The following is a 144,179-nucleotide window of genomic DNA, read 5'->3' as shown; positions in this document are numbered from 1 at the left end:
TTCCAAACACTCAAGAATGCCAAACACACCAACAATCCTATGAGGTTGCAACTAGGATGTACAAGGATCAACTAAAGGGCGTCCTTGATATACGCAAGGTATGCAAGTCCCAAATTTGTGGATGAAAGAAAATAATGCCACATAGCTGGGGGAGACAGTAACTCAAATCTTCTTCTTCACTTCCCAAAGGTATAAAGTTCTTTGGGGCTTAGCCAAAAGTGACAAGATTTTACTTCCAAGAGAGGTGTCTTTCGATTCACCTCCCGATATTTATACTTCACTGGAACACTGGAGTTAAGGTCGTCCCAAGGGGTGATGAAATTCCCAAGCAGGCCTCCTAAAAAAGAAAAAACAAGACCACTTATTTCTTGTGCACCCAAGATCACCCGAAGGCACGAGGGGAGAGAATACGTAAGTGGCCTCAAGGTTTAAAAGACACACATTCTTTTCCAATGAAGCTTTAGGTTTTGTAATCTATTTTGCAGACACACGTGATTATAGCATAGAATATTCTTTCCAACTTGAAATTTTCGTCAACATAAATGAAAAGTGCAGATTCCTCAACAAGAAGTAAATCGCTCGTGAACATAAGAAAATTTGATAAGCAAAGAATCAATTTTGTTATGCATTCAAGATTGAGTGATTGTTCATTTTAAGCACCAAATTGAAATGTGTATTGCAATGTTCATTGATCCTTAGACATTCAAGATTGTGTTCTCATTCATTCCAAAGCAAAAGTGTTCAATTAATTGTGCATTCAAGATTGAGTGTGAGTGTTTGAGTGTTTAACAATGCATTCAAAGATGAGTGTTTAATCATACAAGTTCATTCCCAAAACAAACTTAAAGCAAAACTTACAATAAAATGGTTAGTGAGAAAATATCCCTGCAAAAACACAAGTTAGGGCAACAAAAATGTAGGACAAACGTGAAACAACCTTGCAATGAAAAGGTTAGCACAAAGTTTGGTCTTTGACAGAGAAAATAGATATCTAAATAGCAACAAAATCTCATGAAACTAGCACCATGATGACGGGCTCAGAATCAGCTTTTCGGTGATATTTCATTTTTTAAAAACGGAGTCTGTATGCTCAAGTTATGATTAAAAAACCAAACGCTGCTCCTTATGGCTTGGAAGGGCATGTGGACTGCTGATGTAGTGATGATGTCAATGACCTACAAGGTTAAATTTGATGGTTAGAGGCACGTCAAGAATTCTTTTTTTTGTTTTTTTGATGTTTTTGAAAAAAATAAAAATTAAAAAAATCTTAGATTGGTTAGTAAAAAGATTTAAAAAAAAATTTGAAAATAAAGTTTTTAAAAAAATAAAAAAATTATAATTATAATTTAACCTAAGTATAAAAAAAAAAAAAAAAATTTGTAAGAGGGCCGAAGGGTTTTTTGAGACCGGGCGAAAGATGATTGGGAGGGAGGTGGTGCGAGGGTTTCGAGGGTGGCGAAGGGACATCAGTGTGTTTGAGCAGGGTAGAGAATGCAGGGTTTGTAGAGTTTGCGGGCAACAGGTGGAGCGAGGAGCGGTGGACGAAGGCTGCGGCGGGGGTTTGTTTTTGCAGGCGGCGAGTAGATGGATGCAGTGAAGTGGAGGGGTAAGAAGTGGTGGCCGCAAAGGGAGATGGAGTTGCAGGAGGTTGGTTGCAGAGTGAAGTAGAGGAATGGTGGCATGTGGTTGTGGGAGGTGGGACGTAGGGTTATGTGCGGCCATGCGGTGACGAGTTAGGGCTGCAAGTGGAGGCAGTGGAGCAAGGGATCGGTCGCGAATGAGGAGCAACGTTCGTAGGGAGGAGCGTCGATGGGCAGCTAGCGGAGGAGTTGGAAATGCAGGGAGCGGGGAGCATGACGAAAGTTGCAAGGGGGAGCCGCGGCGGTAGTTGCAAAAAAGGGTTTTGGGCACCGTGGGCGGAGGATGAGGTTGTGCGGCGGAAGATGATATTGTGCAAGGAGGTTGTGGTTTTGAGTGGCGGCAAAGGGGTTGTAGGAAGGGGGAGCCACCGGGAGGAATTGCTAGGAGAAGAGAAGGGAAGCAGGTGTTACAGTGGGTCGCAGCAGCGGAGGTTATAGTAGGTAGTGAGGGTTATAGCAGGTCGGAGCCACAGGGGGGAGAGAGGGAAGTTGTAGAGGCAGCACTCGCGACTGCCACCGATGGTGGCACCGCGGGTGCCTAGCCTACAAAAAAAATAGTTTTTTTAATGGCTTTTTGAATTTTTTTTTTTAAATTTAAAATTTTAATTTTTAATTTTCTCTACTTAGACTAACACTTTTTTCTTTTAAAATTTTTTTTTCCTCCCTATTAATATGTAAATGCAAATGATTTTTTTTAAAATTTTAAAATGTATAAGCAAAATGGAATGAAATGAAACAAAACCCCAACTTTTTTTTAAAACAATTTATATATCAACAAAGAGGGAGTATTTTTTTTAAGCTTTTCCTAGTAATGAAGAGTATATTCAATGTATATGTACTTCTACAACTTGAAAATAAAGCGATAAGAAAATATAGAGTGTTTTATGTCAGAAAACTTCCCTTATGTGCTCCAAACGCGATGATGGGCTTTATGGCTCGATTAGAGGCTCTTCGTAAGATTTGATCTCCAAGTGCTTTTTCAACCTACAAGCTCACAAAATACTCAAAAACACTTTAGGTAGTTAGTTTGAACCGGTGAAGTGGGTCCCACCGGGTGTGCCAAAATGTATTGCATAAAAATGCAATAAACAGAATAAACACTAAGCAACTAATATCTATTCCTACATGATCATGCAAACCTCAAAATATGGAAGTAAACATGCAAATAAGGATGACATGAAATAAAAAGAGCTTAATCTACTCAAAATAACACTAATGAAAACCTCACAAAATCATCAAGTGTAGATGATTTCCTTGCTCATGAGATGTGGTTGCTCACAAATCTTGTAGCATAACAATGGGCTAGATAGTGCTTGTGAAAATGAGGAGAGGGCTCTCCATTTATAGGAAATGAGATGCAATGGATGGTTGAGATTGAATGCAAGATGAAAGGCTAGGATCTCTTGGGATCAATGAGGTGACCATGAGGTGGATGCCAAATAGACTTCATGTGGATTAGGGTTTTGACCATTCAAAGGGGAAAATATGCTCACACATGTGTGAGCAACCTTTGATGGTGACACGATCAATGACAAGTGCAAGAGGTGTGAGAAGCATGGTCTCTCACAAATGTGTGAGACACCTTGACTCTCATGCAAGAGGACAAGTGTGCAAGAGGTGTGGAAGGCATGAGGGGTGTAGGAAGTGTGAACATCCCTCACACATGTGTAAGGATTCCTCACACATTTGTGAGCACACACTTAGGATTAAAAGAGAATTAGCAAGATGATTTAGGAAAAGTAAGCGGGATTAAGGAAGTGGATAGGTTTAGGAGGATGAGTTAGGTTAGGAAAGTGAGGTTAGGTGAGGGTCAAAGTTAGGAGCCTTGTGCTCAAATAGGATTAAATTTAATATTTAATTTCAAGTGGGCTAAAAAGGGGATTAATTAAGTAAATGAAGTACTTAATTAAAGTGAATGGGGTTAAGACGCAAGTGGAAAGGCTGGGATTTAAAGAAACCTTAGTTTATTTAAATTAAGGAAAGGCAAATATAATTAAATAAATGTAAATTTATTTAATTAAAGGTAAGGTAATTAAATAAATAATAAATAATTATTTAATTGGTCATGAAAAGGGGATTTGGACAATTTTAAGTGTCTACACTAATATTACCTTTACTCAACAACTATTATCACTCGGCTCCAACTGGCTTTTGTTGACAACTTGGCACATACTAGCATTCACTCGGCATTTGAAGAGGACTTGTCACACTCGGCACTAATGTGAAAACTTAAAGATTTAACATTGAATTTTCCTTGTTTCCTTGCATCTCGGGTTATGCTAATTTATCCATTTTAGCATTAACTTATCTAGGAACTGATGTATGATAAAACATTTAGATATCACTCCCACATACCTTTCTTTTTGCTTAGTTTGATGAGGTGTGACCACTTGACCTATTAGGTGAAGTGGTCCCTCTATTTGATGTGTTGCTTCCATCTCTCTTCTTCCATGTTTTGTTCATCTCTCCTCTGATGTCTTCAACATCCACTTTTCCTTTTCCTTTGTTGAACTCAAAATTGGGTGCCTTTAACCTTGTTGGACAATACTTGCTGATATGACTAGTCTTCAAACAACTAAAACATGTGGTTTGACTCAACCATCCATTGTAGTTACCATTGAAGTGTGTTCTTACGTAGTTCTAAGGGATGTGTCCATACTCTTGACAATAGTGACAACTTTGCCTAGTATTACAGTCCCAATTGTAGAAGTGTCCATGACTTTTTTATTTTGCTAACTTGTTTGGTGACCACATGGGCTTAGATCTACACTCAAAAGCTCTATGTACATACTTCTGACAGTTGTAGCAGTAACCTTCAAATCTTGGTGTTCTGATAGTTTTAGTCCTATATTCATGTGCTTGATGACCTTGTTTATTGCACTTATGACAGTGACCCATTTTTTTAGGTTTGTGATTTGTGTTCTTGCTCTTGCACACATTAGTAGTATGTACTTTCTTACCACAAAAATGACAAGTGGGTTTAGAGTTCTTACCTTTATCATTCTTTTCTTTAGAAGTCTTGGATGATTCTCTTTCTTTAGTGCTAGTATAGGCTAGTCCTATTGTGTCATTGCTAGATCTAGGGGATTTCAGTAATTGCTCAAAGTACTTGATGGCTTCATTTGGCTTGTTGAAGCTTTCAGGCTATCTCTCTCTCTCTCTCTTCTTAGATCATTTTACAGTTGTTCATTCTGCAACTGTAGTGTGGTGATCTCAATGTCTTTAACATTCAATTCATGATGAGCATTCATCATCTGACTTAGGATATCCAATTGCATGCTAGAAATTTTGGCAAGCTTACTTGACTTCTCTTCTAGTCTATTGGCTAGATTTATCTTGTCATCTTCTATCATGACCTTGTCTTAAATGACTCTCTTTTTTTGTTTGGTCAATTCACATAGCATTATGGCTTGTGATTCTTGCTCAATTTTGAGATTTCTAATCTCTTTTTCTTGAGCTCTGTTCTTCTCCATTAGATCTGCTATTGCTCCATCAAACTCATTTGAGTCTCCATTAGCAAAGAACTTGGTGGTGTCAATCTCTTTGTATTGTGTGTCATTTTCTACAATGGCAATGCCTTTCCTTCACTTTAAGGATTTTCTCAATTCTTCTCTAGCTTTTTCCAGTGAATGCAGAATGAGCTGGATCTCAATTCCTTAGATCTCTATAATCTTTCCCAGTTTGTAGACCTAGATCTTAAGATCTTTTCTCTAAGTTGTAAGGCTTCTCCTGATGAGAACTTATCTTTGATACCAATTGTAGGAATTACAAATTGGGAAATATACTTTTGAGAGGGGGGGTGAATCAAAAGTACTAAACTTTAACCAATAAAACTTTTAACTTGAAATAATATATGCATGAAACATATTGAAATAACATGTAAAGTAAATGCATCCATATAAACACTTGACACCAGATATGATCATCCAAAAACCCTCCAAAATGAGAAGGTAAAACTGGGGTGGGGATGACACCCACAACTTTTACTATTGCAACAATAATATAACTAGTTAAAGTTACAATGTTTGACCATGAACCATGGTCTACCCTATGAAAGGCTTGCCCTATTAAAGGCTTACAAAGGACTATTAGATCCTAACCTATTAAAGGATTTTAACCCTTACAAAGGACTATTAGATCTTAACCTATTAAAGGATTTTAACACCCTACTAGAAGTGTGCCTGGTTAAAGGACTTACACAATGTTCAGTTGGAATGTCACCCTATTAAAGGATTTTGTTATGACTGTTAAGTCAACCTTAGTCCAAAGGATTTCATTCTGCTGATACAATTGTTAGAAAGTATAGTAGCATGTTTGATCTGACAACTTATAATCTCGTATTGCTGAATTTAGATCTCTATTCTGTCCAATCTGATCTGATATGAAAATGATGTAACGTTGATCCTCTGTTTTGCTAACTAATTCTACAATTCATCCTTCCTCTAAGTCACCTTGAGTACCTTCAATTCAATTCACCCCTTTTGCTTCCTTACTCTCTTTCTATCTCTTTATCACACTAAATTATTGGGCTTTGATCTCCTTATAAAGATTTTGTGACTTAGGGTTAGGAATGAATCTACGGCTAAGATTCATCCTTTTTTCCTTTTAACCTTTCCACTTTTCTGATTGGTTGCATATTGATTACATAGGAAATCAAATAGATTCGATCTTATCTTCTAAGCTTTGAAATCTATCCATGAGTTGACATACAAATGGTTTACATAGTTGTTTGTGCCATCACAAACAACTAGGTCCATTATGTGTTACTCAACACTTGATAATATTGATGCTCGACACTTACTATATTTCTGATTGACTTGGCACTTGATCTTGCTTGGCATCTATTGTTCACTTGGCACTTAAATTTGCTCGGCACTGTCTATTTTCTCAACACTTGAGTGACTTGACACTTACTATATTTTTGTCTGGCTCGACACTTATTATAACTCAGCATCTATACATATATACTCGGCATATACTACTAGCTTAGCATAAGCTTAGTAAATAACTTAAGTGTGTTGACACTCAATTATCAAAACCAATTTGAGATCAACAATGAGAATAATTTAAATAAACTTTATTATAATTAAAACACAAAAAGTATGCACATGGAATTAAGAAATTAACAAAATAAAAATAAAATATTTTTTTCATGTTGTCAAACTAAAACCCTAGAGGAGAAATTTCTTTATTAGGAAATTAGAGCTCATTTCTCAATACATAGGTTTGGAGGAGCAAAATTTGGAAAGGGTTTCAAGAGACAGGGACTCTTGCAATCTCCAAGCATTTGTCTGGTTTAACATTAGCTCAAGGTAGGAAATTTGTTGAGATTTCCATAGCAGTCCCCTTCAAATTACCTTTTTCTCCTTCATGTTTGTTTATGGATCTTGTTTCAGAAATTATACTTGGATTGAAATGCTTGTTTGAGAAAATTATTGTTCTTTGTTATTGAACGTCTATGAAAGAAAAAAAAATTAAAACCCTCATTATTAAGATTTGAATTGATGAAAATTAGTTTATGCGTAGGGTTTGGAAATCGAGAAAAGTTTGTTGTTTTATGATTTGGACTAGTTGCAAATAATTTTCCTATCAGATATATACTAGAAAAGTATTTAAACTAGCACTTGCACCCGAAGAAGCAAGGGGTACGCTGATAGTGCGAAAACGTGGTAATATCAAGATCAAGAGGATAAAAATTTTCTCTCTTATTTTACCATAGACAATCTTGTGTGAAATTCGAGAGAATAACACATCTTAAAAGAAATAAAAATGTGTTCTTAAACATGACCGCACACAAATCTATTATAATTTGTATTAAATATGTTTAGTTGCCTTAAAGTTTGGAACTTTGAAATGTGATCTCCTTTTTGAACCGAGGAGCTTATTCAATTAAAATACTTTGATGTGATCAATTCCAAAAGGGAAATCTCATCCCTCCCCTTGAAATAAATCAACGTGAATATAGAGGGTCTCTCCATGCACACCAGCCAAATAAGAGAACATTCGAATGCGAGGAGCGAAAAAACCACACGAGGTATCTTTTCACCATGCCTATATCACAACAACTTTAAACATTAGGGAAAGATGATATTGAAATGAATAAATGCAACCACTTATAAAATTGATGAAGTTAACACAAACAAAGTTCTATAAATTAAGGGAAAGGATGTTATTTAATACCTAACCACTCTAGAGGGAGAGTTTCAACATGTAGTTGTGATTCTTCTTATTTTTTGATAATGGTATATGGAATATCTTTCATTCTTGAATATCACTCAAATGAGAATGGTGGCTCTATACGAAGGTTGTCCAATGATTTAACTCTTGATATAGTCATAAAAGTCAAACCTTGAAAGGATTGAAATTATGCAACCCATCAATTATCTCACTCAGAAATAATGTTACAAATGGATATAACTGAAGGATGATTGTTGATTACTTAAATCATTCAAATGAAAGTGGGAAACAAGATTTTTTTATATTACATGTTACAACTTGTTGCCTTCTTTTAGGTTTCCAATAATTTGGTGTTTGGATCCTCAACGATTCTCAACCCATGTAAGATAAAAGCCATCCATTTGAGGTGAGATTCATTTCGCAACTATGAATTCAAATGGAGTTTCAAGAATATTATTGAAAGATGTATTCTAGGAGGATTTATTCAACATTCTACTCACAAATCCCTACTTTGAGAGTTTGTGATTGAATGTCCAAATAAAACATAATTTAAATCCTTAAAACATAAAAATTGTTCTTTTGTTGTTACCATGATTTTTTTGATCAAGCCAAATTATATTTATTGTGTTCTTGTATCTACAAACATGGCAAGGTTGGTTTTATGAACTATTTTTCTACCTAAATAATAATTATTGGTATCGTGTGATATTTTAAATATAATTTAAATATAACTTGTTTCCATTCTTAGATATATGGAATGTAGACCAAATAAAAAAGTTAAGTGATTATTCCAATCAATATATGTTTCAACAAAAAAGTCCCCATAAGAAATCAAGAATGATCATGTTGCACTTAAATAAGTCTACTTTACATGGACTCTAAATGAACTACTTGTTTAATTTTTCTTGCATGGTTCCTTTAGCAATGTGGAAGCTTGTGTTGACCCAATTAATACATAGTTAGGTTTGGGGCACTTATGAAACTCAGAGTCTGATCCTTACCTTTCTCTTATTTCTTTTAATAATATTAAATTAAATTATCACATAAATGATAATATTATTAGAATATAAAATTTCTTGATATTTACTTTGATACATTTATGGTAGTTTAGCTTTTGTTAGCTATATATATCTACTAGCAATCACACCTTGGTGTACAATAGGTATGTAGAGTATATGTTGAAGATCAATTATTAAAAAAATATCAAGAAGAAATGGGCAAATATATCTATATTTCTCTCTCTATCTCCCCCTCCTCTCTATTTCCTTCTATCCATATCTATGTCTACAACTATCTTTCTATATTTATATATATGTTTGTATATATTTCTTATCATTTATCTCAAAGATATTGATATGATCTAATGGAAACACTAATATTGGATATTTGGTGAGAAAGGAGAAGTTTTTTTGAATTGACATTTTTTTTCCTTAAAGGTTGGTCTTGATCATTGTTCTTCTATTTTTGAGCAATTAGTGTTATGATTTTGATCTATTGTTGTTCTCTTGTTTGTTGTTTTCATGTGTGTTTTGGTGAGGATTCTAAGCGATTTGAGGTATAAAGGAGGATAAATTATCTTGCAAGCTAAAAATGTTTAGGGTTTTGTCATTCGGTCATATGTATTTGCATCTTTCTTCAATGACAACGTCAATTGTTATCTTTTGAATGTGTTCAAACACCTAGTTGGGTTTGAAGTATTTGGTACGAAGTTCCTGTCACAAGAAGTAACTTTCATCAACGAGTTAATTTTTGGCAAATATCTTATTTTTTAGCTATGATATGTTATCCAAAAATAGTGATTTGATGAAAGTATTGTATAATATTTTTTTGATGACTAAATACACTCAATTATGAGGTAGGTTTCTGTCAGTTGTAATGCAGATTTTAAGCTCAGGTATGAGTTGAATTGTCAAGTGCCCAATCATCTTGCACACTCCTACCATGCTTTAACACACTCTTACAAGTAACTGAAGATATGTGGAAACATATATAAATTTTGAAATGGATTGAAAGATGGTGCAATCCTATTAATGAAAAATAGAAGTATTTAGTTTTTTTGTAAGAAGTAATAATTAGAAAATGAATATGATAGAGATATATAATAAGATACAGAGAGAGAGAGAGAGAGAGAGAGAGAGAGAGAGAGAGAGAGAGAGAGAGAGAGAGAGAGAGAGAGAGAGAGAGAGAGAGAATGGTAATGTATGTTGAGAGAGGTATATTTCATATGTATATCCCTCCCTCCCATATTATTTTTTGTCTCCCTCCTTGCACCCCACCCTACTCTCTCCATCTCTACCACTCAAGCCCTTTCTCTTCCAAAATCTCCCTCTCTCTCTCTACTTTTTTTTTCCATTTATTTCTCTATCTCTATATCTGTATTTCCCCTTATCTCTATCTCTATCTCTCTCTTTTGTTTATTTCTCTATCTCTACATCTGTATTCCCCCTTATCTTTATCTCTATCTCTCTTTTACTCTCTATTGGATAACAATTTTATCAGCAAAATGTCGTCACAAATGCTCAGATTGAACATGTTGAGGGTACTTAGACTGGGTGGTAATAAGCTAGGAGAGATCATCCCCCATTCACCACAATAATGAGCAATCTGGCTATGATGGACACATTGTATAAATGAAGAAAGGTATAATTATGTATTTAATTATTAAAAATATAGATTAAAAGTCAAAAAATTATTATAGTACTAATAATATTAATATTGACTATAGGAAAAACTATTATTTAACTATTTATTAATTTAATAACAAGTGTATTATTTATTATTCATTATTTCAATAGATATTTGAATTTCATGTATTTTGAAATATTTAACTATTTATTAATTTAATAACAAGTTCATTATTTATTATTCATTATTTCAATTGATATTGGATTTCATGTATTCTGAAATACTTTATAGTTTACTCCATTCTAATGAAAAATAAAAAATTTTGTTCCTAATAATTATTTGTTTAAGAAATTGTAAATAATTAAATCATTTCATGTTATAATTATTTTACACATGATTTTACAATCAATTAAGATTTTTTTCTTAATTTTTTCACTTTTTTTTTAATAACTTTATATTATTATCTTTTAACTTTTCTCTGGTTGAGTTCGTTGGTTCCATCATTGATGAATTGAAGATGGGTACTTCTAACCCACTCGGATCACTAATTCGAGTTCCTCAACAAGATCAGCTTGGCTAGGTGTGGGATTGACATGAGGCTAGAGGAGTGGAAATATTGGTGGTAGTACTTTCGATTTTTTTCAGGCGATGATGCTCGTTCGCCACACCAATTTGTCAAACAATCACCTAAGTTATAACTTCTCAATGGTAGTACTCAACTTTTCATGTTGGTTGCAGAAAATTGATCTCCATTCCAATTAGATCTATGGAGATATTTTTGCTTCTATTGGCAACTTGACTATTTTGATCACTTTGCCTCTATCAAAGAATGGATTCACTAGAAAAAATTCCCATAGAGATGTCAAATCTAAGCAATCTGACTGAGCTGAATGTTAGCTATAATGAGTTGTGTGGAGAGATTCTTCAAGGGAAGTCGCTCAATAAGTTTCATGTGTCTTTGTGAATTGCCTAGCATGTAATCTGTGTAGGCACTCTCTTAGAAAAGGCACTCTATGCAAGGAGGTTTCTAATCTACTTCCTAGTGCATAATATAAGAAAGCGTACTTGGCCACATGGGAGTATATACAATAAATACAACATAACATTTGGAAAATATTTTGTACACATCGGTATAAGATATGTGGTAGCTTGTCATTCATGAAGAATGACAAAAATGTGTAAATCAATCTACGCTCAGAATCGATTCAACAGTAGTCGATCAAGACATTGGACAATTAGTTGATCATCAAAAGAAGCTTCCTATCATTCATTCTACAGATATCAATGCCTAACTATAAATGATTTGAATACAACCCTTTCACTCAAAATCTCCGATGTAAGAAATCGGTAAAATTTGTTTATAAAATTGCTCAAGATAGAGAGTATATTATACAAGATTGTCAACACAAATGTCTCATGCCTTTCCATGTGAGTGCTAGGATTAAAATTAAACCAAAAACATGTTAAAACTCTAAAGATCAAAACCATTCATAATGGTGTGGACGTGATGGAAGGTAGAGTTGTGTATGATCCTCCATTCATAGAAGCTCAAAATAACATCCTATCTATTTCTATCTCAATCTGTTTTACTACAGTAAGAAGAACTATAGGTAGTGATGAAATTGCAAGTAGAGTTTTGCCTAAATCTCGTGCTTTTGGGGACTTTCAACTAGATTGTCTCACTTTCTCTGAGAAGAAAGAGTTTCGAAACACCATACCTTATTCTTGTTCCCCATTCATAGAGAGATAAGGCATTGGGTTTCCACTTTCCTGCACTCCATCATAAATGGAAAATTTGAGTATTTCTACACTATTGCAAGTGTCGCATTCGCCTTCTCATAAGCATTATCTCCATCAAATAAGGCGAGCAGCCTAGCCTCCTCAGATGCAGATGAGCTTCCCTTCATCATTTTAGGCAACACTTCAGCCCTAAATATTTTACTGGCATTAATCCCAACATTAGACATTGCTCTTTCTAACTGTAGCTTTATTCATTGTAAGTTCAGTACCACTTCCACCCATGGACCAAAGAGTTTCCTCAATAAAATGGCCTATCTTAATATATTGAAACCAACAATTCTATATATAATGAAAAATTAGGGCAGTGTGAGTGAAAGAGAAAATGCCCAAAAATCTAATCAATGTTAAAGACATTTTATATGAAGTTGTTCAACATAAAAGATAAACAACTCCATGGAGACATTATTTAGATTTACAACCTAATGTAAATATAGAAATCTAAACCACATACATTAGGAATGGTGGAATACTAGGTCTAGGGGGCGCGGACAGTGTGACTTTGTGAACAGATACAGATATGCACCTGAGACACAAGAAGGTTGAGTTCCTAAATTTACAAAGGCATTTTTTATTTTCACTGACTACAAGTTAGATATCGATGTCTAGTAGGGTATATAATTCATTCATCCATTATTGTACTTCAACATATTCTCAAACCAAATGCATAAATGAAAAACAATCCTCATCATAGACGATAGATGTGTTGAAAACTTAGGATAATGATGGACGCATGACATGAATAATGAGTGTAAGTGAAAGAATCTATTTAGAAATGGACAAAAATCATTAACCAAGACAAGGATTCATAAAAAGTCCTTACCTCCCATCTGACGATAGCCACGTTTAATGGAGTCCCCTACTTTTTGTAGCCTCATAGCCATGTTTAATGGAGTCTCTGCTTTTTGTAGCCACATTAGGGCCCTTAAAAGAAAGAAAAAATGTTGCAATTGTCGCCCTCCCTATTTGGGTTTCCATGAAAACAAACACGAATTCAGAATAAAACTTTTAAATAAATTTGGTGTTTACTTTTATTAGAATAATGGTGAGTCAATCCAGATGTAAAGGTGACATCTCTGCAACATGTGTTAGAGATTTCGGCAATCGTGCAGAGATTTGGGACAATCCATCTGAAGATTTCTGCAATTGTAAGAGATTGGTTTCCAACTTTAATGCAGTTGATTTTATATGAGATTGTATCGAAAACAATCAGTGGTATCTAGTTTCAATGGAATGAATATATATATATATATATATATATATATATATATATATATATATATATATGTATGTATGTATGTATATATATGTATGTATGTATATATGTATGTATGTATATATATATGTATGTATATATATATGTATATATATATGTATGTATATATATATGTATATATATATATGTATGTATATATATATGTATGTATATATATGTATATATATATATGTATGTATATATATATGTATATATGTGTATATATGTGTATATATATGTATATATGTGTATATATATGTATATATGTGTGTGTATATATATTATATACACACACACATATATACATATATATACACACACACATATATATATATACATATATATATATATATGCCCACCTATAATAGCCTATCGACTATGTGTGTGTGTGTGTGTGTGTGTGTGTGTGTGTGTGTGTGTGTGTGTGTATACATATATATACACACACACACACATATATATATATATATACCTCAAAAATATTACTGTGGTAATAACACTATTCTAGGTTGGGAATCAATTTGAGAAAAAATGAGACTTTTATATTAAAAAAATTAATTGGGTGGACGGGGCCACCACTCCCTCTCCACCCCCCCCCCGAAGCCACCCCCACCCCCCTTTCCTTCCCTTTTCATCATATTTGGTTGCAATGACAGCCGAGGTTGCCAAGATAGCTAAGTCACACAATGGCCACCCCTTAATTAGGGGATTTATTAATATTATTCTTATATATATATATATATATATATATATATATATATATATATATATATATATATAATATGAATAAATAATAATAAATGTATATTAATATATTAAATATATTTGTGTATATAGATTTAATTAATGTTTTTGTTAATATTTTAATTGTTACCTTAATTAATGTTAGTTCAAAAAATAAAAAGAATTATTATATTATTTTTATTTTGGTGGTATTATGATTAGATTTTAATTAGTATTTAATTTTTGGTTAATTAAATATAGTTAACTTTTAATACAATTAAACTTGAAAAAATATCTTTTATAAGTATTTTTGTTGTTTTGTTTAATTTTTTTTCGTTTAAGGAATGTTTTTTTTAAATGGAAATTTGGAATCCTCATTCAATAGGGATACCTTCAAAAATGAAAACTTGAAAATCGCATCATGAAACAAATTTTTATGTTATGATATTGGAAAACCTTATTAACTATATAACTACACTTGTTTAAATACTTGATGAGATGTATAATTTATTTCGTGCTGGGGTTTTGGTTAAATCTAGTACTTTGACTAGTTAGGATGTTTACTAGAGGCTTGGGAGATCTTGTTTTATGCTGTTGTGTGTGTGTCGTGATTATTGTGATTTGACCCTTGAGGTATTGATCAATATTTATTGTGATTTCCAATTACTTGTATAGGACTGATGTAGTCATTATGACCTTATGAGATTTTATGTTATGAGCTTAGGGTAGGTTATCTTTATGTATGATGGGAAGTGGCTCACAATGGAGGTCAGAGCCCTAAAGAGGTTGCCTGGGTAACCCATTAAAAATTATATTAATAAGTTATAACCTTTCATTAAATGGGTTAAAATGAATTAACAAGAGTTAATATATTGCATTGTCCATGCCTTGAGCACTAGTATGGGCTAGGAGGGGAGTAGAGAGGATGCTTGGTTGTGACCTTGCCTTGTTAGTATGCCTTGTTTGTAAGAAAGGATATCGATGCCACATAGAGACATTAGGGGGTTGAAGACTACAAAGACTGCTAGGATAACCTTCAAGTTGGCCCATGCGTTGATACTTTCCCATTGACATAGTAGGTTTCCTACATGTCTTTGTTGCCTTTGGGATTAGATGTTATTTGTGTGTAGTCCTATGAAATCTAGTATGCTAAGAACATTAAATCTAATCTAACATTCACAACTAAATGATAAGAAAAATGTACAATAAGGCAAAATGAGACACTACGAAAGGAAAGCAGACCAAAAATGGTAAGCTCCTCAAGTGTAACCTGTGATGACATTGATGTGTCTAAGTATGGATGGATGTGTGTTAAAGTGTGCTTTAAGCCTTTAATGAGTAAGAGTCTCCAAATGGATGAAATGTGGTGTATGGGGTGGGTGAGGATTCCTAAATGGAAATGGTGTGATTTAGTGATTTTCTCTCTAAAAGGACATTATAATTTTGCATGGAAGTTGAATGAATAGTGAGAGGGGAAGGGTCCAATTTATAGGCTAAGGGGTGGTGAGATGGAGGGTCAAGATGTAAGGATGTGGAAAGGGTAAGGAAGGGCTAGGATGCAAGGAAGGGGGAGCACATGAATTGTGCTTATTCAAAGCTCTAGCCTTGTGACAAGTGTCACAAGGGGATTGGGTGGTTAAAGTGGGTGTCAAAGGGAATTATGAGGGAGGAGTGTAGAAGAGGAATGTAAGAGGGAGGGGAAGACATCTGACTTTGGTTTGGGTTATAAAGTCTTAACCCATGTTTAGAGTTATGCACATGTTTAGGAGGTGGATTAGGCTTGGCTTACGAGGGGATTATGAGGCAAGTGGTTTGGGGCTTAACGAGGTAGGTTAATCAACTGGTTAAGCGGGGTTTGTATGGGTGAATGGGTTGGATTTAGCTAATGATAGGGTTTAGAGATGGTTAGGGATTTGGAATGATTTATTAATAAATGGGTATGTGGGATTAAATTAAATAGATTTTTGTATTTATTTAATTTAATAGAGGAATGGCGATTTAATTGATAAATTGGTTTTGGGTTATTTCTTGATTTTATCAATTGGACTTTAGTTAATTAAATTTATTAATTAACTAGGGGATGATAATTAATTAATTAATTAAATAAAAAATATTTAATCAATAATGTCCTATAAGATGACTAAATAACATTGTCTAGTGGTGTAATCAGATTTAGGTGTCTACATTTTGCCCCTCTTTGATATAATGTTAAGACAACACTATTTCAAAGAAGTTCGAATATAAATGACACAAAGAATATTTTTACGACAATAGGTTTGCCTAAGTCTTGAGTAGAAGTGGACAGTATGGATTGCATGATGCCCCCTCAAGAAAGCGGTGAGGAGAGAAGGGGATGCTCAACAACTTTTTCAAAAAGGTACAACAAGTCGAGGTACATAGGAAGATGTGGAAAAACTAAGAAAGGATTTAACCAGGACTCATATTCTCACTATGAGAGAATGAGAACAAGGAGAACCATGTACACAAGAATAACCATGGGTTAAGAATTTGGGTTGGAGATGGGTTTTTGATTGGTTGTGGATACTATGGGAGTAATGGATAGAATTGTTTGATCATGATTGTAGGACTAATTGGATGGGATGCTTGGATATGATATGAAAAAAGGCTTGTGTTTCCATGGAATGGAGGAGTGAAGGAATACATTGAAGCTTGAGCATGGGGGTGTTATGAAGAGTAGCACCACCATGTAGTTGAGCACTTATTTTGATATAGGAATATTGGGTATATGTCAAGGTTACTAAGAAAATTAAGGCATGTTCACCAATATGACATAGGACTAACTCAAAACAAACACACAAGGATTACCCTAGCATCACACATGAATCCCAGAGGAATTAGAGTGGAAATGATACTACATAACCCACAAGCAAATGAGATTTCCTAAGTGCATCATGCAACCACAAGTGATCACATGTTTGGAACATGCATGGGTCATATCGAACTGACTCACAAGCATAAACAAAGATGAAAAATACTGGATCAAAACCTTACTCTTGAATTTCCCCATTCACAACACACCATGATATAAATGATCATGGCGAACTTGAGGAGGGAACAACCAAATTTCTTGGAAAAGATAATCAAGAACCAAAAGTGAAATCCACTATCGAAAGAAAGAGTAAATCCATAGAAAATAACCTTTTGCCAAAGAGATCAGTAGGATGGGAGACACACATTCCAAGATTAGTTGAGATTAAAGTTGTATCCTACAAGGGTCTATCAACGGTGTCCAAAGTGGTGATGGGATGTAGGAAAACTAAAACTTTTAGGACAATGTTTGGATGACAAAGGATCTCAGATGAGGACTTTCTGAAATGCATAGCTAGGAGAACGATAGATTCTAATTAGACATGAACTAGCACACAAGGATAGGATATATATAATGGGACTAAGATAAGGAATGACACTGAAGGAATATACAACTGACTAACTTAGGTATTTATAAGGGATAATCGTACAATTATCATCATGAAAATAGGATAACATAATGGATATGAAAAGATCAAGATAAGACAATAGTGAAAAAGTTCAGGATGAGTAGATAGAGGGGATGAAAAGATTAGGATGAGGAGATAATAGATGACAAGCTTAGGATGAGGAGATAGTAGAGATGAGAATCTCAAGATGAGGAGATAGCAGATGAAAATCTTAGGATGAGGAGATAGCGTGAAAAAAATAGGATGAGGAGATAGCGGGAGAAAAGGTCAAGATAAGAAGATAGTGGAGGAAAAGATAAAGATGAGGAGATAGTAGATGAATATTTCAAGATGAGGAGGTAGTGGATGAAAAGCTTAGGAAAATGAGATAGATAAGGAGATAGGTAATTGAGGGTGGATAGGGTGGTGTGGGGAAGGAAAAGATATACTATAAGACAAGGAGTAAGAAGGATGTATTCCAATGATGATGATTGGATTGTGACCAAGGCTTGTAACAAGGTGGGCAGAAGATTTAAGAATGTGATTACATGAGTTGAAAGATGTGTAATAGGATGGTATAGTTGATGGTAGATTTCTAAGAGCATTAGGATATGAATGGATGACATTGGAGTATATGGGGATGGCCTAGAGCTAGATACCAATGACAAGGGATGTACCAAGCGATGGAAAGATGGAGAGATGGTGGGAAGTGCAAGGATAGAAGAAAATGGTATGACTGGTAGAAGGTTTGGGTAGGGGAATGTGAAAAAGTGAGGGAGTGGGAGATGAATGAATTCAGGTATGACTAGGTGAAAATAGGACTAGAACGGGGGGACAGAAAGATGGACACAATATGATCTCCAAGGAATATAGTGCTCCTAGTTATCATGTGTTATCCAAGAGGAGGTTGTATAAGGGGTGTGGTAGGATAGAAGATTGCTCAACAAGAAGATGAGGGAGATACATGGAAGCTAAGAGGAGGTTTTATGAGGGGTGTGATAGGATGGAAGGTTGGACGATAAGAGGATAATGAGGTAGATGGAAGCTAGGATAGGAAAGGTGAATGAGCAGGGAAGATAGGGGATACTTATGGTTGGTGGATGAGGTTTGAAAAAGAGGAGGTGGATGGATTATATGGAAGAAAGAGTGGGTGGATAAAGGATAGGTGGATACAAAAATTGATGGGAAATGAATATCAAAAGGATGACCAAAAGCATGTATCTGGTGGTGGACTTTATTTTTATCAAGATCCAAAGGAGGATGGCGAGTGAAATGGATAAGATGTGGTTGGTATGGTGGGATGAGATGGATATGGTGATTGTTGGAATGTACCCACAAGTGAGTAGAGAATTTGGATAGAGGAAATACACATGATGCTTGTTTTCCAAGTTTTCATCACGATACTTGTCCAAGGTACTTGAATTGCCAAGTTTTCACAAGTGGACATTTATTTTTCTTTACTTGTTTTTTTGACTTTTTCGATTGATTTTTACTTATAGATGTCAGTAGGATGGGTGAAGCATGAAAAATATTGGATTGTATTATTGGAATGATGGGTGGGATTTGGTAGGTAACGGATGAGAAGATACTTGTGGACAAATGGATAATGAATTTGGAAAGATCACCATTGGCACACCCTGAAAGGTGATGAAGTAGCAGGAAAGATGATGTTGAATGAGGTTAAGGAGAAAATGGAGGAAGATAAATATAAGGACTAAAAGTAAAGTTGGAAGATGGAGGATTTTAAATCTAGGATAAGAATCTTATAGACTAAGAGTGGATTGGAGAGATGAAGGATATATATATATATATATATGGAGATTTGGATAAAGTATGAACAGATGAGGCTTTTTGAGTAGCAGGAATGGATGCCGATTGAGATTTTTCTTTGAGATGCATTTTTTTTATGAGCATCCTTGGTATCCACATGATTTTTGACATTTTCAGCATGGGTCTTTGTGGCCTCTTGACTTTTTCTTTTGTTTGGATCAAATTTTTCTCTTCTAGAACATGTATTTTAGAAGGGGTATGCCGATACTTAGATTTTTGTGGATTTTTGGATTTATGCTTTTTGATTTTGGCATCCAATTTGCTTCTCTTAGTCATGGTATGGGAACAAGAGCATGGGGGATATGGAGGGATTATGGATGGAATACTAGAGTTTGAAGGTTGGAAGGGATTCAAGGATGAGTTTCTTTGATGATCTAGCTTGTGGATTTAAGGGGATGGAGTGATGGATTGGAAAACAGGATATGGATGCATATAATTGCCCAAAATGGATGGAGGGAATGAAAAATAAGGGCCTAAAATAGATGGAAGCAAGGAAGGAGTAGGTCCCAAAATAGATGGAGGAGATAAAGGATTCAGATTAGGTATATAAGGATCTAAAATGGATGGAAAGTGTGGGTGATTTAGATAAGGGATATAGAGACCCAAAATAGAGGGTTGGAAAAAAGTAGTAGGATAAGTGTCCAAAATAGATGTGGAACAAGATGGATGGAAAATTTGGGGTGGAGATGGAAGGACTTGGGATCATAAAGAGATAGAAGGGATACCAACATCTAGAGATGCACTTTTGTTTATTTCTTCAATATGATGTTCATTATTTGGAACACAAGATATAAGTCCATTACTAGGTGAAGGAGTTGAAGCTTCATATGTGATAGCTAGATTTTCTTCTATGGATCTATCATCATGGATTATAGGTATGTATGATCATGAAGTAGAGGGGATGGAAGGATAGGATCTTGATTTGGATGGGTTGATGGAAATGGGTCTTGATACAGAGTAGGTATAATGGCAGGATTCAGATATGGAGGGGATGGTGATTGCTCTTTGGATGGAGTGAATGGTAAAAGTGGATCATGTAGGGGAATAAGTGAGATGGTGGGATATTATTTTGTACCATGGGATATTTCAACATGCTTTTGGACAAGATCTTGATAGGATTGGATTAGAGTGGATGGTGCGATAGGAGATGTATGGATTGTTTCTTTAAATGAGGTGGATGGATGGGTGGGAGGTTCTTCGAAGGGGATGAATTGATGGGGGATGGACTCATTAGATTCATTATATGAGATTTGGGTAGTGCTAGGAGGAGGACATGTGGATGGGATTTGGAGGGATTCAATGGATGGGATAAAAGGGGATTGATAAGTGGGGTGGACAAAATAGGCATGGTAGTGATGGGATGATGGAAGAGGAATGATAGGCATGGGAGACAGGTTTTATTTTAGTATCCTTGTATAATTCCTTGGAGATGCACGTGTGGGATTGGGAAGAGTGAGAGGTTTAGGGTGATGCATTGTATAAATAGGATTGGTAAGAGGAGTTGGAAAGGGGTTTGGAGGATATTGAGATGGTGGGTTTGGACTAGGGATGTAGCTACTAGCATTGTTTTGGAATGGTGGAGATTGGGATATGAATGTGGAGGAAGATGGAGACATGGCTGACGTATGAGGGGAATATGTGGGCATGATATAGGAAGGAGGTGTGGATGAGGACAATAATGGATTTCTCTTGTCAAAGGTATGATAAGGAGTAGATGGAGGCATGATGAAGTAGTTTGGAGGAATGTATGGATTTTGGAGGATGTTTGGATTTTGGAGAATGTTTGGAGGAATGTTTAGATTTTGAAGGATATTTAGAGTAAGATCTCTAAGGATTTCAATAAACCCATCATATTCAAGAAGGCTTTCATCATTATTGGAATAGGATAGAATGGGAAAATGGGTGGGATAACCAAACTTATCATAATAGGATTGTGACATCATGTGTTGATGATGATTTGGATAGGGATGAAGGATGAATATGGATGAACACTAAAGCTTAGAGTAGGATAATAAATAAGCCTAGAATGGGATTTAGATTAAGCTCATATTAGGAGGAAGTACTGACTCCAAGGAAGATGGAAATGTGGTGGGAAATGATGAAGAAAACTCAGCTAGTTAAGATATGGAGAGAAAATGAGGAGTTTATGGAAGACTTTAGAAATGATGATACTAGACGAAAATAGCATAGGATAATAGAATGTATATGATTTAGGATGACAAATTTTTTGGAAGCTTGAACGAATCTCTTATGAGGTAATGACTACGCTAAGTATGCCCTAGTTTGACATTGAGACAATGTTTTTGGATGAAGTGAACAAGAAATCCCTAAAAGGACAAAGCAACTTTGAGGGAGATAAATAATGGATCTCTTTTTGGCAAAAAGAAAATTTGATAACCAACTATGGCAGATGTGTATGTTCAACAATTATTTTCCATGAGGTCATTTCACAAATAAGGAAATTCAAGCACACTTTATCCCTATGGTCAATTTTGGATTTGATGTAAGGCTAAAAGGGTAGCTACTAGATTGGTTCATAATTAGATATCTGGAATTATCCACTTGATTGTTACATATGTGATCCACTTAAGAATCTATTCTAGACATGCTGAAATCATAGGAAAGTTTTCCTACCTTAGGCTACCCCAGAAACACACAGCCCGAACTTGTCTGATGGAGCAAGAAGGTTTACCCTTCCACTTATTTATATACCGGTTAGATTATTTACCATTTTGAGCTTCTATCCAAAGGGGATGCACTTCCCACATGATGATGAACTCACTAGAAGTACTCCTAGGTTATTGTGGATGATCTTGCTAACAACTTTCGGTACATGTGTAAGGTATTTTAAATGGTCCTAGTTTGCAAGAAATAGAGAATTCAAAGATGTGCTAAAGGGCACAATCTTAATACACATAAGGCACTTGATTCATTCTATTTTTGAATCTTTTAATATGTTAGTCCTAGTGACTACTTTGAAAACACGTGTGATTTAACATACAAGGTTCATTTCCAACTTACAATGATGGTCAACATAATAAATTGTGTCAACAAAGGAATTAAGCAAGTGAAAACTTTGAAAGAGATGGGAATAAGGATGCTTTTTCTTTAAGGCATTTGAGATTGTGTGGTGTTCATTTTAAGACCAAAATTTGAAGTGTTTGCCCACAATTTTCATTAACACTTAAAACTGAAAATTTATCACATTCATTCTTTTTTAGTACTCAGCATTTAAGATTTTGTTTCCTAATTACTTAATCATTCATTCCAACAATAAGCATGCTTAATTATTCAACCATTCATTCCATTAAACACATGTAAATTTTGTGCTTAAGCATTCGATATTAAGTTTTTGGCAACTAAAACTACGTAAGCCTGCAAAACCAAACCATTAGAATTCTAGCAAGGTACCTGTGAGATACCCTTGTAAAAAAAAATCAAAAAACTAACTGGTTAATAAAACTAGTAAACCCACAGCAGTCAACTTGTGATCCTGTAGTGTGGGAATGCAACCAAACAGAGTGGAATAGTGGTGTAGAAATAGAAACTAGTGAAAAATAAAGAAAAAGTGGGCCATGGGAAAAATACTCATAGTGTGATCTCGCGACAGAGCGATCCTGCAGGTTTTGGAAGATGTTCCCACTGACAAGTGTATCTGTGGGTTTGAGGGTGAAATTTATAAAGTAGATTTATGGGGTTGGCTATTTTGGCTAAGTGTTCTCGTAGGTTTTTCCAGCGAACTTGCTAGCAAAAGAACATGTTCCCATAGGAAGATTGAAAAACGAGAATGATGGGGAAAGTTTTAACTGCCACAAAGTAGTTAGGAATCATGATGAAGTGTTCTTGCATTCACAGGTTTGCAATCCTACGGGTTTGTTTCCCATGAACTCACAGCCACGGGTTTGCAAAAACTATGATGGGGAAAGTTTTAACTGTCACAAAGCAATTAGGAATCATGATGAAGTGTTCCTACATTCACGGGTTTGCACTCCTACGGGTTTGTTTCCCACGAACTCACAGCCACGAGTTCACAAAAACTAAGTGTATAGGTAGAAAATTGATGATATGGTTGGTAGCACATTTCCTAGACTGAGGTTTATCCACCTGCAAAAAATGTTAAAAAACCTAACACATACAAGACAAAGCACAATATGTTAGTTTGGTTGGTTAGCAAAATAGGTGCAAATATGATCAAAAGTGACCCAAATGTAGGGTCCCGCTGACCATTCCAAAATGTAGTACTATGAAATCTAGTATGCTAAGAACTTTAAATCTAATCTAACATTCACAAGTAAATGACAGGTAAAATGTATGATAAGACAAAAGGAGACGCTATGAAGAAAAGCAAACCAAAAATGGTAAGCTCCTCAAGTGTAACCTGTGATGATGTTAATGTGTCTGAGTATGGATGGATGTGTGCTCATGTGTGCTTCAAGCCTTCAATGGGTAAGAGTCTCTGAATGGATGAAATGTGATGTAATGGGGTGAGTGAGGATTCTTGAATGGCAATGGTGTGATTTAGTGATTTTCTCTCTAAAAGGACATTGTAAGTTTGCATGGAAGTTGAATTAATTGTGAGAGGGAAAGTGTCCAATTTATACGCTAAGGGGTGGTGAGATGAAGGGTCAGGATACAAGGATGAGGAAAGGGTGAGGAAGGGCTAGGATGCAAAGAAGGGGGAGCACATGGATTGGTTTCTTCAAAGCTCTAACATTGTGACAAGTGTTACAAGGGATTGGGTGGTCAAAGTGGGGGGTCAAAGGGAATTATGAGGGAGGAGGAGTGTTGAAGAGGAATGTAAGAGGCATTTAAGGGCATTTAAGGCATGTAAGAGCCATAAATGCTCTTGGATAGGAATGTAAGAGGGAGGGAAAGACTTTTGACTTTGGTTTGGGTTAGAAAGTCTTAACCCGTGTTTAGAGTTGTGCACATGTTTAGGAGGGGGATTAGTATGGGTGAATGAGTTGGATTTAGCTAATGATAGGGTTTAGGGATGGTTAGGGATTAGAAATGACTTATTAAATTATTTATTAATAAATGGGGACGTGGATTAAATTAAATAGATTTTTGCATTTATTTAATTTAACAGAGGAATGGGGATTTAATTGATAAATTTATTTTGTATTATCGTTCGATTTTATCAATTGGACTATAGTTAATTAAATAAATTAATTAACTAGGGGATGATCTAAATATAAAATATTTAATTAATTAATGTCTTAGAAGATGACTAAATAAGATTACCTAGTGGTGTAATTAGATTTAGGTGTCTACATGTTGTACTAGGTATTTTTGAGGTAGATTTCTATCAGGATTCCTTGACCTAGATTCTTGTTATGACTTTTGGATTGATTATCTATTTGGGTTGTGTCTACATGGTGTACTAGGCACTTTTGAGATAGATTTCTATCAGGATTCCTTGACCTAGATTCTTGTTATGACTTTTGGATTGATTATCTCCTCAGCATGGTGGGAGTGAGCCATTTAGGTTCTACGAAGTTGGGTGGTAGTGTTTCTTATAGCATTGAGATCTAACAGATGGAAGTCATTGTTGGATGTACTTGTGCAGTTATTCTATTCTTTTTTTCTTGTGGTTATGTTCTATGGTTATTGTACTTTAATTATTTGAGATTCCCTGAGACATTGTATTTTATCATGATGTATTTTCTTTTAGCATTTCATACCCTATGACTTGTACAATGGATGATTATGCATTTTGGTTATGTCCTATGACCATCTTATGTACTTGTATATTAATTCATTTGATTTCATACTTCAAGTTATTCTATGATGTGGACTTTGTTATGTATCAAATTTAATTTTAATAAAACTTACATATGTGATTCAATGTCATGGAATCCTTGAGATATGTAGTTGTTATTGTATTTCTTATCTATGCATGTGAGTTATTACTTCCGCTGTGTTATCTCTTGTCATTTTAATCTTTCAAAATAAAATTGTATAGCAAACTTAGTGACATAATTAGGTTAATTTCTTTTGGTTTCCCTAGCAAGGCATTATTTCTGGTATCAGAGCCTGAGTTTCTACATTGGGAGCTATGGGTATATTGGAACACCACTAGATGACAACTAATTAATTAGAAATAGAAAAATTAGAGTAAATCTTGATTTGATTTTTCAAACATGTTTCTTATGATTATGCTTTATAGTAGTATGCCCTTGTTGATTTTGTTTGTATTTTGTTGTTCTTTCCTAGATGTTGTAGGAGGATGGTATTCGAGACTAGATCTATTGTGACAGGTCGTAGCTCAAACCAAGGCAGAGGCTATGGCGAGGTGGAGGTATCAGCTTGCATGGGAGTGATCATAAGAGTCATGTTAAGGAAGAGAATAGGGAGGAGAACAACGGAGAACGTCAGGCTAATTTAGAAGAGGTATTTTGAAGTAGATGATGAGGATTTTCCTAGTGCACCTACCCCCTCCAAAGGGTATTGATCAAGGGGAATCACATCATGCTAGGAATGAGGAGAGATGAAGATCTAAGAGTCCTCGAGGAGATGCCTACAATGATAGACATAGGTCAACCAAGGCCACACAGATGAGGGACCTATAGCGGTCCAAGATCAAACCTTTCACTAGAGTAGGTATTCGATATGTTGTAGAGTAGTGGTTGATTGCCTTGGATAGATGTTTCATGATGCAAGACTTTGACTCTAATCTCAAAGCAAGGTATGCCATCACACATTTGGGAGTCATTGCGGCTACATGGTGGAATATGGAGGAAAAGAAGCTAGGTGTGGACATGAATACTATTACTTGGGAGTTATTTCTTGAAAACTTCCATGATCACTACTTACAAAAATAATGGAAGTAGAAGAGGGCTGATGAGTTTCATAATCAGAGGTATCATACCATGATCGTGGTGGAGTATGAGAAAAAATTCTATGAGCTCATGCCTTATGTAGGAATTAGTGATAGTTAACCAATGATGGTACCATTTAATTTGAGGTCTGAATAATTATTTCATTGGGGGTATAAAGGTATTCTAGCCTAAGACTTGGTGCAGGAGCACCTAGGAAATATGCCAAGTTTCCTAAATAGTTTTTGGCTTGTAGTGGTCTTGGCTAGACCACATGAATAAGGGCTATGGGATAAAGCCCCAAGTGTGTGAGTTGTGTTTGTAAATAGGTTTTTGTTGTGTTTGAGTTTCCAAGTTGCTTCTATGTTGGCAAAATTGCTTAAATTGCTTGTTAGAGCCTAGAATGGTCAAACACTGACCAAGACCCCAGGAGGATGGGAAACATGGAAAATATGTTAAAAGTTGTAATTACATGGAAATAGGTTCATTTAACCATGTTTGAGGTCATGGAGCCATTAAATGCACAATAGTGCAAAAGTTGCACTTGGCAACTTTGCAACTTTGCAAAGTTGCTTGACAACATTGACAAAAAGTGCTAAAACTTTATAAGGGCTTCAAGAATCAGTTGGAAACCTATGGGATCTGTTGATTCACGTGGGTAAGAGGTATTTAAGACCAATCCAAGTTAGTTTGAGGGTTGGCATATGCTTTTGTACGAATTTTGGCATTGGAATGAAGAGCAAACTGAGCATTTTGATGACAGTTTTCTGATTTCACCCTTCATCCACACCTTTAATGGATTGATAGGGTTGTTTTTTTCATGTGATTTTATAGTGTATGGAATGTAGATGCTTTGGTAAAGATTAGGAGTTTTTTTGATCAGTTTCATTACTAGTTTGAAAAATCTTTTTAAAGTTGCCAGTTCGCTGGTCTGTACACAGCAATCAGCAAAGAAATCTCTATAATTTGAATTCCAATGGTGGAACCATGATGGCCTTTTGGAATCAATTAATAGACTGTATAAACAATGTAAATATGTATTTTTGTCTTGTTTTGCAGAGGTTTGTTGTTTTTTCCAAGAGGCCCTAGGCGAGTTTGCATACCTGGCTAGGCAATGAAATCAACAAATAAGTGTTTGAAAGGGGCATAGAATGGGGTGTTGGGTGCAATACAAATTCATGGAAGGAAAGAGTGGTGAGTGAAGGAAGTTAATTCCAGGAGTTCAGTCATTTAGAGTCCATTTTAGTGGTGGAAGGAAGAACTCTCTATATTCCTGTTCATACAAACAAGAAACCCTTGTAAATAGACATATTTTTGGAAATCCCTTGTACGGATGACCTGGGTGTTGCAGACCTGAAAAATCTTCAAGGGGAGCCAAAAGGGTATCCAAATCATAAATTTTTTTTAGTACTTATTAAGGGTTTGAGGAGATATAAGCCAAAAATCAGTTTTGGAGGCCTAATTTTGTTATTAGTCTTGGTAGCCCTCTTAACTATGCAATCTTCAAATCGATTGGAAACCCAATACTCCAATTCACTTAGTGATCCTAAAAACTATTGAATGAGACCTAATACAAGCCTTGGAATTCAATATAGCCAAGAATGCACTCCTGGAAGCCAGTTGTCAAGAACGGTGCAATGAGAGCACTAGGGAGACCCCATGGTGAAATAGAGTTTTGAGTTGATTGGTGAGGATTAGTGTAATAAGGGAATAGAGAGAAGATTCCCTTGGAGTAGGGTATAGGATAAATACCCTAAGAGGCTAGGAGAAAGCCTAAAGTGAGTTCTAGTAGTTGAGGCTAGAACCTTGTTCAAGATCCTCCCCATCAAGACTCTTTAGGATGTGGTACATCAAGCTATTCTTGTGGAGCAAAACATCACTTTGGGACATGGTGGTTTTGTGGGGGCACCTGCAGCATCAGGGTCCAAGGGTACACAAAACTAGGGCACAAGCAATAATAGGAAGCCTCCTTACTCCAAAGGCAACCATGGTAATGGGAAAATCAAAATAATCAACTTGAGCAGAGTAACCACTTTTTTGCTCATAGAGATAGTCATTAGTAGCGTAGTGCACCTCCAGCAGGGAGAGGTTTTGATAGAGGTACAATGCAATTCTCTTGTGGACAAATTGGGCATATTACATCCAACTTCCTGCAATGTACATCTCAGTATTCAAGATTGAGGCCAACAACATCTAAGCCTACAATTTGTGACACTAGGAGATCACATAGAGTTTTTGTTGCAGTAGATCACTAAGGTACCATAATTGAGACTACAAAATCCATCAAAGGTACACTCGTTTCCATCTTATTTGACTCGGGTGGTACAAATTCCTTCATATCACCTTCTATAGTTGTAAAGTGTAAGCTTGAGGTAGTTAAGAAAAGCATAGGTTGTTGGGTGGAACTAGCTTCAGGAGCTAAGATACCTACAAAATCTCTAGTGCAATAGTGTGAATTGAACCTAGGAGGATTCATCAATTTAGTAGACATTCAAGTTATTCCCCTTGGTTTGTATGACATTGTGTTGGGCATGGATTGTCTTGGCTCACATAGAGCTAGCATTGATTATAGGAGAAAGACTATTTAGTGTCAGGATGACTAGGGTAGGGACTCCAAGATTACAGGAATCCAGAGACCCATATCCCTTTGGATGATCTCTACTATGTAACTTGAGCATAGCATATGTAAGTGTTGTTAGGTGTTCTCCATTAGTGTGAGTGTACTTGAGGAGGAAGACTCTAGATCACACTATCCTAGAAGAGTATGTTGATTTTTTTCCCTGGGAGATTCTAGGTATGCCACCTAAGAGGGACATTATTTTTGCATCGACCTCATCCTAGGAGCAAAGCCCATATCTAGAGCTCCTTATCGAATGACCACTCAAGAGTTGAGTGAGTTGTGCTTACAACTAGTGATGCAGGAGCATCTTGCATGAGAAAATTATTGAGGAAAAAAAAAATTCTAGAGGAGAGAGAAAGTGACAAAAATTAGAGGAGAAATAAAAATAAATAAAAAGGGTGAAAAAAGGAGAAAAGAAAGGAAAAGGGGATTTCTATTTTCGAGGTGCATAGGTGGCATAATAGAAAAAAATAAAAAATAAATGGTTGTCATTCCATTTATCGAGGTGTGTGGGAAGAATTCTAGAAAGTTATGAATATTGTAGAAAGTTGTGGATATTGTAGAAGGTTATGGAAGTTGTAGAAGGTTGTTAATATTCTAGAAGGTTGTGGATAAGTCATGCATTGAGTGGTAAGTGCCTATTTAAGCAAGGCATATCAGCATTTCTAATCAAGCTTGAGAAGTGGAAGCTCGAGAAGGAGAAGTTCAGGAAGTAGAAGCTTTGGAAGGAAAGCTTGGAAAGGTGAAAGTTGTGGAAGGTGAAGCTTGGAAAGCTTGGAAGGCTTCAAGGTGTGAAAGAGAAGGAGGAAGTGAAAGAGTGAGTTTTCCTGAGTCTGTGGACAGAGCACCGAATGTGAGGCAGTTTACAACAAGATTATGGTGGAGTTGTGAGTGTAGACAGAGCACCGAATGTGAGGTAGTTTACGCTTGGATCTTGGGTAAAGTTGGAGAAGAGCTAGTGGCTGCAGTTTAGAAACAAGGAGATTGCTTGGTGGCTTGCGAGCACAAGTTGAGATCTCAGAGGTTTCTACTAGAGTGTGGATCTAGACTAGCTTGGGTTTGGATTAGATCTTGAGAGATCTTGCAAAAATATTATTGTAATTGCTATTGGATTTTCAAGTATAATAAAGAGTTCTTTGGGAAGCATTTTATTTTCTTGGTCTTCATATTGTTGCATTCTTGGTTGTGAGTTGGTAAGGGTGGTGTGGCCCTTCATTAGTGGTATCAAAGCAGTACTTCATCAATGGTATCAGAGCGTACCTCCATCAAGTGGTATCAGAGTAGGAGTTCCTAAGTGTACAAGCAGATCGCCGAAGTGTGAGGCAGTTTGTACCAGGACCTTGCTTGGGTGAAGTTTATTAGAGTGGGAGTTCCTGAGCATGTAAACAGATCTCCAAAGCTGAGGCAGTTTGCACCAGGACCTTGGGAGGACATGCAGATTGATCGATGGATGTGGAGATGGAAGATTGAACTTGTTGAGGCATGATTGTAGAGAGCTTGTGGATTGCAGATTCGTTGTCCTAAACTTGTGATGTGGTTCCTGATTGTTCATGCGAGGTGGTGGGTTGCGATCTGACTTGCAAACAATTTGGTTGTCACAAGGAGCGTGGGAAGGATTTGTTACAGAGGGTTTACGAAGGTCTTGGGAGATGGCCCTGAGAGGATTGGACCCTAAGATGATTGCAAAAATCCATGACATAGTGGAGAGGAATTTTTCTAAGATGATTTCTCAGTTGGATGCTAGATTGGCTGATCAAGCTAAGAAGGTCAAGGTGGAAGAGGTTGGTTTTGTTGATAAGATTGTGGAGTCTGATACAAAACTTGTAGAGCAACTAGAGGTTGTTGCTAAAGATATTCATAACCTTGTTGATGTTGGTACAGAGGTTGGTTTTCATGATCAATTGGTTGAGTCTGACATGGAGACTACAGAGCATTTGGTCGTGGATGATCTAGTTGATGTTGGTGGTGACTTGTATGTTGCAGAGCACTTGGTCGTGGATGATTCGATTGTTGGAGGTGAGTTATGTATTGCATAGCATCTTATTGTGAGCAATGAGGTTGTTGGTGTTGAGAGTTTGGCATGTGTTGATAGAGATCTACATGTGGCTGCTGATGTGGAGTTTGTTATTGCTGGTATGGACTCACTAGTTATTGATTTGAATGGGAGTTTGCTAATGCAGCATTATGTTCAGTTTGTTCCTAGGAGTGAGCATGCTAATTGAATGGTTGAGATTATGGTGTTCGATAGAGTAATGCAGATGTGGAAGATTTGCATGGTGGTTTTCTTGTCCCCGTTGACGTGGAAACCTTTGATGAAGATGAAGATGGTGGTAGATCTTTCTTTTTTGGTGTCAAAGTGTGCGACACACTTTTCTATCTACTGGGGGACTCTGATGCAAGAGCATCTTGCATGAGAAAATTATTGAGAAAAAAAAAAATCTAGAGGAGAGAGAAAGTGACGAAAATTAGAGGAGAAATAATTAAAAAAATAAAAAGGGGAAAAAAGGAGAAAAGAAAAGAAAAGGGGATTTCTATTTTCGAGGTGCATAGGTGGAATAATAGAAAAAATAAAAAATAAATGGTTGTCATTCCATTTATCGAGGTGTGTGGGAAGAATTCTAGAAAGTTATGAATATTGTAGAAAGTTGTGGATATTGTAGAAGGTTATGGAAGTTGTAGAAGGCTGTGGATATTCTAGAAGGTTGTGGATAAGTCATGCATTGAGTGGTAAGTGCCTATTTAAGCAAGGCATATGAGCATTTCTAATCAAACTTGAGAAGTGGAAGCTCGAGAAGGAGAAGCTCAAGAAGGAGAAGCTCGGGAAGTAGAAGCTTTGGAAGGAAAGCTTGGAAAAGTGAAAGTTGTGGAAGGTGAAGCTTGGAAAGCTTATAAGGCTTCAAGGTGTGAAAGAGAAGGAGGAAGTGAAAGAGTGACTTTTCCTGAGTTTGTGGACAGAGCGCTGAATGTGAGGCAATTTACAGTAGGATTATGGTGGAGTTGTGAGTGTAGACAGAGCATCGAATGTGAGGCAGTTTATGCTTGGATCTTGGGTAAAATTGGAGAAGAGCTAGTGGCTGCAGTTTAGAAACAAGGAGATTGCTTGGTGGCTTGCGAGCACAAGTTGAGATCTCAGAGGTTTCTACTAGAGTGTGGATATAGACTAGCTTGGGTTTGGATTAGATCTTGAGAGATCTTGCAAAAATATTATTGTAATTGCTATTGGATTTTCAAGTATAATAAAAGAGTTCTTTGGGAAGCATTTTATTTTCTTGGTCTTCATATTGTTGCATTCTTGGTTGTGAGTTGGTAAGGGTGGTGTGGCCCTTCATTACTGGTATCAAAGCAGTACTTCATCAGTGGTATCAGAGCGTACCTTCATCATCTAGAGAACCTTTTTGTCTAAAGGTTGTATCAGACTGAGTGTTTCTCCACAAGGAGCACTAGTGCTCTTTGTGAAGAAGAAGGATGGATCATTATGCTTGTGCATTGACTTTAGACAGTTGAACAACATAATGATTAAGAATAGGTATCCTTTACTGAGAATCAATGACATGTTTGACCAAATTAGGGGAGCTAAAGTATTCTCTAATATATATCTAAAGTCAAGATACCATCAGCTATGCATTCATGATACCGATATACATAAGACAACCTTATGGACACTAGGAATTTTCAGTGGTTCCATTTGGGTTGGTGAATGCTGAGTTAGTTTTTATGTGCTTGATGAATGTAGTATTTTGATCTTACCTATACCATTTGTACTTGTGTTCTTGGATGACATATTGATATATTCCAGATCTTTGGAAGAACATGAGCAGTTAGTCATTTAGTGCCATAGAGACAATCAACTATATGCCAATTTTGAAAAGTGTGACTTCTTTCGGTCTTCGGTACATTACTTAGGACAGGCCATTTTATGAGATAGTATCTCAGTGGATTTTGTGAAGATCTAGGCAATGGTAGATTGGCTTGCACCCACTATTGTGTCTAATATTCGTAGCTTTATGGGTTTCACCAAATATTGCCACATATTTGTTTATAACTTCTTTAGAGTTACATACCCCATCAATTCCCTCCAGAGAAAGGGGAAGAAGTTCATTTGGACAAAGAATTGTGAGGAAGCATTCCAGAAGCTCAAGGAGCTTTTAACTAGCACATTGATTCTAATAGTACTTGTTCCAATAGGTGATTTTATGGTGTGTACTGATGCATCGCTAGAAGGGATTAGAGCAATCCTAATGGAGGACATACAAGTGATTGCTTATGAGTCTCACAAGCTCAAGGATCATGAGTTGAACTATCCCACTCATGATCTTGAGCTAGCTATAGTTGTTCATGCTTTATTGAGATGGAGACACTTCTTGTTGGGGCATCATTTTGAGCTTCATAGTGATCATTGTAGTTCACAATATATATTCACGCAGCTGAATCTAAATGCTAGGAAGAGGCGTTGGATGGAGTTTTTATGTGAGTATGACTTCAAGGTGAAGTATATTCAGGGAAAGAAGAATGTGATAGCCGACGCTTTGAGTCACAGGAGACATGAGACATTAGCACTGACTCTTAGTGTGGATTTGAGCCATATACTTTAGGCACTTCCTATGGATACTTGGTATCAGGAGGTGAGCCTTGAGAAATATTCAGGAAGATCTTTAGAAGGCAGATTTTTAGCCTATGTCCTAGAGTCAAATAGCCTTTTTCAGTATACAAGGAGGATTTATGTACCACTGTTGGGTGAGCTTAGCACATTGATCCTATCTAAGGCCCATCATGCACCTTACTTGGCACATCAAAGTGTCAAGAAGATGCATGCAGACTTACGATGATTATAATTTTGGATAGGGGTGAAGCGTGATATCATTGATTTTGTGTCTAGGTGTCTTGAGTGCTAGAGGGTTAAGGTAGAGCACAACGCCTTGCGGACCTTTTACAACCTAATCACATTCCTTCATGGAAGTGCGATATTATTTCTATGAATTTCATTGTAGGATTACCTATGAGTGCTCATCGACATGATGCTATCATGGTCACCATTGATTGGTTGACTAAGGTGGCACACTTCTCACCGATGAGGTCATCCTACACAACAACTTCAGTAGGTAATGTCTTTATGCATGATATTGTGAGATTGCATGGTATTCTCGAGAAGATCATTTTAGATAGGGATCTTGTATTCACATCAACATTTTGGACATCCTTGTAGCATGATCTTGGAGAATAGTTGAACTTTAGCTCAACATATCACCCAGAGACAAATACTCACACTAAGAGAGTGAATCGGGTTCTAGAGGATATGATGAGGATGTATGTTATGGATTGATAGACTCTTTGGGAAGACTATCTATATATAGTAGAGTTTTCTTATAATAATGGGTATCACATTTCTATTGGATGACACCTTTTCAAGCTTTGTATGGTCATCCTTGTCATATGCTATTGATTTGGGATAGTTTAGAGGATCACATCCTGTTGGTCCTGAGATGCTTTGAGCTATGGAGCAATAGGTTGTGTGTATCCATGAGCATGTGTCTACAATACATGATAGATAGAAGAAGTATGTCGATGCTTACAAGATGGATAAGTAGTTTGTAGTGGGAGAGAAAGTTTTCTTGTGAGCATGTTTGTGAAATAGTCCAATCCTTTATGGAAAGGGTTTAATGCTATCACCTCAGTTTGTGGGACCATTTGAGATTCTTGAGAGGATAGGTCCAATTGTCTATTGTCTTGCATTGTCGCCCAGTTTAGCTCATGTACATGATGTTTTCCATGTTTTTGTTCTTAGATAGTATATTCTGGATGTGATACATATTCTTGATTGGAATGCATTATAGGTTGAGGAAGGGCAACTAGCTTTGGAGCTGGTGTGCATTCTTCAGTAGTGGGACTTGACCCTTAGGGGTTGAACCATAGAGCAGGTAAGGGTTCAATGGGACCCTAATGATGAGTCCTTAGCTACATGGGAAGATGCATCTACATTATGAGATTTATATCCCTACTTTTTTATAGGCTTCTAGGAGTAAGCCTAACTCTAGGGGGGTGGATGTAGTGCTAACCCTTAGTTTACTTTTTATGTTATATTGTTGAATTCTTTTAGGCCATCTTTATTGTTATGTGTTATGATTTAGTCGTACTTAGTTACTTGATTTGATTGGATGTTATTTCATACTTAGTTATTTATTTGATGAGCTACTTGATGCTCAGTTATTTCATGTGTTCATGGTTATTTGTTTGATGATGATGATTCATATGTCCATATAGCGATTTTAGTTTTTTTCATGATGATAATTATATGGATGACTTATTTACAGTTTATGGTTACTTACCCCATACTTGCATGTGTATGGTGTATATGTATGTTTCACTTTAGGTTTGACATTTTTGATGTGGTTGAGGGAGAGATTCGTAGTCACCTATTAATTGGGATCTACACCATGTAACACTCCCCGCCATTACCTATTGTGTTTATATATATATATATATACATATATACATGTTTGACTTTTATGCATATTTTAGGTACCAAGCATCGACTTCCCTAAAATTGATAGGATGAGCATGCTCAATGGTAAAGAGGGGAGATAGTTCTCAAGTCCAAATCCTAACCCTAAGCCAATTGTCTTCGAATATAGAACAAGTATCTACGTTTTCTACCCTTCCAAATTCGTCAAGTGACATGAGTTTGAGATTTTCACCCTTAAGTTTGAATTCATACTTTGTCTTTTAGATGAGACTTCTAATTTAGTTGGTGGATCTGTTCTGATTTTTAGTTATAATTAAATGAAAATATATATATATATATATATATATATATATATATATATAGTGGTAATATTTGTTTGTATTAATATTGATAAAGAGAGTACATTATGGCAATATGGCTTCAAGCCTTACATTTTAAGCTACCTTTACCCTTACATAGACCATTAGATAAACAAAACAAAAAAATAGAGTATTAACACTTTAATAGTACTAACACCCACCCATACATTATCTGATCTTTATAACAAAAAGAAGTGCCACCACCTCTGTTGTCAGCTGCTCCTTGAACTAGTTTGTTGCTTCCTCACATGTAAAAGTTGGGGTTGTGCAATCATCCTCCATCGATAATCCTTGACCCATCCTACGGTGCTTTCTACTGCCTTTTCCCTCCTCTAGAAGTAGAGAAGCATCTACCCACATTTCCTCTATTGTGGACGCCCCCTCATTCAACTGAGGTTTCTTCACAATTTGATGTCAAAGTTGTTGTCTAGGGGCCAAAGTGCTCTTCCTTAGTGTGGCCTTCATAAAACCTTACCTCTCCTCCTTCGTCACCCAAATGTTCTTAGCTAGGTATTACATGATCAATTTCCATCCTTGTTCTGATTTAGGGATATGCACACCCTGTGGATTTGAAGACGACCACACCACCAACGGTTGAATGGAGGAATCCCCACTACTAGTCAGCTGCCAAGGTTCAATACCCATTTCAATTCCCACACCCAAAACAGCTCGCTCAATAATATCACCTAGTCCCAAAAGCCATTGCCTATCAATGCTTATAGCCACAACCTGTCAAACGTCATCTTTCAACCTCCCCACCATCAAAGCAAGCGCCACAAACAATGATGCCATATCCAAATTTGACCTCCTCTTCCGGAAATCATCCAGATACTCTGGCCCGAATAACTGCTAAACACCTTTCAAAAAACTTGGGTTATTGATAACGAAAATGTGTTTTAGGCTCCACATAGATATTTGGCCTTCATAGGTCTTTATTTGTGAATCCAAACCAAGAGCAAAAATTGCCTCCATTTTCGTCTCAAAGAAAAACAATGACCTTTCCCTACCTTCTACCTAAATTTAACATCCTCGCAACTCCCTAGAATAAGGTACCAAAGCAAACCAAACACTCCTTTGACACACACGAGGGATACATTGGTATCATGGAAATCTCTGCTTACTCTGGGATGATTAATATCCCTGTGAGTCAAAATCATAATGCTTCAGACTTCAAATTGAGGTACCATGAGTGGATTATTAAATCTATGGCCATCAAATTTCCCTCTTTATTTACTCTCCAAGGTCACAAAAATCCTCAAAATTTTCATATAGAGGACCCAATGTTGAATTGGCACCTAAGTTGACTAGTCAATTCGCCACTCTATTTGCTTCCCTAAAGTAGTGTGAAACTTTAAAATCCTTGAAGTCCTAAAGCAACTCCTTGATTTGTCATATACTTTGATCTAGATGACATGCCTCCATCTTTCCTTTCTTAATACCATTGATGATGATTTATTAGCCTCCTTCCAAATGTATATGTTGACATCCAATTTTAACTCCTAACCCCAAAGCTTCCTTAGCAATGAAACATTTTACAGTATTATTTATACCATCTAACAATCATTTAGTTGTAAACATAATTATGTTGCCTTTATGATCTCTTACCACACATCCACACCCTGTGAGCTGGCTATAGAACTAGTAGACAAGACACAAGAATGCAAGACATTATCGGGGTTACTCAAAATTAGACCCTGGCGCTGGTGGTGGCCTAATTTTTTTGTTCTTGAGTGAGTAGAAGGGCCTTTTAGCCCTTTATAACAGTAGGGAGTCAGGGAAAGCTATTCAAAATATGGGCAAGGTTGGAGCAAGTTTTTAAGGCTTGGGACAGACATAAATACTTGGGATGGAAAGCCCATGCCCCATTCCTTCCACTTTAGGGAAGCCTAGAGTGCATGGAAAGCCAGTCAATGTACAAGGAGGGAGTGGGCTTGCCAAAGTAAGCACCTGAGTCAACTGCCCCTCGGTTACTACTATGATAAGAAAGGGCGTCAAAGGAAGAGGTTGATCTAGGTGCCCTTTAGAATACTAGGGGCTCCAGTCAGTTGAATATGTCATAGTTTATCCAGTTGCCTATAGATAAGTAGGGATTGAACCAATAGCATAATAAGTAAATAATAAGATATAGATCCAAAGCCAGATCCTGCAATAGTAGATCCATCTATAGCACCAACATCAAAAACATAAGTAGCACCAATAGGATTAGTAGCGTACACCACCAGCGTTGGTAATGTAGGCAAAGGTATAGGCACTGATAGAGGCTAAGGCATAGTTAGCTAGAGCTACAAAGGAAGGAGCAACACCAGTAACTAAGGAAGCATATTCACTAAGACTCCACTAAAATATAGGGTTCCAAGTCCAGATTCATAGCTTTCAGTAGCATCTATTGAAGTACACATAGCAAAGACAAAAGCAGGGCATCTAAGCCATAAGCATCTATTAAAGCATCTGTATATGAACCAATCACTGATGTTGATGATCCATATCTAGAGACATACCCATCATAGCTAGTAACTATTGTTCTAGTCCTATACTAAGTAGAAGATCTAGCCCCAGCAACATAGCCAACAACTTAACCAGATCATGATCCAAATCCATAGCCTATTGAAGCACCACTTGTAGAAGCACCAATCACCATAGTATTTTATTAGGGCACCCCTACTCTTATATGGGCTAGCCCATCTCCAAATAAGGGCATAGTTTAGTTATTATGATTCATATCCAGTGCTAGTAGGTTATCTAGTAGTATCAGTAGCAAGAGAAGACGTCGCTATAGCATGGTAAGCAATAGCAATACCATACGCTAGTAGACTTAGCCCTAAAATTCTATGGGCAAAGGTACTAGTAGCAGATCTAGTAGCAAGTCCAGGATCAGTAGTTGTTGACTAAGTAGTGGAGTCACCACTATAATTTTTAGGCAAGTTCAGTTAAAGATGCGCAAGCAATTCCATGACAAGATCCAGGTGAAGATACAAATATATAACTATAAGCAAAGCAGATCTAGTAGCATCTTTTATAGTTTACATTTAACTAGTAGAAAAGGTAGCTAGAGCAACATAGGCGCCATAGGCATAAGTGCCCATAGAATAGTAGGGGGCATAAGCAAACCCATATACTTTTTAGCCACCAGCCAATCAATAAATAAGGGCTTATACACGAGCACTACCGATATAAGCAACAGAGTAAGCACCTTAACTATCCATTTGAAGCCATCACACCTATCCACTTCCTGCTTCTATTATAGTTGTGAAACTAAAAATAAAATTATAGGGACCATCCTTTCTTTACTGCCTAACTAACTAACTAATTATAGCCCATACAATTCTAGGGAAAACTAAACTATAGTTGCAAACACCTATTATTGTAGGGTTTGTTGGTTGGATAGATAAGGAGAGAGAGATTAAGGAAGGCAACTGGCTATAAGTTGACTAGCCTGCCTCAGTGGAAGGCAACTGATTCAACTGAAGGAAAGGAGCTCAATATACCCCATAGGTCCCTACAATTATATGGGCAAGGTTAGGAGGCAGGGAGACTAGTTGTATAACTGTTCACTCATCCTTGGCGAGGGAGGTAGTCCATTTAATTCTTATTGGAAGACCCTCTATTTTTTAGTTGCGTTGTTAGAAGTAGTTAACATCAATTGCCCTACTTGCGAATTCCACTCTATAGCCCTACTATTTGCCTATTATTATATTATTGCAACCGCCTAATTTTAGGCTAGGTAGGCCCAAGCTAGATGGTTGAAACCTTCCTCTCTAATTATAGAAAAGAGGGGGTGCCCTTTTTTTATAATTCAGATCTTTTGAAATAATCAATCTAAGAATAAGGCTCGATTCTTTACATGATAGCCTAGAGGGAGGGTTCTCCCAACATTACTTTCCCTCTGTGGGTGGATGGGACTTTCCCAATGAGTTGATTTCCCTCCTTCTCTGGGCGGGAGGCCCCTACTATTTGCTAGGGCCTCACCTACCCATTCCCATTTCCATTCCCATTCCCACTCCCATTCCCATTCTAATATAGGGTAGGCCCCACAATAATCTATTTAGGGGAAATGGTAGGAAGATTATTGTAGGCCCTAAATTAGATTATTGTAGGGAGTAGGGCCATTCAGGTTATGGGCCCACCCTACTATTCTAAGTTGTGCATGTAGAACTCCACTCATATTTAGGATGTTGTGGGTTTGGGTGGGGGGGCCCAAGAAATGTGCCATTGAAAGCCAAGATGTTTACGAATTAGCTATTTATGCAATGTGGTGAAGGAAACTGGAAACTAGAACTATAATTGTGGTGAGGACCGACCATAGAATTTTAGGGAAATTCTATTGGGGTTGCAGTTCATGCGGGAGGCTTTTATTTGAGAGTAGCTGATAGGAATCTGTCATTCAAACTCAAATAGCGGCCCTCCCACCCATGTTATGTATAGATCTTGATCAACATCTTGCCTGGGGATTAACCTACAAGGGTGATTGTATTATAGCCCACCCAAAGGCTAATCACATCCTATAACCCTACAATTCTATGGGACCTTTCTCGATTCCCTATATAATGTGGGGTAACATGCTGACTATCCACCCTGCAAGTTCCTCACCACCCAACTGATTTCCACTTGGCAGGCATGCCCCTAAACTTAAAATAGTAGGGCCTCCCCTCACCTTCACCCTACTATTCTAAGGGGCCCTAAAATTCTATGGCCTAGGCCTAGCCTATAGTTCCCCATAGAATTGCCCCTTCCAGACCATAAAATTGTAGGGGGCTCACCTTCTGGCATGTTAAATGAGGGCCTTCACAATCATGAAGATTACGACCCTAGCAAATAGTAGAGGCCTCCCACCCCTATTGTTTTTCCCTACTAATGTAAGGGGGCCATCTAACTCGACTACCCTAGAATGTTGCCGCTGGGTTCATTGGCCATTGTCTTTTTTGGGTGGGAATTTTCTACCAAGTCCACCGACCCCTGAGATACCTCAATTCATTCTAAGCTCCATGGGTTCGATTTCTACAATTCTTACTTTTTCTATAGATTCATCACCCCCTACCCCTATACTATTAAAGGGAAAGGCTTCCTTCCCACCCTTGCAGAGGCATCTGCTCTAGCTAATTCCCCACCCGTGCATGGAAGTGTACCACCTTCATTAAGCTTATGTCGTTACTAAGCCTTCTCTCAATGGAGGGATAATGGAGTGAATATAGTGAATAACCAATAATACACTATTAGGAGGGGGCTCCAACTATAGCCATAAATAAAAAATTTCACTTAGAATTATAGCTATGTTATAGTTGCCTATAGATAAGTAGGGGTGAATTGCCCTAGAATTTAATGGTCTATGTCAAATTTAGGTGTTTATTCAGCCAGTGGCTTCCAATATATGCATTTTGATACAGTAGACATTGAAACTACTGAATACCATAACCTCTTTCCAATAGGCCCATCTAGCTATCACCAACCAACTAAAGTAAGTTATGCCTGCCTGCAAAGGCAGATTCTATACGTAACATGACCACCTCCTTGATTAATGTCATTGATAGTTGGCCCATTTACTACCTCAATAATTTGTTTCGAGGCACCGATGCATGCATGCAGAGGTAGATTATTGCTCGCACTAACTGTATTTCTTTCCAATCAAGCTAGTCCTCCTCTATTTAGATCTCGCCCATCCTTGCATTATGGAGGGAGTTTCCATCCTCTCCCATAGAATTGTAGGGCCCATAGAATTGTAGGCAGGTGGGAGGAAGGGTAGTATCTATCCCTGCTCAGAGTTGAGGGCCCTTTGGAATAGTAGGGGCTTCTTGATGATTATTTATCACTTCTCCTAAGTATATCTGTCATCCGAGGTGTAAGCGAGAAGAGTTCTCTGGAAGGAAAGGCCATAGAATTTTAGTGTAGGGCATGACCCCTAGGACAAAAGGGTTAGTTTCACATGTGGAAGGAGCCCTGCTATTTTATGGAATTAAGCCGGATAGAGAATAGCAATTGAATAGCCAAACCCATAGGGCTAGATAGGACAAGGAGAAAGAAAGTTAGCTATTAGATTGAGCCTGGTTCCTTCCAGGCACAACTCCATGCATGCAGAAGCAGATGGACTAGAGAAGGACAGATAATCTAAGTAGGGCCCTACATGCCAGGAGGGAATTCTAGAATGATTAGGGAACTTTATTTTGGGAAGGAAGGGTTGGATGACACTACCCTGGGTTGGACCCCACTAAGAAGGGGGGCCTCTTTTCAAATAGTAGCTTATCCTACCATACCTCCTCTTACCTAAAGACACAAGAGGCAACTAGTTAGATTGGGCCAGAAGGATTGTTCGGTTACAATATTAGGGTAGTTAGGGCCTTAACCCTTCTTGGGAATCAAGACCCATGGAATAGTAGGGGCTTGCATTTGCACCACCCTACACTATCTATAATTCTAGGATAGGAGCTAGCCCATCTCCAACTAGAGTTTCCCATTACAATAGTAGGGACCCGTAGGGCCCTCAATAGGGAAGGAAGGGAGGCCCCTACTATTCTTTGCCAATGAGAAAGCAGTTCCCCTACTATTCTATGGGCATGCACAATTCAATTTATTGAGTTAACTAGCCCAACTACCTGCTCTTCGTCCTTCACTAGGGATGTATGAAAGTGGGAGAAAGCCCTTTGCACCCTTAGCCTTAGAATAATATGCCTATACCATACCTCACCATACCTAACCTAAAAATTATAGCCCCATCCCCATAAAATTATAGGCCATACCTAACCTACCTAAAATTATAGGGCTAGGGCTAGGTTAGGCTAGGGATAGGGACCATACCTCAAAATTCTAGTCATAAAATTTTGGGGGTGGCGCTCCTTAGGATAATATGCAATAATAGGCATACCTAAAAATTCTAGGGCTAAATTTATAGGCAGATCCTTTAGAATAGTAGGGCCCCTACCATATTATTGTTCAGCTACATTTGAACCAAGGCACTCTTCTTTTATGCTGACCTATTTGACTTAAAGGAACAGAGACAGGTTCAAATCACCGATGGGGGCCATGGCAAAGCTGCAATTGTCTCAGAATAGAGAGAAGAAAGAATACTAGAGCTCTTCTTGTTCACCTTCATTCCTTTGGATCTCCCAGCTATTAAGCTTTCAAGCTCGAGTGAATACAGGTCTATTCTAGTAGGATTAAGTGGCAAGCACAAGCCCCTTGATTTCCTTAAGAAAAAAGTGTCGGTTGGAACTGGTGGTCTTTATTTCAATGCATTGGTTATCAAAAACACTAGATTCTATCTATACAAATATTACTGAACCATGCCTTCAACATCCAACTGATTGGATTTTTCACATCCATCGACTTTCATCAGAGTTGGCAAGTTCCCCTTCACCCACCTTGTCCGGGTATGGGGGGGCAACCTCAAGAAAGAAAGGGAGACAATTGGAGCCCCTTTGCATGCAGAGTGCCTTCGTTCTTCTAGAACACCCTGCCTGGACTAGATATTCTATATGAACGGTTGGTCTATTGTTTCACTCCACCTCTGAACCTTTCGTTTCAGCTCCTCTTTAGCTCATAAGAGTGCCTCCCACTATAGATAACCACTAGGATCAATGTAAACTATTTATCTAAGTATCTTGAATCGAGAGAAAAGAGGGGCCGAGGTGGTGCAGAGGAAAGTTCTTCCACCCGACGCCGTAGATTGCATCCACATCTTTTAGTAGTATTACTATCACTAGTAAGCTGCTTGCCCCCATGCCTTGTAGGTATGTATGGATCCTCAAGTTCTGCCCTCTGCATCGATTCAATACCCCTTTGGTTCTAGGGCCTATAGAATAGTAGGCATCAGTCATTAATCCTAATAGAATATGCAGTGAATAATCTTTTTTTTTTGGGGGGGGGGGAGATACCAATACCCTAAAATTCTATGGGTCTATAGGGGGGCCCTATTCACATGCATACCCCTATAGGCCCCCCAAGGTAGGGTAAGGGGAAAGGACCCCCCTTCTATATTATTGTGGATACAAAGGAATTAGAATAGAGCGGCCCCCCAATTAGAATAGAGGGGCAGGGCAACCTTTGCATTAGTTGAGCGAAGGGGTTTCACCCTACCCCCCATAATGATTTAAAATAATAGGGTGTTCCAGCAAAATGCTATTGGATGTGATCGGTTGGAGTCAATATTCCTTTCTTCCCTCTCTGGAAAAGTAGTATGGTTCATCAATCATCCCTCTGCATGCAACCCTGCACCCCATAAAGGCCCTACAATAAGCTACTTCTACAAGTAGGCTTTCAATATTGCCTCTGCAAGCAATCCAATGATGTGGGCCTGCATGCAAAGGCACAACAGGAAGCTGCTTATTATTTTTTGAGCTTTAAAAACCCTTCTGGTGCATAACTCTGAAGACTAAAAGTCAAATCACTCACTCTGCAACATAGACTCTTATATATGTAATATGATTAGGAGGTTTATGAATGGGGGGATGGATACTTTGAAAGGAAGAGTTTAGAATCAGAGTTGGTCTACCCCTATATATTCTATGGGTGATCTTGCTGGTAGAGTGCTGGAATCAATAGCTTCTTAAGCAAGCTAGAGAGGTCGAACAGAGGGAATCACCCATAACCCATAAAATTGTAGGGTAAGGGCGAGAGGAAGAAGCAACTTTTAGCAAATCCTGCTTGCTTGAAATGTTAATCTGGGTTGTCCAGATAAAGCGGGGAATGAAACAACCAAATGACTAGAAATAATGGAAGAAGGAATGCTTCAACAAAATGCCCATCCCCCTGCAACCAGGTCCCAGAATGTTAAAAAACTAAAACTATCATCCAACTATGCTCCCTACACCCTAGCTTTCTAAGGGAAGTGGGGAAAATCAAGCTGCTAGAGGATCCGATCTTTTCTCTTGTTGCCTACCCCCATAAACCAAAGAGGAGAGGACTGCCAATGTAAGATGCCTTGGTACATGGTCTTTATCCTCTGGCATTGAGCCTTTGCTATGACAAACAAGCATGTAACTACATCAGAATGCAGACACCCCTACCCCTACCCTAGAATTTTATGGTCTCCCTACCCTACCCTATATTTAAAGGGAAAGGACCCTAAACAGATTGTTGCAGGGCCCCTACCCCTACTTTTATAAGGATAAGGATAAGGATAAGGGGAAGGGACAACATCCACAATCCTCTTTCAAATGCACTCTCCCATCCTTAAGGCTCTAGCAAGCAGACTGCAGCCTCCTCGATTTGACTACTAGTGTCCAATATCCAAGGCTCTAGTAGGATTATGATATGGATGGTGGGATGCCTAGACTTGTCTTCTTTTCATTTCCAATTCCCCTTCCTTTATATTAAGACAATGTTGGTATCAGGAGACCCAACTTTTCCATTGGTGAACATCCACTTGACCTTCCTACCTTCATTTATAACACTCAACTTAGAAAGTAACTCTTAGTCTATAGGCTCACTAATTCACTCCCAATATAGTAAAGGGCTCCCAATGGTGCCTTCCTTCACCTATAGAGAGTAGGGCAACTGCATCGAATCTCGCTCTCAAAGCTTCAGTCGCCTGCTTCTTCAAGCTGAAGCACTTTTTTTTAAAGTCTTTTATATACGTAATATGATTGGTAATGCCCTACTAAACTATAGACATCAAGTTATTTCATCCCTTAGAATAGTAGGGCCCATTTCTTACAAGTCACTCTTCCCTTTAGAATAGCAGGCCCTACTATTCTAAGGCAATGAACCTTCAAATGCTAGAGGGATGGATCATCTGCATGCAGAGTGATCTCACCCTGCATGCATCTCACATCCACTCTGTAGGGGCAACCTCTCCCTCACTTTGTCGTAGGACATTTAGGTAAGAGCTGCCCAACACGATAAATAAATTGAGAAACAATGGTGGAGAAGGGGTGGTCTTCCAGAAGCATGACTTAGAGGCGGATGTGGCTAATCCCCTACTATCTATAAGGGCTTATTACGATCCAACCATTGGAATGAGACTTAAAGTCAAACCTGCATTCTCCCCTATTGGTTCTTTGAACCACAATAATATATAATAGGGCCACTCTTAAGCATCTATCTTCCTCTCCTCTCCATTTCTCATAAGGTAGGCAATGAATGATACCATCAACCAACACTTCTGAATCAATGATTGTTCAATATGTATATAAGATGCAGATACCCCCATAGAATTTTAGGGTGTTCTGCCTGCAAAGTATCCTGCTCGCTTAGGCAAGCTATTGGGAAACAAAACAATGGAATTGATGCATGCCACCCATTCATGAAAGTTTCCTTAGAATAGTAGGGCGAAGAAAATTGCATGCATCCCTCATGCTGGGAGAATAGGACCCTACAATAGATTATTCCACTGAAGCCCTTTAGCCGCTGAGCCAATTTTAGGGTAGGGCCATTCACAGTTTTGGTGCAGAATAGAATAAAGGGCCTCCCTTTGCCCCATAGGGCCTTGCGCTACTTCCCATAAGGGATCAATCGTTAAATGTCGATAAGAAAGTTCCAGCTTTTGGAGCATCCATTTATGACTCCATTCCCTATCTTCCCAAAATAATAAAGAAAGAAAGGGGCCCACCCACCTCTGAGCCAGCCCCCTCGCTATCTCTGAGTGGTGCATGTAGAATCATAGGGTTCCCAATGGATTTAGTTGGTCACGTGCCCTTTACCTCTATCTTATGCCTGTAATGCCTTGGCAAGGGATCCAAAAGAATTAACCTAAAGTTTTAAATAAGTTTGCTAAACTTTTTTTTTTTTGAACAAGAAGAATAACATACACATCAACACATAGTAGCTAAAGCAATAACATGCCATCAACTAAAACATACATAACAAGTTACTTTCCTTAAGGATCCCATAACGTTGAATCATATTTAAATTTTAATACTAAGTCTAACAACTACCACATCCATATGAAAGAATAATGAAAAGTCTAATGTCCATTATATAAATTTGTTCTAAATGCCTCTTGGCAATGAAATTTGGAATGCTCAATCATCCACTGTACATGTCACAGGGTATGAAAGGTTTAAAAGAATATACATATGTAGAAATAGAAATACATCATCCTCTTCGAATCCATGATACAAAGTACAATAAAATAAATGAAACCATCTACGATACATGATACATCCATCCATCATAAAACACAACTAACTAAATGTGCAGTTCCTCCCAACCGTCAATAGCATCATAAGACCATCATGGGTCCTAGCCATCCCTCGTGCGTAACATCCCAAGCCACCGATCAGATCATCAGTACTATCGTAATAGGGACATCACTCCTAAAACATGCTACAACATATGCATAAGGAAATCTAACATGCTAGAATAAAGCATAAGATGATCCTACAAAGTAGATAACATCACCTATCACATGCTAATCATCAATATAAAGAAATGTGTCAGTAAATAACATCACCTAAACATGATAAACAAGCATCCCAAAAAGCCCCAACCACGATGACTACAGATAGATCTCAATGGTAAGAGTAAAAGCACTAGGACCCGACCGCATGGAATCTAAATGGCCCACTCCCACCGCACTAAGGAGATAGTCTCAAGTCCCAAACAGGATATCAAATCACATAACACAAGTACACTTTAAGTCCAATAAATCCTAAAAGTAATCTAACTTAAAAGGTTCCAAGATAGGTCGACATCTATACCTAGAGGCACACAAGATACGTAGGAAACCTACTATGTAAGCGGGCAAGTGTCATCACATGAATCATGCTCAGAGTTACCCGAGCAGTCCCTTAGGACTCTTGGGTCCCTATTTATCCTATTGTGGCCACTGGTATCCTCTCCTACTGACAAGGCATACTACAAAATGCAAGGTCGCAACCAAGTGTTCTCTCTACTCCCATCTTAGTCTGTACTAACACTCAAGGCATGGGCGAGAACATACAAAGACTCTTATTAGGTTCATTTTACTCTCATTTAGTGTAATGTTCTTACTTATTAAACAACTTACAACGAGTTACCTTGGCAGCCACTTAGGGCCCCGACCCTCATTGCAAGAAACTTCCCAACACTATATGCAGATAACCTACCCTAGGCTCATAAAATCACAAAGCAAAGAATCATAGTAAATCACCTAAGTTCTATACAAGTGACTGGAAAGCATCATAAGATAATCATAATAATCACATCAGTTCTTTGCGAGCAATTGGAAAGCATCAAAGATAAATCAAAATATCCATTGGTTCTCAACGAGCAACCAAAAAGTATCCCAATAATACTAATCAACGACTCAAAATGATTAAGTCAAACAAGTCACAACATGACATCATCAAGAACATAACCAACACTTCAGTCCCATCAAGGCAACTAGAAAGCAACTCAATTATAACTGATCGATGATTCAAAAATGGTTAGGTCAAATATCTCATAACATTCACCTCAATGTCGCAAAACAACACTAGAAAGCATTAACAAACAGTAAATACAAACATATCATAGAGCATACCATCACATTACCATGGTTGGGTTAAAAAGATTGAGATCAAACATCAGTATGACATCACAAACACATAACCCCCGAGCCTTTGGTAACAACCTAAGACTGGTCGAAGCTAGGACAAACCCCAAAACATATATAGTACATAGAAAACATCATAATCTCACAGTTTGGTTTGATTTGAAAATACAAAGTTGAGTTAAACAATAAAGTTTAAGTTTTTAGTTTTACTATAAGTTCCTTAGTTAACCCTTACAATCAAACCCCTTCTCGTTCTTATAATAAAAGAAATCGCATCATGACTTAAAAGTATTAATAATCATTTATTAAATTATTAAAATAATAATAATTGATTACTAAATAAAAATAATCCCAATTTCACTAATAGTCAAATTTTTAAATAATAAATATAGTTATGATATTTATCATTAATTCCAATTAGTCCCAATATCCATTTACCTTACTAAATTAATAATTAATAATTATTTGATAATTAATAATTAATTAATAATCAATATTTATTAACAAAATTCTTTAATGAATAATATTTGTTAATCATTAATTAATTAAATAACTAATAATAAAATTATATTACAAATTTCATTAATTAATAATTAAATCATTAAATACTAATAAAATTTATTAAATAATAAATAATTTAACAATTAAATATTTTTAATTTTTCAAAAAACTAAATTATAAATAAAATTGCATATAATTTTATTTGTTTTAAAATAACTAACTATGCGCTTAAGGCTCGTGTGACCTACAGACTTCGGTCTGCTACAACAAGGTACTACTGCTCAGCAATACCTGCTGTCGCAAGAGTATTGCTATTGCAACAGTACTTGTTGCGACATCAGAGGTAGGTAAGGGGGATGGGGTGGGGTAAAGCCCCCCCTCCCAAAGTATATATTTTTTAAAATATTTTTTTTTCAATATAATTTATATTTATATAAAAATCATTTTGTATAAAAGAAACCTCCCCCCAAAGGTTGTAATAATATATATAATTTTATTTAAATTTTATTTTTTTAATATAATTTTGAAAATATAGTCAGATAGAAGAATCATTATCAACTATTCGAATTTTCAATCTAGGATTTTCATTTCCAAATTCAACCTCTTCCCAAATTAAATACAATTTATATCATCTAGAACAAGGGTTTCCAATTGGGTTTTCTCTTGATCTCTTTGCAAACAGAAGGAATCAACATGCATATCAAGATTTTCCAAAAATTACAAGATTGATGGATTCGTCACAGAGAATTATTTAGACAAACATTAACAGACACGATGAAGACAAGAAAGAGAAAGAGCATATTAAAATATGCAAAAATCACAAGCATCTACCTAGACACTGATGCTAATTGCTACATCCTAGAAAACTATAGAGAAATCCGCTCCTCTTAGAATGTTCTCCTTTCCGGAAATTTCTTCCTTCTCCAAAATTCGTAGTGATTCAAAAATGAACCCCCAAGTTGTGATATGGAGTTCTCTCCCAAAAATCGGGGCGCTAATTGTGTGTTCACCCCAGAGAACTCCTTGCTCACAAGACTCGAACTCATTATTAACTTTTCTTAATCTTTCAATTATCTTTTCTCATGCACATTAAATTGAATTATTAAATTAATTAAATTACTTTAATTTTAATTTTTACTTGTCTCTTTTTACTTAATTGATAAAATATTTATTAACTTAAATAATAATATTTAGCATTTATTTAAAAATAAACTCTAAATATATTATTATTAAATTAATTAAGTATTATCACATTCCAAATTTATACTTATAACTTTTATCTTCAAATTTAATTATTTTTAATTAATTAATTTCCCAATTAATTAAATATTAAAATATCATAATAATTTTCCATTAAATTAAATCATTAATTTAATCTTTTAATTAGACTTAATTAATAGAAAATTTACCAAAGACTCATAAAGTAAGATACGAAAACCCATCATAGCAAAACACATACAAAATCAAACTAAAGGGGTATAATCATGAATTAACCTCATCTGATGTCTTCGAAGGGTACTCGACTTAGATATTTGCTTGAATTTTCAATTAGGACAAATGGCTTAAAGGTTTAGGATTTGGACTTAAGAATTTATCTCCCCTCTCTTACCATTGAGATAATGCAATAGGGTATGCTCATCATGTCAATTCAGGGAAGTCGATACCCAATACCTGCAACCTGCATAAAATTCACGCATGTACAAACATAATATTCTAAGCTAAACAGACAATGGCAAGAAGTGGTGCATCGTGTAGATCCTGACTAGCAGGTGACTACGACTCCTTTCCTTAACCACATCAGAAACACTATACATAAAGAAAACACACACACACACTATACACATGTAGTATGGGGTAAGTATCCATAAGAAAACACATATGATAATCCATCTAACTAATCATCATTCCATAACTGAAAAAACTTTAATAATCATCATGCATACATAAAATATAGAGCACCAAGTAATCTCATCATATATTCAACTGAATGTAAAACAATATCTAATAATCTCAAAACAATACTACTAATCATCAAACATAAAACTGGCCTAAAAGAGTTCGGCAATGATAGCAAAAATGTAACTTAGGGGCAAACACTATAGTGCCCATTATAATATAGGGCATCCGTCAGTGCATCCTCCTTTTCCCACCCACCTGTTCAATAGTGTATCAGAAACTTTTATTCGATCAGAAGCCTGGACACCGATGCCTTACTTTGACCAACAAAGAAAAGTGATGATCAGGCCCGACAAGAGTTAGACAAATAGATTTTGGGACATCCCCACAACTCGACCTTGGATCCGATGCTAGCTAGCCTAAATAAACAATAGGCCCTATAGTTTATTATGGCCAAGCAACCTTTAGTAGCAATCAACAGACTTCCCATCTCACTGATCCCCACCCGAAGTTATTCCACCGTCAAAATTAATTTTGATCCATCCCTCCTCTAGAGTTATCCATAATGCCTTCTCCCTTTTTGAGATTAGATTAACCCCAATACACCCATGAATGGTCCAATCAAATAAAGATATTATTAAATGATTTAATTTAATGAGAATTTTATAAGGAAAAATCAATTTTTAATAATATTTAATTAATTGAGAAATCAAATTAAACTTTTTATTTAAAAGTCCAATTTTATTTTATTTTGATCAGTAAACGGCCATAGCCTCAATTAATTTATTAATTTAAAATTAAAAGTACAAGCAATCCACCATTCTGACAAGCACTGGTAGGAAAGAACGGGGAAAGAAAACCTCCAGTCTAGCCCAGGATCGAAGTCCTATATTATACATTAGTAAAAGGGGCATACCCTAGTTTATTACATCATAATAAAGTCAAGAGCCAATATCTTTATGTTTCAGGAGAAGCTCGAAAAAGAAATGAAAGGCTACCATGTCTCTGTATACATGTCACCACAACCAGCAAAATGTTAATGGTTAGTAGAAAAGGAAATTCTATCATAACCTTAACACGAGGCCAGGAGGAGCCCATTCCATATTATGTCCAATAATGAGATTATAATGAGTTGAATAAATAATAGATTTACTTTTTTAATTATAATAATTATTCAATTAGTTCTTAGCAATATTGATAACTAAATGATTCAAGTGTTTAGGATTATGAATCATTGTTACTTAAAGTGATTAAGATAGATTGATATCTTTAAATTGATAGGAGTTAAAATTGTGAATAGCTTAGCGAAATTAAAAATTTATTAATGAATTCGAGGGGAACAAACCGAGATGCAGCTAATGTTAAGGATCATGGAACCAAAGTCAAATTGCTGAATTAATACAATGTGCCAGAACGAAGGAGAATATAATAGGCTATGCATTAGGTGAATGCTCAAAATTTAGAGCATGTATACACAAAAGCAGGAAGAAAAATAGATAAGGAGAAGCCATAATAATAGAGCTTTAAGTTTCATATAAAGCTAAATTGATAACGAAATCCAAAGACTGAAACGATAACTAGATTTTGAGGCTAAAATATAGTTATAAAACTATTATCCATTATATTTGTGTTGATATATACAATAACAAAAGCATTGCTATTTAATATTGAAAGGGACACATAATTAAAATGTGCCTTGCATGCTACTATTTGGCCAAAAATTAAAGCGGGCTACCTATCTACATATGAGTGCCCATGCCTATCACATAGCGCTAGGAACCAAAATTTTGGGTCGAAGTATCATACAAAATGACCCAAAATATATATTTATCAAATTTTCTTAAATACCATTATGATTTATGTGGCTTCATGCAGAGTGGTGGCCTTTGAGCTTGGGGGAAATTCATAAGTTGATCTTCCCCTGCTAGTCTTGTCAAAGTTAGGCAAGCAAAATTCTACCTCCTCCAGGTTGGAAAGGTCTGCATTCGGATGTATATACGCATCATAAGCCCTTAGATAGTTGGTGAGCTAGTCCCTACCTGGGTCTTCAACGATTCCCCTCCACCTTAATAGGAAGTTGATGCTTGACTCCATTCTTGGCCATTCACAAAAGAACTGATCGTTATCCTTAATAACCAAGCATGGGTGCCTCAGACTCCTACCAATTTTTGGGCTATTCACTTCAAACTCCATATAAGCCTCGGGGAGAGGTATTTGAGCCTAGCATCTATATTGGCAACTGCAATTTCCAGCCCCACTAACCAATAGGGGTAAAAAATGTTATGGGTAAGCTTGATGATATCCCATTTTTCCACTCTAGCCTAGCTAAGCAACCAACCTAGAGGCCTACGATGTCACTATTGGTCCTCCAGGAATATTCATAACTAAATGTCCCCTCTACTAATGCCCGACTAACTGCAACTCGAGTCATTTCATCTACTAGCCGAAGGAGCTGATTCCATCTCTCCTATTTAATCATCTCATAGAAGGCCATTGTATGATTTTCATAAGCATGGAAGATGCAAATATTGGAATCCATGAAGACCTAAAGCATATCTCTATCTATGGCTCTGTTAAAGGCAAATCACAAACTAAGTTAAAATGAGATTGAACCCCCAAATTCACTTATAAATATGAGAGGGCAAAAATTCTAGATGTGTAATTATTGTGATGGCATTCAAATAATAATTAAGGTTCCACTTAAAATCATCATGCAGAGGATATTAACACTCACAAGTAAGATTTCCCTTAAAGATGGGCACTCTGCCCAAATCATCTGAAATCAATTCACATGTAGGAAATAAAGTGAAAATGATTATTCCGATTACAATGAGGGATTAAGGATATGATTAAAAATTAAGGTGTTAAAACCATCGGTTCCCAAATTGGCTAATTTATTGGGCTCCTTATTGCCCTCTCTGTAAATATTCGAGAATCTTACTTCTTCGAATATTAAAAGTGTTTTGATTATAGTTTCTAATTTAGAATTTAAAACCCAATTTGGGGTTGCTCCTTTTTTGAGAGTGTTAATAATAATTTGGGAATCCCCTTCAATCATAATTTTATTAATTTTAAGTCTTATGCAAAGGTTGATTCCTTCTTCTACTGCTTCGAGTTCTGCAATGTTATTTGATGCCAAATCTAGAGATTTGGATCTTTCTGCTATCTAATTACCATATTCATCCCTTATGATACATCCAATTCCCGCTTTACCTAGAGTTCCTCTTGAAGCCCCATCAAAATTCAACTTCTTCCATCTCGATGGGGGAGGTTCCCATTTACAAGTTTGTTTGGCCAGGTCATTCTTCTTTTTGTAATAGAGGGGTTTTTGATTTCTGCATCCCATTCAGAGAAGGAACCTTCTTCTCTTGGTCTCTTCCTGAGATCACTATTCATTACTTCCGAAATTGCCACTTCTATTTTTTCATAAAGAGCTTGCTCAGTTAGACATTGATTTAGGAAAGTTTGACAATTTCGTTCTTTCCAAATTTCCCATAGGGCAATAGCTGGGGAGATATTCCAAAGTTTACCATATAGTCTTTTTGAGGCATCTTTAGGCCAGCTGAATAAGTGATCTACCCATTTGCTTGCTAATGGGGAGGTCCACACTAATTTACTTTGTAGCCACCTCCAACATTCTTGCATAAATTTACATGCATATAAGAGGTGTTCTGCATTTTCTTCTTCTTCTTTGCATAAAATAAATCTTGACGGTCTTTCAAATCCCATTTTCTTAATTCTATCTGTTGTTAATATTCTCTTTTGCATGGCTGCCCAGAGGAACATTCCTGCTTTACGAAGACCTACTGGATCCCAACATAAGTTCACGGGGAGGGTATTGACTGCCCATTTCTATGAATTAGTGATAATTCTATATCCTTCTTTAACTTTATATATCCCATCTTTAGATGCAGCCCAAATTAACTTGTCCTCCCTATCTTTGATTGTAATAGTTCGATTTTTTAGAATGGTTTCCAATCTCTCCTTATCTGACTAGTTAATTCTGTGTTCTGGTAATGCTTTCCATTTCTATGTCTTGCCCATGTCTAAGTCAGATTCCTCTATGTAATCTTTCACCTTTGTTCCCCATAAAGTTTTAAGGAGTGATATGGTTTTTGAAGATATGTCTGAACTAATTAGAGGGGGATATCCGTTCCAAGAATCTTCCCAAAATAAAGCTTCATCTCCTTTCCCTATGTCCCATGTAAGGTATTTGGAGATCAAACTTTGACTATTAATAAGGAAGTTCCAACCTGCAGAACCTTTGGGGGGGGTTTTGATTCTGAAAACTAAAGTTTTGTTTAAAGGATTAAGATATTTATTGAATAAGATTTTAGCCCATTTTTTATCCCTTTCTTGATATAGTCTCCATACTTGTTTAGCACCTAGGGCTTTGTTTTGCCATTCTAGATTTTTTATTCCTAATCCACCAAATTCTTTTGGTTTGCATATTTTACTCCAGCTTATTAAGGCTGCTTTTTTCATTTCCTCCAATCTTTTCCAAAAGAAGTTGCGCAATTTATTTTCTAGTTTAGAGTTAATATTTTTGGGTAGATGAGAGTAAGAAAGTTGGTATGTTGGGATAGCTGCTAGGATTGCTTTGATTTTTGTAGTTCTCCTTGCCTGTGTTAACCATCTTCCTTTCCAAGATTCTATTTGGTTATCGATTTTCTTAAGAATATGCTCCCAGCCTAGGTTAGTATGATTGCTCTTATCGAGATATATCCCTAGGTATCAGAATGAGAAATTGCTTTTCCAAAATCCTAATTTGTGACAAATTTGATCTTCAATTTCTTCAGCAGTGTTTAAAAAGAAGATTTCTGATTTCTCGGTATTAATCATTTTCCCTAATGCTTTTGTGTATGCCTCCAAGATTTGTTTCATATGATCTGCCTCTTGTAGGGTGTTAATTCTAGCAAGTATAGTGTCATCAGCGAATTATTGGTGAGTGGTGTTTTCTACTCCATTCGTGACCCTCACCCCTTTAATTTTACTTTCTACTTGTGCTACTTTTATTGCCCTTCTAAATGCCTCCGCCATTATGATGAATATAAATGGGGAGATCGGGTCTCCTTGTCTGATACCCCTCGAGATGTTAAAGAAACCTTCCAGAGTGCCATTGATGAGGATCAAGATTTTGGGTGTAGAGATACATTGAAAAATAATGTTGATCCATTGTTTAGAGAAGCTAAAGGCCTCTAAGGTTTTACATATGAATCTCCAATCTACCTTATCGTATGCTTTTTGAATATCTAGTTTAAGTAGCATACAGGCTCATTTAAAAGTCTAAATTTGGCATAATTATATATTTTTAATTTAATAATAATTAATTTAGAAGTTTCATGTTAATAATGAACTCTAAATATTATTAATAGTTAAATTAATAAATATACTTTTTATTTATGTCTTATTACTTAATGAAAAAAAGTGAATAATTTAAATAAACTTTATTATAATTAAAATGCAAAAAGTATGCAGATAGAATCAAGAAATTAAAATAATAAAAAGAAAAGGCTTTTGCATGTTCATGAAACCGAAACCCTAAAGGAGAAAGTTCTTTATTAGTAAATTAGAGTTCATTTCTCGACACACAGGTTTGGAGGAGCAAATTTCAAAAAGGGTTTCGAGAGACAAAAATTCTTGCAATTTGTGAGCGTTCATCTGGTTTAGCATCAAATCAAGGTAGGAATTCTATTGAGATTCTCACAGTTTCCCTTCAAATTACCCCTGTCTTCTTCATGTTTGTTTATGGATCTTGTTTCATAAATTATATTTGGATTGAAGCCCTTGTTTGAGAAATTTATTGTTCTTCATTATTGAACATCTGTGAAAGAAAAATAAAATTTGAAAACCCTCGTTGATAAGATTTGAATTGATGAAAATTAGTTTATGGGTAGGGTTTGGAAATTGAAAAAAGTTTGTTGTTTTATAATTTCGATTGATTGCAAATAATTTCCCTATCATACATATACTAGAAAAGTATATATATATATATATATATATATAAAATTACCATGGTAATAAAATTGTTATAGTGGTAATAATACTATTCTGGGCTAGGAATCGATTTGAGAAAAAAAGAGATTTTTATATTAAAAAATGTAAAAAAATTGATTGGGTGGGTTGGGGCCAACGCCCTCCCACCCCCCTTCTCCTTCTCTTTCATCATACTTGGTTGCTGCATAGTCCTTGACTGCCATGGCAATCGAGGCTGCCAAGACAGCCAAGTCATGCGAAGGCCTTGGGCCGCATGGCGACCACCCCTTAATTAGGGGATTTTATTTTTCAGAGTGTTATTATTATTATTATTCTTTATATATATAATAATAATAAATAATGTATATTAAATACATATACATTTAATTAAAGTTTTAGTTAATGTTTGATTTTCTAACTTAATTAATTTTATTTAAAAATAAATAAATTATTATACTATTTTTATTTTGATAGTATTATGATTAGATCTTAAATACTATTTAATTTTCGGGTAATTAAATATAGTTAACTTTTAATATAATTAAAATTGAAAAAATAATAATTCATAAGTGCTTTGTTTTGTTTTTTTTCCCTTGGTTTAAGGATCATTTTTTTAATGGAAATTTGGAATCCTCATTCAACAGGGATACCTTCGAAAACAAAAAATTGAAAACCTTATTGTGAATCAAATTTTTATGTTATGATATTGGAAAACCTTATTAACTATATAACGCCACTTGTTTAAATACTTGACAGGATGTATGCAATCTAGTACTCTGACTAGTTAGGATGTTTGCCAAAGGCTTGAGAGATCTTGTTCTATGATGTTGTGTGTGTGTTGTGATTATTTTGATTTGACCCTTGAGGTATTAGTCCGTATTTATTGTGATTTCTAGTTGCTTATATAGGACTGATGTGGTCATTGTGACCTTATGAGATTTTATGTTATGGGCTTAGAGTAGGTTATCTTTATGTATGACGGGAAGTGGTTTGCAATGGAGCCCGGAGCCCTAAAGAGGCTCCCTGGGTAACCCATTGTAAGTTGTATTAATAAGTCATAACATTTCATTAAATGTGTTAAAATGAATTAACAAGAGTTAGTATATTGACTCACCCATGCCTTGAATGCTAGTATAGACTAGGATGGGAGTAGAGAGGATGCTCAGTTGTGACCTTGCCTTGTTAGTATGCCTTGTTTGTAAGAAATGATACTGATGCCGCATAGAGTCACTAAGGGGCCGAAGTTCAGAGAGGTTGCAAGAGTAACCTTATAGTTGGCTCATGTGATGTCACTTTCCCACTTACATAGTAGATTTCCTACGTGTCTTTGTTGTGTCTGGGTTTAGAATATTATTTATGTACTTGATACATTTGAGATAGATTGCCATCGGGATTCTTTGACCTAGATTCTTGTTATGACTTTTGGATTGATTATCTTTTTGGGACTTGAGATTATCTCTTCAACACGGTGAGAGTGGGCTATTTAGGTTCCATGAGGTTGGATGGTAGTGTTTCTTATACCATTGAGATCCAACAACTAGATACCATTGCAAGATGTACTTGTGCAATTATTCTATTCTTTTGATCTTGTGATTATGTTCTATGTTCATATTTTGATTTATTGTACTTTGATTATATGATATTTTTTGAGATATTGTATCTTATCATGATGTATATTCTTTTAGCATTTCATACCTTGTAACTTGTATAGAGGATGATTACGCATTTTGGTTATGCCCTATGGGCATCTTATGTACTTATATATTAATTCATATGATTTCGTACTTCTGGTTATTCTATGATGTGGACTTTGTTATGTATCAAATTTAGTTTTAACAAAATTTATGTATGTGATTCAACATTATGGAACCCTTGAGAGATGTAGCTGTTATTGTATTGCTTATGTATGTATGTGAGTTATTACTTCTGCTATGTTATCTCTTGTTGTTTTAATTTTTCAAAAAAAAAAAAGTTTAGCAAACTTAATGACATAATTAGGTTAATTTCTTTTGGGTTCCCTGGCGGGGCGTTAAAGTTACACTCTCATTAATTGGTTGAATTTTAATTTGTTGATCTTATGTGCTAGCTTTGACAATTTTTGGAGCACTCAAAATTGCAACATTTGGGAGATTTTTCTGAGTTTTATGAAGAGTTGAATCCTTCAACAAGCTTATACCACAATTTTGGTAGGATTGTAATAAATATATAGTTTTTTATTTCACCTATTTGGTAACATTTTTAAAGATTTATATGATAAATTGTTACCTTTCATTTTGTGTTGGTAAAATCATAATAAATACTTAGGATTGGATTTTGACTATTTCTTAGATCTCATTTATTATTATATAGCAGTTTTTTCTCAAATTTTATAATATCTCTTCTTTACATGATTGAAAGTTATTTTTCTTGTTTTTATCATATTTTTCTACCAATATTATACAATAAACTAGTCAAAAAATTGACACTATTCTCAACAAATAGAATTTATAGAAAACCTTCCAAGGATTGTTAATGTTGTGAGGCATTCTAGAATGAAAAATAAGATGGAGTGTGATGGTGTGAGTGTGTTAATGTTGAAAATTATCTTTTTAGCTTAAATTTGACAATCATCTACATGTCAAAATTTTGATATTTATTATAAACACAAAATACTTATAAAAAAAATTTAATATTTGCTAAGATTATAAATTTTGGAGATATAAATAATCATTCTTTTTAGAAATTAAAATAAAAAGCTTAAGTTAATACTCAACAAATATAAATATTTCTGAGTGATGTAAATTAAATTTGAAACATTTTATAATTGATATTTCTCTATATTTCTTTAGATAGATTTATTTAAGATATCTATACTAGTTATATATCATTTTCACAATTCCTTCTACATATCATTAATGATCTACATTATTTCAAAATCAAAACTCCTATTTAACTACTAATTAAATAACTTTTATTTATCTAAGTTAAATTTAATAACTATCTACAAGTCATAATTTTAAAATAAAATTTACTTTTACAAATAATTTAATAAAAAATACATTAATTGTTAAAATTATAATCTTTAGAGATATTAATATCATTTTTTTTAGAAATAAAAATTAAAACTTAAATTAGTGTAAAAATAAATAAAGATAAAACAAATATAAATAATTTGAAGTATATTAAATTTAATTTTAATCATTTTGTAATCTATCAATTTCTAAAACTAATTTAAGAGAAATACATTTAAAAAAAAATTATTATATTGAAACAAGGCAAGGTTACAAAGAATAACAACTACACGAGGTAGCTAGAAGAGAGATACCTCATTTAAAACAAATCATTACAATACAATGCTAACAAAATAAGCCAACATCTGACATTACATTGAGAGGACACGATGAAACACTTTGTAAAGATCCATATGGCAATTACTTTGAAGCTGATTCACTTGGTTTTAAAGTTGCTATGCCTGGGCCATGGCTGACAGATTCCTTATAGATAAATCTGATATCTAGGACAAAAAAAAGCAGCTTGAAAAACTATATCAGAGTACAACATTAATATGTCCCTTTCCTGCAAATAATTGCTTGAAAAAACAACACTGCATCTAGCGTTCCAAATATGTCTTAAGATAACTTGCCTAATATAATCAACAATAACATCATTATGAAGGCCAACGCTAAGGAGAGCTTCTTTCCAATTCCATTTATGGTGAAAAATAGTTGAAAAGTTTTTAAAGATAACATTCCATTGTTTTTTAACGTAGGGGCGGTCCCAAAATATATGCTTCATATTTTTAATATGCAAACAAAAGGGGCATCTAATTGGTTGCACTGTAATGTATTTTAATTTGTCGCCAACAAGTAATTTGTGGTGTAAAACCTTCCAGGCCAGCAATTGCGAATTTGCATCAAGTTTGGATTTCCAAACTTGTGCATTCATGTTGATCCATCTTTTCACACTAAATTTGCATTTCCATTTCTGATTGAGATGGGGGAGGATAAATCAATGGGATAAGGAATGCAAATATGCTTTCTTAAGCGGAAGATTGTTAAAATGAGATGAAGAGAACCATTTCCAATATTTCAATAAGTTGCATTATCTTGGAGTGCAGATTTTAATGGACAACTCGAGTGGAACTAATGAATGCACAAATATGATAAATGGTTTGTACTTGTTATCTAGATCAATTGATTTTTAATCTTTAGTCATGAAGCCCAATCGAAAATATTGAAGTCCCAAATGTCCTTAAAGTTTGTCACACCTTTCTTGAACAAATAAGAGGCATGCTTTCGAAATAAATAGCAAGGGGTTGATTGTGGTATTGAACCGGCTTGTTCCACCAAATGAATAAAGAAGCAAAGCTGAAACCATGCTGCAAAGAAGAATCATTCCACTAAGAAAAACAACAAACACATTGCCAAGCCTTCCAACTGATTAAAAGGGGTGGAAAATGCTAAAAGATGCTAAATTCCGACCCTTATAGTTTACGGGTAATACTTGCCACATAACACTGTTGTTAAAATTAAAATCATTCATTAAAACTTTTCTCCCATTGTTCTCCGTTCCACAAAGAGGCTTTCTTAAAATACAACTAAAATGAACGTATGCTGAATAAAGGAAATACTTAAATTGGGCCTTATGGAATATCCAACGCTTAGATTCGTTATATTTCTCTGTGGCTTTTTCTTTCATAAATTACACGGAGAACACGAAGGTCATGGAGATCCATAATTTGGGAAACTCCGGCCATTTGATTTCTGCGCCAACTAATCGATTACCTTTGCAACCCAAGCTTACTCAATTCAGATTATGCTGTGTTACGAAGGCTTTGGTATCTGATAGGCTTCGATGCAACAGTTCTTGCACGAGTCAACTTTGGCCTAAATTTACTGCAATCTCGTCTACTGTCGACAGGGAGAGTTTCAAGGGCAGGGCAGGACATAGAAGGTGCTCTGCAATAAGTAAGCCAATCTTAATTGCTATACGCACTCTCTCACACTATAAGATCTAAGCCTTGGAATTTGTAAACTTGAAACCATTAAAAACGATCTGCGATATCTTTATTGAAGAACCATTATTGGCTTTTTTTAAATTAGTGGTGTAAAACAAGGAAAGCGTTAGGTATAACTGTCCGTAATGTGGGTTGTGTTGGATAGAGCGTTGAATTTCAGCAGCGAAGTCGAGGAAGGTTTTGTTTCAGTTTCTTTTTTGGATTTTTTTGCCTACCGCGTTGAGGCCCATTGTTTTTGTAAGCTGGTATTGTTCAGGGCTCAAATTTTTGGCATATGCCTATTAGCTCGTCAAGTTTACTAGGCTCTCATCCTAGTTCGCAGTCTCTGCTTTTGTTTGTGCCAGTAGCTAAACATTGGATATGCACCAGTCACTCCCAAATTACCAGTGAAACTCGGGGACTCACGCCTCGGGGACTTGCACTATGTCCCCGGGATTGGGTATCCGCTTAACCCACCCGAGCTAGTCTGCGCTTCTGGGTGGGCACTTGAATTTTTATTTGGATTTTGATTTTTGAATGTTATTGTTGGGTATGTACCATGTTACTCTGTTGAATGTTTATTGGTTCTGGTTTGTGCCATGTTCAAGTATTTTAATTCAATATGTTATTTTGAAACACCATTTCATAACTAGCATTTCAAGGTATACAACACCCCTGCCCCCCTCACCTTCTGCCTCTGCTGCCATACTCTTAGTGTCCCCCTCTGTCCTGAAATTGAGACCCTTTATCCCCCATCCTGGAAACTTGTCCCAGTGTCCGGACATCTCGATGCACCCCAGTGCTGGTGTACCCCCGTGCTGGTGTTATGCTGCAAATTACCCATCTGGCAAAAAGTTTTGCCCTATCTGATTGGTGTGTTCGCTCAAGCTCTACCATCAAGCTTTTACATTTTCCTATTTGTTGCACTGTAGTTCTTAAACTAAATCAAATTAAGAAATGTGCATTCGATATCAAGAGTGTAAACTGTAGAAAGTTGAAAAGGAAGAATTCCATAGTTTATTGCATAATATTCTCGGTTGAGTAGTTTACTTACAAGCTCCATTACTGGAAACCTAAGTTACCGATGTGTCGGCCCAAGGGGGGGTGCGGATGTGGATGCGCAGTGGTGCGTGGATGCTTTCGGAGGTGTGGTGGATGCTGCTAGGAAGCAGTGTTGTCTCTTGCGTATGCGTGCGGGGTGCTTTGCAGAGCATCGTGGAGCATCCAAAGAGCATCTGGGTGCATCCCGTGAGCATCCGATTGTTTCCAGCATCCAGTCACTTAAGTGACTTAAAAAACATGTGCTCAAAATGATTTTTTAGTGTTTTTTTCCCTTTTGTTTGCCTCACAACCCTAAAACGGCCCTAAAAGAGGCCATTCATTGCCCATTCTTCCCATTTTGTTTTCAGCTGGGCTCTCTTTTCATTTGGTCTCCATTGTGGAATTTTGAAAGCACGGTCATTAGTTTTGAAGAGGATCATTCGTAGGGTGTCTATTGAGTTTCCACAAAGGACAAATAAGCATCTAAGGTAAACATTCAATCCATTTTATGAGTTTTTTAAGTGATTTTTTTTTAGTTCTTCATGAATTTTTCAAGTTTTAGAAGAATTTTTTCAAGATATATATATTTTTGTAAAGAAATGAAGGAGTAAGTTTTTTAAAACATTTCTAAGTTATTTTTTTCTATTTTCTTATTAGATTCATAGTTTCTATTGTGCAAGAATGACCACTACTGATAGTCAAAGTTTAGTAGCAGGGCAAGAATGAAGTGATAACTTCAATATTGATGTGGCATCTCCATTATGGAGACACACCACAAGATCATCACAGGTTTCCGGAGGTAGGTCATACATTTGGAGTTGCAATATATGTCATAGTAAACCATTCAACAACTCATATTCTTGGGTCAAAGCTCATTTTATGGGCCCTACTGGTAAAGGAATAACATTGTGCAAGGGAAGTAAAGATGGAAAAAGGTTGAGCGATGCACAAATAGCCGGATTCATAAAAGAACAAGAGGCTATTGATCGTTTAGTGAGCAAATCAAAAAAAAGTTTGTACAAACCTTCATCTACAAAGAGCAAAGTGAATGTGTCCACTGATCACGTTGCATCCTCCAAACATCCATTCTTGGAAGTGGAAGAGGAGGATGATGAAGTAGAAGTTATTATCTGCAAAAGAGGTCCGTTGGATCAAACATTCAAAATGGAGGCAGGAGAGATTGCTAATGAAGCAATTGCACATTGCCTTTATGCCAATGGTCTTCCTTTCAATTTGGTAAGATCGTCATATTGGAGGGAAATGGTTGCAGCCATCCTTAGAGCACCAACTGATTACATTAGCCCCGAGTATGAAAAGGTGCGTACTACTCTTTTGCAAAAAGAAAAGATTTTTATAGACAAATCTCTTCAACCAATTAGTACATCTTGGAGAACTTCCGGCATAACTATTGTATTTGATGGATGGAAAGACACAAGAAATCGACCATTGATAAATGTGATTGCAATGTCCCCCCAAAGGGGCAATGTTTTTGTGGGCTATTGATTCTGAAGGACAAGTTAAGGATTCACAATTCATTTCTAGAATTCTCATTGAGGCAATAGAGATGGTGGGTAGTGAGAATGTGGTCTAGGTGGTCACAGAGAATGCTACGAATTGTAGGGGTGTAGGTGCTTTGGTTGAGTCTCGATACGATCATATTTTTTGGACACCGTGCACTGTACACTCTCTCAACTTGGTCATGCAACAAATTGGCACCCAAATAGATTGGGTGAAGCAAATATACCAAGAGGGAGAGGAGATATAGATGTTTGTGACAAACCACCACATGTCACAATCTATATTTAGATCATTATCCAAGTTGGAGTTGTTGAAGGTAGATTTAAAATTGTAATTATTTAGTTTCATTTATTTATTTATTTTGAATAAGTTTTATATTCATGTTCAATATTAAATTTCTTGTTTATAACTTCATTTTACATTTGATGTCATATTGTCAACTTGCTTATAGGTAGCTAAGACTAGATTTGCATCTCATACTGTTGTTCTGAAACAACTCCTCAAGGTGAGATCAGCATTGGGCCAAATGGTTATTTGTAACCAATGGGCTATATGGAAGGCTTTAAATTTAGAGAGAGCCTTGAAGGTCAAGGGTATGATCTTGGATGTGCATTGGTGGGCTTGAGTGCAATTTGTATTGGATTTCACTGAGCCTATCATGACTATGCTACGCTTTGCTGATACAGATGCACCTTGCTTGGGAGATGTGTATGATGGCATGGACACCATGGTAGAAAAGGTAAAGCTTTCTATACAATCACATGAGACTAACCCCACAGAATGTAAAGCCCTGTGCAAAAAGGTGGAGGATATCATTCATCATCGTTAGGAGAGGATGACTACCCCATTGCACCTCCTTGCATATGCCTTATCTCCAAGGAACTATAGCCAGGAAATACTTGCTATGCCAGATAGAATTGCACCATATGTGGATGAAGAAGTTGCTACTGGGTGCTACACTGCATTTGCAAGACTCTTCCCAGATGATGAAATACACAAAAAGGCGAGGCAAGAATTTGGCTTATTTGCTTCAGGATCAAAGCTTACTCCATATGCAATAAAGGACCAAAATGACATCGGAGCTATCACATGGTGGTACATGTGTGGTCAGCCATTCAAGCATCTACAACCACTTGCAATCAAGATCCTCTCACAAGTAAGTTTTCATTTATTTATTTATTTAGCAATTGTATTCTACACTTTAGTGTTTAACATTCTCTAATTTGCTTTTCATTTGTATGTTTAATTTTAAAATTTTAAATTTTAATGAACACTATTCAGGTTGCAAGTTCCTTTTCTGTTGAACGGAATTGGAGTACATACTCCTATATCCATTTTGTGAAGCGCTACTGGTTGGGCTCAAAGAAAGCCGAGGACTTGGTTTATATACATACCAACTTGCGTCTTTTGTCATGTAAGGAGGATGGATACAAGGAAGGGTCGACCAAGCTTTTTGGGATGTAGCCCCTGAATCTGCAAACTTGGATGCAACACTTCAGGATCTTATTGTGATGATAGATGATGATGTTGATAACATCATAGCACATGCATCTAGCACAATTGGAACCATGCATGGTTCAAATGAAGTTGCAAGTGTTGCAGCAGGAGGAGATGATGAGAATGTGGATTTTTTTGAGAATCCTTATGATTCTGAATGACTAAATGTGATTTGTGAATCTTGATTGATCAACATTGAACCACGAACTATGTTTTGGTTTTGTAATTCAAATTGCATTGGAATCTTGATGTTTTGATTTATGTTATTTCAATTTGATTATGATAATGATTCAATGAATGGTTTATTTTTGTATATTTGATATTTCTTGTATTTCTTTGCATACATTATTATAAATTATAGTTGACAACTTTATATATATATATGCAGACACACCCAAACGCATCATCAGCACCCCGCACACGCTTCAGCATCAGAACCAGAATTGGTAACTTAGCTGGAAACAAGAACATAATGATAACCACAATGCAACATAACGAGGAAAGGGGTTATAGAGGTTGCTTATAAGGTTTGATTTTGGAGAGATTTTGTCATGTTAATTTATATACCATTGGTACAGTAGAAATTCACAAAGTCATATAACCCCGTTTATGGGATAACTGCAAAAGTCTGAAAGTGGAAATTCCATTTCTGGATTCTGCCGAAAAAATGATACATCTAAGATTCAATTTTGATGGTGCAGTTAGAGGGAATCTAGGGCCAGCTAGTACACTGGCCAATTTGTTGAAGCAGTTTCTTCTAGTTATTAAATAAAACACTGATGCTGAGGTTTCCTGAAAAACAGTATAAAAAGACAGCAAAAATATATTATTAGTTTTTACAGCCAAATAAACAGATTGTAATACATTACTAACTGGAAATGGGTAACAAAGTAGAGATGCAAACCATAACTCCAGAAATATGTGGAGAAACCCTTTATGTAAAAACTCCATACCCAAAGAGATTAAGACTTATATTAATCCTTCAATTGAGTTACACTTCATTGCTTCAACAATCTGTGAATTAACTTGTTTATCCTTCAACTCAAGCACTAAATATATAGGACTGAGGGAAAACACAAAACACAAATGGTTTTTAAAATCGTTTAGGCATAATTTAACCTCCCTTTGTCAACTTTTGATCTTATCTGCCTTTTGAAAGATATTACTTAAATTCACCAAGAACTCATTTAACTTCCTATTTTTTCACGCTCTTTCTATTTTGACAACGAAAAAACATCTTGTAAATTTTCATAGTTGGATTTTAGCAACTTTCAACAAATTGCCAATAATAATTGAAAACTTTTTAAGTAAAAGCAAGGTTGAGACATGTTCTAAACATTCTCCTACTTGTTGATTACCTTGCAAAGAGCATAAAGGGAAATCAAATAAATCAAGCTTTAGAAAAAGTAAGGCCAATGGCCTTTTTGCGCCAACTAAATTTTTCTATGCTTACTAGTTTAATAAGAATTTTTTTAACATTTATTAATGTGCCTACTTTCTGTAAAGTGACTCTACCACCCACAATTGTTTTTGGAACAAAGAGATATTGAACATCTATGTGTTTTGTGCAGGTATGATACATTGGGTTTTTAATCAAATATATAGGACTTCGGCTATCACAACCAATTCTTACTTGTTTATTTCAAAAGCCAATATATGAACACAATCTTTCTAACCACATTGCCTCCTTATAAGCATGTTTTAACCACCATGTACTTTACTTTTGTAGTAGACAATGCAACTGTAGGTTGCTTTTTTCTCATCCAACTAACTGCTCCTCCGAACAAAGCAAAGGCATAACCACTTGTGGACCTTGCACAATCTACAGCGCCAATTCTGAATCAACAAAGCCCTGCAAATTAATTACCCTATTCATATCATTAGATCTACGATAACAAATGCAATGATTAAAAGTCCCATCGAAACATCCGAAAACCCCTTTCACACAAGTCCAATGTTCTTTACAGGATTTGCCATAATCCTACTAAGAATTCTCATTGCTTGCGCAATAGCTGGTCTTTTACTTAACGTACCTTTTTTTGACTTAACTATAATTTTCTGTCAATCCGATCCCTATTGGTTTCGGTACCCAAGATACTGCAGCCCCTAGATCTTTCATATCAAATGTACTAGATAATTGACTTTGAATTTCCCTAATCATTCTCTTGTCATTTCCAATAAATAACACATCACCAAGATTTAGGAGAATGATTGGTAATCAATCATTAATTAATTTGAAATAAACGAAATGATCTTCTTCATTTTTGGTAAAGTTACGATTTAATTCCAAATTATCAAATTTCTATTACCACATTTTTGGTGATTTCTTCAAATTTTACAAAGATCTTTTTAACCTGAAAACCAAGTTTTCTTGTCCCTTCACAGAAAAATTGTTAGACTGTTTCATAAATTTTTCCTCATCAAGATTCCTATATAAGAAAGTTGTTTTCGACATTGATTTGCTCTACTTGTATATCAAAAGCAGGAACAATAGATAAAAGGAATCTAATAGAGTTAGGTTCAACCACGAGAGAAAAGAATTCTCCAAAATCCACTCCCTCAACTTGTGAGTAACCTTTAGCCACTAATTGGGCCTTGTATCATTGCAACTTAATATCTGCTCAAAAATTCTTCTTGAATATCCATTTGCATTTGTTGGCTTTTCTCCCCTTAGGTAGCTCAACTAGATGCCATGTGTCACATTTGTCGAAGGCTTTTATTTCATCTTTCATTGCCTCTAACCAAGCGTCATACTCATCTGAAGATAATGCTTCCTTCACAGATCTAGGTTTGTTGCTAGTACAAAATACACCAAAAACACAATGAAAATCAGCTGCACTATAACCATACCTATCAACAGGTTTACATTGTCTTGTGGATCTTGTTTGAGGTGTAACAAGATGCTCTAGTTGTTGATCTTCAGAATTTTCTTCTATTCCTTCTATTTCACCTCCATGTTCATTAAACCGTTCTACTTGTGCATCTTCTTGAAGTTGTTTTAACTGCGTATGTGGTTGAACCTTAATATCAAAATGCACTATTTTGTTAGGCTTTACTTGAGGTTGTCATCATTTTAAAATTCCTTTAGCTCCCTGAAAATTACATTCTTGGAACATACCATTCTAACTGCTGCGAGATTCCAAAGCTTATAACCCTTAATATTTTTGTGATAACACACAAAAACACACGTTACCTTTATGATCAAGTTAGGACATTTTTCTTTAAGAACATGAGCTCGTAAGCCTCCCTGCCAAAAACTCTAAAATGAGAAATTAATGGTCATTTGCTTGTCCAAAGGTTTTCTAAAGATTTGGATTAATGGAAAAAAGGACCTAGTTCATCTTTTTCTTGGTAGAGTACGACTGGTTGTTTCTTTTGTACGAGCTGAGCAACTTCTTTTATGCCTCCTTGGGAAGGCTTTTCCTCTTTTGGGAGATTCACACTCTTTTCCATCCTTTTTCCTTTTGAGCTTTGTGAAATTTCTTCAGTTTTATCATTTTTTTGCTTCTGAGTTACATTTTCTTCATTCCTCATCTGATTTGAACTTGAGCTTGATAAACCAGATACACCATTCACAGATTGTGATTGGCCTTGAAGATTTCCTTGTTCTTCTTGAAAGTTCTTGGGCTCATTTTGAACCATATTCACATTATGAACTATGCCTGCAACGTTGTGAGTTGTGGTGGGTGCATTTTGAGTCATCTTTCAAACTCTCGAGAAATGCTTCACAAAATTCCGGAACCTTCATTAGTTGAAATAAGGATAAAATTTGATTCTCTTGATCGCCTCCGTCACATATTGACTTAATCTTGCTAACTGGTTCTTAGGAGTAGAAGTATTCACATTTGTCTTCTGTCTATACTCAGGTGCATGCATCCTTTGGAAAAGGAGAATTGTTGTTTGTGTCTAGATGTGGAGTTTGAAAATTATGAGGTGATAAAGATGAGGTTAAGGGTTCTTTACTTCCCCTCTGTAAACCTTTGGCTGATGATTTCCAGTTTGATGGAATGCCTGGACCTGTCTTGTTGCTTCTACTAACACAGTATTGAGTGGCAAAGGGAAGTGATACTTAACAACTTGAAGTGGCTGATTTGCAAATGCTGGAGGAGGTATTGGAGGTAGCACTTCCAATGGACCATTGGTGGATGCTGGTGGGAGTTTTCCATATTGATCTTGTGATTCATAATTTTGAAAGGTTGGCGGAAGTGTGTAATCTTCAAGCAGGAGAGCTTGATAATGTCTCACTATTGGGACTCTAGCTTTAGATGAATCCTCTGGCATTCCCTTTGTATCTTCTTTTGGAAAATATCTGGTTCAAGATGAAATTCCGGTTTCAACAAGAAGAACTTTATCAGATGGTTGACCCTTAGAAATTCAAGGAGCATCTAAAGGTGGTCACACATTTCCATTGTTAGGTGCAATAATCAATACAATTGTTGCCACAAAAGCCTTGATTGTTGCTTTGGGAACCTTGTTTATTCGTTTGATTACCACCCTGATAGCCCTGGTGATTTTTCTGATGTTCTTGATAATTTCTTTGCATACTTTGGATCTGATTGTTCTGATTCTGTAAGTGTGCGACCTCTGTTGATAACTTCTTGACTTGTTCAATCAATTCCTTCATTTAATTTTGTTCTACTCGAGTCTTTGTTATGTTTTGAAGTTAGTTTGGTTTTGATGGCTGTGAATGAGAAAGAAGCATTCCTAGATGCAACACTAGTTGATTTTTGGTAGTTGGAATAGGATTCATTACCAGTGTGTGATGAGCCAATGCTTGATTGATTCCAGTAATCTGATTTGGCATTGGAACATATTCTAAATGATAGATGCAACACTAGCTGATTTTTGGTAGTTGGAATAGGATTCATTACCAGTGTGTGATGAGCCAATGCTTGATTGATTCCAGTAATCTGATTTGGCATTGGAACATATTCTAAATGATTAAGTAGTCCAGTGACATTCATGATGAAATCAGCAGTAACCTTGTTAGCTTCTGCATAAACCTCCTTTAAATCAGTTGGAGCTGAGTTGATAACTTCTTGACTTGTTCAATCAATTCCTTCATTTTAATTTTGTTCTACTTGAGTCTTTGTTGTGTTTTGAAGGTAGTTCGGTTGTGATGGCTGTGAATGAGAAAGAAGCGTTCCTAGATGCAACACTAGTTGATTTTTTGTAGTTGGAATAGGATTCATTACCAGTGTGTGATGAGCCAATGCTTGATTGATTCCAGTAATCTGATTTGGCATTGCAACATATTCTAATTGATCAAGTGGTCCAGTGACATTCATGATCAAATCAGCATTAACCTTGATAGCTTCTGCATAAACCTTGATAGCTTCTGCATAAACCTCCTTCAAATTAGTTGGAGCTGAGTTAGCCCTTCTTACAAACATGGATGTGAGACTATCCAAGGCCACATTGTAAACTGGCAATGCTGCAACATTACGCAGGTGGTACAGGTTGAGCAATCATGTGTAAGCCTTATGAAACCTGTTGTCAAAGACACTGATTGGTTCATGCGTTTGTCTCTTTATTTCAACGCATCGGCTGTATAATTCGGCTGGGCTGGTCGACAACCTGAATTTTGCTGAAAATGCACCCTTCATTTGTTGCCATTCTGAATTGAGTTACTGGAGTTGACATACCAATAACATACTTCTTCCCCTAGAGAACAAGGGAATAATTTCCAAGCAACATCTTCATGCCGAATATCTCTGTTTTGGATCTTATCTTCAAAAACTTTGACATGTTCAATTGATATCTCCAACTTGGGACTTGGAGCAGGAATGTTCCGGATTCTTGGGCATGAGAGAAGATGCATGTTGTGGACGCCACTGTGGCATTACTATGTTTGCTTGAGGTCCTACATTGGCTTGAAATATAATTTGTTGAATGATTGACTGTGTAGCTACTTGGACTGGAATTTTAGGTAGTGGAGCTAGAAATGAATTGGAAATATCTTCTCCACTTGATACGTCTTCACTTGATGAAACAATTCCCTTGCTTGAAGGAAGTATCTTCTTCTTTTGCTTAGAACTGGTAGGGACTTCCAATTCTACACACTTTTTTGATGAACTTGGAGTTGATTTGGCGACTTTACAGAATTTATCTGGTGAAAACGAACTGATACAATCTAGTGTGTCTTTTCTTTAATTTTTCTGAGGATGTTTCTTTGGAAAACAAGTTCCCTGAGAAAACCATCTTAACGGCATTGTGCTTTCTCATCTTCTTTTTCTAGGATGAACTGTACTTGCATGCATTCATCTGTGCTTCTTTTAACTTTCCAAGCAAGAGAGTTTAACCAATCAATGATGTCCTTCTCGTTGTTGTTGAATCCCAAATTCGGTTGAAGTATTGGGAATAAATCCCCATGCAAATAAACCATTCCAACTCATTGGTTCAAAACTTTCGTTGGATGGAAAATTTCTTCTTTGTGCTTGCTTCGAATAGAATCTTTTAAAATGACTTCTTGAATGAACTTTGATAATGGAAGTTAAGTTTCTTTCAAGTTTTGAGATTATCGTCGCTAAATAATTGAGAATCATCCAATTATAAAAGGTACAAAAATATTGATTTCACAAGAAACATTCTCATCAAATCCTCCATTCAATTTAAGACTTGAAAATGACTCTATGTGAGAGACAAGAAACTATGCAACTTGCAAAAGGTATAAAATTCACCAACAATTGAACAATGAATTTAGCAATTTACTGAAGAAGTGTTGTGCAACAATCTTTTTGAAACTCTCTTTGCAAATGAGAGTGGAGGGTCTTATATCGGAGTTCAAAAATAGAGGGACCAAGATCAATTTAAGATTGACAACCAAGATTTAGACAACTATACCCTAGTTAGGGTTTTTAATGACTGGATAATGATAGCCAATGAATTAAACAACTCAGATGGAGCTTTATTCTAGAAGAAAGTGTCCCTTATCCTTTTCTCTGTCAGAAAATTCAATGAATCTGGTCACAACAAGATTAAGTTCATCTATTCTGACACTTGGCATGATGTATATCTTGTATTTATCACATCCAACTCATCAGCATATGTGGCAAAGAAATTTGTCCAGCCAAACCCTTGTTTTGAAAGCCATCTTCAATGGATAGGAAGGTGGATGCCTTGTTCAAGTGCTGCCCAACAATTGGACCTGCAAAAAAGAAGAAGTCATTTTGGATCTTGTTCTTTAAAATTTCCAAACTTATATCACTTTCCGGTATTTCTTCTTTTTCGAGCACATCTGTGACTACAATGAGGACTTTGTCTTGAATTTCTTTGATTATTTCTTTTGTCTGAGCACAATCATCTTTTACTTTCTCTAAGACCTCAACGTTAGCCATCCATGCCCTGTACCACATGTTGAAATCATATGCATTTCCAGCCTCTATTACTTATCCATCTACCAAGCCTTGTTTAGGAATTCCTTATAATGCTCTTAAGCATGATATTATTTTATTTTGAACACTTTGAAAATCATTCCATAACTCTGTTATGTCTTGGATGAACAGAAATAAAGAATTTTGTTCACAATGATGTCAATTGTTCCATAGATCTGATAGCTCTATCAGTGTTGTCTGCAATCCATTTCTTTGTTTCATTTGCTATCACTTCACTTCTTCAAAATCCTCAACCCATTCCCATGGAAGAGCCAAAGGTGGAGTGAATGTTGCATCTCTTTTGCTTTTTGATTTTACCAAATGCTGAATATACTTTCTTAACTGCTCATTTTCTGTTTTAAGTTTATCCTTCTTTTCCTCTTCTTTTCTTTTTCTTTTCTTGATTGCTTTGACTGAATTATCTAATTCCTGAACCTCCTACTCCTTGGTGGCTAAGCCTATGTCAATAGTACTTATTTCATACTCTTCAGGAGTAACAACTTTCTTTGCTTTGTCAACTTTTGTTTTTGCCACCTGAACTAAATGGGATCCTATGTCATTTTTTTGAATCATGGAATATTTCTCAGCCTTGTTCATTTCTTTGGTTTGGCTCATTTTGGCAAGGAATTCCTCCGTATCAGGTTCTTTCTCAATTTCTACAAGTTCTTTTGCTTTCATTGTTTCCTTCAATTAATCTGGAATTGTAGACTGTTCAATGCAACTATCTTCAATTCTTCATGAAATTGGCTGATATCCTTGGATAAGCTTTATTAGCTTAAACTAAAAAACTTCTTTTTTCTTTTTCTTTCTTTCTGATTTTGGCAATCTCCTAGCTTTTTCTCTTTTTTTCAAGGCGATCCTTTTTTTCGGCTTTCTTCTAGAACTCCTTCAATGTGGGTGGACTTTGCTAGAAATCGAAGATTTTCTATACTTAGTAAAATTTCATACGCTTATAGAGTTTGGTGGACTTCATTATGGATTAAGAATTTTCTCGCTTTTCTTGGCTGGGCAGACTTCATGCCACCTTAATTAAATATCCTTACTTAACTGGGCAGATTTGGTACTGCCTTGTGGACTTTCACGCCTTAGAATAATTTCTCATCCTTTCAAGCTTGGGCAGACTTCTCTTAGAATTGAAGAATTTTTATACATCCTTAACCAAATTTTCTTTGGTCTTTGAATTTCTCTCTTCATGGCAGACTTTGATGGATTTTGAAGAATTTCCAACCGTGGGGAGGGTGGAGTTCTGTTGGCATAACTGATGTTGATGAGATGAGGAATGTATTGCTACCATGATCTATTGGTGATTGCCATTGATGTCAATGTATGTGTACTTAATTGTCCATGTTCTTGATGTACTTTATCTTGATAGATTTGAAAATGTACGAGCTGTAAGGGGAATTGTTATGCACGATCATGCACAATGTTCCTAGAGATGTTCGTTATGTGACTTCTCTGAGATTGCACAGGTTCATGTCAAGTCTATTTCCTGTTATAATGGGCATTTGATAGGAAAATTGGCTTAGCAGTGTAGGAACAAAGAAAATGTTTCGATCAGTGCGGTTTACTATTTGGGAATCCAGTGTTGTGGTTAGAGATTTGGAATCCTAATGATTTTGCAACCACACATTACCAGTAATAGATAAATGAAGTAATTGGATTTTGATGTTTGGCAAGGAGACTGGTGAAGAACAATGACGAACAATCAGTTAGATTGTTGCTTGGTACGAGCAAATTTATTTGAGTAATCAATGGGTGATTGTAGGTGAAATGATGATGCGTCCATGCTAATGTGGAAAGTTGTGCACGACTTGTATTGTTGAGTTGATCAAAGATTCACGAAGGCATGTGTGTACCTAGGGAATCATAATACGTTTTGACTTTCTTGTCAATTCATTGTGTAATTGGATCCTGATGTTGGTGTGGCTAGAGATTGACTTAAACGTGTTTGGTGGACTTCTAAGAAGGAATTTGAATTTCAGATTCAAAGTTAAGAAGGCAATGGAAAACCCTAATTGATGTAATATATAAATATCATTGTGTCATTGGAAAAAGTGTGAGTGAAGAGCAGAGATCGTGTGTGCATTGTTGCCAGAGTGTGAATCAAGCAGTGTGGTTCACAGTAGTTGTGTATTTGAATGCGAGGATGTTGTATGTGCTTAAATGAGTATGTACTAGCAAGCAATAGTGATATCCACTAGATCATCTCACTTGTTGTCTCCTAATAGTTGTAACAAGAAAATCCCCTAATAGGGTAGATCCTAACGGATCTTATTTGGAAATTCTTTAACAGGCTCACTTTAGCTATTTGAAGTCCTCTTAGAAGGCTACTTGTAACAAGGTAAAGCTCACAATAGGGCTAGAGGGAAATCCCTTAAACTGGTGGCTCCTAATAGGGTCAGTCTCTAAGCAAACTTATTGTAAGCTCTTAACTGAACCAAGCCCCTCATAGGACATACTTCAAAAGAGTGCATTTGCATTTGTGGGCATCAATGACACTATGGTTTTCACCCAATTGGGTTTCCATGAGAAAAATCTTGGTGCTATGGGCTGATGTTGTGTGAGTGATTATTTGTTGTTGCATGTTCCTTCACAAGTTTATGTTTCTTGTTGCATGTATATGGTAAATACTTGATGGAAAAGTTTTATTAGATCTGAATCTAGTTTTGTGATAGATCATTGATACACCCTCCGCTTCCCCTCTCAGTAAGCTTTGGGCCTGTTTATCCATCAAGTTCATGTAGAAACATGAATTTCCACACTTGGATGAATCTAACTCAAGAATTTTCACAGCTTTTTGGAATCTAGAACTTTCACAACTTTGAATGCTTTTTCCATAAAATCCAAGATGAACTTGATGATGAAAACAATAGGCGATTTCTGCCTTCTTTCAATTGTAGACGCAACTTTGGCTTTACTAAAATAGAAACTTCTAAAATTAATTTTTTTGAGAAAGCAAAACAGAAGGCAAGGAAAAAGAAAACCCCAATTGGCCTAAAAGTGTCAAAAGTGCAACTTCCAAAAAAGAAAAAAAGCAAAAAGACTTTCCTAAAAAATAGAGTTGTTTGAATTGACCTCAAGCAATTGTGAACTTTGCCCCTTGGCCTTTCTTATAATACACATTTGGTCATGCTTTATTCCATTTTAGTTTTTCTGATGACATTCTAAAACTGGGTAAATTGAAATTGAAAACCTTAAACTCCATTCTAAACTTTCATTGGTAGAAGACTAGAGATTGAAACAAAGATACCAATACCTAATACCTCAAAGCATAAAATTGGGGTCATCATTTGTTGGGGCAATGTGTGAAAACGTCACAATAAGTATATGGAGTTGTTCTCTGCACTAGAGCAAACTCACCAACATCACCATTATCTCTTCCTATTTATCTATTTCTCAACAAGTGTTTTAAATTCTTGAAATATAGAAAAACAATAGACTTTCCCTTCAAAAAGTATATCTATGAATATCTAGAGTAGTCATCAATAAAGTCAACATAGTAGCAAGACTTTCCAATAGATTGTACATCCATTAGACCAAAGACTTAACTCATAATTTACCTCTAATACTTGTTTAGCTCTAGGGCTTCCAAATTATAAAGATACTCTATGTTGCTTTCCATATACGCAATGTTCATAGAAAATTAAAATCCCCAGAGTAACTTGACAAACTATCAACAATCTTTTTGAGGCTTTTTAGACTCTTTTTACCAATATGAACCATCCTATGGTGCCTTCACCTAAATACAAAGTGATCAGTTGGATTGGTAGAGTTACCAAAAGGAGAAGTGTAACTCTAAATAGGGTGTTAAAGTTTTATTACCAGAAATGAAAATAAACAACAAAAACAAAATAATGCACAATAAGATGCAAAGAATTATCCTAGGATAACCCTCCAATTTGAGGGAGAAAAAACCCAGCTGCAAATATATCACTTATATATTAAATGAAAGAGCAGAAGACTACTTTACAATGTCTTTGAAAAAAACTACGATATCAATTTGTATATATGTGTGGATTCCTTCTCGAAGTATATAAACTTGTCTTGAGTCTTCAATGACTTGTCCCTTCAAAGTGAGGACCCTTTGTTGTCTTATATAAAAATAAATTATTTATATATTTCAAATTTAGGAAAGAATGATGGCCCTTGATGCTATAACATCAACATAGGGTGCCATACCTATTACCCTTGGCTAAAATCAAATTCCCTTTGCTTAATTTTCAACCACTCTTTTCAAAATTGACATGCACAATTGAATCATTTATTTTAGGTACACAAATTACATTTCTAGCTAAACCAGGGACACACACAGACCTACGTATATGTTCCTTTACTTGTTACCCTTTTCTCATGTTTTTCTAATTTCTTGGACCTCAAACTTTTCTTGACTTTTGTGCAACCACTCCCATTTCTCTCTCCTTTTATTCACCCTTGGTCTGCAATCTAACCATTTTTCTCCTACAACTCTCTCATCCTGATGATGGATCACAGAGTCTGATATGAAAAGTTGATGCAAAAATTGGAACACAATCTACCAAGAAAATATAGCAAACACAATATATCTTTAAGGGGTTTAATCCTTCCATCACTGTAAACCAACTACACCTCTAGGCCTACAATTTTTTGTGTGCTAAGATCTTTGAGGAAAACTCCCACTACCATAAGCTGAACATGCTGAAAACCGCTCCTTATGAGGAATCATGTGGTAGGATGCGCTTGAATCTATTGACCAAGAGTCATCATAAGTCATACTAGCATAAACAATAAAAGCATCAATAGCTTCATCACTTGAGGATTTATCTATTGAGGAATCATCACTATTTTTCTTTTTATTCGTACATTCCTTTTTGAGATGCAGTTCCAATACCTCAATCTACTCTATCTAGGAGTTCTAGACCTCCCCTTGAACTTTGAACAATCCTTAGACTTCTCCTTTTCACTCTTCCTCATGTCCTTGTCTTTTGCCTTAGATCTACCTTACACTTGCAATGCATCTATAGACCTCTCTTAAGTCTTCATTTCCTCTAAAAGTAGAGTGGCAACAAGAGCATTCAACTTCAGATCATCTGAAAAAAACCACTGCAGCAAAAATACCCAATCAAACTCTACAAGAAAGATGCCCTTCTCAAATTAAGCCAACTTTGCTCTGATACCTATTGCTCGATTTTCACACATGTTCAAATGGAGGAAAACATACATGCTTATTACTTTTAAGTAATTCTCAGAAATGCATTAAAGGAAAGTATTTTATTCATATTGAAATAATATACAATGTTCGTATGATGGAACAAATCATGATGAAAATAAAGTACTGAAAGTAAATTTCTCCCACACATTTGACTGTGAGAGTAGTCCCTATGTGCTGACATACACTTATACTCAACTGAAATTAGTAACATGAAAGAGGAGTAAAGGAGAAAAAGGTCATGGGCACCAGTCATTGCCTGTAATGACTGGTGAAGTGGCATCCATACGCATCCACCTTCTTGTTGTTCCAGATCTCGCCCTTTCCGTGCTTCCAATCCCTACATTTATAAAGGAAAATAGGTTAGATCCAATGGATCTAAGCAATGCTGATAGCTCACTTCATCTCGCATTCACCATCCTACACGCTATTCATCTCAGTAAAATACAGGCATACATCAGGAGATAGAGAAGTCAATCATGAAGAATAAAAGTATTAAAGGGACAATTCATTTTGTTTTGAAACCTTTTACTTATAAAAACTGGTGAAAACAGGATAGGCGTAGCAGGTGGGATTGGTATGCATACAAATAACAGAAAATAAAGTATTAAATGGACAAACTAATTTTAGTTTTTGAAACCTTTTGCTTTAATAGGTGTAAAAGCAATAAAAGCACATCAAGAATTGCATGAACAGCTAAAAGAGAGCAGAGTGAACAATCTGAACATAATTCTCAAATGAAGACAACGAGAAAGCAATGCATTCAGAAGTGAAGGAAAGCACAGTATATAAGGTTTGGAATGATGCAATATCAAGAAGCAAAATGAGGATGCAGAAATGGTACTTATGAAGGTGTTATCAGCGTTTTGTTTTCTCACTTCAGTCATCATAATAAAAGTGTCATTTCAGATCAATATAGCAATTACAAGGTGGAAAAGTGCAAAAAAGGGAACAAATGTGTGAGATCATTTCAGAGCAACTCCAAATAGTATCAGTACGCAGATTTTAGAGGAATATATTCATGAATATCAGATGTGTTACTATCTCAGCAAGCGGCTAGCAGAAGTGAGATTGAAAAGAATCCAAACATAATTCAAGAGCATATATATCTATTCTGATATGTTACAGCAGGGTCAACAATATCTTATTTGATATCACAGTGTGCATATCTAGAACTATAAAATCACAGGTCTGAAATTTAAAAAGGATGCCATTTGATATTGAAAAAGGAGAAGTATGCTACAGCAATAAACCATTGATGCAATGAATAATGCCTAGAATCTGCAGTGAAATATTTCATGGCGTCTAAATTCACTCACAGCAAGAACCATTAATAAAGAAATCTGGTATGACTTTCAGCAAAGAATCACAGTCTCTAAGAGTTCAACCAGATACAGTCAGCAAGGAGTTTCATATATCATAAATCTATTACAAATACATCAATAAATATGGTGCCCATATGTCTATATGCAACTTTCAGCAATGAAAGGACCAGTAACAGAGATCATGTTATGACAACTTACAGCAAAGAACCCTCATCAATTTTGTTATGTATGAGTTCATACAGAAACCTAGCATGGAGCCAAGACAAATGAAATATCACAGATATTACAACTTGCAGCAGAAAATCCTCACAAAAATAAAATAAAAAATATGGCACAGAATCTGAAGTAAATATGGTATCCATATGCATAATAACTTCCAGCAAGGGCAAAACGTTGAGAAATGGTAAGTGAGTTCAAAATAAGTGGAAACCCTCATAGAAAATCATAGATCTAAGGTTGTATTACAAACATTCTTCCAGATTAAAACCCGTATGGAGAAAAGTGAAAATAGCAAGCTCATGGAGATATCATTAGAACCCACAAGACGGCTAAGGTGTTTTCCAGAAAGAACAACTAAAAATAACCAGTCAGCATGTGATTTTTTATACCCATGAAATAAAGAAAGCTCACAAGAAAAGAAGAGGGAAAGATCTCTTACAACAACCAACAGAGGGCCACGTTTTTGTTTTTGTTTTTGTTTTTGTTTTCAAACAACAAAATGGGTCTATTGGTGTTCCCACTTCCAGCTTGTTGATTCAGACCCTGTGGCCAAATGATTTTAGGGCGTCCGGTAAAGCCCAGCAGAGGAGAAGAAAACCACAAGAGAAAAAGCAGTTTGAGCTTTAAACAATACCAAATCACCAGTCGGCGGCCTGAAAAACCTTTCATTCTTCATGCTAGGGTTTGAGAATGCACCAGACATCTTCCAGAAAGAGCAATTACATCAGTAAACAACATCTATCAGCAAGAAAATATCAGATTATATGCAGGCCGCTAGGGTTTGAAAACCCTCACCCACGTTTTCTTCCATCTTCCTTTGTTTTTTCATCAAGGCATTTGAAATGACAAATTAAACCCTTGCTTTCCTTTTTATCAAATCTTCAATTGATTTGAATGATATTTCGGGTCCATGCAAGAGGCAAATATGGAGTCGTTTTTCTTTTTATGCAAGTTTATAAAATAATAACATAGACTTTATTTCCTAAGTGTCTATGTTATTAGTTTAAAAAACTTATTATTATTGCTTTCCATATTTAATGCTATTACTTCTCTTTAGTTGAAAATTTATATATCAACTAATAGATAATAATAAGTTTAAAATGCAATTTAATAATGATACCAAATAAAGAGGGAGAGTTTTGAGATATATTCATATGGGAAAGTTGCATTATAATATCAAGTTCAACTGACAGTGTCTAACAGTTGAGAGGGCCTTAATATTTTTTAATGCCAAATTTGAAGGGGCAGTCTCAGTTGATATTTTTAGAGGCCCAGTTCAGATTGAGGAGTTTAGAGTGCATTATGGAGTGATTTGTGGCAATTTGAGGGTCTTTTTTAGACTTTTCTTATGCATGGATGGTAGAAGCTCAGTTTGAGATATTTGGAGCATATTTTTCGAGTTTTTAGAGGTTCTTGATAATGAGTTAACTCATTCTTTCGACCCAGATTTCCTGTTTTGAGGCAGTTGGTATTGTTGTTATATACTCCTCTTATTTTTGAGGAAGGGGTTGAGATTTTGAGAGAAGAAGGATGCTTATGTGATTTTGTCCTTAGTATCTTTTTCTTCATTATTCTGAGCTATTATGCAGATGTATTATTTTTTGAGCCTTTGATTGGAATAAAGTTTTCATTTGAACCAGTTTTGGAGTGAAAGATTTGGTTGTATGCTTCAAGGTGATTGGCGTTATTCAAATTGTGTTTTTATTGATAGACCTTTCTGAATTATGTCTTGTCTTGCATCTTCCTTATCTAATATCTGTTTCATAGGTTTTGAGTTGTGTTTCCATTATTGATATATTCGATCGTGATTAGTTTCCTTTCGTATATTTTCAAGTTCGTAAACCTTCTCTTAAATTATTGATATGAATTAGCAGACCTTCAAGTAGGGGTTTTTGTGATTATCTGTTTAAAAAACTTTCACTGTGTCTCAGGTATAATAGTACTTTGTGTTATCAATCTTGGTGTATCACTTTATTTTAAATCTTTTAAGCTTTTCATGTTCAAGGTTGTCTTTTTACCCTTTTCCATATAAGTTTTCATGTCTCCATTAGTACAAGTAAGGTATCAGATATATCATACAGGAAATGACCTAGAATTTGGAGGTTCAACCAGGTCATAGGTTACCCACAACTTTTGATTGATCCAATGTTTCTCCAAAATCACTGCGAGTTTTAGGACTTAAAGCAAATTAGGGTGCAGATTTTGGAGATAACAATACCAAATGTCGAAAACCAAGGTAAAACATAGAACGAAAATGTGGAAATAATTTTTGCAGCCAAATAAATCGTACAGCAATAGATTACTGGTGGAAATGGATAACAAAATAAATGCAAACCACAACTCAAGGTTCCAAGAATTACGCAGAGAATTCAGGAAAAAACTCCACTTTATTCTCGACTTATGGTTTGCATTTATTTTTTTATCAATTTTCATCTCTAATCTGTTGCTATTTGTGTATTTGGCTGCAAAAAATAGTAGTATATTTTGGCTGTATGTTTATGCTATTTTCAACAAGGCTTCGACAGGTATGAAAGGGGGTCAAATTAGCTATATCACCTGGTTTCACATGACTAGAAGTGGAAGGGGATTCCTGTTAGTGATTAATGGTTTGGGTTAAAACCATCCACAAGATTGGAGTTTGAACAACATTTAGATGAAGTTTATGTTTTCTGCTGTCATTTTGTGTATGTCCTTTTCCCAAAAATAGAATCTCCAGAAATAGTATGTTGGGACAAGGCTTTGGCAGCTATTAAAGGGGGTCAAATAAGGTATCTCATATGGTTTCAAATGACTAGAAGTGGAAGGGGATTCCTCTTATTGATTAATGGTTTGGGTAAATAACAATCACATGATTGGAGTTTGAACAACATTTAGATGAAGTTCATGTTTTCTGCTGTCATTCTGTGTATGTCCTTTTCCAAAAATAGAACTCCAGAAATAGTAAGTTGGGACCATAGCGCATATCAGGAAAATAATATTAATTTTGTTATCTATTTGTTCTGATGCAAATCTGTATTTCTTGAACCAATAGATATTGAATTAACATCCTCATTTGGTTGGCATGGTTTTTTAGAGGTTTCCGTGGCATCTTGAATTGTTGTGACAGTTATGGCAACTCATTGGTCACACATGGCAGTTTTTTATGACAGATGCCGAAATTGATTATTTCCTTCACATGCAAGCATGCGCCAGTTTGAGTTGTGGGATTTGGGTGCCCAATTTAAGTTTGGAAACTGATTTCATATATGTATGGATTCGGCTCCATTTTGGATCATTGAAGTTGCAGACTTTTCTAAGCCTTGGCTGGCTTGTTTCTCCAGTGGCTGAGAAAACATTGGAGGAAGAGACTACAGAATGAGAGTTTAAAGGTTTCCTGGTGATCTAGGGACAGGAATCAGAGGATTATTGGACGATCTAAGATGGGAGTCAAGGATTGAATAATCTCATTTCAGACTTTGTCACTGTGCTGAATAATTAAGATTTTCTTTAGATTAAGTTGTAAAGAGCCCAAGCTGGCTCTAACTGGCAATGCTGAATGATATGATGTTTTTCTGTTTTTTGCTTTTTTGTGTTTTCAGAAACACACACACTCACATATAATATCTGAGTTACCAGATTCTCTCCTCGACCTAGGAATTCCTAGTTCCATTCTCTAAAAAGGCTGGTCCTTGTCAAATTCTGTCAAAAGTGTGCCACAGAGACCGAATTTTGCTGCGAATTCTCTCAGAAGAACCCTAGCAGAATTCAGGCGACTTTGGTTTCCAGCATAGGAAATCGAACAAAATAAATTAGACTGAAAAAACACCCTTTTGTTTACTATTTCAAAAAGTTTTTAATGTCAAATTAGACTCAAGCACATTGTTGGTTCCTCAAATTGTTGGTCGGATTCCTATGAGTCTTGACCACTCAATGCTGGGAAATCTGACACAATTTGGCCAACGGACAGGTTTGATCCTTTGAGGACTAAATACCCTTGCTCTTCATGCCCTGCAATGCCTAGGCCCGTACACCTTCACAATAACTGCTCACAATGATTCAATACTTTTGAATGCAGGCTTTCTGGATGATGTATTGAGATGGCAAGTAATTCTTAAGTAGAAATCTGTTAATGTTTTTATAGTTTCAGTCGGATAAAACTTAAAGCATAAATTTAACAAATAACTCCTTGATTAATATTATAGATTATGATAATATCCATTCGTCTCATATATCTTTATTTCTAACTAGATATATCCTAAGTCACAAGGTTCGAGTTCGAGTTCGAGTTTGTCAACTATAAAATTTGGATGAAGTTCGACAAGGCAAAAAAGTCGAAAAAAATTTGACATTAAATTCGCCTTATATAAATTTAATATTTTAAAAATATAAATAATATATCTATAAAAATATCAAAATAGATTAACATTTATAAAATATAAACCATAGTAAATCATTCTATATAAAGAAACACAATTTATAACTCGTAAAACTTTATAAATAATCTACTTAATTTAAACGAATTGAAATAAACTTAAAAATATTCATAACTTTTATAAGTTAAAAAAACTAATTAATTATTTATATTTTTTAATTTTATATACTCTTGATTCACTATCATAAAACTAAAAATTAATAATATTTGATTTTTAATTCACTATCTTAAAACTTAAAATTACTAAGTTTTATAGACCGTGATTAAATCTCTTAAAGAAGACTTGTGAAAAATTGATGCTACTGTGCGGGATGAAGTGGTGGTTGATTTTGTGAGAAAAGCTGCCAACGGGTTGATGAATGTGATGCTCATCTATTGAACTCGCTCCTTTTACAGCGCAGAAGGAAAAACATATTGAAACAAGAACAATCGCTGCAATTTTTTTTAGCTCTAGTTTTAGTGACTGAACAAGCTATGGTTTCCGGCTTTTTTTATTCGTAGGCTAACCCTCTATTGAACCAGGGGATTAAAAGACCTAAGGAAACGCTTTAGAAAAATACTTCATGAAAAAACTACCTGACTGCCATGCGAATTTGATACGCATTTTTGAAGAATTTTCTACCGCTATAAGATGCTCGCCGAATTTCAAACATCAAGCCAGAAATTGGCGAACCTTGTGACATAGGATATATCTATATATTACACCCATTATATATATATATATATATATATATATATATATATATATATATATATATATATATATATATATATATATATATCACTTTATATTTTTGCCTCTATTCAAACCGATAAAAGTTTTTCATGCATGAGCATGTTAATGTTGACTTGTACTCTGTCCAATCGATCATGACAATCTCATATTCACGTGAGCACATGTCTTATTCTGTCTGACATGTTACTAGTCGTGGTTGTTTGGCTGTGGTTATTCTTTCCTTCATAGTGCTTAGTATTGCACTTGTTATTAGCACATGAACTTGTGATCTATTAACTACTCAAACCTTGTTATGTTTGTGCGTCGTTATTTTGTTAATTAAATCATGCTGTCACATCCATCGGGTGAAATGGTATGTGTAGGGTTACAACCCTTTTGGGATATGTTATATATATTATTAGTTGCCTTCTCTTTTGAAAAGAATATAAAATATTCAATGTTATAACAAACGGAGGGATATTAAATATAGATATTTATAGAAATATATTAAAGAACTTTCAAATTATAATAATCCGATCAAATCAACATGGTATCAGAGCTGGTCTAAAGAGAGATCAGATCAGATTATTAAAATTATCATAGTTTAATTAAATCACACTATTTCAAAATGGTAAACGGCATGAGTCTCGAAGAGAGACTTGAAGGTGCTTCTAATTTCAAAGCATGGAAACTACGAATTATGCTATTCTGAAAAAGCATGATTTATTAATTATTGTGAGTTCTCCTAAACCTTAGGAAGACAATGAAAAGAATCAAAGGGAAAAGAACAACACAAGAGCAATGGAGTTATTGGTAGATGGAGTGAAAAATCACTTACTACCTATTATCACCAAGGTGGATTCTGCATGTGATATGCTAAAAGCACTAGAAGACATGTTTGAAGTCAACAACACAAGTAGGCGTCTTACTCTAAAGAATCAACTTGCTACAATAAAAATGAATACAAGAGAAACCATTACCTCATACCTTATGAGGATAACAGACTTAAGAAACCAACTCTTGACAATTGGTCACATTTATGATAATAAGGAGTTGACTATGGTAACATTAAATGGACTCCCTACGTCATGGGAAAATTTTAGACAAGGAGTATGTGCTCATTCCAAACTCCCGAAATTTGATCGACTAAAGGCCGACTGCATCCAAGAAGAATGTAATCTAAGATCCAAAGGAATTAATAATGAATCCAAAAATGAAGACTTTTAGGCTCTCACCACTAAATTAAAAAGGGAAAGTATTCGCACAAGAGACAAAGGGACTACTCCAAAGTACAATGTTACAGATGTGACAACTATGGGCATACTGCAACAATATGTCCTGACCGACTTAAACATCAAGCCTCTTTCGTTGAATTCGTTAATCCAAACTTGAATTTAGGGAGTTATCCTTTCTAAAATGAGTTAATGTAATATTGGTTTAAGAGGGAGTTCAAAATCAATTATCATTCACTGTCAAGATAAAACTTGGTATGTTGTTATTATTGAGAAGAATATCAAAATATTTGATAATTGTACTAATGAATTATTTTTAAATAGGCCCTATGTAAATCATAATGTAATAACTCTGCTTGGCTATAGCTTTAACAAATACTAATATGTCTGACTTTTGACATTACTTCAAAACATTTAACATACAATGCCAATATTATTGAAAAGAACTCCAAGGCTGACTTAATCACATTCACCAAGATTAGACAATTTTTTAACAATACTGATGATGACCAAGCTCAATTCAATGGCAACGATACATTTGCATTTGATTTACTTTGCCATGTAACTTCAAAAAAACTAAGCTACTTCATATTTATCTCTCAATTCAATTTATATCAGCATTGAAACAAATTACATCTCAGAATTTCACACACTTTCTTCCAAGCAACAACAATGACAGAAATGGAAGATGCAAACTTTAAGAAATTGATCCACAAGACTCAAATTCCAAAACTACTATATCTCAGCAGTAGGTTGGAAAATAATCAGTGCCAACAATTAATCTTTTCCTTAGCCATAGTAAAGTAGTAGGAGAAATGGCCAATTGTATACCTCAGCATAATTGCCAATGCAAACTCATAACAAAATCTCAGATTTGAATCTACAATACTTCAGCTGTAGATCCATTGGAAAAACTTAGAATTTAGACCCTTATACTTCAGCAAGGGCACAAAAATCAGAATTCAAAAAAAACGCCACAAATGCATCAAAAGAAAATAAAATATCCAAGCATGCTTTTCTCAACAAATGAGCTTGTATTTATAACTTTCAAATTCCCTTTTGTTGCCAAAATGTAACTACACTCAAGAAGCTTCACCACACAACATTAATTAGAAGCTTCCTTTAGATTCTCTCACTTGACTTGGCTCATGGTCAAGCAAGGGTTGCTCATGTGGATGATGATGCACAATCATTGCATTCAGAGGATGCAAAAGGAGGAGAGGTTCTAGTTAATGAAAGGGTCTTACTACATGGTGAGATTGAACTTGGACAAAGGAGGAGTTTGTTTCGTACTAGGTGCAAGTGTGAGAGTAAATGTTGTGATGTGATTATTGATGGTGGAAGCACTGACAACTTGGTGTCAAAGGAGATGGCCTCAAAGTTAAAGCTCAAGAGGGAGAAACACCCCCAACCCTATCGGATTGCTTGGGTGAAGGATGATCATAAGCTCCTGGTTAGTGAACAATGTTTGGTAAAGTTCAAGATTGGGAGTTACGATGATGAGGTTCTCTATGACATCATTCGAATTGATGTCTGCCATTTATTGTTGGGAAGGCTGTGACAGTTTGATAGGCATGCTGCACATGATGATCATGCAGATATATACTTTCTGACAAAGGATGGAGTTTGCCACAAACTGAAGCCCTTGATAAAGGAAGGTGAAAAGGTATGCAGTAGTACTAGGGTATGTCTTGTTGATGAAAGAAAATTTCTGTAAGGCATGAAACATCAGCATATGTGTTATGCTTTGATTCCTAGAATAGATAAGGAAGGTAGTAGTGAAATTCCACTTGAAGTTTTAGGTCTATTAAGTGAGTATGGAGATGTCATCTTTGATAATGTTCCAAAAGGGTTGCCACCAGTAAGGCAAATCAATCATCAAATAGATTTAATCCCTGGAGCAAGTTTGCCTAACAAGGCTGCTCATAGGATGACTCCTACTAAAATTGAGGAGCTAAACAGACAAGTTTAGGAGTTGTTGAGGAAAGGTTTGATTCGAGAGAGCCTGAGTCCATGTGCAGTACCTGCAGTGTTGGCACCAAAGAAGTATGGAGAGTGGAGAATGTGTACAGACTCTCAAACTATAAATAGAATAACCATCAAGTATCGGTTTCCTTTGCCAAGAATGGATGATCTTATGGATTGTTTGACTGGAGCACAGTATTTCACAGAGATAGATCTCAAGAGTGGCTATCACCGGATATGGATACAAGAGGGTAATGAGTGGAAGACTGCATTCAAGACTAAGGAGGGTCTATATGAGTGGTTAGTCATGCCCTTTGGACTGACCAACGCGCCAAGCACCTTCATGCGGCTTATGAATGAGGTACTAAAGAAATTCTTGGGAAAATTTGTTATTGTCTATCTGAATGATATTTTAATTTTCAGCAAATCTTTGGATGAACATTTATTGCACATTCGTAGTGTCCTTGAAAGGTCAAGGGAAGAGAAATTGTTGATTAATTTGAAGAAGTGTAGCTTTGTCTAAAAGGAGCTAGTCTATTTGGGGTCTGTTGTATCAGCCGAGAGTCTCAAAATGGACCCAGAGAAGGTAAAGGTCATCTTGGAATGGCCTACTCCAAGATCTGCTACTGAGGTGAGATCATTCCATGGCCAGGCTAGTTTTACAAGAAGTTCATTAGGAATTTCAGCAGCATATGTGCACCCTTGACTGAAACAATGAGCGGGAATAGAAGAGTTCAAGTGGACTACAGGGGCTGCAAGGAGTTTTGAATTGTTGAAGAAAAGGGTGACAGAGTAACCTGTGTTGGCACTTCTTGATTTCAATAAAGTGTTCCAGGTGGATTCCGATGCTAGTGGTAGTGCTATTGGGGCTGTATTTAGCCAAGAAGGTAATCCTATTGCCTATTTTAGTGAAAAATTGAATGATGCAAAGAAGAAGTATTCTGTTTATGATCAAGAGTTCTATGCAATAGTTCAAGCCTTAAAGAAATGGAGGCATTATTTGTTGCCAAAAGAATTTGTCTTGTATACTGATCACCAGGCATTGCAGTATCTAAATAGCCAAGATAAATTGAATAAGAGACATTTGAAATGGGTAGAGTTCATGCAAAGCTATACATTTGTGTTGAAACATAGAAGTGGAAGGTCTAATAGGGTTGCAGATGCATTAAGTAGGAGACAATTGTTACTAACAGTAATGCAGGTTGAAGTGGTTGGTTTTGATGAACTCAAGAATCTGTACCTTGAGGATCCTGGTTTTGCAGAAGCATGGAAGGCTTGTAAAGAACCTGTTACTCTAGAGAGGACCAGGTGGCTAGATTACTTGATTCAGGATGGTGTGTTGTTCAAGGGCAGTCAATTGTGTATTCCAAGGAGTTCTATGAGGGAGAACTTGATCAAGGAGAAACACAGTGGAGGGATGACATGACACTTTGGTTGGGATAAGTCCATTGCCATTATCAGAGAACATTATTTTTGGCCTCAATTGTCCCAGGATGTGAAGAAGTTTGTGTAGAGTTGTAAAGTATGTCAAATAGCCAAAGGATTTAGTCACAATATTGGATTCTATTAGCCATTGCCTGTTCCATCAAAGCCTTGGGAGGACATAAGTATGGATTTTGTTCTTGGATTGCCAAGGACACAAGGAGGTCATGACTCAGTGTTTGTGGTTGTTGATAGGTTCTCCAAGATGGCATGTTTCATTCCATGCCACAAGACTCATGATGCAATACATATTGCAGATTTGTTTTTTAGAGAGGTGGTAAGGCTACATGGCCTACCAAAGAGTATTGTTTCTGATAGAGATACTAAATTTCTGGGGTATTTCTGGAGGACATTGTGGAAAAGGTTGAGGACAGAATTGAAGTTCAGTTCTACACATCATCTGCAGATTGATGGACAAACAAAAGTAGTAAATAGAAGTCTGGGCAATTTGTTGAGGTGTTTAGTAGAAGATATAAGCCCAAGGGATGGGATTTGATTCTACCACAAGAATAATTTGCTTACAATAATTTTGTAAATAGGAGTATTGGTAGATCATCATTCCAAATTGTGTATGGGAGTAGTCCAAGGACTGCACCAGAGTTGAGGAAGATGGAGCAAGGGGAGAGGATAAGTGCTAAGGTAGAAGAATTTGCTGAACATGTCAAGAACCTACATGAGGAGGTACATGCACATATTACCAAGATGAACCAACAATATAAGGCTAGGGTAGATCAAAAGAGGAGACATAAGGAGTTCCAAGTAGGGGATCTGGTTATGGTATACTTAAGGAAGAAACAATTTCCAGTGGGTACCTACAACAAGCTGAAGATGAAGAAATTTGGCCCCTGCAAAATTTTGAAGAAACATGACTCCGGAAATGCATATGAGGTGGAGTTGCCAGATGGGATTCACATTTCTCCTATTTTCAATATTGCAGACTTAACAAAATATCATGATGATGGTGCGGATGAGGGGTTGATGCTGGAGCCATGTCTAATTCCTACTTTTGCAAAGGAGGAGATTGATGAAATTATGGATAGTCATGTGGGTTGAATTACACGAAACAGGCAGTATGAAGAATACTTGGTGAAGTGGAAAGGACAACCAATAGAAGACTTAACTTGGATATCCGCAACGGAGGTTGCCCATTTGGGTTTTCCTCTACTAGCTATAAAGTGATAGGGTCATTTTTCAATCTACCCTGGGTGTCTGATGTAGGAGCATCCAATGGTGTAAGGGCAATCCTGTATCACCCAAAAATATGCTTAGTGGGAGTTTCTGTTTAAAGTGTTTTCATTTCTAGATAGCTATTTGGGTCAAATAAAGATTCCAACTCTCATAGTTCCACTATTGGTTTTTTGGGCTAGAGTTTTTGAGTACCATGGGATACATGCCAATGCAGAAAATGAGTTATTTTGTAATTGAGCCATAGTTATGATGGGTAAGAGGGATGATTATACAAAGTAACGTGAATCGGAATCGTATCGGAATTGGCACGGCCGAATCGAATCGTGAATCGGGGGTGAATCGGCGATGAATCGGCAAATTTGAAAAAACTTTTTAAATGTAAAGATTTTAACAATTTAAGACTTATTTCATGCATCCTTTATTGAATATAACTTAAAAACACTATAACATCATTAAATAGAATCTAACATACATAAACATGAAACATAAAATCCATCACATACGTAACTATGTTATCATTATGTACTAAAATGTAAATTGTACGCTAGCTGAAGTAAATAAAAATCAAATGATCATAATGATTCAAATCATAGAATCAATAAGATGAAATCATGAAGATCTATAAGACATCAAATCATAAATGTATGTATAAATCTAAGATGAAGATCCATGAAAGTTTGAAACATATGTCTATCAGTGATTCAGTATCACTATCAATATCTATACAGTGTAAACAAAATATAAAAACAAGGCTCCAGCTCAAGCCTTATCATCCTCATCATCATCCTCTAGCTCTGCTGCAGCCTCAACCTCAGCCTCTGAGTATCCAGTTTGCTTATGAGAAAGTCGTGTAAGGTAGGTCCTAGAGGACCGCCGAGCCATGTCCCCTGCATGGGCAATGGGCTCATGAATAACGTTGCTAGGGCCTGCGTCTATGCGTGCGCGTGTGCGTCTACCAATGCCTGAATGTGCTCTAGCTGCCTCCTCTACCCTGGCCACAGCCTCAGCCTCTGCATCCACTTGGTCAACCCACGTGCGGTCTTCCTCAGTGAAGACTGGGTCCACGGTCTCTGTGATCCACTCTGATTCTGGATCAATCTCCTCCAGAATGATCGGAGAGGAGTCAGCGCCCAAAATCTGTCTGATCTTAAGACGAAGGTTGTAATGAACAAAGACAAGATCATTCAACCTCTGCACTGTCAACTTGTTTCTCCTCTTCGAGTGGATGTGCTCGAACATGGACCAACTGCGCTCACATCCAGAGGTGCTGCTCGGCTAACTCAGAATGCGGATGGCAATTTTTTGAAGGTTTGGGGTTGTGGCCCCATACATTTGCCACCATCTATCTGAAATAAGGAAAAAACAAAAACAATTAGTCTCATTTACAAATTACAACTCTAAAATTAATGCATTATATAATCAACTTTAAGTTTAGAATCTAGATTCATGAACATTGAATATATTATTTAATTTTTACGTGGCTGTAGTGTTGTCTGAGCATTTATGGCCATCCTGCCAGAGAAAAGTGGCCCCTCCTTATTGTTGAACTGGTCTAGCTCAACAATCGCAGCAACGCTATTTTCATCGCTACTCAATCTCTGAATCACTGTGTATAAGCCAGTGAGAACCTCCGCATCCGCCTTGAACTCAGGTGGAAACGAAATGCCGGATTCAGATAGTAAGCTGCTGCATGGATGGGTAGATGGAGCTGATTCTGCCATCTCCTATCGATGATGTCCCAAATAGGGCCATACCTCTCTTGCACTCCTGCATATTGGGCTCTGATGGCCTCCTTGGCCCTATCCATGCCCTCATAAATATAACCCGTAGAGGGCTTCTCCCCATCAACAGTTCGTAGCAAAGCTACAAGGGGCTCAGTGACCTACATATGAAGTAAAACAAAAAAATTGAGTCAAAACTTAAATATAAAATAATATAACTTAAAGTAAAAGCAAAATACTAAATGTTAAATTGCAATAAATTTACCTTAAGGATTTCTCTAGCGGGTTTCCAAAAACCATCCTCATCAAATATGCAATCCGCCACATCTAACCCTACAGTGGTCGTAGCATAGGAAGAGCAAATCCACTCCTGCCCAACAAACATGCTCCTCAATCCATCCCTTGATGTCAACAAGGACTGCAAGGTGATGAAATTCGAGGCAAACCTCGTGATACCTGGGCGAGCTAACTCCTTGCCTTTTGTGTACTTCCTCATTGTGCTAAGGATAAATGCATGATTATAAATGAATTTGCATATGTTTTTTGCCCTTTCCACACATGACTTGACAAACTCAAGTTTGCCAATTTCGTCCAACATGAGGTCAATGCAGTGTGCTGCACAAGGGGACCAAAATATGGTGGGGTGCCTCTCCATCAAAAGTTTACCTACAACAATTTTAAGTCAATTAGAAACTCAAATTTCAAAATTCAAATAAATTTATTTTCAAAACTTGCAAAGTTAAAAGTTTACCTGTTGCAACATAATTTGCTGCATTATCCGTCACCACTTGGATCACATTTTGTTCCCCCACCTCTGTTATAACTTCCTCAATAGCCTCACATAAATATGTGGCATTTTTCACATGTGCGGAAGCATCAATGGATTTTATAAACATGGTATATCCTACAAGTAACAAAACAACGAATTATAATATTAAATGGATCATTAACGAATTAGCATTCAACAAATCAAAATTTACAATGTATGTAGGAAAGTAGAATGATCAATCACCTCTACAGGATACAAGAAAATTGAGGAGTGTTCTATTCCTCCTATTGGTCCAACCATCAGTCATGATGGTGCAACCCTTTGCAATCCATTCCTTTCGGTTCTCCTCGAGGTCAACCCTCATGTCCTCTACCATCTCATCCAGGAGGTATCCGCTCAACTCAGCCTCAGTTGGGGCTTTAAACCTCGGACCAAAAATAACTACCGCATCTATCATATGTTGCCAATAAGGAGCCCTGCCACAAATAAAAGTTTAGATGTCAAAGACTCAAATTATAAAACAAGTAGATATAATTAAAGTTTTACTTTTACTTCTAATTTTAACTTTAAAGAAAACAAAGAAAAAAGAATCAATTACTTGGCTGCAATAAATGGAATGTTGCAAAAGTACCAAAATTTGCATATCTCCTTTTTGGCAGCATCGTGAATCTCCTTGTTCAAACCCATGCCCTCAAGTGTGGATTGGGAACCAGGAGTAGTGCGGGGCACAAAGTAACTATCCATTCTGTTTTTCCACACTCTAGGCTGCAATAGGTTGGTGTGGGACTCTTTCTCAGTATGTGATCGACTAGCACTAGCACTAGCACGAGCAGAAGAACTAGGATAAAAAGGAGGCCTAGAAGAACCCTCTCCAACACAACCTACGGATGCGGAAGTTGATGCAGATGCGGATGTGGATGCGGGAACATGGGAGCCAATACCCCTTAACCCTTCAACTTGCATTTTCCTATTTGCTTTGTCTTTTGCAATTTTTTCTAATGCCATTAAGCAAGTGCGTTTTGCCTCAGGAGTTTGGTGAGTGCAAACTGTAACATCGTGTCCAGGTATAGCAGCAATGTGGAATTTCAATCTATAAATACCCCCGGAAGTTATTTTTTCTTTACAAAACATGCATTTTGTTTGATATTTGGTTCTTCCACGAAACTCTTCATTATATTTTCAACATTCATCTTTTTTACCCATTGGAATTTGCGAAAAATGAGAGCAAAGGCTGCTGCAATAAATTTTTTAGTGTAAAATATCAAAGTTTGAAGCTAATAAAAATTAGAAAACAACAAACCCTAGCTTGCAACTTAGTAAAAATAAAGAACATTCAAGATATACACTAAAATTCTTGAAAACTATAGAAATTTAACAAAAAATGCATAATACACTAAAAATTTAACAAAAAATGCATAATACACTAACTTACAAGAAAAAAATAAGCACTTACCTCTTGCAAATGAGTTGAGGAGTGTTGATATTGGCTCCTTAATGCTCCCAAAGCAATTGATGGGCTCCCCAAATGGCCTGTTGATCTCTTTGGTGCTCCTCTTTCTTGCCGGTTGGAAACCTATGGCTTTTCTTTTCTCTTCTTCTCTCTCACTTTTCCTCTCTTCTACTCATGCTTAACAAATAGAAGGCCCTTTAGGGTTATAACAAAGAGAATAGGTCAAAAACAAAGTGAAAAAAACAAGTGATTTTAAAAAAAATTTCAACTTCACTTTTTACATGCCACGGGCGATTCATGGCCGATTTTTAAAAGTGATTTTGGCGATTTTTACATGGTGATTCATGGCCTAGAAATCGGCGATACTGATTCACGATGCAAAAAAAATCGCCCAGCATGAATTTGGTCGCAGAATCGCCGATTCAGGCGATTCTCGTTACTATGTGATTATATTTGTAATTTAAAGCACTCTAGAAAAAGAATTAGGTCAAAAGGCTTTACGGTTTGAAAGTTATTGTAGTTTTAAGTTGCCTAGAGACCTCTTAAGAGCGCTTCAAAGTTAGATTTGAGGCATTAAACGGCCTCGTATGGGCTCGAAAAATAGGGGTCAGTGGAGCTGGTCCACATGGCTATAGAGCACTTGGAGAGCTTTTCGGAAATGTAAACGGTTCGTCAATCAGAGTCTCGGATCAAAAATTATGCCTCCCAGAAGTTGGACTACCATTTCTAGATTCTTCTAATTTTACACCGACTTCTAACATGATTTCTAGAACCTTCTGTATCGGCGATGGATGCCAAATGACATATTCTAGAATGTATTCCTAACCCTAAACCTAATTGGGGTTTATTTAAGAACATTTCTGGCATTGTAAAGGCAGTTCTTGTTGGAGTTTGGGAGAAGGTATTGGAGGAAGATTTTCTCCAGATTCAGACAACCTTGTAAGCCCATAGGGCATGTCTTAGAGTTTATTTTCAGTGTACTGAATGTAATAGCAGATCACTTTTGATAATAATATTTTCCTTTTCCTATTGTGTTCATTCTAGTCTTGGGTTGATGCACAACTTCATTCTTCAAATGCTCAGATCAAAACCATTATACCTCAGCAATGGAATTGAAATCACCAAATTTAGAAGCCCTTACAAGAGACAATTAAAAAAAAAAAGACAATTGGATGATTAATTCTCTCAATTGGAGCCATATTTATAACCACAATTGTGCAACTTGGCTTCATCATCACATCTCGCACTTAAGAGGCTTCAACTTTACAATTCCAAATTATAACATAAAGTAACTTAAAGTGAAATAATAATAATGAAGCCTCAATAATTAATTCAAATTTCATATTATGAACTCCATCAATAAATACCTTAATCCAATGCAGTGATGACCACCTGCCAGTGCCACCAACTACGCTGCCAAATATTGCAGCTGCCCAAAATAGAGTTACTATAAATAGCAAGTCTACGATCGAGATCCTCAAATCTCATTGTTAGCTCACAAAGGTCGCAATGATGAACTGACCTAGCCAACTGCAAAAACCATGCTAAAAATGGGGACATTACAACCCTCCCTCCCCAAGATTGCTTGTACCCAAGCAATTTGGCAATACACCATACTCCAACCTTAACCCGAATCCCATAGGAAGAATCACATGACATCCTTGTCAACACTAAACCATCTCCATACCAACATCATCAGGGCAAGCATCATAACCTATAAGACCACACCCAAGACTTGTGCTGTTGATGTAGGAATCAAAGCATAACAAGGAAGCAATTCCATAGGAGGTCTCAGTATGTCCTTCGCTGCACCAACCCAACCATCCTGCCAAACATCAGTCTTAGGTACAGACGAACTCTACACCCGATATAAATCCTGCACATGTGGGTCGAATATGAAGCTATGCACACTCATCACTATATATACCCTATCACCACTCTGATCATCTCCATCTAAATCATCAAGCTGCTGCAATGACTTCACCTCAATCTCTTCATGGTAAACCCACATGGCACAGTTTGCTGCTCCCTTCAGCCTCAATGTGCAAGTGTAACCTTTAGAGAAAGGCCCCTTGCACCAAAAGCAACGTTGTCTTCTCTTCAGATCCTCTGGAGAAGACCCATCAATCTTCCCAAGTATTTCCCCTTGTTTTCACTAATTGGTGGGTACTCCTCATCAACAGGCGGAGGGGTGGAAGACTTTAGAGCAAACTTGCCCCAAGAAGATGCCTCAAGATCTCTCGCTTTCCGCATAGCCTCCTGAAGAGTAGATGGGTCCAATGACTTAACCTACCTATGAAGGGGCTCAATTTTGTCTTCTCAGACTTTCTCAAGAAGACTCATTTATCTTCCTTGTTGATTTCCCCTTGTCCTCACTAACTAGTGGGTGCTCCTCGTTAACAGGCGGAGGGGTGGAAGACTTCGAAGCAAACTTGCCCCCAAGAAGATGCCTCAAGATCTCTCATTTTCCACATAGCCTCCTGTAGAGTAGATGGCTCAACCAATCTCTCCATAAACAACATCACTCACCTTCACTCGGATATATTATATACCATCACTGAGAGCCTATATTTATATTATATAAAATAATTAGTAGGAAGATTTTGGAACAAAATCTCTGTATATTTCAGCACAACTACACATTTGATCTCCCAGTGACCACCACCGCTTAACTTGAGCTTTTGCTAATGAAAGATAAAGTGGAATTTATGATGTTCTTGGAAACGAGGATTATGCATGAGGATGATCAGACTTATGAGCTGAGAAAATTGAAACAATTGTCCAAATAGTTAAAACCAACCAACCAAGTGGCATTACATAAGATGTACCTTCAAATATAGCTTATTACTTCCCGAATAAGATATAAAGGTACTAACAATCCTTATTGCAATGTAATGAATGTTACAATATATATTTGGCATTATTCACAACGAAGAATGAAGTGAACGAAAGAAGTAACATAAAGATATCCAAGAACATTTGATATAGATCAGGGAATATTATTTTGGAAGTATATATATTTTAAATAGAATTGATATTCTAATAGAAAAAGAAAGGAAGTTATAGGTAGTAGATAGTTTATAAATATATACAAATTGATTAGTGAAGTAGATCAGAAACAAACAAGAAAAACAGTAAGAAAGGTACAGAGAATACAGGACTCATATACCTAGTAACTTGTAGATATTATATCACACATAGTGTTTGGGAAGTGTATAAAACCAATAAGAAAGGAAACTCTTCAATCTACATCTGATACAAATAGACATAAACCACCAACACAGAAGGAAGGATCTACTGCTAAGGCTTATGCATCTTTGAAGTAAGTATATTATCTATTATAATAACTAGAATTCAATTGACTTTCATAATATCCACGGCTAGTCCCATCATCAGTCTAAGCTAGAAGGAATAAGTAGGGATACAATGTAGGGAAGGCCCTTATAAATCCAACCACCAGGTTATTCCGAGATAGGTAAGGATCAACATCCCTAAAAATGCCTTGAGGAAATGTCCAAGATGGGCTTAAGGGCTTGGATCTAGAAAAAACTTGAGGGAGACCATTGAGTTTGGTGTCGAAGCGACCTATTGTATCTTATCATTCCTTCTGCGCTAGAGTTATAACCAAGATATCACGACCTTCGCAATTCACATATAATTTATTACTAACTTACCTGTAAGGGTAGCCTTAGGAGAGAGAACAAAGGTGTATTGTGAGAGAGTCTAGTATAAATCCAGCCAATCAGTTATTCTATGAAAGGATAGGATCAACATCCCTGAGCGCCTTGTGGACACGTCCAAGAAAGGCTTAAGGGTTTGGATCTATAAAGACTTATCTGTTTACATCCTAAGTATTCTTCTCGACTAAGAATAATAATAAGAGCAAAACAAAACAAGCATCTCGCGCCACCTTGCGTGGATACATAAACATTGCCATTGAGGCCGAGGGGGCCAAAGTTTAGCTCTTGTACTTAGTATGGGATTGGCTTGGAGTAAATTATCTTGACTAACTTTTCTTTGAAACTTATATATACACGTGCGTACTAATGATCACTTGTGGTTGCAAGATTCTATTGAAGAAGTAAATTTTGTAAATCTTTTTCTTAACCCTAGTTTATTATTGTAAAACATTAATCAAGAATGCATGCATTATATGTTTGCATCATGTCTACTTCATGTCTTCATGCATTCATGTGTCTAATTTGTGTTTTCATGCATTGAGATGTATTCTCCATAAATACTTTGTGTCTTCTTGCATCCAATTTTATGCTTTGTATATAGGCTCCATGGGAGAAGTTATTTATAAATGGTCTTTGCTTGAGGACAAGCACAATTTGAGAAGGGAGGACTGTCATGTCCCTGGTAAGAACCTAATTATAACATTCTCCTCTTGAAGAAATATTTAATAAACAAATACAAATAATAATAATATATGATAATAACAAAATTATAATATTTTAATATAAAGTAATAATAGTACAAATATTATATATAATTATATATTTGATACAATTATAATATAAATATTATATATGATCATGTATTTAATATTATCATAATATGAAAATTAATAGGAACTTAACTATATAATAAATAAATAGATTTGCTACAATAAAATAATGATATAACATATATAATTAGTATAATATAATTATTAACAAGATAATATCATTTATGAAAAGACATGACTTTAGAAAAGAAAATTATATATATAGAATATTAACATTGAGAAAAGATCATTGAAAAATATGGAGAAATTCAAAGAGTATAAAATAAGTCTACAAGAAGTCTTATAGGGAAATATTAAACTAAAGTCCCTACAAGGGATATTACAATGAGGGTATTTCTGGTGCATAATCCAGTGGTCCCATTGATGTCAAGAAGTTGTTAAGAAGAAGATATTATTGATCAACATTGGAGTAGGATGCATACCATTACAATAAGGATTATTTCATGTCAGTAGCATAGTGATCTGATTCATGCACTTTCACAAGAATTAAAGCCTATTACAACTCTGTGGTCTTTCTGTTAGTGGGGGCTTGACCTTGTTGGAAAGATTCATCCTTCCTCATCCAATGGCCATAAGTTCATCATTACTACTATTGAGTACTTCACTAAATGGGTTGAAGCCATTCCATTAACTTACATCATTGGAAAGTGTTAGATAACTGAGAGGGGGGAGAATCAATTATCCTTAGGGTCTTTCAAACAATTCAAAACATCCATACACATGTTGACACCATGATTTTAACGTGGAAACCCAATTAGGGCAAAAACCACGAGGGACTAGTCACCCAAAATATTTTCACTTTTCTGAAGTGAGCTCGCTTAAGAGTCAACTCTATTAAAGGTTACAAAACACACTGTTAGGTGTAATGCTATTAGGGGATTTTCACCAAAGATCATCTAGACATTATCACCCTTCAATTAGTGGCCTGTTTAAAGGACTTACACATTCAATGGAATGTCACCATAGAAATGGATTTACAAATTAAGAATGTTAAGTCCACTCAGATAGGAGATTTTTTGTTCCTATGGTTAGAGAGTAACAGTCAAATGATTTGATAAAAATACAACTCACTTTGCTTGTTCATATCTCCATTCTGCTCGATATCTTTGCTCACCGACTAGCCATCACACTCAACTCTTCACTTCACTCCAACTCGCACTTTGATCTACTAGGTAGGATCTCCTTCGGCTCCTTTGCATCCACTTTCCTCTTCATTGAACCAACAACATTCCATCCTTGTCTCTTCCTTATTTAGATAGATTTTTATTGCTTCATCTCATGAATTAGGGTTCCCATTAATTATTCTCCTCCACACAATCTTAGGTTCATTGTATCTGCGCCAAATTACAAATCTTGCCAACTGTATCTTCTCTTTGGAACTTGTACCTTTTCTTGGATCTCAAAACTCTCCTTAAATCTTTATCATTAGATCTTTTTTGAAATTCTCCAGCCGTAGATCTCTCTAACAAACTCTATTCTTATCTTCGAATCTTCTGGAATAGTCTTGATCTTCACTTTATGTCGTCCCTTAACCAATTTCTCACAAATTGTTTTTCATTTACTGAATGACGTTCTTTCACCGACTTTCTCCATACCCGGTTAACCCTATGCTCAGTTAACACTTAACTTGCTCGGTCAACACTGTCTCCCTTATTTCACCTTTCATCCTCTTCATTTACCAACCACTATCTCCAGCTCAATATATCTTATCATTTCCCTCTCCAACTTCATTCCTTCTCTTACCGACCAAACTAACTTGCTTATACTTGATCTTAATACTTCATGAAATCATGCAAAACAATCAACCAACATTACACTGTCATAGACTGATTTATCAGTTGCCCATTTAGGTTCGCATACTTAACATCAATTCTTCATTCTCATCTTCATACTTTGCCTTCAACTTCTTTATCCAACATCATATCCTTTAGATGATTGCAACTTACATGAATTAGTAACATGTGAAATAACTTGACATCAATGACAATATAACAACTGATATGACTCTTTTACATATAATTTGAAGCTTTGTTCTGACCTTTATCTTTATTAGCTTCAACAATCTCCCTTTTACTTTATCAGCATCAGTTGTGCCCAACAATCTCCCCCTTTTCTCATTTATGGCAACACATTATGAAATAGACCATCAAATACAAAACATCGTCTTCAGCAGTACATTAGTTGTGTCCTCTTCAGTTCTGTCTTCATCAAGTTCTCTGATCTGTCTGCAACTTATATCTTCATTCATATACTCCCCCTTAGGACATACCTCATTCATTGTTCAGCTCTTTCTTCTACACGAATTACACATATTCTCCATTACTCACACATATTCTCCCCCTTTATTTCCTATACATATATACTCCCCCTTTACTTATTCTCTCCCAATACATCATCTCCTCCTTTGGCAATAATGCCAAAGGTAACAATAAGCTTCAGTTAGAAACTTATAAACCTTGTAGTTTATACCTTGTATCTTGCATGTATTGATCACTTCTTTTTCATTATAACATCTTCACAACTTTAGGAAAACCTAAAGAGTGAACTCATGCATCAAATCCAAACAAATATTCTGATAAAGCACAAATTGATGCAATCCTGCATCTTCACTTAGTGAACATTGGATAGGGGAAGAACCCCTAATTTACCTCTTAGATACTCAAATGTATCCTTAGGTAATGGCTTAGTAAATATATCAACAATTTGCTCCTTTTACTTCACATACTCCAATCTGACTTGTTTTTCTTGAACCTGTTTTCTCAAATAGTGATGCTAGATAGATATGTGCTTTGTCTTTGCATGCATCATCGAATTCTTTGATATGTTTGTTGCACTTGTATTGCCGCAATAGATTGTCATTGGTTCAATCACTTCCTTTTGCGTTCCTTCCAACAATTGTTTGATCATGAGTAGAGCAATTAATAACAGCAGCTACATATTCAGCTTCAGCAGTGGACTATGGGATACAACTTTGTTTCTTACTTATCCATATCACAAGCCTTTATCCTAAAAAGAAAAGTCCACCACTGGTACTTTTTCTGTTATTAACATTTCCAACCCAATCAACATTAGTATAAACTCTCAACTCAAAATCTCTATCGTTCTTGTACCATAAACCATAATACTTTGTTCCTTTCAAATATCTAAAGATTCTCTTCACAACAATCATGTGTCTCCTTAGGATTAGAAGAAAATCTAGCCACAATTTCTACAACATGAGTAATATTTGGTCTACTATAAACTACATACTGTGGTTTGTCAATCATAGATCTGTACAATGTTTGATTTACCTCTTTAGTGTCATCTTCCTTAGATAGTTTACACCCTGTGATCATTGTTAGGCCAACTGGTCTAGAGTCTTCCATGCCAAATCTCTTCAAGATCTCCCTGATATACTTGGATAGAGTTATGTATAGGCCTTCCTTCACTTGTTGAACTTGCAATCCAATAAAGAATATTATCTCTCCAAACATTGACATTTCAAACTCTTTCCTCATTTCATCAGCAAATGTTTTGCACATCCATTCATGTTCTCCATATATAATGTCATCAAAAAATGTTTCAGCAATTAGGATCTTATCATCAGGTTCACTTTTCAAGTACAGATTATTGTTCTCACTTGTTCTAACAAAATCAATCTTCATTAGATATGAATGCAATCTTTCATATTATGCTCGAAGTGCTTGATTCAATCCATATAGTGCCTTGTGTAGCTTATGAGCTATGTTCCTTTGAACAGGATCAACAAAGCCCTTTGGTTGTTCAATGTAAACTTCCTCTTCTAGTATTCCATTCAGAGATGCAGATTTGACATCCGTCTAATAAACTTTGAAACCTTTGAAAGCAGCATATGCAAGTAATATCTTCACACCATCTAGTTTAGCAACAAGTGCAAATATTTCTCCATGATCAATATCTTCTTCTTGTGCATAATCCTTGCAAACTAGTCTAGCCTTGTTCCTTGTAACTTCTCCATTTTCATTCAACTTATTTCTGAATATCCACTTAGTACCAATCACATTCTTGTCGTTGGGTCTCGGTACCAATATCAATGTATTTTGTTTTTTCTATTTATTCAATCTCCTCATTCATAGCATTAGTCCAATCATCATTATCCAATGCATCTTTAATTGTTCTAGGTTCAAATTTACAAATCAAGCATGTATTCTCTCTCAACTTACTTCTTCTCAGTATTCCAACATCTTTGTCTCCAATGATTTGGTTCAGTGAATGGTTCCTTCTGGCATATTTTGGTAGGACAGACTCAGTTCTCTGTGGTTCTGCATTATCTCCACTCAGTGCATGCTCAAGATGTTGCTTGGTTTCAGGTGGTTGTTTCTTTGTGACTTCAAGTTGTAGCTCGACAATGTACTCCGTTAAGTATTAGGAACACCTTGCACATAGACAAATCTATTGTAATCTCCAGGTGCTTTCTTGCTTTGTCCATCATTCTTTTCTACAAACTCATCAATTGTCAAATTTGCACTTTCAATCATTTTGTTGTTTGCCTTGTTCAAACATTTATATGCTGTGCTCCTTGTGGAATAACCTAGGAGTATGCTTTCATCACTTTTTGAATCAAATTTTCCATTTCTATCATCTTTTAGAATATAACACCTACTTCCAAATATTTTCAAATAACTTACATTCGGTGTATGTCCATACCAGAGTTCATACGGTGTTTTGTTTGTACCTTTCTTCAATTGTACTCGGTTCGGTGTGTACATTGCAGTATTGATAAATCTATGCAACTTCCTTCTCAATCAACAATGTTCTAGCACAAACAACAATGGATCTATTTCTTTCAGCAATTCCATTGTGGTGTGGTGTCTCCAGTGTTGACAATTGTCTTTGTAATGAACCCATTTTGGGGGTCATTGTTTATTTCTGACTTGTCCCTTCTATTTGTATTTTTTTTCTTTTTTTGCCATATTTTCTACGATGATGGATCTTCAGGTTTATTCTTCAATGGCAATTGCTGATAATGTGTATTCTGAACCTTATCATATAACTATGGCAGTAGTACGTAGAGTCTATATCTCATTATTATAGTTGAGTTTGGATTGTTCAGTCCACTAGCATTCTCAATATCTAAAGTCTTATGAATATGTGTGATTGAAATCCGAGAAGCTACCTAATGCCCTTTAGATATGACAAGTATAAGAATCCCTGATTTTATATTAATGCTTGGATTAATGTGAGAAGGATTTTCTGGTCCTAACTCCAATTATTTGATAAAGAGTTTGTTCTCAAATTTGAATCGGTATGTAATCAGTAATAATACTCCAGCGGCTCCTTCTGGTCAATATATATCTTCATATTTCACAATAGTAATGTTTGTTCCTTGCCTGTTGGAGAATATCACATAAATAAAATAAGATATAAATATCTATCTGCATATCCTCTCCAATGATGTTAACTTAGAGTCTTATGTGTGATATTGATTTGTATGACAATACTTAGGACAATAATGACAAAATTATCTTGCTATCTCAGATATAAATGATTGACAGATATGCAAAGATGGTCTTGCTATCAGTATGGCTCACTTCTAAATGATATTAGCCTTCTCTGATATGACAATTGGAGATTTTGCTATACTGATCAGCAGCTGTGTCTGTTATAACAATATGAAATATGTTCCAAATTATATCCTCCTATTGCTTATAACAACAGATGATATGCTGCTTCAGGTATATTTTATACCAATATGCAATTATGTAAAATGATATGTTGTTGTTTCTGATATTTTGATATGGATATGCAATAAATATGATGTTGCTTGCAGCGAGATGTTGCTGTGTCTGATATGACGATATGAATATGCAAATATGAGGATATCACTTGAAACAGTTGGTTTCCATCTCTGATCTGAGTATACATTCTCGCAGCGATGGTAGATGATGATGTTTCTAATGTAACCTGATGTGATTGCAACAGTGGCGGTGCTCTCTGATATTGTCCTAGAGATATATGCAACCAGTTCTTACACTTCGGCCAAACGTTCGATTGAGCTATCCAAATAGTAAATGCATTAAAGGGGTTAAACTAGTTACATGATTGAAGGAATGGATTTGATTTGTGTTGTATATCCTGCAAGGCTGAATGTTTGTATCCTTTGATGGTGAAGAGACGAATCCCTTTGATCGCTTCTTTTCATAAACAATGACTAATCCTTCTAATTGCACCTTGCCACTATTAATTGTTATTTGGCTTTTAAGTCAAATCTGATCGGTTTGTTATATTATTGATTTATCACTATTCCAGTGTCATTGCGCACAACTTTGCTGACCAGTGATAAACTTGATTAAATCTTCTTCTCTGCCTGTAACTAGGTCTTGTCCACATGCATGGGAATCCTCCTTCTGATCATTGTTAATTGATGCTTTTTCCCTCATATATCTGACTCCCCGTCTATATCCCCAGAATAGTGTTCTTCAAACCTTATATATCTTGAATGATCATCGCTATTTGACACGCCTGACCATTTAAGGAGTCGCAACTCTTCATAAAAAGATTTCTATTAATCACCTATGTTGTCATCTATATCATATGAGCGATATATATTTTGCATGAATGATACTATATTATTTTATTAATAATATATAATATTATTCCTACCATTTCATTTATTGTTATTAGTTTAATATTATCGCTATATCCATTGATATAAGAGAATATTATATTAATTTTATATTATATTATATATTGATTTAATAATATATCAAATACTTTATTAGTATAGTATGTTGCTATATTATATTAGATTATTATTATTATAACATGATATGATATTATTATATAATTAGAATGTAATATTACTTTATAAAAATATTATTATTTTAATATCATTATTAATATTACTCTATATAAAATATTTATTTATTATTTAGATTATATATTAATATTGGGACATCACAGTCTTTTTATACCATTTTCATTACAAAAGACAATAAATTCATCAAACACAAATTCACCTCCTCAATCAGATCTCAAACATTTCAGTTGCTTACTAGTTTTCTTGTCAACTCTTTCCTCATACCATTTGAATATTTGAAAAGCGTCAGATAATTGACGTCATCCTTGAGAAATCATCAACAAATAGGATAAAATATCTATCACGATAGTAGCTTTGAACTTTCATTGGACCACATAGATCACTATGAACTAATTCCAATACATCATTAGATGAACAAGACTTACTTTTGAAACTTGACTTAGTCATTTTCCCAATTTGACATTGCTTACACATCACTTTATCAGGTTTAGATAAGCTTGGCGACTCTCTAACTCTACTCTTTCTACTAACATTGACTATGTTATTAAAATGAACATGACATAACCTCTTGTGCCATAGCCAAACATCTTCAACTCTTTCAATAAAACATGTGTTCTCAATAGGATCCAGTTAGAATAAGTTACCTCTTGATTGTTTACCTATACCGATCAGATTTCCAACATCATTTTATATCTTTATTCCTCAATTTTGAATCTCCAGTCAGTGATACATATTGTGCAATTGTGCCACACTCAATAGATTATGCTTTAGCCCTTGTACCCAATATGCATTATCACATTTGATCTTCTCATTCAACATCATCATTTCCAAACTTAACAAATCCACCATCGTAATGTTCAAGGTTCTTAAATTTATCAATATCACCAGTCATATGATGAGTGCAACCACTATCAGTAATCTATGTGTCATTTTTCTTACTTGAGAAATAAGAGCCTTTCCTTTTTCATACGTTTCTTCTCCTTCAAAATCTTCCTTCATTGCAACATATACAACTTCCTCACCTTCCTCTTGATAAACAATATCATACTCGGTGCCTTCCTCCTCAATCAGGTAGCAAATCTTCTTTCCTTTGTCTTTTAAGTCTCTATTTCCTTAGTATCTGTTCTCTCTCTTGGCATTCCTTTCATTTCTATCTCTGTCAAGACATCTAGCACCAATGTGACCAACCTTGTTACATTTAAAACAAATCAAAGGTAGTTTACCTTTAGACTTTCCTTTGCCTCTCAGTAACCTCTTAGCAAGCAATGCTTCAAGCTCTTCTAGATCATCACCATTAGACTCATGATCATTGTCATTCTAGATTTGATGAGTACTCTTTTCTTTCCTTGCACTTGCAATAGTCAGGGATGACTTGAAACAGATTCAACTTTAGGTATCCCACAATTATCAAAATTAACTCAAAAGCAGTGAGTCTACCGATCAAACCATCAAGATTAATATCATTTCTAGGGATAGATCTCAACTCTTGAATAGAAGACACTCAAATAGCATAAATAGGTAAAAGTGTTCTTAGAACTTTGCTTACCACAGTGTCATCGCTTATGACTCCATTGGCTCCTTTGATAGCATTAAAAACTTCCTTGATTCGGTTACAATATTGCACAATGTTCTCACTTTCTTTCATCTTCATGTCATCAAACTTTCCTCTTAAGCTTTCAGCTTTTTCTCTCAACACATTTTGATCTCCTTCATGAACTAGTGTCAACTTGTCCCACATCTCCTTAGCAGTAGCACAATCTTTGATATCATCAAATTCAGCATCTGTTGGGGAAGAAGCAATTTCTATCATCAGTGAGTTGTATTCTTGTTTTTCTCCCATCTGCACAATAGTCATAGGACCTGGGGTGGCGGTGTGTATTGATTGTTCAGGTAATACAATGTAGTCTTCAATACCAGATAAGTACAACCCCATTCTGCTTTGTCATGATGGGAAGTTCTCCTTGTTTAGCTTCGGTACCTCTCTCTTACAGATCTTTAGATCTTTAGCTTAAGTCTTTGAAACTTGTTCCTTCAAGCACTGATGCTCTGATACCAGTTTTTAGATAATTGAAAGGGGGGTTGAATCAACTATCGTCTGGCCCTTTCAAACAATTAACCACACCTATAACAACATATACTTGTCACATATCCAACTCGATAATCACAATAAACTTAATCTTTATTATACATCAAACAGATTTCACTTTCAATAGCGAATATCAGTAACTTTAACTGACTCACAAAAATATAAACAGTTTCGACATGTAACAACAAATAACATGTGAAACATCCATACACATGTTGACTTCATGATTTTTTACGTGGAAACCTGATTAGGGTAAACACTATTAGGGACTAGTCACCCAAAATATTTTCAATCTTCTGAAGTGAGCTCGACTAAGAGCCAACCGTGTGAAAGGTTACAAAACACACTGTTAGGTGTGACCCTATTAAGGGGTTTTCACCAAAGGTCATCTAGACCTTATCACCCTTCAATAAAGGGTCTGTTTGAAGGACTTACAAACATTCAATGGAATATCACCATTCAAATGGATTAATAGATTAAGACTATAAAGCAAAGTAACGTGACTCAGACCCGGCTCGGACTCAGCAAGGGTAACTTGACTCACGACTCAGCTCAGAGTTGACAGTGACTCCGCAAAGCGAAAAAACCTCGAAATTTTGAGATTATTTAGGATTTAAAGAACATTCCATGCATCCATTATTGAATAAAGCTTAAAGATGCAATAACATCATTAAATAGAAGATAATTTGATCATAATGCACATACTTAAAGTTGTTAAACATACATCGATTACGTAAGTACAAATTACAATACTACAAAGGTAAATTGCTAAATACTAAACAGTACCTGAAGGAAATATTATAAAAGTAAAACATAGATATATAAAATGATAAATCCATGCAACCCATCAAAATGTATATGAAATCCAACACATCAATAGTCATCGTCAAATGTTCCAAATTTCGATCATATGTTAAGTTAAACAAAAAGTTAAAACAAGACTATAGCTATGGCTCCTAGTCCTCATCATCATCGTCATCCTCATCGTCATCGTCATCCTCATCCTGATCCCCAGCCTCAACCTCAGGCTCAGTATAATCTATAAAATGCCTCTTAGTAAGGCGTCTAAGGTAGGTCCTGGATGACTAAGTAGCCATAGCATCAACCTGTGAGGTGCCTCTAGGATCAACTGTAGTCTCTAACTGTGCAAGTACTTGTGAGGTGCTACTAGGAACTACTGGAGCTCTCTAGTCCTCTTTTGTCATAGCCACTACCTCAGTCTCTCTGTCTGCGTCTTCAACCCACTCTAGGTCCTCATCATCAAAGACAGGATCAGTAGCCTCAGTAATCCACTCAGACTTTGGATCAACCTCCTCTAGAGTAATAGGAGAGTTGTCACTATCCAAAATCTCCTTGGTCCTAATGCGTAGGTTGTAATGCACAAAGACTAGCCTATTCATTTTCACCACAAACAACCTGTTACGCCTTTTCGAGTGGATGTGCTCGAACATGCTCTAGTTGCGCTCACATCCAGAAGCGCTACTTGGCTAGCTCATTATGCGGATGGCGATTTGTTGAAGGTTTTTGGTTGAAGGCCCAAACATTTGCCACCATCTATCTGAATTTTGAAAAAAGGAAAATAAAAAATATTAGTCTCATTTCAAAATTTGAACTTTAAAGTTTAAAGCTAGAAATTTACAAACTAGATGGTATAAGGCTTAAGCTGCAATTTTTACCTGGCTACAATTTTGTACGACATTCTTTGCAAATTTGACTTGAAAAAATGGGCCCTGATGCATTATTATAGGTATCCATCTCAAGCAATATATTTGTGGGATTAGGGGCCATTTTCGATATCACAGTGTATAGGCCACTAAGAACCTCCTCGTCCTCCTTGAAATCTTCACGGAAATGGTATGCCGGATTGAGGTAACAGGCTACTGCGTGGATGGGCTTATGAAGCTGATTTTGCCATCTCCTATCAATTATGTCCCAAATAGGGCCATAGTTTTCCTCAACTCCTACATATTTGGCCTTAATAGCCTCCTTGGCCCTATCCATGCCTTCATATATGTAGCCCATAGAGGGCTTCTCCCCATTAGCAACTCGGAGGAGGGCTACAAGGGGCTCGGTGATCTACAAAACAATTAAACAAAAAAACAATTTAGTGAATGATGAAACTTTGCAAAGTTGCACAATGAAAATAATACAAAAATATGTATGAGATAAATTAATTAATAAAAATTTAAGACTAAAGTTTTTAAAATTGAAATTACCTCCACAATCTTCGAACATGGCACCCAAAAACCTTCATCATAAATGCATTTTATTGCATCTATCCCTGCAGCGGTGGTGGCAAAAGAGGAGGAACTCCATTGTGGACTAACAAGCATGCACCTCAAAGCTAACCTTGAATTCAACAAGGATTTTATTGTGATAAAATTAGAGGCAAATCTTGTGATATCGGGACGAGCCAACTCCTTTCCCTTCGTGTATTCCCTCATAATGCTGAGAACCAAGGCATGATTATAGATGAACTTACAATTTTTTTTGGCCTTAGCAACACATGATTTCACCCATTCAAACTTGCCAATATCCTCTAACATGAGGTTGAGACAATGGGCCGCACATGGAGTCGAAAAGATTTTTGGGTGTCTCTCCATCAAAAGTTTTCCTGCAGCAATTTTAAATTAGTTAGTAAACAATGAAATTTTTTGATGTATTAAAAAACTTTTAATTTTCAAAATTTAAGGAAAAACTAAAATAATTTTTTTAGAACTTAAAAGTTAAAATGTTACTTGCAGCAACGTAATTAGCTGCATTATCAGTCACCACTTGGACAACATTCTCTTCTACCACCTCCCTTATGACCTCTTCAATAGCCTCACATAAGAATTTTGCATTTTTGACATGTGACGAAGCATCTATAGACTTCAAAAACATGGTGGATTCTGAAAGTGAAAATTAAACAAAATAATTATCATTCAAGAATCAATAGTCAATAAAACAAAATTTTAGTTGTTCAATAATAGTAAATACATTAAATTTTAGACTTTGAGAAGTAGAGGATGATGAATTACCTCCGCTAGAAACAAAAAAATTTAAGAGGGTCCTATTCCTCCTATTTGTCCATCCATCTGTTGTAATGGTACACCCCTTTTAGCTCCAAATCTTTCTATAGTCCTCCAACTCAAGTTTCATCTCCTCAACTATTTCTAGTAAGAGGGGGCCACTCAACTCATCTTCAGTGGGGTCTTTAAACTCCGAACCACAGATGAAAACCACATCAATCATCCCCTGCCAATAAGGAGTCTTGTTACATTTACAAAAATATTTTAATTAACATATTTCAAATTTTCAACATCAAGTTAAAATTATAAAATTGAATTTAAATTTTAGAACTTAAAAGTAAAAAACGTAAAACAATCAAATATAAATGAAGTTGAAGTCCCTGGCTGCTATAAATGGAATGTTGTAGAAAAACCAAAACTTGCAAATTGCTCCTACTCCAGCTACATGGATCTCTCTATTCTAGGCCAAGCTCTCAATTGAGGGTTGTGCACTAGGAGTGGAATGTGGTACAAAAAAATTGTCCAACCTAGATTTTCAGACTCTAGGACGAAAGGTAAAGCCAGTAGTACTAGAAGGGGCAGCCGCAACACCACTAGCAGTGCAAAGAATAGATGTAGAAGAAGTACAACTAGCAGAAGCAATAGGATGATAGGGGGCAAGGGAAGAACCTTCCCAACACAACCTATTGATCCCGAGTGTAAAACTAGACATAGAAACATTACGAGATGAGCGTAGAAGGGAATTGGAACCAATTTGAGCTAACTCTGCTAATTGTTTTTGTTTTAATTCCTTTTCTTGATCATATTTTTTTAAGGCAACATAACAAAAACGTTGAGCCTCAACAGCTACAGCTCTACAAGGCTTAGCATCATGACCACGTATGCCAACAATATGGTATTTCAATCTATTTATCCCCCCACTATTAACGACCTTACAAAATAGGCATTTTGTTTGAGTTCTAGCTCTACCCGGAAAGTCTATGGTGTACTTCCAACAATCATCTTTTTTATTGCCTTTAGAGAGCTTGGGTTTTTTAGCTAGAGGAGCCATTATGAGTAAGGAAAAATGTAAAGGTTTCTGCAATAAGACATTTTAGACCAAATATTACCATTTAAGCATTGTATTCTATGAAGATCTTAAGTAAAAAAAAATCCATAAACATACAAAAAAAATTCATCCAAAAAACCCATAAGCATAGAGAAAAAAATCATCAAAATCTAAAAAATCAACTCTTACCTCTTTCAAATGCTTTGGGAAGTGTTGAGAAGAGCTCCTATAAACTCCTTGATGATCTAAATGCAAGCTCCAATGTCACAAATGCAAGCTTTTCTCCTCTTCCTTTCAGCTGGTTGCAAAACAATGAAACTCTATTTCTCTTCTACTTCTCTCTCTCTTTCTCTCTTTCTTCTTCTCACAATAGAGTGTTATGAAAGCCCTTTTAGGGTTATAAGAAGAACAAAGAAGAAAAAAAAATATTAGAAAAAATGAGTTTTTTCATTTTTTTATCCAACCAGACGTCTGTTGCCGCGACTGGGTCAAGTTGCTCGTGACCCATGAGTCATGACGTGACCTGCGAGTCAGGCAAGTCAGGTCACTTGACTCATCGAGCCCGGGTCACGGGTCATTTTGACCCAACAAGCCATCAGTGACTCGCCGACTCGGGTGACTCGCCGGACACGTGGTGAGTCATGTTACACTGCTATAAAGTCCACTTGGTTAGGAGATTTTCTATTACAATGGTTAGAGAATAACAAACAAATGATCTGATAAAGATGCAACTCACTTTGCTTGTTCATATTTCCATTCTACTCAATATCTTTGCTCACTGACTGGCCATCACACTCAACTCTTCACTTCACTTGAACTCGCACTTTGATTTGCTCAGTAGGATCTCCTTCGACTCCTTTGCATCCACTTTTCTCTTCTCTGGACCAGCAACATTTCCATCCTTGTCTCGTCCTTATATAGACAGATTTTCACCACTTCATCTCATGATTTAGTGTTCCCTTGAATTAATCTCCTCCACACGATCTCAGGTTCATTGTATCTATGCCAGATTACAAATCTTGCCCACTGTGTCTTCTCCTTGGAACTTGTACCTTTTCTTGGATCTCAAAACTCTCCTTAAATCTTTACCATCATATCTTCTTTGAATTTCTCCAGCCGTAGATCTCTAACAAACATCCTTTTCTTGGAATCTTCTGGAATAGTCTCGATTTGCACTTTATGTTGTCCCTTAACCAATTTCTGACAAAAGCATTCTTCATTTACCAAGTGGTGTTCTTCTTTCGCCAACCTTCTCCATACTCGGTTAACACTCAACTTCCCCAGTCAATACTATCTCTCTTATTTCACCTTTCATCCTCTTCATTTACCGACCACTATCTCCAACTCGGTATACCTTATCATATCACTCTCCAACTTCATTCCTTCTATAACTGACCAAATTAATTTGCTTATACATGATCTTAATACTTCATGAAATTATGCTAAAAATCATTATATTGTCATAGACTGATTGATCAGTTGCCCATTTAGGTTCACAAACTTAATATCACTTCTTCATTCTCATCTTCATACTTTGTCTTCAACTTTTTTATCTAACATCACATCCTTCGGATGATTGCAACTTACATGGATTAGTAACATGCCAAATAGCTTGACATCAATGACAATATGACAACTGACATGACAATTTCACATATACTTTGGAGCTCTGTTCTGACCTTCATCTTTATCAGCTTCAACAATCTGCCTTTCACTTCATCAGCATCAGTTGTGTCCAACAGAAAGCAAGTAGCTAAATTCATCTTTCACTATATCATATGCTATGATATTACAGCCTTCATCATTACAGTTTGTGACATATACCAAGTGGTGTCTCAGCTCATGAGTTGTATTGACTTGACATTGTTTTCTATGTGACTCATGACCCGCAATGATTCATGCCAAGTTTTCTATTAAGAGGTTCATAGGACCTCCTTGCAGCCAGGTGTTCTTATGGCCTCCAAGGGTCATGCTGCATTAGGTTCCATTTGTAAATTTGGAGTGTAGGCAATTGTCATTTTGGGGGTTGGTTAGATCTTATAGTTGTTTTCTGGCTTCCTTAGTCTCTCAAGTCAGGTGGCTTGATACTGTGACCTTTTGTTTGTCTTGGTCTTTTGTAAATTTACTGGCTTTTTTCTATGTTGTTGACTCAGGATTTGGTTTGGGTATGGGTATGAGGACAAGCATGAACTTTTTCCCCTCCCTGGCTAGGGTTCAGATTCATCTGTAATATATATAGAGATGTAGATCTGTATGTTCAAACATGAAAGTTATAAATATTAAAAGAAGCGTGATATTCTCTTCATAAGAAGTATCATATATAGTCTTGGGCACTTCATATTTGCTCCTAAATATTTAAAGGCTTAATAGAGAGATTCACTTGATATATTCATCTGGAGATTGAGAATAAAAGTAATGCATATCTTAGTTTACATGCATACACAGATTTTGGTATATTTGCTTAAGTACCATCCTTAGGTACTCCCTAGGTGCCCAAGTTTGTTGTGGGTTCTTCACAGATGGACCTGCAGAGAATCCAAGCATCCAGGAAGGACCCAAGAAGAATCTAGGAAGAACCGTACCAGTACCAGGACCCAGACCTAAATAGCAAAACCAGATAACACGGTAAAGTATATAAGAAGCTTTTATTTTTTGGGAGAGGGCTCTCATTTAAGCTATATTTTTTCTCTCCACCAAATCATACCTAACAAATATTTATATCCTTGGCATCTCTACAGTGCACTGAATTTTATTATACTTTTTGGAATTCAACCATGTGGTTGGAGTCAGTCAGTATATATAACAGATTGATTGAAAACCAATTGAACTGAGGAAAAAAATCATATAAAGCAGATCTTGAAACTAATTAGTGTATGCGCAAGGGGTTTCGTAGGAGTCCAAAAAGCAAAAGATTGTGAAGGATCAAAATACAAACCACCCAACTTAGATAAATTTGGAATATCACAAAATAGACAGCAGTTGCTTATGAGACGCCTCTGGTATATAAGAGAATAATTTTTACGAACGTTATTTATATTGTTCAAAATTTCACCCTCTAGTTATTGACCTCCTGATTAAACCTAGGAGCAAATTGAACCTCTGCCAGTCTGCACTGCCATGGGCACAATAGCTGAACTCTAAATGTTCCTGGCATAACCTGGGAAGAGTAGCCCGTGGTAATACCATTAGTGACTTCAAAGAAGCTGCAAGTCCAAATGCATTTTTATGCCTCCATGGTTGAGAGCATAATATTCATCTCTTCCATATTGATTACTTGTGAGATGCCATGTTTGAAATGTAGCTCATCCTTACATCATCAATTTACCCTGGCCACACTGTACCAGCAGCATATAGGAATACGGCAAAACCAAACAGATAACTTGAGGATACTCTTCTTTTACAAGGTCCTCCTATCACACTATAGGATGGAAAAAAAAAATACCAGATCTCGTGAAATCATGAATGTTTTGAGTTTTCAACTGCAGTTTTTCTTCCATTAAGAATTCACGCATAACTGTTTGTGTTTAAGTTGAGATCTTCAAGTATACGGCTCTAATTCTTTCAAGCTTAAGATTTTTAGGCATTTGGAGCTTATCACTCGGGCAGTTTAGGCTCTAAATTTTCAAATTTGTGGCTCTTATTCTTTGACTTCTGAAGCATAATCTTGTTTGATTGCCTGAGTGAACTAAATGATGCTTTCCTTATATTTTGAAGCATCTGGATTCTAGATTCTAGGCACATTTGGGATATCAGATACTGTATAGTAGAGGTTGGGCAAGATTTTCAATCTCGAAGTGGAAGAATGCTCAAAGTTTCCTCTCCTCATTGGCAACTTGAATTAGCATTTTTCATTTGCATTATGTTCAGTTTTTTTTTTCCATCTACATTTGATGCATCATATGCTATCTAATTTAATTTTGAATGTAGATGCTAAATTCGCTAACTTGTGCCGTTTCAGGAAATGGTGATCAACCTGTTCCTGAAGAGGATAGCCCAGAAAACAAATGTGACATTGACTCATCTGAATCATCAGATGCTGGTGGAAGGTGCAAACCCAGCAATTTGGACTGGCGATCGTTTAGAGCAAGGCTTGTGGCCTCCGAACAGATTCAAAAGACTCAAAATAGTGAATCAGGAAGTGCAACAGAATTCTCAAATGTATTAGGCTCCAAATGGGCTCATCCGATTCTTGTGCCCGAACCTGGTTGTGTGCTTGTTGCAACTGAAAAGGTTGATGGTCAAAAAGATTTTGAAAGGACTGTAGTTCTGCTTCTTAATGCAGGTTCTGGCGATCCCAGAGAGAGACCTTTTGGGGTTATTCTTAATCGCCCTAGGCAGATGTGTATTAAGGACATGGAGCCAACAGATCCAGATTTGGTCGAAATTTTTGCACATTGCCCACTTTATTATGGTGGGCCATTAGAAGCCAGCATTTTTCTGTTAACTACAGAAAAAAATGTTTCTACAGAATTTGAGGAAGTCATTCCTGGCTTGTGTTATGGTGCTAGGAACAGTCTGCACCATGCAGCAGAACTTGTGAGGAATAAGATACTTCAACCTCAAAATTTCAGGTTCTTTCTTGGTTTCTCGGGCTGGGAATTAGATCAATTGAAAAATGAAATTTCCTTAGATTATTGGTATGTTGCAGCATGCAGCTCTAATCTGATTACTAGTGCCTCTACCTCAACGTGTGGGCTATAGGAGGAGATCTTGGAGCTCATGGGAGGTCAGTATGCTGAACTTGTTAGAAAGCAGAAGGAAGACAATTTGTAATGAAGTGAAGCAGTTAAGACCACCAAGGGAATAAAATCTGTAATATATTAGCCGTTGGCAAAATAGGATTATTAACCCATCTGATTTTCTTTCCTCGTGAAAATGATTTGTAGAATGCATGCATCTGCCAGTGAAGTGGAGTGCCTTTTGAATGTGTAATAAATCTCTGCCTTTTGGATTTAACCATTATAGATATATGGAAGTGGAATAATTTTGGAGCAGGCGTATACAATATGAGGAAGCAATGTGATATCACCATCTAGAAGGCTGCAATGTTATTTGGAGGCATGAAATATCTGGTAAACAGTGAAGATTGGCAGGTAGAAATTGTAGAAATGAAGGAATATTAAAAGACAATCATAATATTTGGTATTACAGACGTTATGGTTATCAGTGTTACAATTAACTGTATTTGTAAAACTCAGGGTACATCGATTATATTGTAGTATGTCTGTTCAAACCATTGCTTAGAAGTTTAGTTGAGGTAGAAGTCATGGGTGGTTTCCTATTGCATAACCTTTTGTCTTTCTTATGATTCAAATTCTTATAAATTTATATTTTGTTTTTCTGCATAAATTTAATTGCCAGTAAATTAGATTATTTATTATTTTCATTGCTCTAATCACATGGACATCAAACAAGTAATATCGTTCCATTTATAACATGCATGATAGAACACTTAGTGTATAAGGCGAAACACCAATTTTCAAAAGACAGTTCTTATTCTAAGACTGCAATGAAAGATCATAAGCTGACTTCAAGGTTCCTTCAAGCGATGGATACTCAGTGATATTAATGTATTTGCTGGTATCATGAGGGGACTTATGCTGTTCATTAAGACTTATCAACTTAACATTGGTCTATATGGCTTCACAATGTGCAATAAAAATATACTTTTGACTTCTGACTTATGAAATTGAACCTGAACTTAAAACTTGAAAATTTAAACTACTTCTACCTAAGGATGCAAGAAAGAGTGAATAACCCTTGGACTCTATTGGATGCAGTCTTATTATGGACTCCACCTATCGAGTGCAAGGCGTGTTCAAATTTTTTTCAAATCAAACCATTTCCTTAACCCTATCTATAGATGCAAATCAAAGATCAAGTATGGATTGAAGTAAGTGCTTTCAAATGCTATTCGAATCTGCAAGGAATTAATGGTTTGGTCATGATTGAGTAAAGCAAGGATGCATTCACAATTACTCTTATCTAACTAAATTGCTCAAAACAAATTCTATTTAATAACTTGAATCAAATCTATTTTAAGTAAGGAATGTAGACCATCATGCAATACTTCCAAAAAAGGTCCCAATTATTCAACCATGTAAGACAACAATAAATAATAGAGCAAATTTGGTAGTAACAATTATTGGAGGTTTCTCTCTTACAAATAATGAGAGTAAGCCTTATATAGGGGTTCAATTACAATGAATGAGCACAATTAAAATAAAATAAGTGGCCATGATTAATTCGCTACAAGCCCTAGTTAGGGTTGCCACCATTATCATCCAATGATATTAGAGAACCACCATGTGAGCAATAAAAATATTACAATGCTTTTAAGGAGCCAATGGCAAATGGATTATGCATAAACTACCAATCAAAAGGCACCAAAGTGTGGGTCAATCAAAATGAAGTACCTAATTATCAATCAATGAAAAATATAATATCAAGTCTTGCTTTAGAAGATAATTTTCTTTGACCGTTTTTATTTTTGCAAATTCAGTGAACCTAGACAAAATATCATTAAGCTTGTCTATTGGAGGACTTGGCACTCTCTGTATCTTCCAATCAACAATATCAAACTCAGTGATACATCTGGCAAGGATTATTCCCCAATTTGGCATATTGTCATGCCCAAAGGCAATGAAGGACTTGAATATTGCAAACTCTTCTTAATTGCCCCCTTCTAATGGGGTTGCAATCTCCAAGTGGAGAGTCCTCATTCTTTTCTCTTAAAAAATTTCAAATTCATGTATACTTATTTTCTTTCATTGAATTGAAATGTCACTTTCAACACTCCTTGTCTCATCTTGAATTCCCAGTACTATTGCACTGAGGCCTCGAGAAGCATCTTTTACCTTTTCAAGAGTAACTTTATTGAATTTTAGTGTAGGATATAACTCCTTAACATTGTTCCTCCCATTTGCCTTTATTACCTTGTTCTTTTCCAACAGTTGCTCTGACAATCCTGTCAACATTCACAATTGTGGAATAATTTTTACTTAAATAGATTGAAATTGTTCACAAATCGCACATATGCCCCAAGTTCTTTCTTTAATGGATGTGATTGCATGGTAATGCCTTGGGAATTCTAAAAGCATTTGCTGCTTGCACAACTTCATCCATGCCTTTGATTCTCGAAATGCCATCTTCAAAATTTTCAAATTATTGTTTGATTCTCTTTCAAGGGTGAAATTATGAGGAAAGAGAAATTTCACCCCTTACTTTTGCTTGTTCTTTTGAATCTTTTTGCATGTGACCAATAGTTTGACCACTTCCATCATCACTAATTTATGAGGATACTTTGGAATCTTTTTGGGACAACAAGTACTTCCCAACACTGAAATGTATGTAAACTTAGGAAATTGAGTGTACCATAAGCTATGTTTCTTGATCACCTTTTTAGCTTCTTTGAATAACCTCTTATGTGGAGCTTCCTGTAGTTTTCTCACAATCCACATGGCAAAAATGAAATAAAAAATCTTGAAGTGTTTGTTGTTATGGAGATGCAGTTGTGTATATCATTCATATATAAGAAATTGTTTTGTTCCAATCTAAACTTGTCCTAAGCTATTCAATCTTGCATACTTGAATGTAATACCATACACAACATGTAGAACAAATAGGAAGGCATATGAAATATCTTTGTGTTTTTTATCACCCTCAATTGAAGATCAAGGTTATCACTAATTATCTTGACCATTCAAACTTAACTTCCCCAGTATACATCTTGTCCATGAAATAAAACATTCAAGGCTCAAACCTAGCTCCTTGTGTCTCTTTCATAACCTTGCTTAACATAATGACAAGGTCACCATAGCCTTTCAAATTCAATTTAGTTAACTTGGATAGTTTCCAAGACTTGGATGGTCCTTGGCTCAATTAGTCATTCCTCATTAATCTTAATGGTGCAAGCATCTACTTGATCATTATAGCGCTTTAGAGTTTGCTCCATCTATTTGATCCATAAATTTGGGCCAGCCTTTGACACCGGAAACTATAGGACCATCATGGTTGGGCATACCTTCGCCAAACTCTATGCGACTGTGCTAAACAGTATCCTGTCCATTGAGCTCGATCAAGACATTGTCGAGCTAGACGTCAGGTTGAGTTTCGTTCAGATTTTCAGACCACTGATCACATTTTGACTTTACAGGCCATCATTGAGAAGCCTTGCCACCACTCAATAAAAGTTTATTGCTGTTTTGTTGACTTCCGCGAAGCTTTCAACTCTGTTCCTCGAGCGGCTCTCTTTTAACATCTTAGAGACATCGGGATCTCAAAGATTCTTCTTACAGCTATTATGAGGTTATATGAGCGCATTGTAAGCAGATTCAGGAGTCCACAAGGCTTCTTTGATCCTATCCAGAGCACTATTGGGGTGAAACAGGGTTGTCCTCTCCCCTGCACTCTCTTTGGCATCTGCATCGACGATCTTGAGGCTTTTCTTTGTGATTGTTTGCTCCATGGCGATGGTTTTTATTTACATCAGGTATTGATCTCTCTTCTCCTATTTGCTGATGATGTGATTCTCCTAGCATCTTCTCCTGATGGTCTTCAGTAGCTCCTTGATGGCTTGGCCTCTTTCTGCGACTCACGTGAGCTAGTTGTAAATCTGGGCAAGACTCAGGTTATGGTCTTCAATTGTTTAAGGACATCCCATCTCCATTTATACTTCCAAGGTACCGAGATCGAGATTGCATCTTCATATACTTGGGGGTTAAGTTTTTTGGAACTCAATTCAGCTTGAGACCAGCCATGTAGCCTAGAGTCAACAAGGGGCTCAACTCCCTTGCTCTTCTTGAGCAACAGTGCTTTTGACACCACTTCTAGGACACCATGATTAAGATGTCTCTTCTTGACTCCCTAGTCAAGCTAACTATCCTCTATGGTTCTACTGTTTGGGGCCCCTCTCTCTTGGAGTCTGATTGAGCCTCTGTTGAGAAAGTCCAAACTCTTTTCCTTCGGTGCATTATCAGATGTCATCGGTTCACACCACACACCATCGTTCTGGCTGAGTTTGGTGCTCACCCTTTCAGATTGGGGACCATCTTTGATTTAGTTTGGCTACTTCACCGGCTTCGGAGCTTCGCTGATTCCTCCGATTATCGTCACAGATATTCCTACTTGGCTTATTGTTCCTCTATGGAGGTGGTGAGTTTAGACTCTGGTCACATGTCTCATTGTTGGTACATCTAGGTCTCTGCTCTCTTGGGCTCGATTGGTGTTAGTTTGGATCGTCTTCCCCCCTTCCAGTTTTCTCTGGATGCTCTAGCTCATCTTCTTCCACCTTAGTGGGAGTTGAATGAGCATGTTAGACTTGACATCTATAGACAGTATGTTATCATGACCTAGAGGAATCCCCTCGGTGGGCTCTGTCCACACATGGCTTTCTATGCTGAGCACTTTCTTGAGATCTAAGATGAGATCATCTTACGTCCCTGGTACCTCACCCACCATTGGACTCACGCTCTTTGCATCTCCTTGGGATCTTTTGGTGAGTTCTCACTGGCTATGTATTTAGATTGATCACCAGATTGGTAGGGAGGACATGATCTGTCAGCTTTGTCACATCGAGGAGGTCGAGACTGAGTCTCACATTATTTTTCGTTGTCCCATTTACTATGAGGTCAGAGGGAGATTCTACTATTTGTTCAGAGAGTGTCGGTCTCTTCCCTCATACTTTAGATATATTGACCAGCATTGTCTTGCACTCTATCTTTCGGAGACTTGCAGCTTCGTGAGCATACTATACATCTCCAACTTTGCTCGACATCGACCGCTACACAACTTATCACCTCTTTCTTCAATCCTACAGTTCCTACCTGAGGATTGAAGTGGCCTCTCTACACTATCTCAGTTCACACCAGATCTGTGAGACCTCACAAAGATTACACTCGGCAATGTCCCTCTAGTAGACCTCAGAGGCGACCTTCCAGAGTACCTGATTGCCCTAATGTCCACCTTTCCATTCTGGACTAGTTCTCGCCTATGAGGAGTTCTTAGCTATTGTTATTCCCTTTTCTTGGTTATTTTGTTGTTTTTCTTTCATGTTCTTTTTGCGAACACTATCTGGTGCTCCCTCTGCTGGTGTTTGTCCCTTTGTACTGTTTCCAGTCCCTTAGACCCTCGTTGGTCTCTTGTTGGACATTAATAAATTTATCTTATCTTATCTTCGTCATGTAAACATCCAACTTGTGGTAAGGTATATTGAGTGTATCTCTAATTGCACACACATTGAGGACTGTCATCACTTGTTTGGCATGCCCATAGTGAATTACCTTGGTTTGTGTATTGTAGTACATGGCACAATTAAGTATTAACTCTGTCCATTGTATTGTTAAAGGAAAATAAACAACTACAATTCCATTCTTCACCATTTGTTTTGCCATCCTTGAAGGATTGCCTTTGAACATCTGATATTTGACTTGCGACATATTCACTAGTCTCCAATCTTCTCTTTCTTTGATGTGAATCTAGTCTCAAGTATCATCTCCTTTGTGTCATTCTTCATTTGGGTTTGTCTATCCTTCCTTAAGTTCCTAGGTTTAGCTCATGATATCCTCAAACTTGTAATCAACATTCTCTAATATAACTTTGAATTTCAAGATTTCATTTAGAAATAAAACTTTGTAATCAAGAAAAGAGTTATTAAAAATGTAAAATTTGTTTTGATTGAAATTCAAAGTTTAAAGAATGTTAACAATTATTATTAGAAAAAATGATAAAATAATTGATAAGTAGTTCTACAAGAAGTCAAATTATGATATGACAAATTTCATGAGTAGTGGTTCACATAAACCCATCTCTCAAGTGATGTTCACAAAGGTGAAGCACCTGGACTTCCAAATGAGATCACCACTCAAATGCGCTTAACTAAGGAGTTATCCCATGGTTAAACACCCTCTACTTGCAACCCAATTTGCAAAACTTTCACCAAATGTTGTGCCTTATAAACCATTCATTAGAAAGCCCCTTAACCTCATTATATGATAAGTAGGAGATATGTTCCACAAGAAGTCAAATTATGATATTACTCTCAGAATTTAACTGCATAATTTTTTTTAGTGGAACTAAATTATTATTAAAAACGTAAAAAGTACCTCTGAAGTTTAAAGAACTACGCAGAAGGGACATGACTGAATGGCCATGTCACTGCTTGCTGACTTGGTCAGAGCGGGCGGTGATAAACCATGAGGAGCTGGAAGATGATGCCAAAAAAGGGATTTGAGCATTGCATGGTAAGATATGGAATGAGACTAGCTGGGACATGTAGGGTCGAGACTTGATCACCCAATCCTACCGATCGGGAAAATGACAAAAACATAATGCCCGAGTGGAAATGAATGCCTGCAATGCCGACGAATAAACTGAGAGGAAGCAGTAGAAATTGACATGGGAAAAAGCTAGCGAGTGGTTTCAAACAACTAGCAGGAGGAGCAATTTTTTTTTTCCAAAAGAAAAATAGAAGTGAGCGAAAAGGATAAAACTAAACAGAGAGGTCAAATTCTTGAAAACTATCATTTTTGATTGGATAGAGATCAACATGCACTGGTTGGCAATGTTCTTCCAATGTTGGGTGATGCCAAATCGGCTGTGGGAATGCAGGAAGTCAGTGACCTAACTGTGCTGAACACCAAAGTGGGGGGATTAGCAAAATAAGGAGCTCGACCAAATGCAACGTGATAAGAGTAGAGTGAAGAGGCAAATAAATGATAATATGTGAATATTTGTATAGGTGTTAGACAAGATGGAAATAAATGATGATAGAATTTGCATGCAAGAATGTTAATGACGAGAAAGCCTTTAAACAAAAAACTATGTTAATGCATGTCAGTTTCTATTGATGCAAAAATCAGAATAAAACTGCCACACAACATTTAAATGAAGCCTCATAGGGAAGAAATTGATAGAAACCAGGAAGCATTAAAATGCAGATACCAACGTATGCATAGCGAGAAGAAAGGAAGACACTGAAGTAGAGCTGTGACACGCACAAGGAGATCTTGAAAACATTGACCAACAACTTTTTCAGGAGGAAAAAAACGAAACCTTTAGAATAAGGAATAGAGCGCAACACAAATTTGCAGAAGGTAAGAAAAATGGAAAATTAATAGTGTGTTAATTGTAATAAGCTTCTATTTTTATTATTTTTGATTAAAGAGCTAATCAATGATCAACTCTAAGGTTTTGGATGACTTTTTTTCAACCCGCTATGTACTTTAATCGAAGATAGATGTGAATGTTCACAATAAGACCTTTGCTGGTATCTATCAATTATACACAACTTTGATGAAACATAACCACAAAACCAATACATTTTTGTGTTTTCTGATTTATGATGAATGTAATTTCTTATCAATGCAACTATATGAATTCCTATTTTAACTGTGTGTTTGAAAAGAAAATAATGAAGATAAGGTAACTAGAGATTTTTAAGCAAATTACTAAAAGAGAAATACCTGACGGATATTAAGCAAATTAAATTATCAAAAAAGCCTAGTAGGAAACCAATGAAATTAGGACCAGCGCTTCTTCAACTCCATTGATGCAATCATCGATGAGAACTTTAATGAAAACAGAAAATTGTTTCACGATTCATTAAATCGTGCAACCACAAAAAGTGCATGTACATGAGGCAAAACAATATATGTAAGAACAATGGTGGTCCTTCCTCTAGTTCGTCACAATAGTAGAATTTGTTAACATAAGGTAAACACTAGAACTAAAAGATTGCACAATTATCACTACGAAATAAAACTATTAGCTCCATTATTATTCATGAACATGAATTGACAAAAATAACACACTCCAACAAGATTTACTACACTTAGAATAAAAGCACCAATAACATTTATTATTGCATCAAAATATTGGCCTGAAGTACATATTACATCCAAGTATTTATAAGAAACCCTCTCCTTATTTTGTGTTAGGAGTGAGAGATCTTCTATTACAAACACTATGCTAAAAACTAATAAAATAAAGTTAATCATATACAAATTGATTCTCTAAATGGTGCTAAGTAGGTCCGCACCCTTGTTTATATCTATCAATGGGTGCATGAGCCTTTACATGATTTAAAATAATGAAAGAAGAAGAATATAAGAAGAGAGAAGCCATGAGATGATCTGAGAGTCACTGAGACTTCTAAAAATGCAAGGTTGATCTTCTCTAGGTGTTGAACTACCATCAAAACGTGTTTCTGGTGCATGATATTCTCAAAAATAATAATTGACAGTTAATTGTCAGCGCACTGCTTTATTTTCAAAACTATTGGTGCACCTTGTGAAAAGAACACCTTTTGAAAAACACACCTCTAAAAAAAGCGCAGCTTGTGACTCTGAACAAAATGATAGAATATTTCTAAGTGTCAAAACTCAATTTCAAGCATTTGGGTTTTCTTCCCTTTGGACCTAAATGATGTCTAGATGTGTTGTTATGAACTTTTGGATGATGGTGGTAATCTCTTGAGTTCCCAAAAAATCTAAGGACTCATACTTACTATGTACCACTTGGCAGTAATTACCAATCCCCAACCTAGTATATGCAAAATCCTCCAACCTAGAATCTAACTCCAATAGTGCTCCTTTAGTTTTGAAGATCCGTCTAATATCATCTTCGGAGGAACCTGCCTCAAATAGTGCTTTGAACTATTGTACTACTATTTTTACTGAAGACAAATGAGTTCTTGATTCATCCCCAAAAATCTCTAGACCGGCAGCACTAAAATACTTATTTGCTTCCAAAAATTGATTTTGAGCTTTATTCTTCATGTCTTGAATATACTCATAATCCTACCATGACCCTATTGCTGGTTGATACCTTCTCAATCCAATCATCTATTTTATCTAATTCTTTTGCTGTATATACCTCCATCAATGTCTGGTACCTTTGACCTTTGATAGTCTTCAACACTTCCAAAACATTGGTCCAGGTATGCACTTCATCTATTAGCCCAAAGTCTTGGTTTATTATTGTGACCAATTTTTCGATATTATTCTGGATGATATGTAGAAGGTTCAAATTACCCTCAATTATCTATACCCTTTTATCTTAAAAAATGTGATGCCACCCTTTGCAAGCGTCCAAAAATGAATCATTTTCTTCCACAATCTGTCCTTGCTCTTTCTTCTCCAGAGAAGCCCCTAAAGCAACCTTTAGATGATCGGGGTCAATTGGGCTTACTATTTCACTAACATATCCCCTTAGCAACTCATTCTTCTTTCGAAATACCAAAATATCTGACTCACCCTGATCCAAGTCTGTAAAGACTTGCTTGAGGCATGTGGTGATCAAAACCTTGCACACATCAACTATGGGCCTTCCCAACACTATCTCCTTTATCCGATAGTCTTTTGGAGAAATAGATTCAGTATGGGAGGTAGGATGGCAATATGTGCTAGTAGATCTTTATTTTTTTTTTTCATCATAAAGGCCAGTCTCTTAGCATCACCTTTAATAGGTTTCGGTACTTTGACTGCATTTATCAACTCAATCATACCCTCATCCTCTGTGTATTCCATATATATTCTTTGGCGAGTTAAGACTTTTTTAAAAACATGCTAGGGTAGTTCCCATGAGGGACATGTATCGAGCTAATGATGTTGGTTCTAAAGTTAGCCCTTCCCCTTTTCTCCTCATTCCAGAGTCTTCTCTTATAATGAGAGCACTAATGATTGAGCCTTTGTTTTCGCTTGTGGCTAGGATCTAGTCTCTTCTCTAGTAGGAATCTTTTCTCCTTCCTCGATAATCTGTCCTTCTTCTGATACTTCATCTACATGTAACTGGACATACTCATCTCCTTCCATGGTCTGGCTCTCAAGCTCTATTACTAGAGGAGGTATTGTAATTGCTTCCTGTTCTTCTCGAGAAGGAGGCACACATGGAAGGTTCACTAATGGTGGAGGGGGTATATTAAGTGGCCCTTTGGGTAAGGAAGGCAACTAATCTTAATCCTCTCCTAGTTATTCATTTAGAAGGGTATCCCTGATCATTTCCCCTACCATCTGCATGCCTATTGGCATGAAGTCAAAGTCCAAAATATTGAACATGTCTACTCCATCTCCTCCCATCTCTTCAGTCCATCCTTCCTTTTCTTGACCAGAGGATTCTATTTGAATTAGTTGTTCTAGGATGGAAGACAGTGTTTGGGATAAACTCTTCCTCCTTTTCTCTTTCCAATTGGGTTCTCCTATTGAGTGGGATATACTCAATTTCCTCCCCTTCTTCCACATTTTGAGCCTTAGGTATGGTTTGCGGAACATGAGGGGATGAAGTACTTTTCTTCTCAACTTTCTCCTTTTCTCTCCCACTACTGTAGTCTCAGTTCGAGTTCTCTTAGGTACTGATGAGGTGGTCTCTGCTTGGGCTTTTGAGGCTTCCTCTATTAGAGCCTCAGCTTGCTCAGGTTGAGCATGTTCTTGTTGGGCCTCTTCCTATTGTGTTCTTTCTTGAGTAGCCGTTTCCCTCTTTTCACTCTTTACCCTCTTAGTCTAGAAGTACTCTACTTCCCATTTGTGTTGATGTACTATCTCGGGCCTTACTAGTAACTTTGCTAGATATGTAGGGACTCTGACTTTCATTCCTTTACCCTTCTTTGGTCATACGGTTGCTTGTAGAGTTGGAGCATGGGGAACTACATCAAACCATGAAGGTTTCTTGACCCACTTCTTGGTTAATGTTGGAAATAACAATGGGCAAGTAAGTTCTGAGAGGGGAGGGGGTGAATCAACACTTATAACTTTTGCCTCTAAAACATATCACCATGCTCCATCTCATAACTTAACATATAAACTGAAATAACTTAACCATGCATCACATTCATAGCATAAAGTAAATAACACATGACACAATAAATTGGTTAGCTAGAAATCCTCTAATGAGAATGTAAAACTGGGGTGGGGATGACACCCAAAAATCTTCACTACTGTGGTTGTAAAGTGTGACCAATTATGGTTACAAAGTGTTTGATCATAAACTATGATCTACCTTGTGAGGGGTTTGCCCTGTCAAAGGCTTACAAAGATTGTTAGGTTTCACCTTGCTAAATGATTTTAACTCACAATTAAGTAAGCACTCGGTTAGGAGATTTACAAAAGCTTGTTATGACTACTCTATTAGGAGATTTACTCTGCACCACCTATTAGAATGATTCAACACCATGATCCTTCGGTTAGCACTCTGCTACTTAATGTCAAATCTTCTCTATGTTGTTTGTATCTTGATCCTTCTGAAAAGATCTATCTTTCCTTAACCTTTCATTGCTTATCTCTATTCCTCCTAGATTGATTCTTCATTACATAGCTCTATTATAGCCTCCATAACCAGCATGAATGCTCTCTCTACTCTTAGCATTCGTCTCTTATGCACACACTACAAACTCTTTACGGTTTTCCTTCTTAAATAAACATATGCGGAATGACCTAGGTCAAAATCAATGGATGTGGTTGATCCTTATTTCCACCTAATTCATCTCTTAATTTGATTGGTTGCATGTACTACATAGAGATTCACAATATGACTCAATTTGTATCTTCTACAATCGAAAAATAATGTTTATGTCAGCCCAAAAATGGTTTACATGGTAGTTTGTGCTATTACAAACAACTATGTCTTTGTTTGGTTACTCAACATCCAGAGACTCTGATGCTCGACCTTCACTATGCTCTTAATGTTGTAACTCGGCTTTTGACTAACTTGACACTCAATGTTTACTCAACACCTAGATCACATGACATGTACTAACTTGCTTGGCTCCTGAATGAATCTACACACAGAATTCTTGACACCCACTACTGTTGGACACTAACTAGTCATATTGCTCGACATATATTGTCTGGCAACTTATGGTCAACATGCTTTGATCACTCGAATCACACTGATTGCTCAACTAGCTTTGATCACTTAGCATGCACTACTCAGTCAACTTGCATTGTAATTCTGCTAGAGAATGACTAAGTGTTTTGTCACTGCCTTGTCAAAACCAAAATGAGATCAACATTCTCCCCCTTTGGCATGAATGGAAAAAACACTTTGTCATGGCATATTCATCCTTTTTATATGCATAATTTACACAGTGTATCTTCGTTTGCTCGGCTTCCATACAAAATTTTCAAAACTTTACAAATTTGCAAAATTTTGTCAATTAGTCAACCTTATGACTTCATTACTCCCCCTAAGTAAATGTTTCATTTTTGTTTCTGCATCTGTTACTTCCCCTGAGTAAATATGTCTTATGCCTTATCAAACCTTTATTATCTTATACCCAAAACTTTCCTATCCCCCTTTTTTGATAGTTATGTCAGCTGGGTGGTACACTATTAGTGTGTTTATTGAAAAAAGATTTGTGGATCTCCATAATTATCTTCAATGTTGCATCCCAATTTTGGCTAGCTGCCGCTAGAGATTGATAGTGAATGTCTAGCTGGGAAGCAAGGTCAACTATGCCATCATGTGTAGAAAGATGGGAATCTTTCTTCATCAATGTCTCTGCATAGGCTAGTTCCTTGTGCAACACTTCCATGTGCGAAGTCAACATGGATTGGATAATGATCAAGGTAGATATGATGTTTGCATCCTGTGCTTGTAGCTTGGTAGCCTACCTTGAGTTGACAGTAACCCTTGAAAGTGTGTCTGACTTTGATCAGGAGATAGTTTCAATGTAGTACCTGTGAGTTGTAGATCTCCCTGCAATTGGTCAATAGCCCTTTGAACTTCCTTTGTGAATAATTCAACATTGCATAATTTTGTGTATAGAGAAAAAATATTCTCTAACACCTTCCTTACACTTTCCACTTTGGTTGCTAGATCAACCTGTCATATTACAATAGCACTAAATATCTTCTCCAATACCTTTGAATGAAATTTTCTTTTTGACCATTCTAATAATTTGACATTAGAATCTAGGTCTTCATCCTTTATCTTGTCCACAATAGTGACAAGTTGCTCAATTATAGGCTTATCTTCATTCATTTTTGGGAGACTAAAAGCTTCATAGAATATGTCTTTAATGTCATGCAAGACTTGATTTTGCTTGTACTCCCTCCTTAGTAGTTCTTGCCTCTTCTTCCTCTATAAATTTTCCTGAAGAATTCTCATCTCCTCAATAGTGATTGTATTAAGATCAAACTTGGGTAGCTCAATCACTTCATCTAAGCTGACATCCCCATATGATGTAGCTTCAACACTAATGGGTGTACTAGCACTCGACCTTGATATCTATAAAGGTGTGTCCTATGTACTAGTCTCTAAAGAGCTTGACTACTGAGAAGAGTAGTAGAAATTGGTAATGTAACTGGAGTCTGTATTGCAAATTTTTCCTTTGGTGCAGCAGCCAACTTCAACTCTTTGGTCTTATCACCTTCCTTATGAGTTTCACCTTGTGATTGTGGAATAGGTGCAAGACTTGCTTCCTGACCTATGTGCAATTCAATTCTATCTTTATGAACAATAACTAATGTTGGAAAACCTGAAATTTTTTAGGCTTAGCACTAATATATCTATTTGCTATGCCTCTGCCTCTTTCATCTAGAATACAACTATGGACATTGTAGATGGTGTCTTAGTTGTAGCAAGTGTCTGTGCTAGGTTTACACTTTGATTTGTTTGAAGATCCTCTGTTTCTTTATCCTTCACTTCTGTGGATTGAGGGGGCACATTTTATGTTTCTTGTGGTTTCTCCCCTTCAGATGCAAGTTCTGCCTTCTCAATCTCATCTACTCTCACCAATATAGGGTTATTTCATAAAAGTGCTACATTGGTAGAGTCTTGTAATATTTTCTTTAAATCCTCCTTAGTCAAAGGATTAACATTTTGTGGTGTTGAATCTAGAACATCCTTGATGCTCACTGAGTCCTCTTGACTCACTTGGTCTTTATGTGGAGGACTGACACTTGACACTTGTACATCCTATACATCTTGCTACTCTTCTTTAGCTATAGCCTCCTCTACTGTTTCCTTAGTACCATCCACATTACAATCTTTGACTTGGACCTCTGATTCTTGTCCACCTTTCTCCTCTTCACCTTTCTTCATTGCATCCTTGGTGGATAACCCATAAATGTCTTTCCAAAGCAATGTGCTTTGAGTCACCACCTCTTCTATCTGATTACTCAAAATGTTAAAGGCTCGGTACTTGGGGGAAAATCTCCCCTTATATTTAGTCATGACTTTATCCATCATCTTCTTATCAAAAGCAGGCATCTCTTAGGCTAATGTAACCTCTCTTATCTATCTTTCAGTGGTCAAACTATATGGCCACTTTTGCTCAACTCAATCATATATACTTTTAGGTAAGGAGTTAAAAATCTCTAGTGGATTAGATTTAAATGTAGCCATCATCTCATATATGGCTTCTTCAACCTTATTCTTATCTACACTTCCTAGCTTATCAAAATCAACATGTGTGAAACCAGATAAATATGCATTGGTTTTGATGTTATCACACAAGTTGTCAATATCAGAAGAGAGATTGTGGCTTACCACCTTAAATTGGATCAAGTCATCTGACTCTGTCTTCTCATCTGACTCTTCCTTCTTTTTCTTTTTCCTCAACCTCCTATAGGTCTTCTTAGCAGACTAGCTCGACTCTGCTATAACAATTGCCCTTTTCCCCTTAGACTTAGCAACTTCAATAGCCTATATAGTGGCTGCCCTAGTGCTTGACCTAGTTAAAGGTACAACAAGCTTTGGCTGTGACTGATTCACAATTTTCTTAGGTTTCTCCACTTCTTACTCCTTTTCCTTTCTTTTTTTCTTTGCTTCCTTAGGTGCTTCCTCGACTTCTCCCTTGGCACCATCAACATCTTCTTGTCTGTCTTCACCTAGGCCTTGAGTAAGTTCTAGTGGGCTTGACCTTGATCTTCATCATCATCATCATCATCATCTTATTTTTCTTCATCACTTTCACCAAATCTCTCCTTTAGCTTCTTCACCAGTTTGTTCTTCTTCCTGATCAGTGAAGCTATCTACAAGTTGATTGTTAATCTAGACTTGGCTTCCTCATAGTTTCCAAAGGATGTTGCATCCTTGTCAATTTATTTTTCAAGTAGTGTAGTAATTTTTGTAGAGGCCTCATCAACATTGATTTCATATGGCAAGGGTTTTAGCCATCTAACCCTGGGCAAATGCTACTTGCACATATGTATAATTTGCATCCACTAAGAAACACACATCATTGTAATGTTATTCCACTAGAGATATAGGAATCCTCATTCTCTGTTTCATGGATTTCTTGAAATCCTCAAAGTAACTAGTCATTAATGACTCAAAGTTATCTCCTAACTACTCAATGAGCTCTACAATCTACTGGGCTAATAGTCTGTTTGTCTTCCATACCACTTTGACAAAAGTTGGGAATGTGTTTTGCACATAGAAGAATATGCAAACAATTAAGGATCCAAACTTGCATGATGTACTTTTGAGTTTCCTAATGGCCTCCAAGTTTTATGATAACTATTGTAATTGCAACTCAAGAAGGTCATAGGAATGGTCTTTCTTAACAATTTTATAACCCAAATCTACTGCCATACATGAAATACTGTTTAGTTGACTAGACTGAAAGAACTTGTGCGCTATCACTCTGACTGCAAAGGTAACAAGGGGATCTAAAACTATGTTTGTTGAAATCCCTCTCTTGTTCCATATGACACTTGTATTTCTTTCAATGACTTCCTTTGAATCACTACACATGCTCTTAGGTCTATTTAGGGTAGGGTACCCTAATACTCTATTTACAATCCTTTTAGAGATTCTGATTGATCCATTTTCTAACCAAATCTGATAATCATGTATCCTACTTAGTATGATTGTAATCCATTCAATCTTAAACACTTGCAGGAAATCTAGGGCACACGTTAAACCTTTTTGCTCCAAAATTTTGTTTTCCTCCTTTAAAACTCCATTATCACACAACTTTCTATAAATATCTCTAATTTCCATGTCACCAACTTCACCAACTTTGTATGTGTAACAAAAACACACATCCTGAATCATTAGGACCTTTGGTAGTATCATAGATAGTGCACCAGAAGGGTCTCCTTTGTATGAAATTTTAGGAATGGCCCAAAATGAAGGTTTCCTAACATCATTTCTTATTAACTAAACATTAAAAACCTCTTTCCCCTCTTTCTTGACTGTAGACGAAGAATTAGCTACCATTTTTCACCATCTATGGTTTGCAAAAAAAAAAAAAGTAACTCGACACTAGTTGAATACCTCTTGAATCTGTAGAATGATGTTGAATAACAGTTGAATTTATTTTGCAACCGCTTGAAAAATATTTTCACCAACCATCTTCATTCTCTTCATGCTCTTCAATTGCTGGTGAAAGCAAATGTGTCAAAAATTGACTATATAACCCTTCATATTTGACATTAATTGCTCAGTGCTTACACAACTATAATCTTGACCAATATAGGATTTCCAACTCACTTAGCTAACACATGATTGCCAGTATGCTTGGCTAACATAGCAAGCTCAACCAATACTAACATAACTCCATCATTCGATTATAATTACAATTCCCTTCATGCTCAACATCAATTGTGAAACTTTCCATTCTCAGAAACAACATAGGAAATAACAAAACTATGGATTTTCTCTAGGTTCTAACCATTCCATTGCATCTTAATTCATGATGCATATATAATCTTTTCCTATCTTAGATTCTTGGAACTGATGCATAATATAACTTTTCGAATATCAGTCCCACACAAACCTCTTGATTGCCTAGTTGGGGGTGCTATGATCACCTAATCCATTGGATGAAGTGATCTCATCTGTACTTGATGTACTATAATCTTCCTTCCTTTTCCATGTCTTTCTCATCTACACCTTTACCTTTTCAACATCAACCTTTTCTTTTCCCTTGTTGAATTCATTTCTCGACGTAGGTGACCTTGTTGGACAATTTCTACTAACATGACAAGTGTTCAAACAAATGAAGCATACAATCTCATTCAACCATCTGTTGTAATTGCCTTTAAAATTTTTTCTAATACAATTTTTAGGAATGTGACCATACTCTTGGCAATAGTGACAACTGTACCTTGTGTTATAATCCCAATCATATGAATTTCCATTGTAGTTTACCTTTATTTTCTTGTTTGATGTCCACTTGGATTTGGATCTGCATTCATATTCCTTGTGTCCATACTTTTGATAGTTGTAATAATAACCTTCAAATATTTGTGTGTTGGTAGTCTTGGTCCTACATTCATGTGCTTGATGTTCTTGCTTCTTGCATTTGTGATAATGACCTTTGACTTTCTTCTTAGGGTTTTGATTTTTAGTTATGCTCCTGCAAACATTTACTGTGTGATCCAATTTTTCATAGTGATGAAAAGTGGGCTTGATGTTCTTTCCCTTATTGTTCCTTTGTTCACCACTTTTAGACGATTCTCCTTTTTTAGATGTGGAATAACCTAAACCAGTAGTGTCATTGCTTGATCTTGGTGATTCCACCAGTTTTTAAAAGTATTTGATGGCTTCACTAGGCTTGTTAAGATTTTTTTCTTAGTCTTCAATCCATTCTAAAGTAGGTTATTCTGTGTTTCCAAATTTGTAATCTCAATGTCTTTGCTATTCAATTCTTGATTTACAATCATCAATTGATTCATTGTATCCGATTGCATATTTGCAAGCTTTTGAACATCTGATGTCTTCTTTTTAAGTCTGTTAGCTAGAAGTCTTTTGTCTTCTTAAATCATAGTTCTATCTTCTTCAACTTTCTTTTTCAGTTCAATTGTATCACACAACAATATTTCTTGTGCTTCTTGTTCCCTTTTTAGATTTCTAGCTTCTTCATTTAGTGCACCATTCTTTTCCATTAGATCTTCAATTGCTACATCAAAATCTCCAAAGTTTCCATCTTGAAATAGTCCAATAGTACCTACTTTTTGATTTTGAGTGTCATCTTGTTGAATAGCTATCTCTTTCCTTCTCTTCAATGAATGTTGCAGTTCTTCTCTCACCTCCTTGAGTTGATGTAGGGAAAAATGTATTTCAATTTGTAGACTTCCATCTTAAAGATCTTACCTCCAAAGCTGCCAATTTTTCCTTTAAGAGAAAAAAATCTAATACCAATTGTTGGAAATAACAATGGGAAAGTAAGTTACGAGAGTGGGTGGGGGGAGGGGTGGGGGGGGGGGGGGGGGGGGGGGGGGTGGAATTTTTCCTCTAAAACATATCACCATACTCCATCTCATAACTTAGCATATGAAATGAAATAACTTAACCATGCATCACATTCATAGCATAAAGTAAATAACACATAACACAATAAATTGGTTACCCAAAAACCCTCTAATGACAAGGTAAAACTAGGGTGGGGATGACACCCACAAATCTTCACTACTATAGTTGTAAAGTGTGACCAATTATGGTTACAAAGTGTTTGATCATAAAATATGATCTACCTTATGAGGGGTCTACCCTGCCAAAGGCTTACAGAGATTGTTAGGTCTCACCTTGCTAAAGAATTTTAACTCACAATTAAGTATGCAATCGGTTAAGATATTTACAAAAGCTTGTTAGGACTACTCTATTAGGAGATTTACTTTGCATCATCTATTAGAATGATTCAACACCATAATCTTTCAGTTAGCACTCTGCTACTTAATGTTAGATCTCTCTTTATTGTTTGTATCTTGATCCTTTTGATCAGATCTATCTTTCCTTAACCTTTCACTTCTTGTCTCTATTCCTCCCAGCCTGATTCTGCATTACATAGCTCTGCCATAGCTTCCATAACCACCATGAATGCTCTCTCTGCTCTTAGCATTCATCTCTTATGCACACAATAAAAAATCTTTAGGGTTTTCCTCCTTAAATAAACATATCTAGAATGAGCTAGGTCAAAATGAATGGCTATACTTGATCCTTATTTTCACCTAAGTCATCCCTTAATCTAATTGGTTTCATGTACAACATAGAGATTCACAATATGATTCGATCCTTATCCTCTACAATCAAAAAATAATATTTATGTTGGCCCAAAAATGGTTTACATAGTAGTTTGTGCCATAAAAAACAACTATGTCTTTGACTGGTTACTCAGAATCCAAAGAATCTTATGCTTAGTCTTCACTGTACTCTTAATGTTGTAACTTTAATTTTGAATAGCTTAAGACTCACTATTTACTCAACACTTGAAAAAATGAACATATACTAACTTTCTTGGCTCCTGAATGACTTAGGACACATAGACTACTCAGAACCTACCAGTGCTCGACACTAACTAGTCATATTGCTCAACATGTATTGTCTAGAAACTTATGCTCGACATGCTTTGGTCACTAGGCTCACACTGATTGCTCGGCTCAATCTGATCACTCAATATGCACTACTCACTTGGCATGTACTGTAATTCTACTAGAGAATTACTAAGTGTTTTGTCACTGCCTTGGGAAAACCAAAATGAGATCAACAGTTAATTGTATAACATTTCGGGCCCTATGATGGATATTATCATTCTCCTCTCGACTGATCTCTGCATTCATAAGGGGTCACTCATAGATCTTGTCCCTATTGTATAATGGGTCCATCACACAAGAGTATCCTTGTTCCACACCTTTAGGGGTACCTCCAAATTAAGTGCCCTTTCTACCAGTAGTAGACTCATCCTACAATAGTCCTTTATTCAGACATCATAGTCATCTACACAGTTCATCCAATGATCTTCAATTGCCACATCTAGTATGAACTTTTTCCCTATAAGATGGTATACCATTCCAATATGGTCAAAGTAGGGATGAGGTGCCAGATAATCTTCCAAGGGGTTTCAGTCTCATTTAGAATAAAAAGTGGCTATCTCTTGTTTCTTCTTGACCTTAAAAGCTCCGATGGTGATCAACCATACCCATGTCTTCTTGCACTTTTTCCGCACTCTGTCATAAGCTGAGGGTAGTTGCCTTGCTATCTCCATTAGCAAAAATCTATTTGAAGGATAACAAGGGAGATTTTTTTGGTACATGAGGGTACCAACTACCCAAGTATAGGTAAACATTTTGAACTATTCAAGCTGTTGCTTCTACTAACATTATTTTAGCACAATGTCCTTTGGTAAAATGAATGATAGATAACATGAATCCATCATTTACCAATCTATATTTGGGGCTCTTAAGGAAGATTCTTTGTCACAAGTTAAAGTTAGAATATGTGTATCCATGCATTTGCATCTTGCATGCACCATCTCTTGACCAAACTAGGATAATCTATCGGCCTTGTGGATAATAGGTACATGACATAGGAGGTTATGTAGAATCATAGATCATTCTTTCCTGAGATGAGTTTTGTATATAAGTTATCATTGAGAATTGTATTCCAATCAATTGGCATTATTCGTATTATGATGGTTTCTATAAAATTTACCATACAAGTCTTTAGGTGACTTGCTATTGGGAGGCCCATGTTTCTACTCAAAAGGACTATAGAGTGGCCAATATTTTCGATCATATATCTTTGGGTTATGTTGACCTTTCCACCTTTTTGGTTCAATAGTGTCCTAGTGATGAGGTAGTTCCCTTGTACTAGCTCCCTTGCCTCTTGTGACACCTAAATCCTTTAGAAAATAAAGTATTTTTATTTTCTGAAAAAATTCCTGATGACATCATCATTTATTAATTAATTAATTTATTTTTATGCCATTAAATCCCTTTATCTTAATTAAAAATATTTAATTAAGGAATCCCTACAAAAAATGTTTAAATCTTATTTAAACATTATTTCCTTATTTATTAATTATTTAATTAATAAATTGACCAAAAAATCCAAAATAAATAAAAAATTTATTGTTTGCCCAAAACTTGGCCAATTTCTTTAAGACCACTAACCTCTTCCAAAATCTTCTAATCCTTCTTTAATTTTGATTAAAGGCTAATCCCATCATTTCCTACCCCTAATCCCAACTCAAAATATTTAATTAAGATTAAATATTAATCTTCATGTTTATTAAAAAAGTTTTAATAAATATCTCCTCAACCCAAACCCTTGAAATAAATAAAACTTTATTTATTTCCTAAAAATCTAATTTATCCTCATCCTAAGAAGTTCTAGACTCTTCTAGAAAGTCTTCATCCTCATCCTAGGAAGTTCTAGACTATTCTAGAAAGTCTTTATCCTCATCCAAAGTCCAGACTCTTCTAGAAGATGTCTTTAAACCTAATCCTAATCCCCTCCTAACCTTGTCACATTCCCTAAAAATGGGTTAAGACTTACTAACCCAAGCCAAAGTTAACAAATATCTCCTCCTTCACCCACCCTCATTAAATGCCATACACTTGCCTATCCCTAAGCTAATCCTAAACCATCCTAATCCATCCTCTAATCATTTGCACAATCCTAAGCAAGCTTAAAATCTTCCTAATCAAGCCCAAGTCAAAATTCCTCTCATCTCCCTCAAAATATCCCAACCATAAAACTTTATGAAGCCCACTAGGCCATAAATGACTCTTCCAAGCCCTTTCATTGCTCTTACAAGCCATTATGAGGGTCTTTATGATGATTTTATCCCTTGAGCCTCCTTTGTTGACTCATCCTTCCCCTTTCCTCCATCCTCTCACCCTATGACATGTGTCACTCCCTGATTGGCTGTAAGGAAGCACAATCCATGTGCTCTCCTCTCATGTAATCTAAGCCCTCCATGAGCTTTTCACCATCCTTGCATCTTAGCCCTATATCCCTTAAGCCTCTTGCCTATAAATTGGATCCTTCTCCTTTGCAAAAGAACACAATCCATGAAGTAAAGTCATAATGCCATTTTACGAAGCCATTTTACATCAAAACCATATACTCACACCCAAATTCCAACTCCATTTGAAGCCGTTTTTGAAGCATAAGCTTGAGCATACATCCTATCTATTTAGACAAAGCCACTCAAAAAGAGAGCTTCTCATTGAGAGAGCCCATTAATGGCTCATATTCTCAATTGAGAGCTCATCTTAGTCTATCTTGAAGTTTATGAATTTTTTTTAGTTTGTAGAAGCTTTATTTAAATTTGATTTCTATTAGCATACTAACATTGCTCATATATATTTTGGCATGCTCGGTGAGACCCTGCATGGGTCATCTTCATTAGCTTTTTTAGTCAAGTTTTGTATGTCATTTGCTGATTTTGGCTAATTTTTCTTGTTTTTGTGATTGGTAGGATTGTGTAAATTGGTTTTGTAGGTTCACATGAGCATGAAGAAGACAAAGGAACTCATAGTCTATCTCATAGTGTTTGCAGATTTTTCAAGCTTATAGGTGGATGAAGCACTTGGAATTCTTCTTCCTTTTCTTGTCTATATTCTTCTTCTATTCCGTCTACTTCTTCTTCTTCTTCTTGAGGGATCTTGGCCTTTTTTTTTTAAGGAAGAAAAATCATACACACTTTTTTTTAAGTGCTTAAAATGAACCCCCAAATCATACTTAAATCCATTAAAAATTAAAAATTTGCAAAAAAAAAATCTTTTAACAAGTGAAACTAAACCAATCCAATCATTTGCATCATTGCAACATCAAGGTTTTAGATGCATTCATGCAAAGTTAGGAACACTTCATTTTTGGGAATTTAAAAAAAACTTCAAGTTTCCATTTCAAAAGGTTCAAAATCAACACTAAGTGCACACTAAAATCTAAATCAAACTCAAAGCATCAATCAAGGATAAAATGAACCTCATTTGCAAATATTTTAAAGTTCTTTTAAAAATCTCATGAAAACTAAGAGTCCTAAATGGTTGCCAAAATTTTCCTAAAAGCTTTGTTATTTGTTCCAAACAAATGTCTTGTTGCAAAATCTTGAATGTTTCTTAGATTTTTCATGCATCAAAACAATCTAGGAATATCATTTTTGGGCTTAAAACATGCAAACTAGAACACAAAATCTTGAATGAAAACCAAAGTCCAAAGAGTCATTTTCACTTTTGAGTCCAAAACAATCTTGAATGATCTAAGGTTAAAACAAAGCACTTCAAAGTTCTTAAAACAACACACAAAATCTCAATCTTGAATGCTCAAAGGAAAAAACTTGAATGTTTAATCACTTGTCTTTGAATGCATGTTGCTAAAATCACTCTTGAGTGCCATGGATTAAAATCAAGTTTGTTTTTTTATGAATGCATGATTAAAACAACAAATCCAATCTTGAATGCAAAAGGTCAATTAATCATTACAATATCTCACACTTCATCTTTTGGGGCATAAAAAGAATCTACATTTTAGAAACATTCTAAGTTATAAAAGCAAATAAAGACACTTTAGTGAATTTGTTGTTGGACTCACCCTCTTTAATCACCCATCATTCTAACCATTGGTTGCAATATCAATGCCATATATGGGGATGGGTCTACCTAAGAAGGTGTTAAGTGCTCCACAAAAATCAAATTCCACTCACTTGAGTTTTTATTGGTTTTTCTAAGATTGAAAATTTCTTGAATGCACATTAATCTTGCTAACACTTCATTTGGGCATAAAAATTGAACAAATCTTGACGTGGAGGGCCTCCGAGCGCGTGCTTGAAACTGAGTTTTACACATCTTTATTTTGGGCTTAAAACAAACTCACACTCAATCTTGAATGCCTTAAAGAAAAATCAATTGATACTTGACGTGGAGGGCCTCCAGGCACATGAGTTTACTTTTGTTGACCTTAAATCTTCTTGGTGTATTCATTCTTCGATCAATTTTACTTTTGTTAATGCTTCAAGTTGGAATTGAACATTTGCATCCTAAACATGTGTGTTTGCAAAGTCTAGATCAGAAAAACTTAAGCGTCAGTTGGAAACGAATTCTATCTTTTAGCCCAAGATCATCCAAGTCTTCTCTCCCCTTGTCATCTTTCAAGGCCATCTTGGTGCATAAGATTAGGATCCAAAATCTTGTTTAAATTTTAGGAGGCCTGGTTGGGGATTTCATCACCCCTTGGGACGACCTCAACTCCAGCGATCTGGTAGAGTATAAAGATCGGGAGGTGAATCCAAAGACACCTCTCTTGCGATCAAGATTTTGTCACTCGGGCTAAGCCTCAAGGAACTTTATGCCCTTGAGAAGTGAAAGAGGAGAAGTGGGTTACTGCTCCTCTCGGCTGTGTGACATCTTTTTGTTTTCATCTACAGATTTGGGCCTCACGTACCTTGGGTATATCGAGGACTCCCTAGCTAAACCAACTGTCATCCTTGCAGACAACCATCTAGGGTGTTAATGTGTTTGAAGTGACTGATTGAAACATTTGTAAAACATACACACTCCTTGGCGCAAGTATCACATTCTGAGAATAAAAACCTTAAATCTGGTTGTTCCTATCTATTGCTTGATTTTTTACTTATTGAATGAATGTTTGCCAAACTTGGTCAATCCTAGCTTAAGGCATACTTAGCGTAGTCACTGCCTGTTCTAGAAGTTGAACGAGTTGAAGAAAAATAACCAAAATCTTTCTAAGCCAAGTAGATTCAAGAATTTATGTCAGAACAACCCAAACCCAAATAGAAGTTTCACAAGCCAAACTCAAGCCATCTCAGGCATACCAAGAAATTGTAGCTAAGAAAAAGGAAGTAACACCAAGTCATCGAATTGCCAAACTCCACAAAGTAGAAGACAAAGCTGTCGATGAAGCCCTTCAAGATGCCTGGTTAGATCACACTATCAAATTTAGCAAGCATCCAGGAGTTAACCCTGCTTATGCCTTACCAACTAGGCATGATTTCTATGATTAGGCCCCCTTGTTCCTCCACATCTTCTTGCATAAGATCCACTTTAGAGTCATCCTTGTAGGTAAGCCAGCCACACTTAGTCATCCCCTTAAGAATTTTAGCTCACCCATCTCATTTAGATCTTTGCCTTAGAACCAAACCAATCCCCTCAAACCTAGCTAGCATCCCAAAAGCCTAAAATTCACATCCAAGCCTTCAAAATTGTTGTCACCTTGCCAAAGTCTACCATTCCTACCATCTTGCAAATCCACCAATCTCACCAAGGTTATCCCTTTAACAGAGCTTTGTCTGGGGTAATCTAGCTTTGTCACTTGTTATCCCTCATCACCTTGAGCTAAAGGTTGGGATCCACAAGTGTTCAATCTCATGTTTTTCCTAAAGGATCATCAGTCTATCCTTAAGTTGACACAATCACCACCAAGCTTGCACATAGGAAAGCAGACCTTTCATGATTTGGCGACATATCTTTGAAGTTAGAATCCCCAACCCAATCCTCCTTAGGTTTTTCATATAGCTTTGCCTCAACCTAGGAAATAATTTGCAGAGAAAAGCCTTCCTCCTTTGCATCCATCAACATTGTTGCATCTCATCCCTAGGAACATTTTCATGCCACCCATCACTTGCTTAGCCAAGAAGAAGAAAGAAAAAATGGAACCCTATCATTTGGATCAAATAGCATCACTTCCCTTGAGCACTCAACCATCCTTCAGCCCAGAGAACACTATACCATCACCTACTGACATTGAAGCTTTCATGAACCAACCAGGAAATGTAGTATTGGTGAACGCCATTATAGACAAGAACAAAGAAACAATCATGGCTAACTTTCGAAGGGACAATATGGGAGCCTTCAACTTTGGAAGACCTCCTCCCTTATCAGATCCATCTCACCCATTGTTTGGACAACTACCACTCCCAATAGGCTCTTATGATTCAGATTATCCTCAATATGTGCCAAAAGAAGAGCCTCAAACCAATCCTTATGATCCAATAGACCCAAACATACCAGCCTCCACTCAAGTTGAAATCTCCCTTCTGCAAGCCAATTCAGCCAGCACCACTCCACCATTGGTCCATACCACTCCATCCCAAACCCCCTTCGCCCAAAAAACCTCATCATTCAGTCCCTTCACTATTGTTGCTACTGCTGCTCTCCAACCTAGCCTTCCAAATCCACCCATCTCCCAAATCAGTACTAGCATCTTTGGCCAACCTAAACAATATACAATCAGGATGCCACCCATGGGGCCAAGAAATCAACCTTTCATCACCCCTAGCTTGTTTACCTCAACTCAGAGCACAATTCCATCATTTCTACTAGGTCTTTGGAGCTCAGTGCCATCAGCCACAAATCCACAAGCTACTGCCCTCACTCCACAAAGCTATCAAACCCCACAAGCTACTACCAATGTTTTACCAAGCTCTCAAGTGACCCAAGCTTCTGCCAGCACTCTACCAAGCTTTCAAATCTAGCCACCAAGCTATCAAACTCCATCAGTTCCATTTCCAAGCTTTGAATTCCCACCACCTCCACCACCAACTAATCCATTGCCTCCTATTACTAACTATTTTTCTATGCCACTTCTAGGAGGAAATCCACCACCACCAACGAATTACTTGGCCTCCTTTGCCATGATACCCTCCCAAATGGGGGCACAACCCACATATATTGGTCAAACTCCTCAAATCCCAAGTCAAGTTCCACAAGCTCTCCGATCCTTTCTCCAAGCTTCACAACCATCTTATACCTTACCTCCACAAAGCAATCCATTTATCCCATAGCCAACATACGTCCCTCAATCCCTATCCCAAATCCCATATCAACAACAAGCCTCACAACACATGCATCAATATGTGCCTCCTCCGAATCAGCAACCCATCATCCACCATTTAGTTGCCCAAGCCATGTACAATCCCTACCAGCCCATAACTCAAAGCCATCCATGTTCCCTTGCCCCATCTAGCACATACCTACCTTAAGGCACTCTTACATTGGGTGCACCCCAGCCATCACCCATTAATCTAGAATGGGAAGCCATGAAGACAGATTTGAAGAACATCTAGGAGGGAAATGATCCAAAAACCTTCAAGTTTGAAAATGTGTGTCCTTACCCATTTGACAGAGCCATTACCATGACACCATTTCCCAAACACTTTGAGATACCCAAGTTTGACAAATTCAGAAGAAAAGGAAACCCTATCACACATATCAAAAAATTTTACATGGACTGCCAAGAAGTGGCATGTCGTGACGTCTTCCTCTTGCGTCTCTTTCCCAAAAGCTTGGCCGGACCAGCTCTTGTATGGTTTTATAGAATCCCATATGGCACAATTAAATTTTTTTCTAAATTGTCTGAGGCATTTGTAGCCCAATATGCTCATCTTGTTGAAACAGAGCTCTTAGTAGTTGATCTTGTCCACACTAAACAAAAAGGTGG

General features: G+C 36.3%; 2 protein-coding genes across 2 annotated transcripts; one reads left to right on the top strand and one right to left on the bottom strand.

The window, feature by feature from the left end:
• Positions 1–61,171: 61,171 nt before the first annotated feature.
• On the top strand, positions 61,172–117,404 carry LOC149533084 (uncharacterized). Its single transcript, XM_089805590.1, has 2 exons — positions 61,172–61,502; positions 116,014–117,404. Exons 1-2 carry the CDS (start codon positions 61,259–61,261, stop codon positions 116,754–116,756), a joined length of 987 nt encoding a protein of 328 aa, XP_089661716.1. The 5' UTR covers positions 61,172–61,258; the 3' UTR covers positions 116,757–117,404.
• LOC149533085 (uncharacterized) lies at positions 92,170–93,064 on the bottom strand. The gene is made up of 2 exons (XM_089805522.1): positions 92,669–93,064; positions 92,170–92,564 (listed from the first exon to the last, which is right to left on the bottom strand). Exons 1-2 carry the CDS (start codon positions 93,056–93,058, stop codon positions 92,286–92,288), a joined length of 669 nt encoding a protein of 222 aa, XP_089661648.1. The 5' UTR covers positions 93,059–93,064; the 3' UTR covers positions 92,170–92,285.
• Positions 117,405–144,179: the final 26,775 nt, after the last annotated feature.

Source organism: Cupressus sempervirens, chromosome 10 (genome assembly GCF_028749045.1).
Source record: "Cupressus sempervirens isolate cs-2001-9-10 chromosome 10, ASM2874904v1, whole genome shotgun sequence".
NCBI classification, from domain to species: Eukaryota; Viridiplantae; Streptophyta; class Pinopsida; order Cupressales; family Cupressaceae; genus Cupressus; species Cupressus sempervirens.
Note: the sequence above shows the minus strand (reverse complement) of the source record. Positions and strands in the feature narration are given on the sequence as shown.

Bases quoted from the DNA above. Each gene is read 5' to 3' on its own strand.
- LOC149533085 (XM_089805522.1), bottom strand. From the start codon at position 93,058: ATGGAGAGGCACCCCACCATATTTTGGTCCCCTTGTGCAGCACACTGC. The intron at 92,565-92,668 runs GTAAATTTATTG...CTTCATATGTAG, and splicing joins CCGCTAGAGAAATCCTTAAG to GTCACTGAGCCCCTTGTAGC.
- LOC149533084 (XM_089805590.1), top strand. From the start codon at position 61,259: ATGGAGATCCATAATTTGGGAAACTCCGGCCATTTGATTTCTGCGCCA. The intron at 61,503-116,013 runs GTAAGCCAATCT...GTGCCGTTTCAG, and splicing joins TAGAAGGTGCTCTGCAATAA to GAAATGGTGATCAACCTGTT.